Source organism: Rutilus rutilus (assembly GCF_951802725.1).
Source record: "Rutilus rutilus genome assembly, chromosome: 6".
NCBI classification, from domain to species: Eukaryota; Metazoa; Chordata; class Actinopteri; order Cypriniformes; family Leuciscidae; genus Rutilus; species Rutilus rutilus.
In genome coordinates, this window is record NC_140214.1 from 21003847 (window position 1) to 21148025 (window position 144179).

Below are 144179 nucleotides of genomic sequence, written 5' to 3' on the forward strand. Positions count from 1 at the left end.
AGAGTAAAGAAATAGCTGTACATATTCAAACAACCAGTTCTTTATTTAACATTGCATTGCAAACAAGCAGAGGTTCAAATGTATGCTGCACTTCTTTCAAGCATGAGTTAGGTTTAGTCACAAGCTCTTTAATACATTTCAGTGGATAAATATTTGCAAAACCAAGCAGGATAGTAAAGGGTGACCAATAGTAATGAATTGTGAAAAAAAAAAAATTGTATACATAAAAATGATCGTTTGCGTGTGATCGTGATTCTTACGCATTTGCACGGCATCGCACGTCAAATTCATAGTGAACGTTTAAATTCTAATTTTGGCCACATCTGAAATGGGTCAAAACATAGATATTACCTGAGAAGTTCATGTAAATATGCAAGAAATCCGTGCTCATTCAACAATAATAACATACAATAATAATAAAAATAACAAACATTACTATTTAAATTAAAAATGAGTGAAAACGTCACTGTAATTTTTATGATAATTCACACTTTTAGTTCCCAAAACCATAATTTAACAGTATGTTGCAATAAATGTATGCATTGTTCTGTTAAATCTAATAATCATAATGTGATTTTTTATTATTATTATTATAAAAATTCAACTCATTCTAAAAAAGAACACTTTAATACACCTCTTAATTTAAAAATAGTAATTTTTATATTTTTGTGTTCTTAAAATCTTAAAGAAAGAGAGCTTTTTGTGGCGTAATCCTGAGGCAACTTCTTGACTTTATCCTGTGTGCGCTCATCATGTCACTATCATACACACTAAGGTTTTTACTGCAGAATTTTTTCATTCATTGTCCGTTAAAAATCCATACAGACTGATTTGCCATGAAATAGTTGCTGTAACGTGCTCAGTCAGTAAGCAGACACAAAAAGCAAAAACAGTCACACGAGAGAGAAAATGGATCACTGTGTCCTCACTAAACCTAACCCTCTGTCTACAAGCCTACACTATTGTCTCCTAAGAGCAACATATAAAAGAAAGTGCATTTTACCCCATCTGTTTTTGACAGGCTCATATGTTTGGGCGGATGTGTGAAGAAGGGGCATCGCTAGAGGAAGAGGTTGATTGAGAGGGATTTAGTGCTGCTGATGTTCCATCACTTGCCCATAAACTTCCTGAACCAAACAACCCCCTCGAAAGACACTAAGTTAATCCATTCTAAACAAGCATGAGTGTGCTTGCCAGTAAACTAAGAGAGTTCTCTGAGGATATTTCATGTCTTGCTCCATCCAGTGTTTCTTTTGGCACAGTAAGATAAGCAGAAAAGGCTTTTGAAGAAAAGGATGCCTGCTACGGCTCTGCAACAGAGATGAAACACAAAGCAGCCAAGAACTTTTGTTGCTAAGTGTCTCAGTGATTTCTGCAGCACAGTCGGTATCTTACGAGACTTTTTAATGAAGACCAGCTTGGCGCTGTTCCGCATGAAAAGAATATGCCTCATATTCCTTTATGAAATCAAAAGTGACTCCATTTACTGTAATACGCATTCTTATTTATATGATTTATCTGTGCATGTTATTCCAAATACAAAAAAAGGTTATTTTTGGTCATATTTAATCAAAATGCACTACCTTGCTCTTCTTCTAAAATTACTTTCCTTTTCCACTGATGCCATTTACAAAAGCTATTAAATAATTTAAACAAATAGCCAAAAAGCTGTTAAACTTTTATTTATTTATTTTTTTAAATTATTATTTAGACAAACTCAATTTAGTTTGGCTCCATTCTGCTATTTACATAATTGCTCAAAAGGTCAAGCACGATTTTATATAATTTTTATTTTTTTTACATTGTTACAAACAGTGTTGGGGAAAGTTAAAATGTCTGATTCACAATGATAAAGTGATGTTTCACTCGTAGTTACCGCAGGCAGAAAACAAAAGAATAAGCAGTAATATCAGCAAAACTTGAAATGGCTCAGCGTTTTACTGCAGAGCAAGTACTGAAAGCAATCAAATATTAGTGTCACACTGTCACTTGATGGTGGATCTGGTGAAGAAGCTGTCAGCGATCAAAATATTGCTTTTAAAGATGTTGAAAATGATAGTTTTGAGAATATGGTTGAGTTTGCGAATATAAGCCAGATGCAAAATGTACTGGGAAATGAGCTCTGACGAGGACAGTGATGATGGTCTCACCATCTGCTTCAGCTCAAACTGAACGCTTCCAAGCTCCAGAAGGTAACAAAATATGCTTTATTTTATTATTCGGTAATTGTTACTCTAATATCAGGAGAGCTTTATATTATCGTGACAGGTCGAGATCCATCTCAGGAGAGTTTTATATTATCGTGACAGGTCAAGATCCATCTGTGTTAGATATAGATCCTTTAGATCACTAAAGACCCGAAAATGTAATAATGATTGACAAAACATTCATTCATTCATTAAAGCTACAATATGTCATTTTTTTCGTCGCTGGGGTTTGCTAACCTCTTACAATAACAAAGGCGTAGGTTGATGACGCAGTGAATAAGCGGAATCATGGAACTTGTCGTCATGCCGATGGATCTAATAATGTTCAAGGATGAGTGAATACATTGATATTGTTTAACATGACTGTAGTACGAAGCAGGGCGCGATTGCTAATGAGAGAAAGATATCAGCGCCACACGCGAGTCCCGCGGATATAAAGGAATAAGGACATTTCATTTTACCGAACTACCCGCAACTTTTGAAAGTAACGTTACAATATTGCATTACTCCCTTAAAAAGTAACTATGCATTACTTTTTTTAAATGAAATGCAAATTCACACATGTACAGTAGAGGGCGCAGCTCAAACAAACTGTTCAGCTATGCTGCCATTCTGGATGAAGTATAGGACGCAGGATAAGAAAGTTAAATTAAAACATGAAGAAAATGAAACGCATTGCTTATTGGTATGGAAATTGGAAAATTGATAATTGGTATTGGTCAGCGGCAAAGACATTGATTAAAAAAGTGAGATACATTAAGTATATTTGTGTTATTTAAAGGTGCAATAGGTTGGGAAATGCTAACTTTAGCCTGCTAGCATTGAAAGCATATGATCCCACCCACCCATCAAATCGCCGTCCAAAGCCACGCCTCCTCCAAAACACATGAAAGTGCACAGACCAGAAGCAGTCGACCAGAGACAACGTTATTGGATTACATTCAAAACTTTACAGTACAATGAGTAACAGTACTACAATAACGAACGCAAACAACTTTTTAAAAAGTAATTAGATGCAGCAAATTTTCGGTTGTGTAGCTACCAAAACATGTCAGTGTTTAAAGCTACACTGTGTAAGATTTTCTCCCATCTAGCGGTGAAATTGTGTATGACTACCAACTGAATATTACTTTCTAGCCCCTCCCATTCCGAGGGCGTTTTAACTCCTACGGTGGCTGTATTATTCCAAGATTAACATGGCTTCCAGTTCGACTTCGTCCATGAGTGTTTCTTAAAGTGATGAGTTTACTTTAGAAAACAATGAAAAATAACTAAAATTCACAGTGCCCTTTGATATAGCCTACAAATGGCGCCAGTAAAACTATTCATCGCCTATGATCCGTCGCAGCACATAGATTTATGTTACAAGGTAAACAATCCTTTTTCATAATTGACGCGAGGAAAATTATTCTAGATGTCGTTCTAGCATTATGCACAACCATGCTATAGTTAGCCAAGCAACTATAAAACTTTGAATTTACACAAATAGGCTGAGTTACCTATCGAGAAGAAAGCAGGCAACTTCGGCGACCCTTTTAAAAATCCTTGCTCCACATGAGCTCTTTCCATCTTGGAAAAGCCACTCCAATATTGACTTTGGTCTTGTTGATTTGCCTGTCGCGTTGTTGTTTTAATTTGTTTTAATTCTGTTACGTCCTCGAGAATAGGCGTGATCCTCCAGGCTTTCAAATCTGCCGGCAGTCGCGAGTAATATCCCCCTCGCATTCCCCCTCGGTGACACTGGACGAAGCTTGAATTTCCAGGTATGTCCCTCTTTGGCTAAAGTATTTTCAAGATGGAGGCACAACATGGCTGCCACCATTCGAGCGACTCGCTCGTATGTATTCTGAATGGCGGATTCTACGCTTACGAGAATACTTGATTAGTTGGTGGAAGTAATTACACATGAATGAGCACATATAATTTTGAAAGAACAAATTGTTTTTGCTAAGAATCAACTTTAAAAATTACACAGTGTAGCTTTAATAATATTACATGCATGACAGGGTTTCCACGACTCTGCTTGAATCCGATGAAGATAGATAGATCGTAGATCCTTTGATAGTGCCACTTGTTGTCGGTTCAGAAGGAAAGTTAGGTTGTTGCTGTTTGCCACCCATTCTCGCTCTGTCTGAACAGCCTACGTGAAACGTGCTGATGACGAATGATATCTGCGTTAACAACAGCCTGCGCAGTGGTGTGCAAATACATGTTGACTGACAGGAAACACATGCTGAATGAAATAAATGAACGCACATTCACATTTAGTCTGGAACTACAATAACCATAATTTTTACACTGCACACACAACACCTTTGCACTTTACTCACAATTTCTCTCAACATGGGGACAGGAGAGCTGTCAGTCAATCAATGGGAAAACAAAGTAATTTGAAAAAAGTAACTCCGATATTTTGTTAAAAATATAAAAAAGTAATGCATTACTTTACTTAGTTACTTGAAAAAAAGTTATCTGATTGCGTAACTTATGTTAATTATGGGCATTACCCCCAACGCTGGTTAAAAACAAACTCTATTTCAAATAAATGTTCTTTTGAATTTTCTATTTATCAAAGTATTCTGATATGGGTTAGGGTGGGGTTAGGGTTAGGGTTAGGATCACAGGAATAAATTACATTGTAACATGTATTAAAATAGGATACTTTTCAAGAACATCAAAAAATCTTACCAACCTCAAACTTTGAACAGTATAGTGTAACTTTCATTTTTTACCATCCAACTAATTCAAAAAAAGGATTCAAAAATGGATAATCCATCAAAATGGAAAAGTCCCCAATCCTGTTTCAAAGAAACAAGGCAAATTACGAAAGTAAAATGGTGTGGCCAACGACAATTCCCATTGACTTTAATATCCCAAACATATCTGCTCAAGAATCTCTCAAATATTTTGTAGACATTCTGTCAGTCCATTAGTTGTGATCCTCCTTCAAATTTACAGTACCCTGGAATCCATACATCTAAAATTCATTTTATGAAATATTCCCTCTTTTCTCACATGCCCTTTTCAGTCACAGCAGCTACATAGAAGAAAAATGATTCACAGCCCTTGTAGCATAATGATATACAGCAGTCCAAAAAGTGCACACTGGACCATAATTGATTTAACTGCATTAATGCTCATGCTTAGCTGTATTGTTCTCATGTAAACCCCAGCCAACTGTGGTTAGATCATAATTTTATAGGGAAACAATGTGAGCTGGACTGAAGCCATGCACTAAATAGGAAGATGGGACAACGTTTTTTCACAAGACAACTCTCTCAAACACTGGCATGATCTGATGCGGAGCTCAGATTAGTGAATATTTGCTGCGGAGCTTCAGCCTCTGTTTACAACAAACGAGTCAAACGAGCCACCAAGCATTCAGAGTCTAAAGCATGCCAGCATGCTTTGCGAAACAATAGAATATATTCGCTCACAAAGGCAACTAAAAGCCTGAACTCCATCACATATTTTACTTCAAAGGATGAAAGGTAACAGTAGAAATTTTCAAGTGTAACTTACAGCAGCAAACTAATTTCAGCAATACAGGGTCTTTTGAATGAGATTGCTGGAGAGAAAGGCATAATAGAGCCCATTCAACCTCTCAACTTTCTTTTTTAAAAGAACCAAAAGGATAAGTCTAATTAATTAAATCATTTACATATCAAAACATTCATTTCTCCATGATAATGGAAGAAAACTTGAGTCATCTGAAGGGGGGAGGGGTACCTGGCTACACATAAAGGCTGGTCTGATGACACTTTTGTGCGGGGAAAAAAAAATAGTAGAAAGATCAGACTAACCTTTCTCTTTATCTGATGAAGCGGGTCTTAAGCATGGCTTTATAATGAGCATCATTACTAGGGCATAATGCTATAGAGTCTATAGGGATCGGGCATGTCAATGACAGACAAAAGGGAACAATGAGATAAACACACACTATCTGGACATATTTGGCCTCTGCTTACCTCACACAACTATTGCTGCATTTAAATGGGAAGCAAAGAAGATGAAGTGTGACCTGTGCACATGATATAGGACCGTATGGCACTTTTCACTAATTTAGTTATATCGCAGATAACCTTGGCAGCGGTTAATGTCTGTTTAGTTTCTAAAACAGATGTTCAATCATTTACCTTGCCCCTTCTCGGTCACGAAGCAGAATAATGTTATGCTAATGAGCACCTGAATGACTGAAGTTGGTTAATCTGGAAATCGATGCTACACTCAAAAAAAATATTTAAGCCTAAATTTATGATTTATGTATTTAAATTGCATATAAAATTTCCATCAATTTTGCATGTTTATTATACACAAAATAACAGGTAATAAACTGAATGTGTTTTACATACACAACAAGGTTGATAGCATACATTTATCATCAATATCCAAATTGTTCAACAGCTAGCCATATTTTAACCATCTTCATACTTTTTTATTTTAACATAATAATTGTAATGGTTTTCACAATGAACAGATCTATGCTAGTACTGAGCAATTTTGAATAAATGCATTTTTATATGCAATTCAAATGCATAAATCTTCAATTTATATAGGCCAAAATAATTTTGAGTGAATATATGTTAAGCGTATGTATATGTCTCTATCACATTTAAAATAATAACCTAGCCAAATAACCATGATATTCAAGTATGGTTAACATTACTTAATTCACTTGTTTTTCTTTCCTTTTAGCAAATGATTGAACATCTTAATGTTTGTCTACTCTTCTGCAAAATAGTTCTGCTCAGCAAAATAATAAAGCATAAATTGAAGTTGACCCAGTAATTCATATCATGAAACCGTGTGATATAACAGTGCAGTAGGCTATGAATGTGTCAAAAGACTTCATGCGGGCACTGCTATAGGTGGGAAATATACAGTAGCCTATGCTCTGTTGTGCAAATCAAAGCGATGGCTGATGGTGAAAGATGGAAAGGCCTCTGATGCATAAACCTGCTGATATCAAAGAGCGGGAATAATTCAGATTCATACCCCTGTAGAAGCTCCTATCGGAATGTTTTCCTGGAGCCCAGCTTGCACGATGAAAGACAGAGCTGGATGTCCAAATGTTGCTTTAATCTAATACAGTTCAAGAAACATGTCAATATCTCCCCTCAGATGCTATTTCATCACTAAAAACAAGAATATAGGGCAAATCGTACGCGTACTTTTGAACCGGGAGAAGGAAGCATTTTCTTTTTAAGATTTATTTGAAGATGACAGTAAAGTAAGTGTAACCCAGGTCCAAAAACATTCGTAGTCTGAGTCAGTTTTATGAATACAGTTAGACTAAACAACCAATAAATGTGAAGCAAATAATAAATAAGATAAAAGGCTGAAATACAAATTATTTCACATTAGATAAGATTTATTTATAGTATTAGGCAATATAAATAGTTGCAATAAAATATTATTTTATTTTGAGCTCTTTGTCTGTGCTGCGCAGGTGAGCAGCCAATCAACTGCGATTAGGTCAAGCTGACTCCGCCCCCTCTGGGAAGCTGCGTAGAAAGAAAGTTCGAGAGAACACAAGAAGAGAAACGTGAGCTAGATGTGTTGATTTATAACTGCGCGAAATGTTGATCTATTAAAAGTCATTTGTAGATGTTTTGTTGTGGAACGAATTGAAGTAGTTTTGAAAGAACTTACCTTTATCCTGTTGATCCGTGTGACTGTTGTTGCGCTGGAATCCAATGAGTAGCGTTAGGCCATCGTTGCGTCATCCGGTGGAAACCTAAAAGAAAATAGGAAATATCATTAATACACAAAGGAATCGGCCAGTTTTGTTATCTTAGAATTTAGATTCTGGATTCTTCTGTTCGAGGACTGCTTGATATGAACACTTCAAATGTGCACTATGTGAAGATGGCGGGCCACCCTTGAGACGACCAAAGACACTTACCTTTGCCTTCGTGGACATCTGCATTGTTTCCAACGAAATATTTCATTGGGTTCTTGAAGGTTTGGAGTATTTATTACCTTTTTTCATTTTTTTGAGCACAGGATCATTCTTTATAAGGAACTGAGGAATCATTTGTTATCATCTGGACTGACATTATCGAACTGTGCATTCTAAAAGGTTACTGAACAGATTTTTGTTCGTGCAATTTTACATATGAATGTTTATGTTGTAAACTTGTATATGTGATTTCACATACACTGGTATTTGGGTTATTTTATTTTCCAAATGTGTTGTTAGAATTTATTTGAGTTACAATTCAAGTGTTAAAATTGAGCTAATATTGACATAAGGTCATAAGTAAAGGAAGAAATCTAGAATTTGAACATTTGAGTCGAGAACAAAATTTCATTTATTTTGAGGGAAGGAATCTCTTGTGTGAAGTTCCATTTAAAATTCATTCAGTTACCTTGTTTGGATAAAAGTCTGATTTTAAGTTTATTAACGCTCTTTTGATTTACATTTCTTTTGCTTGTTTTGTTAATTTCTATGCAGTGTTATTGACATACACAATTTGTGTATTCTGTCGGAAAAATCTGAAAAAAACCCAAATCTCACTTTTATATAAATAAGTACATTTAAATCATATACTTGTGTGTGTGTGTGCTCTTGCCTCTTACGAGTTCTTGAGTCTTCTGATGAGTATTAACCTGGTCTAATGCGATCCTGCAAGTAAATCTAAGTAAATTCTAGTGAGCCATTGTAGTTTATTACTATAAGTTAACCCCTAATCGGCTGACGGGGGTTACACTTATTTGTGGCGAGCCAGCCAGGAGAGGCAAAGGAGACCACACACACATTTACTGGTATTCACTTAAAGTTCCCATCTTGAGAAAACTAGTTATTTCCTTTTTTTTTTTCTCCATCAATCATAGAAATAGTGACGTAAAAAAAGGAAAAAACACAAGTAGAACAAAATGGAGGTAGTAGAGAAGGAATGCGTGAAAGTCCCAAATGCTATTTTAATTACTGGCATAACTGAAACAGAAGTAGATGAGGAAATATTGGACTTTGTGAAACAGTACGGGTCAATTAACAGAATCATCCCAGTAAGTGATACTAGCCCAGAGTCAAAGAAGTCTTTAATAGTTGAATTCAACTCAGGGCTAGCAGTGCGAACCCTCCGGACAATGCTCCCATATGTCCAACAAGCACAAGACGATCCCGAAATCTCTTTCCATGTAACAGCCCTGTCAGATATTTATGTTCAGAAACTGGGAAAAACCACAACCCAAACTTACCTCAATGAGCTGGAAGCATTGGCAAGCCGTAGTGGAGAAAGTTTTGAGGATGTTTTGAAGGGCATGTTAGTTCATATTCATGAGAGGGTTGTGCCAAAGCCGTATTCTGAACCCGCCCTTGCTGAAGCTGACGACACTTTACCTGCTCATTCGACTGCTCCGTCCCAAACTGATTTCACTTCTAAACAGTCTCAGGTGCCAACAAATGCTGCACGACATTGCACAGTTCCGCCAGCATCTGCAGCCGCAGGCCCAGAATCCCCATCACTTACCGTCAGTGACTTAAACCCACCTGCAGTGCAAAAAGTTGTGGTAGAGCATCTTGTACGCACTACTGACTTTGCGATATCTGGGAACTCACCATTAAGACTCCGTGCCTTCTCTGGGCGAACTCCCCATCCACCCAATGAAGTTGATTACGAAACTTGGCGTACCAGCGCTGAACTTCTCTTCCAAGACCCGACGGTCTCTGATTTCCACAGAGTGCGCAGAATCTGTGAGAGTCTCTTGTCCCCGGCCGCGGACATTGTAAAATCCCTTAGTCCTACAGCATCGCCTTCAGCTTACATTCAGCTCCTTGATTCTGCTTTTGCACCCATTGAAGATGGCGACGAATTATTCGCTAAATTTCTGAACACATTTCAGAACCCAGGTGAAAAGCCATCTGCTTATTTACAGCGACTGCACGTGGCATTGCAGACCACCATGCGACGTGGTGGAGTCCTTAGCTCAGAGATTAACAAGCATCTGCTTAAACAGTTCTGTAGAGGATGCTGGGAGAGTTCCTTGCTTTTAGAGTTGCAATTAGAACAGAGAAAAGGTTCACCGCCGTCCTTTGCCGAGCTAATGACAACGTTACGTACTGAGGAGAGCAAACACGCTTCAAAAAGTTTACGGATGAAACAACACTTGGGAAATTCTAAGCAGCGTGTCGTTGTACAGTCTCAAACAGCTGTTGGAGAAGATGTGACTCAGTTACATTCTGTTACTGCTCAGTTAGCAAGTCAAATAACAGAGCTCCAAAGGCAACTTGCGGCACTAACCTCAAACCAGTCCAAAGACAAATCAAATGCAAAGATGAGTGCTGTCAAACCTGGGAATAAGCAGAGCACAAGTAGTCCCAAGGGGAAAAACAAAGCTGCAGACAAATCACAGCCAATCAGACCTAAACCGGGCTACTGCTTTAGATGTGGAGAGGAGGGGCATATTGCCAGCTCATGTTCAAATGATCCAAATCCCACATTAGTAGCAGAAAAGAGAGAACAACTCACAAAGCGGCAGAACGAATGGGATCTGCAGTATGGCAACCTCAAGCCCCGTTTAAACTAGGCGCAGTTCCTGCTGCGGGACAAACAGGAACTGAGACCGAATCAGAGTGTCCCAAACAGCATAAAGCGTTTATGGCACAAGCACAGGTGAACTCACGACAATCAGTTTTACCCAGAGGATTAATTGGGGCCAGATGCACTGCCCAAGTAGACATAGCAGGAATGACGTGTGATTGTTTGCTCGACACTGGTTCCCAAGTCACCACCATCACGCAGTCTTTTTACAACAGAAATCTTGGTGACCAACAAATTTACCCTTTAGATGATTTGCTTGAGGTTGAGAGCGCCAATGGCCAAAATGTCCCCTACCTTGGATACGTTGAAGTTACTATCACCTTTCCCAGAGATTTTGTTGGAATCAGAATGGAGGTACCTACCTTAGCTCTTGTTATCCCTGATCTTCCTTCTGCCTTTCAACCGTCTGTACTGATTGGTACAAATACCCTGGACGAGCTCTACAAGGATTTTTCACAACAAAAACCTCGTTACTTTTCACCCTCATATGGGTATAAGCAAATCCTTAAGATCTTGGAGTTACGCCAAAAACAGGGTGTGAAAGGAAATGTCGGGGTAGTGCGTTTTCCTGAAAAGCAATCTCGAGTGATTCCAGCTGGTCAAAGCACAGTTCTTTGTGGGACAGCATCTGTTCGAGGAGTGTACTCCGACAAATGGGTAGTCATCGAACACCCATCCTCCTCTTCTTTACCTGGTGGCTTGATCGTTAAGACATGCGTAGTTACCCTTGGGGAGAGTAAGACTTGTCAATTACCTGTAGTGATCTCCAACCCTACCACTCACGACATCGCAATTCCTTGCAGATGCATTGTAGCTGAACTAAAGGCTGTCCAGTCTGTGATCTTAAATAAACAGTCTAACAGTGTGGATGAAACAGAACCTACTCCAAAGTCTTCTCTTGAATTCAACTTTGGTGATTCGCCCATTCCACCAGAGTGGAAAGACAAGCTTATTAGACAGTTAAGAGAGATGCCAGAAGTCTTTTCCTTGCATACTCAAGATTTTGGGTGCACTGATAAGGTTAAGCATAAAATTAACCTTATGGATGAGACACCTTTCAAACATCGGCCAAGGCCTATACATCCAGAGGACATGGACGCTGTAAAGAAGCATTTGCAGGAATTGCTTGACGCGGGAGTCATACGAGAATCTGTGTCCCCCTACTCTTCACCAATTGTCGTTGTGAGAAAAAAAGAGTGGTGACATCAGGTTATGTATAGACTATCGAAAGTTAAACCAACGAACCATAAAAGATGCTTATGCACTCCCAAAATTGGAGGACACCTTTATGGCTTTGACAGGATCTAAGTGGTTCTCAGTACTCGACCTGAAGTCTGGTTTTTACCAAATTGAAGTCGAAGAGAAGGACAAAGCAAAAACTGCATTCGTGTGTCCCTTGGGGTTCTACGAATTTAACCGCATGCCTCAAGGTGTCACTAATGCTCCGAGTACCTTCCAGAGAATCATGGAGAAGTGCATGGCAGACATCAATCTTCGTGAGGTTCTTGTCTTTATAGACGACATAATTGTGTTTTCCAAGGACTTGGAGGAGCATGAAGAAAGGCTATTTAGGGTCTTAAACAGGCTCAAGGAGTACGGCTTGAAACTTGCCCCAGAAAAATGCATCTTTGCACAGACCTCAGTCAAGTATCTTGGACACATAGTGTCTGACAAGGGAGTTCAAACAGACCCTGACAAAGTAACGGCTGTCAAAACCTGGCCGGTTCCTAGGAACTTGAAAGAACTCCGGTCCTTCCTAGGATTCGTTGGTTATTACCGTCGCTTTGTCAAAGATTTTTCGAAAAAAGTTAAGCCCTTGAATGACTTAACTTCAGGATACCCCCCTACTCGCCAGGGCATCAAGTCGACAAGCAATGGCCGTTATCGAAACCCAAAGGATTTCTTCGAAAGTAGGTGGACTACTGCTTGTCAAAAGGCATTTGAACAGATCATTGAGGAGCTCACTACTTCCCCTGTATTAGCATTTGCTGATCCCAAGTTACCATATATCCTGCATACAGATGCTAGCACGTCAGGACTAGGAGCTGCTCTATACCAAGAGCAGGATGGGCAAGTGAGGGTTATTGCTTATGCAAGTCGGGGACTTTCATCCAGCGAATCCAAGTACCCTGCCCATAAACTAGAATTCCTAGCGTTGAAGTGGGCGGTCACAGAGAAGTTCCACGATTTTCTTTATGGCAGCACCTTCACGGTAGTGACAGACAGCAATCCTTTAACCTATGTTCTTTCCACTGCTAAGCTGGATGCGGCAGGGTATAGGTGGTTAGCAGCACTCTCTACTTACGATTTCAAACTGCAGTACAGGTGCGGGAAGCAAAATGTTGATGCCGATGGGTTGTCTCGGCGACCTCATTCAGAGCTCCCTGAAAACGATACCTCTCATGATGAGCAGAACCGAATACTTACCTTTGCTGAGCGTCTCACTGCAGAGGCTGGAGAGCAAGAGATCGCTAGTGAGGTAGTAAGAGCCATATGCGACAGTCGTCTTACCCAATGGAGTGAGTATTCACATGACTTACCTGTGGCCTTCATAAGTTCTCTGACGATGCAGTCAGCTGCCGTGCCTGATGTGTATTCGCAAGAGGACCAATGTGGAGGACTACCAACTCTTCCCCATCTATCTCCTTCAGAAATCCAAAGGGCACAACTGGCCAATCCCTGTATCAGAGAAGTCATTACCCAGATTCAGACTGGAGAATCCCCTTCAGGAGCTGTCCGTAGTGCTTTGCCTAGGTTACCTTACCTTCTCAGGGAGAGGGAACGACTAGAGTTCCATGACGGAGTCCTTTATCGAAGGAGGAGTGTGGCTGATAAGGTCATGTATCAGTTGGTTTTACCTGAAGAATTCCACTCTGACGTCCTTAATCATCTGCACGACGACCTCGGTCATATGGGAATCGACCGCACTTTGGATTTGGTACGGAACCGATTCTATTGGCCCAAAATGGCTTCGGATATAGAGCATAAGATCAGAACATGTGGTCGATGTATACGGAGAAAAGTCCTACCTGAAAAGGCAGCACCGCTCGTAAACATTTCAACCAATCGTCCCTTACAATTGGTATGCATGGACTTTCTCACCCTCGAGCCTGACCACAGTAATACAAAGGACGTGTTGGTAATAACGGATCACTTTACTAAATACGCCCTTGCTATACCTACCGCGAACCAGAAAGCCAAGACTGTTGCGAAGTGTCTTTGGGAGCAGTTCATATGTCATTATGGATATCCCGAACGCCTTCACAGCGATCAAGGCCCTGATTTTGAATCACACCTAATTAAAGAATTGTGTGATATTGCTGGGGTGCGGAAAGTCAGAACAACCCCATACCATCCGAGGGGAAACCCTGTTGAAAGATTCAACAGAACTCTGCTAAATATGCTTGGAACCCTGGAAGCCAAGAAGAAAAGCTACTGGAAGGAGTTTGTAAAGCCACTTGCACACGCTTATAATTGTACCAGAAATGAAACCACCGGGTTTAGCCCTTATGAGCTGATGTTCGGGCGACAACCTAGGCTTCCAGTAGATTTAGCATTTGGATTACCCCTCAGAGATAAGGCAGATGTGACACATTCTCAGTATGTAAAGAGCCTGAAGTCAAGCCTTGAGGAGAGTTTTCGGATTGCAGCTGAAAATTCCAAAAAGATGGCTGAGAAAAATAAAACTCGTTATGACAAACACGTGACCGCATCAGAGTTGAACAAAGGTGACAGAGTTCTTGTGAGAAGCGTCAGATTGAGAGGAAAGAATAAACTTGCTGACAAATGGGAGGAAACAGTCTATGTGGTGGTAGATCAATGTGGGGATTTACCTGTGTACAAAGTGTGTCCTGAGTCTCAAACAGGGCCCATTCGAACGTTGCATCGTGACTTGTTGCTTCCGTGCGGAACCCTTTCCTCTGATGTGAGTGAACTCGAGTCACAAAGTTCAGTTCCCAAGCGTAAAACTCGCAGTAAAACGGTCTGTGAAAACCCTGAAGAAGATACTCCTGATTCAGAAGAGGAAGGTTACTATTCAAGACCCCAATTTGAGGTTGTAAGTGAGTCTTATACAGTCCATACTTCTGGAGCAACAGAACTTGGAAAGAAACACATTACCCAATCCTTGGAAACAGGCTCAGTGAGTGAAACGCCTGAATGTCAGGTTACTGAAGACTTACCTGTAAACCTTGAGGAAAACTTACTTGAGAGTTCTGGAGTCCAACCTGAAAGAGAAGAACCTGTTGACTTAACTCATTCAATCACTTCAGCAAATCCAAGCTTAAATGGAGAACCTTCTATGCCAGAGTCCAGTCCCACTGGAAAAGAGTTAAATGATGCAGGAAATATTGAAACCGATACAGAAACCTTCGAACATGAAGCACACACACAGAATGAGTTGAGGAGGTCTGTTCGAGTAAAGGAGAAACCTAAAATCTTGACCTACCCTAAATTGGGAAATCCCTTGATAACCATAGTTCAGTCCCTTCTTCAAGGTCTGAATGATGCCTTCTCAGAGTCCCTACAAGATTATTCCCAATTGAGTTGTTCCACATCACAGAAGAGTGCGGACACTAACAATATGCAAAGGGACTTGCATGATTCTAAGGGGGGAGGGTGTAACCCAGGTCCAAAAACATTCGTAGTCTGAGTCAGTTTTATGAATACAGTTAGACTAAACAACCAATAAATGTGAAGCAAATAATAAATAAGATAAAAGGCTGAAATACAAATTATTTCACATTAGATAAGATTTATTTATAGTATTAGGCAATATAAATAGTTGCAATAAAATATTATTTTATTTTGAGCTCTTTGTCTGTGCTGCGCAGGTGAGCAGCCAATCAACTGCGATTAGGTCAAGCTGACTCCGCCCCCTCTGGGAAGCTGCGTAGAAAGAAAGTTCGAGAGAACACAAGAAGAGCAACGTGAGCTAGATGTGTTGATTTATAACTGCGCGAAATGTTGATCTATTAAAAGTCATTTGTAGATGTTTTGTTGTGGAACGAATTGAAGTAGTTTTGAAAGAACTTACCTTTATCCTGTTGATCCGTGTGACTGTTGTTGCGCTGGAATCCAATGAGTAGCGTTAGGCCATCGTTGCGTCATCCGGTGGAAACCTAAAAGAAAATAGGAAATATCATTAATACACAAAGGAATCGGCCAGTTTTGTTATCTTAGAATTTAGATTCTGGATTCTTCTGTTCGAGGACTGCTTGATATGAACACTTCAAATGTGCACTATGTGAAGATGGCGGGCCACCCTTGAGACGACCAAAGACACTTACCTTTGCCTTCGTGGACATCTGCATTGTTTCCAACGAAATATTTCATTGGGTTCTTGAAGGTTTGGAGTATTTATTACCTTTTTTCATTTTTTTGAGCACAGGATCATTCTTTATAAGGAACTGAGGAATCATTTGTTATCATCTGGACTGACATTATCGAACTGTGCATTCTAAAAGGTTACTGAACAGATTTTTGTTCGTGCAATTTTACATATGAATGTTTATGTTGTAAACTTGTATATGTGATTTCACATACACTGGTATTTGGGTTATTTTATTTTCCAAATGTGTTGTTAGAATTTATTTGAGTTACAATTCAAGTGTTAAAATTGAGCTAATATTGACATAAGGTCATAAGTAAAGGAAGAAATCTAGAATTTGAACATTTGAGTCGAGAACAAAATTTCATTTATTTTGAGGGAAGGAATCTCTTGTGTGAAGTTCCATTTAAAATTCATTCAGTTACCTTGTTTGGATAAAAGTCTGATTTTAAGTTTATTAACGCTCTTTTGATTTACATTTCTTTTGCTTGTTTTGTTAATTTCTATGCAGTGTTATTGACATACACAATTTGTGTATTCTGTCGGAAAAATCTGAAAAAAACCCAAATCTCACTTTTATATAAATAAGTACATTTAAATCATATACTTGTGTGTGTGTGTGCTCTTGCCTCTTACGAGTTCTTGAGTCTTCTGATGAGTATTAACCTGGTCTAATGCGATCCTGCAAGTAAATCTAAGTAAATTCTAGTGAGCCATTGTAGTTTATTACTATAAGTTAACCCCTAATCGGCTGACGGGGGTTACATAAGGATAGACTGATTCCTGCAATGTTCAAATTAAACTTACACTTCTCCAATTTGATGGATGAGTGGCATTCCAAAAGCGCTGATTTTCAGCCCAACACCACTGAGACTTTTCACGGTTTGTATACCTCCGCTTGTCTGTGTTTGCGCGTTGTTCGCTTATAACTTCGCTTTGGACCTTGTTCATCAAGAAGTCTAGCAGTCACAGTCTACGACTTTCCACAGAGTTAGAAATATTGGCGTCTTTGGGCTTGTTGGTGGTTGGCACCCATAGGACAAAAAAGTCATGCCTGCATGTGTTTAAAGACTATGTGATTGAACATGTATTATGAGTTTTGAGAACAGTAAAATCCCGGTTTTAATTCAGTGCATTTATGAGGTGGTCATATGGCCCTTGAATAACGTGCAGGGGAAAGTTCACAATGTTGTTTGCAGATGAAATATAACACAGATAACATTAAATAAATATTTTTGATCAGGTTAGATTTAGATTATTATTGACTTTTACTACTCACAAACATACTGGTTAGTTTACTGGTTGGTTAGTTCCTGCAAATGCAATGGGTTGTGGGCAATATAGAGAGTGTACGGAGCCACACTTCGGAAACCTACCAGAAATAGTAGACCATCTTATCATCTTTCAGTATATTATGCTTTAGGACACACTTATGCCTGTTCTCACATACTATTTAGGATGGATAGTATAGCAAGTGACTGTCTTTATGAGGAAGTCAACTAATCATTCACTTAAAGGTGCTGTATGTAACTTTTTTTATCAAATGAATCCTTTTTTTATTGCCCGTCTGTGAAGGGGTTGTAATCACACATTACAATGATCCACTTTTCGCGTTTTGCTATTACCTCTGAAGGCCAGTATTCCTATTTTTATGTGAAGTCTCCGGGTCGGATTTTCTGCGAAATCCACCGGATGTGACGTGCATGCGCGCTCCCGAGCCTCTCCGTTTTATATATACAGTCTATTGCGACGGCACTGCAGCTAACGACATGGAGTCTGATAACACCAAAAAACGACCTGCCTCCAGCACAACACAGACTCCAAAAAAAAAAAAAAAAAAAAAAAAATTATCTGCTGAAGCTCGTCAGGCCAAACGTCAATCGGATCGACTCAGGACGAAAACACGGATCAACAACAATAAGCTAACAATACTTCAAAGCATGTAAAATATATTGTGATTTTGTGCTTTAGTTGGCTCAAGTTAGACATCATTAGTTCGCCAGCTAACGCCGACCATTTGCTAACGTTATCTGATGTGAAAGACTACAGTTGTAACTTTATTGCTTTTCACGAGCACGAGCGCTGTTGTTGCAATCTGAAACATCACCGCTAGAGGCCGCTGGATCCTACATACAGCACCTTTAACCTATTCATTTAAAAACAGATTCATTCAGGAACAAAATATTTGAGTTTGTTCAAATATACTTACTGATTCATGCTGTTCACTAGCATAACAAAAATACATGGCATTTTGTGTCTAAAATTAAAGTTTGAACTTTTTCTTTATTGAACTGTTAAATAATAATACTAGGCCTAATAATAATATTAAGAAAATATGAAAGCAATAGGCCTGTCACACCTGCAGTCATGCGGTTGGTGTGAATATAGCTCAGCTCATGTGATATAATCTAATAACAGCAGTGAGGGAAATGCTTTTCTTGCTGCATAGTGGTAACAAATCAAAGTTTGCCTTTTATGAAAGAGACGGAATGAAAGGTTAGATAAGACCAGTGGCGAAGCTATGGGTGGACCCAAGTGGGCATGATGGGCATTGAGTCCCACTCTATCAAAAGTTTGCCCTTTTCCAAACAGATGTATGATGATGAATGATTATGATAAATGTCTATATACACACTATAATTTATAGTATTTATTTAAATAATGATTAAATTAAACTTTCCATGTTCAATTGCAGGTGATTTCCTAGATTTTCCTCTCCCCATAGGTGCATATCATGCGCTTGTCAAAATTGTAAAACTTGTAATAGTGATTTGAGCATTTGTGGAGTTAAATTTGAAAATGGCGAAGCAAATGTCAATCAAGCCAAACTGGATATCCCAAATGTTCTGCTGCAAGCTACAGTAGCAATGAGTCTGGCCGATTCATTTAGCGTAAACTGAGACACTTGATTATGATGAGTTCATCCCCATTTGAGTTCATCCCCATGAAATAATTGGACATGTTTTTAAAGTTTAGTTTTTGTAGTTTTTTTTTTTTTTTTTTTAGCTTTGAACTTGAAACTGTGCTGCGTTATATTTTTTCCTGGTAATTTGGTTGGCAGTTTCAATACTATATACACTTTGCCCACCCCCTTGAACATATCTGGCCTCGCCCCTGGATAACACAAATAATTATTTGCTACCATTTGACAAAATAATGTGACTTTAACACAGAGACTTCTTACGAAGACTTCAAATACCCCAACACCTGTGAAGAGATGACTCCTGCGAGGACTTCAGATGACGCAAACTGAATCAACATGCACCAATGCTACATTTTCTATCTGAGCTCATTGTTTCTGCCTAAAATTAATACATGATGTTAGCTAACTGCGTGATTTGGATATGTACCTTTCTGAAATCCATTACTTGGACATAGTCATCTCTGATAACAGATCACTCTAAATTGTAATGTAGACACATGCGTTTTAGCTGCTTTGAAACGACATGTATTGTGAAAAGCGATATACAGATACATGTGAATTGAATTGAATTATTATTGGCCTAATAATCTGTGAGCTCGTGTGTAATTCAAACCGATGGGCATAATGTATCATTTATGTATTTTTTTTTTCTTCAGAGTTTCTCTTTATTGCTCTGTGAGTATTTCAACCTCTTGTCCTTGAACAAGAAACTCATCTGCCTCACAGGAACAGAACGGTTATTGTGAATTCCCCCTTCATAGTAGCTGTTTGAGGGCCACGCATCTTCACTGTTTCTTTTCTAACCTTGAAGGTCCTTTCTTTGTGATCAAGCTCCAGCATCAACATGTCACTCATCTTTTAGCAACCATTCACTGCTGTACCGCTTAAGGGGAACGTGTAAAAATAAAGTCTGGATAGATGCAAAGAGAAGTTAGCCTTTGAAGTGATAGCAAATATTTGGATTTTAAAGATGTTAAGATGCTGCCAACACTTTGTTTTTAATTTAAGATACTGCTACTGAGCTACTTATATTTGAAGTCAATGCAAAGGTTAATGATTTCCAAACAACAGCAGTAGTAATTGAAAAATGTCTTGTTTTAATTAATAATCCCAGAAAATGAAACGCTTTTGTCACTTCATTCAAGTTAGCCAGCTTTCTGCTTTAACCCAGCAATCTCTAAAAAATCATGGCGGATCTCCAAGACAGCATTCCAAAAATATCAAAGTTATGACGGGAATGTGTGATAGATAGACAACTCAACTAAAGCAAACACTGCTCTATATCAGTCAGTATAAACATATGCTGATGCTATGCAGCTAGTGGTTCCTGTCAATCATTTCCTATTCACAGAACTCAAAAATCCTTCAGATGTCATGGGCTGAGACTTCAGCACAGAACCATGCAAATACAATATGTATAATTTAATGGCAGTGACTTAAATCAGTATAAACAGGCTTTCTTGATGTTTGGGCTGGGTCAAAGAATCTCTCTGCTCCCAGTCAATCAGTGATGGTGTTCAAGAGAGACACCAAAGGCATTTGATTTTTTTTGATTTTTTTTGTAGAGACTTGTGTGTGTTGATGTTTGTGTGTAAACAACACTACGGACTTTGATTTCACCTCAAAGCTGCTGTAAACACACACTCCTTTTACCCGCACAAACAGATGAAGACCATCGTTTCTCCTCTTCAGCTCCCGTGATGCTCTCCGGGTGGCATATTGACAGTTCAATTTGACGCTTCTCTGCTATAGTTAGCGCTGACACTCCCCACACCCCTCGCCTGTCCTAAAACTGAAGACAGACCGCCTCTGCATGCAGTTCATCTTCAATAGCCTGCCTTACATAGAAACAGCCATTAAACTTAATAAACTGCATTCTTATTCCAACTTGTTTTTGTTTTCCATTAGTTGTGACTGATGACAGGAAATCTGGTCGATATATGGTAGGAGAGTGAACATGGGCGAGTTGTGATACAGTCGGTTTAATCAATTAGACGTATAATCTACACAATTCTGAGGTGACAGCAGAGCTGTCAGAGCTGCCAATCTAAAATATATTAAGGATTTGCAGGACAAAAAAAAAAATCACCTCTGACTTAGCTTGGTAGCGTTAATGAATGTTAAATGACAGAACTTGTTTTATCTGAATTAGCAGATTCTCTTGTTAAATTTGATTTATAACACAATATTCACACAAGATTTTCAGCTACACCTAAACTTGAATAAAACACTTCTTTCCAAAGTGCTTCTACTGTTCCCACAAAAATGCCTGTTTAATTACCAATAACAGCACTGTTATGGAGTGATTTTGGATGGCATAATCATTGTTTTGAACAAATAAATTTGATTATCAAAGTTATTCAAATTCAACTCATACTGTTAGTGGTGTTGGTTGTAACATTAGCACCTGTGTAGCTGACATTAATTTACACCGTTTTGTTTGTAACAGACGAATATGAGAATATCATACCAAAGTGCAAACAAACACTGAGTTACAGACTTTAAAACAAAATGTGTTATAAAATGTAACAACATTACATTTTATTTTATTTACATTTTATTCTAACCTTTTCCTCACCCCTTGGATTCCCTCTATTTAACCATGCTTACCTCAGCCCAGTAAGAGGAAACTGTGTGGTGCGCCCCAGGATGCAGAGATCCAGCCCTAGGCACCCCAACCCCCTCACCGCCCGCCACAGGGCTAGACGTACCTACATGAATGCTTCTCGGGGTAGAGCGGCTGGCATGGTCCACTGCAGCCCCAGCCTGTCAATCTCAATTGGGACAGGATACTCTGCACAGATCATCTGCATGTTTGCTGGCTCCCGACGGCAAGCCTGGAACACCACAGGATGTGACTCAACTGCCAGGAGGCAGAGAGGAGTAGGTAAACAAGTCAGACACCGAGAGAAGCAGCTAATGAGAGGTGATGTACTGTATGCACTTGCACTGTAGCTGCTATGCATGTGACAGAGAAATTGCACTGAATAATGTGAGGCTTTGGAGTTTGACAAACTGTTAAAAGCTGGTTTGAAAAAAAAGCAGTACAATGGTGGTGGGGGGTGGGGGGTCTTGCTACTGTTGTTAGCAAGGCCACAAAGTAAATACTTTTTTTTTTTCACCATTTTCCGATTCGTCTGTGTTCAAATATCTTAACAATTTAGACAATTTTAGACTCTTTAAATGAATTTGTTCAGTACAAATTAAGTTCAGTTAAAAGCATTTGTGGCGTAATGTTCATTACCACAATAATTAATTGTGGCCTCCTTTTCATTAAAAGATTTAATCTAGGTTACAGTGAGGCACTTACAATGGAATTGAATGGGGTTAATCACAAAAAAAAAAAAAAAAATCAATAAAATACCTGTTTAAACTGTCTAAATAGTAGCCACAAGATAGTTTTAGTTTTATCACGTTTTTGCAACTTCATTGCCATAAAAAGTAACGCTGCAATAATAGCATTTTTGTCTTGTAAGTTATTTTTTGTTTGTATATACTTCTGTTATTATTTACCTACTCATTTTATATTGTTTATTCTTTGGGAAGGGATTAGTAAAGAGGTGGGTGCCATTTCATTTACATCTTGTTTTCTCCTGTTTAAGCTAATTATGGAGTTATATTCTTATTGTACTTTTCTTTTCTTTATACTGTAGCTTAGTTAGTTTCTCCCTAATAGTTTATGTTTGTTGTTTTGGCCTTGCCCCCTCTTGAAGCCTTAATTCTCCCACATTTGTAAAATAAAATAACTTGTTTTTGACATTGAGTTGTTTCCGGTCTTTGTTAAAGCACTGGGGTTGGGAATTGAACCTTGCTTCCTCCACACATCACACCATTTTTATTCTGTTACATGTTCCTCCAGTCCAACCCTAGACTAAATAGGGACATAACAAGCATATATTGGCAATGGTTGCCAATTCAGATCAAAATATAATCTAAATCATTTCTTGTAAAATAAATCATTTTTATGAACATTATTTAAAAATATTGTTAACTGATCTTAAAGTGTCCCTATTATGCTTTTTTCGAATATTACCTTTATGCAGTGTAATATAGTTGTCTGTGAATGTTAACGGTCTGCAAAGCTGTAAAGTTGAAAGTGCACGATAAATAAAGTTATTGTCTCCCAAACGAAATAATTGACTCTGAACCAACTAAACGAGTCGTCAGGAATTCCAGTCTCACTTCCATGACCTGCATCCGTAAAGCGGTAATACATTTGCATAATGCCCACCTATGGTCTTCATTAGCTGCCCGCGAACAACGTCTACTTTGACCTGTCCTCAAACACTGTAGCACGTTCGTGTTATACACATGTCGAGAAGATGCTGTATTCTGCTCTGCAAAAGCAAATAATCTTCGTAAACACTTCCAAAGGATAAGGATGTGAAGAGTCATTAAAATTACCACAGTGATACAACAGCAGTATAACCTTTTGACGCTTGCTTCTCAAATCTCTGTGAGGTCTAAATGGGATTTACAAAACGCTTATCCATTAAAGATGGGACGGTACCCACTTTATTTGAACCAACTTGCTCGTCAGAATCACAGCCGTAAGTATGATTAATTATTGATGTATATATTTTCTACCGGGTGTTCAACCGAGTAAATGGCTAACTGAGTTATTACTGTCTTACTGAAATAGTTCTGCTAAGCAGCTGTGGGCCACTATTACCTAAAATTGTGTTCATTAATGCAGATTGTCTGTTGCTCTTACTACTTTGAGTAATGATAAAGAATGGAGCAGGATTTGTTTTATAAACTTACATACGTTAGTCGAGCACTAACGTGAATGACTGATGTGATATTACATCAGTCATTCACGTTAGTGCTCGACTAACGTATGCGCTGTTATTGGTACAGTTAATAATACAGTTCTCACATGTGCACATCAATAAATTAGTAATATACACATCGGTTTGTCGATGGACATATACTTGTTAATCCTGATGGTGAGGAATTACAGTTGCAACATCTCATAATGTATGTCAAACTGAGTAGAGTATCACTGAGAAACGTCCTGCTCAAGTCGTCCTTGCTATGGATGTTCGGGTGGAATAAATAGTTCTTCCAGTGTTTTTTTATTGGACTCGCGCTCAGATTGACATGGTAAAACTGACACCATCGTTTCTGCCTTCTGCCTTTACAGTGTGTTCAATCGCTGAGGACTGAGGAAGCCTCCGGAGCTGAAGTTCAGTTATGGTAATGGGTGTTTCATTTATGACAGGCGCTATAAGCAAAGACCAATCGTAACAGACTGGGCCGTCTGGCCAATCAGAGCAGAGTAGCTCGCGGAAAGGAGGGTTTAGAGAGACTGATTTATCAGACAGAAAATAATTGAAAATTGTGGTGATGTGCAATGTATATGAGGAACCTTTAAAATAGCATAATAGGGGCACTTTAACTTATACTGGAACCATAATATTCCTTTAACGTGAAGCAACTTTAAAAAGTAGCATACCTTGACCAGTCTTAAGTCTTTATAGCTCATGCAAAGTGAGGCTTTTTTGGAAGCAACATAATTCAAGACATCTCTAATGAGCTTTCTATCAAGGTAATATATTTAGACAGGTCTAAATGAGGCACACAATGCAAGTGTGCAAATAGAAGTAATGCTTCTTCACATTTTTCATTTAAATAACTGCTCTGTGTTGAATATAACCTCAAGCTTTGAGAAACGTGCCATGGCTGTGTGTGACGTGAGAGGATTGAAGAAGAGATACAATATCACACCATACAGTGACTGGCCGCTGTATAAATACAAATCCACCTGGTTTCCCCAAGTCCAGCAGGGCCCGAACACGATCCGAATGGTTCCATTCACACCTGAACAAGGTGAGGGTGAAGGGATCAGCTTGTGAGAGCCGGTTGAGTGTGAGATGTGTGAAGCCACAAGTACAGAGGAGGATGGTACTGAGATTGCAACAGACTTTTCTCCAGAGAGCTTTAGGGCTGTGCATCAGTCTGGCCACTAAAGAGATTAAAATGCCAAGAGTCATGTGTTGTGACGGTCAGAGCCGCTATATTTACTGACGTACAAAATGACCAATATCATGACTCAACTCACTGTGTCAGGTGTGACTACACAGGTTAAAAAACTATAATTCCCTGTCCACACCTTTAAAGCGTGAATCTTATGGCCCGCCGGTTTAGGGAAGTGTTCTGCCCCTAAAATTCCTTCTGTCAGCTTGCTTTGGATCCACTTGATAAAAGGAGAGAAGCAACCTCAATGTGATTTTGGACTCTGCCCAAGGAAAAAATCTACATAGTTCAGTGGAATTCACTTTTTATGTTTAGGTGCTCAGCCTTAGCTGATACTCTCTTCTCACAAGCCCAAAAGGAATAAGGATATATTGAAGTTTATTATGTAACAGCTCTGGATCTTCAGAGGCCTTTTAGCAGAAACTGTAAGTTGACCCAACTCAATCCCTCCAACCATATGAGCAATTGTATTCATTGATCTGATCGTCTTACTATGCGTTTCATCTCTCAGATACTGTCTAAAGTCACACAGAGCAAAAGTCTGTTCGATTCATGTCAAGATTCAGTTTATTTTGTTATCAGATCTCTAACTCCATCAGGTAATACATGAAGTTGTCTGATATTCAAAGTCACTGAATAATCTTACTTATCTCTACCAAATGTTAGTAAGACTTTGGGTAACTGTCAGGATTAGGATATGTTCTGTTTAGTTGTTCCTCTGTTCTCGTTTTCAATCTCTGTCTCTTTCAGTAACTTATTATTCCCTTTGTTTTTGTAGTTACTGATTCGTTTCACCTGGGTTTCATTTAGCTCCCTTTGATTGCCCAGTGTATTTAAGCCCTGTGTTTCTCTTATTCCTGGTCGTTTCATATTGATGCGCTGTGTGTTTTTGCTCCCGAGATTATTCTAGTGTTTTTCATGAGTTTTAAGTTTAATAAAGACTGCTATTTATATCTTCTTCATCTTGATCGTGACCTGCGATCACATATGCTACAGTAACACTTTATTTTGATGGTCCTTTACACAGTCTACCAACTATAATTAACTTTGCAACTACATACCACTAAATCTTATTAGAGTATTGGTAGAGTATTAGTAGACTGTTAATCTCTGCTACCCCCAAGTAACTTTGCAAGTAAATGTAAACTCTAATAATAATACTCTATCTCTAATACTCTAATGCGAGTTAGTTGACATGTACTGTAGTTGCAAAGTTACTTATACAGCACAGGCCAAAAGTTTGGAAACATTACTATTTTTAATTGTTTTTGAAAGAAGTTTCTTCTGCTCATCAAGCCTGCATTTATGCTTTGCATCACAGAAATATAATAAATTGAAAACCAATTATTTTAAATTGTAATAATATATCACAATATTACTTTTTTCTTTTTTTTTTTTGTATTTTTGATCAAATAAATGCAGGCTTGATGAGCAGAAGAAACTTCTTTCAAAAACATTAAAAATAGTAATGTTTCCAAACTTTTGGCCTGTACTGTAGTTGGCAAAATGTCTAAAGTGGACAAAAGTTCAACCTGACTTGGTCCAACCAGAAACTAATTCAATGTTTGCTATTTTAAACATGTTTTATCATGTAATTTATTCCTGTGAATTTTCAGCATCATTACTCCAGTCTTCAGTGTCACATGGTCCTTCAGAAATCGTTCTAATATGCTGATTTGCTGCTCAAGAAACATTTCTTATTATTATCAGTGTTGAAAACAATTGTACTGCTTAATATTTTTGTGGATACATCTTTTGAAAGTTCAAAAGAACAGCGTTTATTTTATAATAGAACTCTTTTTGTAACATTATAAATGTATTTACAGTCACTTTTGATCGATTTAATGCACACACACACACATTTTTAAGAAACTCAGAACCTTTAGATCCTTCAGGATTTACACTACACACACACACACACAAAGTACAGGATCAATCTCAAAGCAGACTTTTCAATCTCTACACCTTTTGTTCATACCACTGAAACTGATGTGGAATTCATTCACCATGTCAGCAAGAGTTTTTTTTCCCTCCTACACTGAATGCCAACAATGTTCCATATGAATGTTGATTGTGGGGACAATGGCTCATCGAGTACGCTGATGTGAGGCAACGCTCCATACAGAGGACAACTAATGTGGCAGAACTTATGTGGCTTGTGTCTGAACATGTTACCACAGCTGTATTTCACCCAGCGCGAGCACAGCCGCACGCCTTAAGACCATCTCCCCATGCGCAGATTAACCTGATTATAGCTATTCTATGTCCGTGATAATCCTGTATGGTGAGTTAGGAGGATATAACCGCTCAGGGATGATAAACAGAGCTGCAGTCCATCGACAGCAGGAGGCCATTCACAGACATTGCTGCTACTCAGCATTAGCAGTGAGAAAGCCCTTGAGTATGACAGGCACAAAGAAGAACTGAAAAAAACTGACAGTGTGTATTAAAGTCAATATTCATTCTCACTGAGGGCTAATGAAGGGCCATTTGCTTTTTTTTCAATAGCGATCCAATCAAAGTGACTTTGCAGAGGGTTTCTTTCTTTTACAATGTCATTTGCACTGCAGATACAATGCAAGGTTTAGAAGGAGACATTAATGGCATCACAGTTGAGAGGCTTCTCTTTTTCATTTATGTATTTTATCCAACAAATCTAAGAAATATTAGCATCACGTTGCCATGCATGCAGTTCACTGTTGCTTGTCCATTCTTAAATATTGTCATTCTCCAGCTCTGAGGGTGATTAAACTGTAAGAGTTTTTGAATTCCTGTAGGAGGCTTCAGTCTGGCCATCTAATCCATCAGACCAGCCTAGATGAGTCGTGTGGATCTGTGCCCTAATCAGAATGAATGATGCCGCAGTGATCAAGGATGCAGGTCAATCTCTTTCCAAACTTCATTTACATGAAATGTTCCAGCCTCCGGTACAGCATTCAAACGCCTGGCTACAAGCACGGTTTACCAAATATCTTGTGCCCTTGAGATGTTGTCCCTGTGGACGAAGATGCAAAAGTCAGCAGAACGCCCCCTGGATCATTACAATTTTGGCATCTGATAATGATACTCATTGGCATCTATAGTGTAGAATCCACCCAGGCAAATTTAACCATATCACACACACACACACACACACACACACACACACATATACAGTGCTATGCATAAGTGAATACACCCATGCTAAAGTTGACTAAAAAGAGGAATAAAAAATCATATTTTGGAAATTGAACTTAATGCCTTAATTTAAAAAATTAGGAAAAATCCAACCATTAAGGACACCAATTTTCTTTCTGAATGAATAATGTATCGTAAATAAATAAATGTTCTTCCTTAAAATACATGGTGCATAAGTGAGTACACCCCTATGTTAAATTCCCATAGAGGCAGGCAGATTTTTATTTTTAAGTATTTTTTTTTTAAAAAAATTTAGGATACTATGCATCCTGATAAAGTTCCCTTGGCCTTTGGAATTAAAATAGCCCCACATCATCACATAGCCTTCACCATACCTAGAGATTGGCATGGTTTTATTTCAGTTAGCCTAAAAGCTAGTTTGATTTGCATTGAGAGATGATCTTATGGAAAGTACCCCATGCCAATCTCTAGGTATGGTGAAGGCTATGTGATGATGTGGGGCTATTTTAATTCCAAAGGCCAAGGGAACTTTATCAGGATGCATAGTATCCTAAAAAAAATTTTTTTTAAATACTTAAAAATAAAAATAAAAATCTGCCTGCCTCTATGGGAATTTAACATAGGGGTGTACTTTCCAAAATATGATTTTTTATTCCTCTTTTTAGTCAACTTTAGCATGGGTGTATTCACTTATGCATTGCACTATATATATATATATATATATATCATATAATATTATATAGGCTATGTATTAATTTGCAAAACACTTGCTGTAGCCCAATAGATTTGCACATCTAAACGACAGAAATCTAGAAAGATATCTAAAAAAAAAACTAAAGAAATCTACAAATATTTTGGTGACCACAGAATATACACAATAAACATGCATTATTAAAATTAATTTAACTTATTATTTTATTGTAGGATTGAAAATAATCCAAGATATTTGAAATGAACAAAGACATTTGCTTTACTGTTTCCACCCCCTCTTTCTACCACAAGGACCATTTGGAGATCCTAAAGGCACAGAGGTTTCTGATAGCGATCTAGGCCTGTAGGCAATTATATGTGTACTTTGGGGGTCGATGAATTGTCACACCTTTAGTACAATGGGGGAAGTTGTAATTATCTGATTGGTCAGTTTGAATGTCTCACATTTGGGTTTTAGTCACATGGTCAGGAAAGGATAAAATAAGATTGAAACTGTTGCTCTGTCTCTTTGGTGCTCTGGCTCTCTGACTCTCTGGGTCCCTTTCTTGGGGCTCTCTTCCTTTACCTCCTCTTTTCTTTCTCTCTCTCTCTCTCTCTCTCTCTCAGGTAACATTTTACATGCTGGGTAAGATTAATGGTATAAGTTATCTTCATCTCATACATCTTTTTTGTAACTATTTTAAGTGTAACCATAACCATATTTTGTCATTAAACCTTTTCAATTACAACTAATGTGCTAAATAGTTTTGATTTGGTATTGACTTTGAAGTGCTACCTATTGCAATACAATATTGTCACTCTCTATAGCAACGCTCTATTCATAATTAAGCTATTGTATTAAGCTATTGTAACTGTGCTTATTTCCGTCGTTGGTATAAGTGGCAGTGGGTGGAATAGGCAAGAAATGTACAGTTTTCTACCATCTTGCTGACAACTTTTCTTTAGTCATTCGGCAGTCTTGCAGTCTGAACCGCTGCAGGAAATCCACCCTTACATTATTATATAATTAATTATATTAATACACTGTTCAAAAGTTTGATGTCAGTAAGATTTTTTTTTAAGAAATCAATACTTTTATTCAACAAGGATTCATTAAATTGGTCAAAAGCACATTGTTACAAAATACTTCTTTTTCAAAAAAATGCTGTTTTTTTGAACATCCTATTAACCAAAGAAGCCTGAAAAAATCATGGTTAAAGATATAAAGCAGCACAACTGTTTTCAGCTTTGATAATAAGAAATGTTTCTTGAAATGTTTATTCTCTTCTTGTATTAGAATGACTCCTGAAGGAATTCATATATTTATTCAGCAAGTGCCAGTAAATACATTTATAATGTTACAAAAGATTTACTGTTCTTTTGAACTTTCTATTCATCAAAGAATTGAATGGGGAAAAGTATTATGGTTTCCTTAAAAAATATTAAGCAGTTTTCAACATTGATAATAATAGGAAATGTTTTTTGAGCATCAAATCAGCATATTAGAATGATTTCTGAACGTGACACTGAAGACTGTAATGATGCTGAAAATTCAGCTTTGCATCACAGGAATAAATGTAACGTTTATTAAAATAGAAAAAAAGTTATTTTACATGCTTTGACAATATTACTGATTTTACTGTATTTTTGGTCAATTTAATGCATCCTTGATAAGCTCAAGATACTTTCAAAATCTTACCAACCTTGAACTTTTGAATGGTGTTTGATTAAAAATGATATATGAATAAAATATTATTGCAGTAAATAACATCATTGTCTCCGCCAGCAATACTTTTACACCTTATTGATGTCATGCGCCAAGTTGGAGCGTTCATGCATGACATCAATGTTTGTGGGCGGGGCGGGGCCCCAGCTCAGTTCACACTTCACAGGGGCCATCAAGATTTGCGGTACACAGCAGGTAGAAGTCAATTCACCAACTGTAGGTCGATTTTAAGCAAAGTAGACGTCGTGCTGACAGGCTGTATTTAAGTTCCAGGAAAAAAGAACCAATTGCACCTCAGCTTCTGCATACAACGTGAAGTGGTATATGACAATATTCACATTTTCCAGTGGCTTGGAAACAATATTCTTCACAAAAGAACAGTCCATTCTGTGGTATGGCACTTCACATTTTTAACATCTCTCTTTGAAGATTCAAGAAGATGTATCGTATAATGGCATGCTTTTGATATGAAGTGGCAGCATTTAACCGAAGGAAAGCGAAGAGATCTGGCTGAAAAATGATGACAGAGTATCAAAGCAGAAAGAGCACTTAAGACTCAACTCTAACTGAGAGCCTCTTACTGCTCTCATCAGATGAACCATGATCTAGATATGACATTTCTGCCTGCTGCCCCTCATAAAAAAGTTTTTCTGCCAGCCAACACAAAACTCTGCAACTGTGACACACAGCTTGGCGGCCTATCTCCAAAGATAATTGAAAGAGTTTACGAGGTTCGAAAACTAGCCTTGCTCGGGCGGTTTAGAGAACTCATTTCTGAGTGGCAATTTACAGTTGATTTGCGGACACTTAAGAAAGGTATAGAGGGGTCTGTCTTATCCTAAAGTTGTGGAGCCTGAGGCCTGTCTGTTCTAATCTGCAGATTGAGGTTCTGATAGCTCTATGTGTGTCTGATTGCTCTCTGTTTCCCTGAGGGCAACTGCCCTCGCCCAAGCTGTATCCTCCTGCTCTTGATTGGCTAGTCCCCCCCCCCCCCCCCCCCCACCCCTCATCATTGTTCAAGCACCCTATTTTGATCATACCAATTGACTGAGAGAGAAACAAAGAAGGTATCCGCAAGGTAAAAACTAGTAGCTGGTTTTTTTTGTTTTTTTTTAAGTAAACCTATGAAATTGAAGTGTGTGTTAATGATTTTTGATTTTTAAAGCAAATGCAAGAACTTGAACTTCTCCCAGCATTCTGCTGTACGTAGTTCTTGCGAGATGTGAAATGTGCAAATGTAGCTGAAGCCTTAATAACAGGCACTGAGAGCAGCTCTGGGACGGTTTTTAGTTTTGATTCACATTGTTAAATATATTTAATGTAAAAAATAAATAAAACAGTCCATAACTTTAAAACATTTCCAGAGACGCATGATATCTTATTTATTCATCTAAAGGATGCAGTAAGACTGCCAGCTGCACACTGAAAAATAGATAACTCTGCCAATAACGGCATATTATCTCAGCTTTAACGTGATGAAAAAAATGTGAGAAATATATATATATATAGTACAGAAAACATTGCAAGAGACTGTACTGTATAAACACTATATTTGTTATGTTATAAAACATTGTGAAAAGCCGCAGAGAGGCAACTGGCTGTGAATGAACAACAGATTTCAGTAGCTCTGAATGGAGTCAAGGTACACTATTCAATGCACTATTCAATGAACGCTGGATTGTATAGGAACGAGGCACAAAAGGAACCATTAAAGGGTTAGTTCACCCAAAAATGAAAAATCTGTCAGTGATTACTCACCCTCATGTTGTTCCAACCTCGTAAGACTTTTGTTCATATATTAAGATATTTTTGATGAAATCTAAGAGCTGGCTCACTCCTTCATTGGCTGCTAGGTAATCGATATCTGCCATCACAGAAAAGTTAGTAAAGACATTGTTAAAATAAATTTTCATTTTTGGGTGAACTAACCCTTCTATAAATTGTCAAAAGGCATAATATGAAAAAAAGTGTAAAAAGATTTCATGGTTAGATCACACCAAAATAAAAATTTTCAGCCAAAATTGTAAGCGATGCGTGTGGTGCTAATCTAACACTGCCCACACCTTCAAAAGCACTATACCTTCAGAGAAGTGTGCTGGTGGTGGTGCATCATGCTGCGAGACTGAGGGCTTGGAATCTTGTTGAAATAAAGAGAACAATGGGATTGTGCAAAATGCAGAAAAATACAATGAGACGACATATTTCACCCTGCTAAAATAAATTTGTGAGAGCGTATTTCAGCAGGACAAACAAAAGGCAAAATGAACACTGGAGAGGCTTAAGAACAAACAAAAATTCAATGTTGAAATGGACCAGTCAAAGCCCTGATCTCACTCCAGTTGAGATTCTGTCACGCTACTTGAAAATTGCAGAGCACCAGCACAATTCAAATAATTTGAACAAGCAAATCTGTCCGTAAGAAAGATTGAAATAGCTCTTGAACTGCGTGCACGCAGCTGTCATTGGCTGCAAAAGTATCTTTTAAATGTGCGTTTTTATAAAATATTAAACAGCAAAGTTCCTTCAAAGTTGTTTTTAGCATTCAACAATGTTGTAATTTATACTGTAAACTGAAGACTTCTGCAAAGCACTGTATATAAACAGAAAGCGGGCGAGCGAGAGGGAGCAATAGAAAGGAGAGGTTTGTGTGTGTGTGTGTGTGTGTATATGAGTATTTTGACAGAATCAACACTTCAAAGCGGAGCATAGTCATCCCAAGGTCAGTTCAAAGCAAATAAAAGGCACACTCAGCAATGTGAAGATATGTGCATGCACTTCAGCATTCACTCCTGCATGGGCAAAAATAAATAAATAAATAAAAATAATAATTAAGGGCCAAGCCAACAATGCCGAAATATTTAGAGGTCTTTTAATGGTCTTAATCATTTTAATTACAAATCACTGGTTAGGAAATGAGCAAGAATTGCACAAATACTGTAGATAAAATAACTTGGCACAGAATAGACTTCCCCAACTTGCAGACAGTTTTTTACAGGAGGAAGAGTCAGTGTTGTTCCACTCAATGTTGATGGCTTCAAACAGTTCATGAGTAGTTGAAAAATATAAAATATTCAGAGACTAAATATTCACTATATAGGTTCAAATCTGGACTCTGACCAGGCCAAAACATGAGCATTGTTCCCAAGCCACTTCTTGGCTGTCTTTGCAATTTGGGCAGGAGCATTGTCTTTTTGGAAAATAACACAATTCCTCTTTAGATAACACCCTTTCAAATGTGGGAAACAAGCCAAGTTGTGAATTTGCTTAAATTTTGCTAATTTTCTGACCAATAATTTCTGACAATTAAAAGCTAAGTGTTTAGCCATTTTGGGCTTGTCCCCCAATGTAGCCTTGTGTAGGCTACATTAAACATACACAAGTCACAGAATCAACACTCAACCCAGGGCTCAGCTTAGAGGACAAACCCCCACGAATGCTAACATGCAACTTGGAAACAGAAGTCTTCACCAGACAGCTCTGCATTTGGCCGGCATTAGACGTGCCTGATTGTGAATACAGATCCAAGACCTGCTCTTTAAAATTATTGATCAGAACACCATTAGTAGAGACCTTAAAGGCTTGGCTCTGCATATCGCTCTTATTATTTTGTTATTATAACATCTTCTGATAATATTAGCCTACGCGAGTTGAAAACTCATCCCGGATCCCAGATGTTTTCGTAACATTTCCAAATCCGCCTTTCCCTTGGTTTAAAGTGCCATTGCTTGCTTGCTTGCTTGCTTGCTTGCATAATTATCCTGGCTCTTTTAATGAGTTTTCTACTGGCTTGAAGAGGTAATTGGATTTTTCTTGAAGCAATCTTGTTAAATGCATAAAATCGTATATTTAATTTAGAGAGGAAATCGATGGCGTAGTGAGTGTCGTTGGCAGCGCTCTTGCCGTAGTGGACATGCAACGAGCGCCGCTGAGGAGAAGCCGGCAATATATTAACACACACACTAACATCTCGTTACTGTAATGAAAGCTGTAAATCCAAAGCGTGAGCTTTATAAGTGTTTCATGGGAACCGTATAAGCAAGATTCGGGTATTCTGTTGTGTTAAGGAGACTTTATTAATGCTGTTAATTTTCTAAATGGACCGCAATTTTTCACGGAACGCCCGAAGCCGTCATATTGCAGTCAAGCAAGAACAGACAACTCTAATCAATATTGCTGAGCTCTGTCTCTGACATTTGTGTCTGTCAAACTGATTTAAAATCTGAGAGGGCATCGAGTTGGAAAGCTGAGGTGGCTTGACTCACAGGCTGCAAACACCTCGCAAGTGGTGATTCGCATGAAGATGACGTGCTGCTGATAGCTGTGCTCTTTCAGTTCCAAGTTCAACTGAGTCCGGGCACCTTAAAAGAACCCAAGAAATCAAAACGAATCATTTTTACACCATTTGAGTTTGCTTTGGGGTGGTCTAGTGTACACCTAAATAATGACAAAATTCTGGTTATTAAATAATGAGGTTCTCAGAGACATATCTCATGCATCTGTGACCTTTGTATCTTCAGTATGTTTTAAGGATTATGGCGTGGTTGGCGATTCATTCTCTGATACCTGTACGTGACATTCTTCCAAAAAACAAACAAAACAAAAAAAAGTGTAGGTTACTACACTGTATTCTGACATAACTTAAGTCCATAGTGTTCCGGAAGTAAAACCCCATTCATTTTTTCCATATAGGGGGACTGATTTGAACAGTAACTTATAAACCGTAAAAACTGTGATCTACAAGGTTGTTAATTGATGGTATATGCTTTTGTTGAAGCCAATCACCCAAATTATTTCACCTTATTTTTTTAAATAATCGTGTTCAGCGATTACCCATGATTCTGAAGTAGGGACAGATGTGTTCTTGCATTATTATTATTTAATTTTTTTAGACGAGTGTAACAGCTTATCGAAAAAGAAAAACTATAGGATGGGACTTTTGTATGTTCTATGCATCGGTTGTTGATTGGATTTTGAAATATGGGCATTACACTCAAAAATAGATGCAGATGAATGCAAGCTTGCACAAGTGTGTTTAAGCAGATTGGATAAGTTCGGACGTTTTAACCAGAAGCTGCATTTACGCATGTCATTTTGATTATTATTATTTTTTTATTTTTTTTGCCTTAAACATACAAATTGTCAGATTTTCAAATAGCCTAATTTTTCGCTTCAAATCAAAATTTGTAATGTTTTAATTCACCCCATAGCTGGCTGGTTTGATTCATGGCTTATAACTCTTAAACAAATACTTTCCTTATGGAAAAAATACATCCAGAACTAGGGCCAATGAAGAAATGGCAGAGCACTGTTGCACTCTGTCGGCTACAGGAAGAGAGCATCTCCGTCGATATGCCCCTCACAAACATCCTGTTTTGTAAGAAAAACATCACAGAAAGAAATTTGGTCGAAAAATTGTCAAAAATGAAAAACATTTAATGGTATAAGTGCCATTTCAGAACTGTTTTTTAAATTACCTTAATCAACGGAAGGGAATGTAATAACTACTTTTATGGTATTAAAATCATTTTACAATCATATTAATTCTAGGTAATCAGTTATTGGACTGAAGCTGTCATTATCACACTTTTCAATCACTTAGAAACTGAGCAGCTGAAATGACCTCGCACAGTACTCACATTGAAACAATATACAGTGGGTATGGAAAGTATTCAGACCCCCTTACATTTTTCACTCTTTGTTATATTGCAGCCATTTGCTAAAATCATTTAAGTTCTTTTTTTTTTTTTTTCATTATTGTACACACAGCACCCCACATTGACAGAAAAACACAGAATTGTTGACATTTTTGCACATTTATTAAAAAAGAAAAACTGAAATATCACATGGTCCTAAGTATTCAGACCCTTTGCTCAGTATTTAGTAGAAGCACCCTTTTGATCTACAGCCATGAGTCTTTTTGGGAAAGATGCAACAAGTTTTTCACACCTGGATTTGGGTATCCTCTGCCATTCCTCCTTGCAGATCCTCTCCAGTTCTGTCAGGTTGGATGGTAAACGTTGGTGGACAGCCATTTTCAGGTCTCTCCAGAGATGATCAATTGGGTTTAAGTCAGGGCTCTGGCTGGGCCATTCAGGAACAGTCACGGAGTTGTTGTGAAGCCACTCCTTCGTTATTTTAGCTGTGTGCTTAGGGTCATTGTCTTGTTGGAAGGTGAACCTTCGGTCCAGTCTGAGGTCCAGAGCACTCTGGAGAAGGTTTTCGTCCAGGATATCCCTGTACTTGGCCGCATTCATCTTTCCCTCGATTGCAACCAGTCGTCCTGTCCCTGCAGCTGAAAAACACCCCCACAGCATGATGCTGCCACCACCATGCTTCACTGTTGAGACTGTATTGGACAGGTGATGAGCAGTGCCTGGTTTTCTCCACACATACCGCTTAGAATTAAGGCCAAAAAGTTCTATCTTGGTCTCATCAGACCAGAGAATCTTATTTATCACCATCTTGGAGTCCTTCAGGTGTACTTTCATGTGTCTTGCACTGAGGAGAGGCTTCCGTCGGGCCACTCTGCCATAAAGCCCCGACTGGTGGATGGCCGCAGTGATGGTTGACTTACTACAACTTTCTCCCATCTCCCGACTGCATCTCTGGAGCTCAGCCACAGTGATCTTTGGGTTCTTCTTTACCTCTCTCACCAAGGCTCTTCTCCCCCGATAGCTCAGTTTGGCCAGACGGCCAGCTCTAGGAAGTGTTCTGGTCGTCCCAAACGTCTTCCATTTAAGGATTATGGAGGCCACTGTGCTCTAAGGAACCTTAAGTGCAACAGACATTTTTTTGTAACCTTGGCCAGATCTGTGCCTTTCCACTGTCTCTGAGCTCTTCAGGCAGTTTCTTTGACCTCATGATTCTCATTTGCTCTGACATGCACTGTGAGCTGTAAGGTCTTATATAGACAGGTGTGTGGCTTTCCTAATCAAGTCCAATCAGTATAATCAAACACAGCTGGACTCAAATGAAGGTGTAGAACCATCTCAAGGATGATCAGAAGAAATGGACAGCACCTGAGTTAAATATATGATTGTCACAGCAAAGGGTCTGAATACTTAGGACCATGTGATACTTCAGTTTTTCTTTTTTAATAAATGTGCAAAAATGTCAACAATTCTGTGTTTTTCTGTCAATGTGGGGTGCTGTGTGTACAATAATGAGAAAAAAAAAAAGAACTTAAATGATTTTAGCAAATGGCTGCAATATAACAAAGAGTGAAAAATTTAAGGGGGTCTGAATACTTTCCATACCCACTGTATATTATTTAATTAGAAATGATGCATATAAATTGTAGTGGTTTCCTTTAAAAAACATGCCTCTGTACATCAGGTCTTTGAGAAGAAGCTGTTGAATTGATTGTCAGCCATACTGATGCTAAAGGCCTCATTATACTTCTGCGTCGGACCTACGCCGGAGCCTATACGCCGTAGGCAACGTGTTGGTTTTAATTTATACTTCTGTGTCGTTGTCCGCGTTGACGCGCACCTAGGGAGCATGTGAAACCCCGAGGGAGGGGTTCTGGCAGACCAATCACAGCGCTTGTGTCCGCGTAGAATTGACGCGTTGTTACATTTTTGGAGAGGTGCACGTCAGGGTACGCCGTAGGGTACGCGCGCTACACACAGCCTACGACGTAGCTACGGCGGCAGTTCGACGCAGAAGTATAAATAGGCCTTAAGCCTTCTGCTGGGTTCAGAAAGGAAAGGCCACTTAGACAAGCAGGCTTTCACTCTCAGTCAGTTAATGGAAATGAATGTGAAGTCATTAAATAAAGACAGGACTCAATGTGAAGTAAATAAAAAAGAAACAGAGGACAGGACAAGCTTTCTATTCCGAGCTGTTCTTATAATTTTTCTGAATAAATGATGAAGGTCTGCTAGAGATCTTGAAGAAGTGAATGAATGATTCTTCTTTTTTTTTTAAAGGACCAGTTTGTTTTATAAGCCACTTGTAACAAGCCCAGCATTCCTCTCAAGTGTCTTATGAGATCATTTCCTAATAACGTCCATAATCCCAAAGCAAACAGTGACCAGCTTGTAAAAGTAAAGTAAATAGAATCAAACTCATGAAAAGAAAAAGCGACATTGATTTTCAGTCCCTTTGATATATGTGTTATAGAGTCTGATATCTGTAAAGAGAACAATGATGGGGTGACCCTATTCTCCTTTGTTTGCATTATCTGCTCGCTGCAGTGACTTGCTTAATTAAAACTGTATTTATTATTACTTAGTGCCAAGTCAAACGAGATTTCAATTGCCCTTTTAGTTTTCATTTAGTGAGCCAGTTAACAAATAATTACATTTGCTTTCTGATAGCAGCTTCCCTCTAATGATCACAGACAGTATTCTCAGTCTTTATTACCCTTAGTCAGATAAACAAACAAAATGACAAGTTATCACTTGCGTTGAAAGCCAAATCCATTATCGACGGCGTAACATGATCACTTTATAATCATACAGACTGGGCAAGACACAAAATATCCCATATAATTCAAATCAAACTTGTATCTCAGACTTGAGATAATGAGCACGCAAACAAACTGACAAATTAAAAGCGTGTATAGTTTGGACACTTAGATTCAATCTCCAAATGCCATCTGAAAAACAATTTACAGCATCTTTTTGAGTGCCAGAAGTTGTTGGGGAAGAAACTAAAATGGAACATGTTTCATGACTCAGAACAGATCACAGCTATCTCACACTGTGATAGCGCAAGCCAGGCTGCAACAGGCGTTCGTGGAAAGGCTGCCATCCTAACACGTCAAGCTGTGTACGAGTCCGACAGCGAGACTAGGCTCATTGGAGAGATCTAACTAGCCCGGGCGAGACAATTTATAGGCTAAGCTTCACGTCCGACCATGTCGTCACACACCCAGTCTGCCCGTGCTTAGACGCTTGATCGTATTTCTGGATGTATGCTTGTGTTCACTAACTGAATCATCAATCTCCTCTTTCGGAGGCTAATTTAGCTGAGGCCTTTTAAATGCTCTGACAAGCTTAGTGTCATTTATCAAACTCGAAGCCCTGTTGGTTCTCTCCGCTAGCCTTGATTACATATCATGTCTGTGTGCAAACCAGCCTGTTCCACAAACAAAAGCAGCCAATTCAGCAGCAAGATCTCCACATCAAAACATGCACTGTCAGGATGTCCGAATGAATGAAAGCAGTCATCAGGAAATGGCCACACTGTGTGCTGGAATTTGTGTGCTTTATTACAAAAATCTGTACAAAATGTCTTCCCAGTTTTAGAATGTGTTACTGTCATTTCATATCATTACAATTTAAAACCATGATAATAACCTGTCGGACAATAGCTAAACATTGAATATACTGTAGTAGTAAGGTCTGTGTTGTCCGTATGTTATACACCGTTTCACACGTCGCCAGATATTATTTAGGATAATGTCTTTACATTCTTTTTTTTCCCTTACACTTTGCAACTCAGACTCATATAAACACCAGGCCTGCTTTAAAACAAACAGCTCTCACAAGATATTCAGCAAGAACCACAGCAAAAAAAGAAAAGAAAAAAAAAACCTGTACACGGGACAGCATAGAGCACTACAAAAACATTTTGCCGCTTAGAGTTTCTCCACTGAGACTGAGGTTTTCAAGAAAGGAATAGGCTTAATACAAAAGACTCCCCTTCAAACGTTCACTGTCGTAAGGGTTCTCTCTACAAACTTACAAAATAACATCTCAAAATAACTCAGGTTGACAGCATCAACTGAAAGGCAAGTACTATACATTTTCAATGATTAAATCCACTCTGGCCTGTCCTGCTTGATACATCAAAGTCTATTCACTACGAGTTTGACTTGTATTTTGGTCGGCGTTACTGCAGGATACTTCAGAAGTTGTGATAGCGATACGCCTCGGCCCAAATTTTCTCATGGAACTAAGGCCTGATAACAGACGTGAAGTTATGCATAACGGATATTTTACAAAGCAACAGCTGCAGATCCTCGCTAGGCAATGCGTTCGGAAAAGATACCGTGTTCTCGATTGCTGAATTCATATTGATTTTTTTTTTTTTTTGAAGAACCTATGAGTCATAGAAACATCTGATAGAACAGAAACATTGATCTTTTGAGCATCTCTGCTATATGGCAAGCAGGATGGCACTGTCCTCATTTATAACCATGGGGAGAGCACTTCAAATGTCTCTTAGAAACAATTGGTATTCCTGGACCAGCTCGCATGGCGCAGCGGTCCACCGTCCATTATTCTCATGGGCCTGAAGATCGCTCTTTGGGCGCTTGCAACCACATCCCAAGTCCAGACTTGGCATCTAACTGTAATTTAAATAGAAGTGCTTCCGAATCGAATCTCCACAGTCTATTCGTTATCAAAACTGCTGCTCTCTGCAGATAAATCTCCCCCCTTTTGCATTGAATGTTCCTTTTTTTTGCTCTCCTCCTCTGTCAAGCATCAATGAGTCAGTGGTATTCTCTTGAGCATTGTTCATTTCCATTATTCCCTTGATTGAGCAGACCTTGGCAGTAATTTTAATCCCGGCTAGGAGGAGAATATATTGCTGCTGTCGCCGTGACCATACAGGTCGGCTAGCTTCCTGAAGCGAGGTCCCCAGTCGCTCAGATAGTCATAGTTCTGCTCCGAGTCTGTGCTAAGGGAGTCCAGGGAGCTGAGGGAATCAGCCACAGAGCCGCTACCCTCGAAAGCATACGTCTGCAGGGAGTCATAGGGAGGTGCTGAAGGATCGACGTCAGCGTCCTTCAGGCGGTCCCATATAAACTCCCGGAAGATCCCGTTGTCGGGAGTGATTTTGTAAGGGGGAGGGCGGGAGCAGTAAAGGGTGGGCACTTCCGGGGTGACGTCTCGGCGGGCTTTGCTGTCCCTCACTACGTTGAGGTTTCGCAGTGCCACCATGTCAAATGCCTCTGTGTCTTCCTCACCTCCACCTTCATCGTCGTAGCGCACAATGTTCTCCCGCACATCCCGGTCTTCGTCCAGGATCAGAGGTTCCTTCTTCCGCCTCCTCATTGTCACAATCAGCAGCACCAGAACTGGAAACCCAAGACAGAAAAATCATATGGTGTTAGTACAAGCAAACCAGAAACAGAACAGAAACCAGATTTGTAAAAAATAATAAATAATAATTCATAAATTTGTATTCATTCAGCAAGGAAACATTAAATTTGTCAAGTGACAGTAAAGACATTCATAATGTTACAAAAGATTTGCTGTTCTTTTGAACTTTCTATTAATCATGGTTTCCCCCAAAATATTAAGCGGAACAACATTCAACATTGATAATAATAAGAAAATGCTTCTTGAGCAGCAAATTAGCATATAATGCTGAAGAATCATGTGACACAGAAGACTGGAGTAATGATGCTGAAAATTCAGCTTTGCCATCAAGGAATAAATTCCATTTCAAAATAGAACACAGGTCATTTAAATTGGAATAATATTTCACAATATTACTGTTTTTTTTTGTTTTTTTACTGTATTTTTGACCAAATAAATGCAGCCTTTGTGAGCATAAGAGGAAAAGAATGATTACAGACAGCAAACTTTTGAATAGTAATGTACACTATTTGCATACTGTCAAGAAATATACAACATTATTAAAAGCATATAGTGATAATAATAATATAATGTATACTATTTTGTGTGTATATGTATGTACAGCATGTATATGTATGTGTTTGTGTAAATATACATATGATATTAAATGTTGTATAACATACTATTAGATAATATAATAACTTGCATGTTGTTTACTGACTAGTATACTTGCATATAGTTTAATAACTTATGCATATAGCCTACATTAATAGTTTGTTATTATTATTAATTATTGTATTCATTTATATAGTTTAAAACCTTAAATACTATATCACAAGGGTAACTTATTTGCATTTAATTCATTTCATTACATTTATTTATTTTCCTTTTTAATAGAGACATTAAGAGTGGAGTCTTAAAAGAAGATGGATTCGAACAAGTCACAAGTTGTTCAAATCCATCGATTTGAAAATAAAAATAAGATGTCAGAGAAGTGGCCTTGATTTTTAAGTATATTTATTCATAGTTCTGTTTCCACCAGACTACTGGGGCGCAAATAGCTGCACAGTGCTGTTTACACTTTGTGCAAATAGTCATTACGATTAAACTATTTGCTAACAATGTGAACAAGAAACCCCTTTTATATGAGAGTAGTGTTTAATAAATTGCTTCATTACAGATTCATGTCCACAGTAAACAACAATTCCATGAAAAATCAAGCACCAAGTAAGATTTAGATGCACCCAAGCTTTTTTTTAAAATGAAGGAAGAAGAAGAAGAAGAAGAAGAAGAAGAAAACACACATGTTGTGTTTTCATGATTTATGGGGACTTTCCATAGACACAATGATTTTTATACTGTACAAACTGTATACAGTATTCTATCCCCTTACACTAACCCTACCCATCACAGAAAACTTTATATGCATTTTTAGATTTTCAAATAACATCACTTAGTATGCTTTATAAGCCGTTTTCAGCATAGGGACCAAAAATGTCCCCACAAGGACCATTATTTTGGATACTGCCATCTTCGTGGGGACATTTTGTCCCCATAATACAGAGTTTTCAAAGACACACACACACCTTAAAATCTCAAGCAGTCCATTTACCTTCGGTGCAAGATAAGCAAAGACATAAGAGGTGTAGAATCAGATCAGAATCTCGACCGTAACTGTATCTCAAAAATATGACACCGGACCAAAATATTACTCTCTCATTGTTGTACACCCTATAGAACAATTCTGCCTCAAGGCCTGACACTTTGAGGTACAACATGAAAGATAAGCTGAATTATCTCCGCAGTTCAATTAGGGCAGATCTGGTACATTAGTTTTATCAATAAGTTCATCAGACTGGGCAGTAGTGATTTTAATAATGCTGCTGACAAATCCTGAGCAGGAGGCGTTTCATCATTGGAGGTGCTCCTGGGAGCAGGAGGAACCAAAGGAGTTACAGTCGGATTCAATCTCATCCTGCATGTTTGTTTACAGTGGTTATTAACTGTACGGGCACTTATCGGCGCACAAAAACACATGCCAGCACTTTTGTGTTCTCACTCTTAGCTCTGTCATGTGTGAATATCAGCAAACAGACAGAGATAAACACATAGATGCACGAAGAGCAAGATTTAGGGCAGGATGTGTTGCTGTAAATATGAGGCTTTAACGGCCACTTGCTTCCTTCCCGCTCCAACACAAGCTGCTTATTCGGGAAAGGCCAGCATTAAATCCTTTTAATGAGTGCAGCATATGCCTACTGTATGTGTAAAATAAGACTGGATTATATGTCAGTCAGAAAATATCACCCTGCCCTGAAAGCACAGACCCTGTATACAGCACATCAAAACTATCAACGAATGGCAAGGTTGCACCGTCGCACAAAAGACGTGTCTCTGTGATTCAAACCGGGGATCAAATAATGCACGGAAAAATATGGCGTGAAAGAGATGGAGAAATTCTGTCATTTTAAAAAGAGAAAAGGGGAAGCGAATTGCAGGAAATAACTAACATAACGAGACACATGCACAAAAAAGTAAAATAAATCCATTTTTGTGGTGTGTGGAATGCAAAAACCAATCCTCCGTGTTGCCGCTCTCAGACCCATGAATGCGAGGGATCTTACAGTATAGCCACAACACAGTCCTCCCACGGGAGTCTATCTCTCTCTCTCTCTCTCCATGTAGATAGCGCATTTGTGTATTTGGCTGCCGTTACTAAGCTCGAGGGGGAGGGAAGGGAGCAGATAAAGTAGGGAGAGAAAAAGAGGAGGTGTAAGTGGGAGCAGGCTGAAGTGAGAGAGAGAAAGATAGAGTGGAGGGAAAAGGGAGGCAAACGTCTAATGATCCATCCTTCAGGCCTGCCACAGCAAGTGTGAAATATGGTGCCAAAGTCTCATACTTCATCCTCAGGCCTAGTGTCGTTTTGCAGGGGCAGACAAGCTGGGCGAGTGGGCTGGCGAGGCAGCGGCTGCACGAGTGCAGTCATAATCACAGTACACACACACTCCAATACAAAAGCAAAGCATATATCGGTCTTAAATTCAAGAGCAACGGTCTTACAACCATTTATGGTGCCAACAAAGGAAATGCTATATTAAACTGGAGATAAAGGAAAAAAAAAAAAAAAAATTGGTCATCATTTATTCAACCAATTTTCTTTTTGAAAATCGGTATTTTTTTCTTCTTCTGTGGAACACAAAAGGAGATTTTATGAAAAATATCCAAGCTGCCTTATAATAAAAGTGAATGGTGACCATGGCTCCAAGGCAAGATTTTCAAAAAAATAAAAATAAATTTCAGTCTTTTCTTCACACAAAACTATCAGAAAAAGGCCTTGTATAATAGAGAGTCATTTGAAATATACTTTTATGGTGATTTTTTTTTTTTTTTCAATTCAATAGAGTATAACAGTAGCAAAGGAGACAAGCTGGAGACCTGGAGTGTACATATACAGAAAATGATGTATGAAATTTTTACACATCTGGAAATCTTTTCTTACTTTCTTATTTAATGTGATCATTGGTTTCAGTAAAAAGCAAAAAGGTTGCTTTGGATATGATTTCTAGGGTGTACTATAGAATATGTAATGCAATTACATATGTATGTGCAATAATGTATTTTTTATAACTGGGCAATCTACTATAATCTACTGAAATTGTATTTAACTGAAATAAAATATTCAACATTAAAGGTATGGAAAAGAGCAGCTTGGACATCTTCTTTTGCATTCCACAAAATAAACAGCATGACTTGGATTTGGAACAACATGACGGTTAGTAAATTATGATAATTGTCACTTTTTGGGTGAACTACAGTATCTATAAATAATGTATATATGCATATCCTATATCAGTGCAGTTGTTTTTTGAATATTTTCTAGGACAAAAGCAAATCATTTTATTTCTACATAAAAACAGTTTATTTCTCTATTAAACTCAAAGCATTTAGATATAAAACTGAAACTTCTATTTTGCTAAAATCTAATTTTGTGTGAAGCATTGTTTTATTAGAGACAATGTGAACCTATTGTTTAACAAACCAATATTAAAAGAGTTATTTAAAACTGTAGAATAATTGTACCTTACCGCCTAAGGCGTACAACAGCTTGTTACTGGGTTAGTAGCCTACCCTTAAAGAGATAACTGTAGTAATATGTACCCTCCTGGCACTATATATGAAGCTTTTAGGTGAAAATAAGGTACTAAGATCTCTTTGAAAGTCTCTTTAAGGGTTCTGCGCTGAAACACGCTGTTGTATCCTTAAATCCAGTAAAAAAAAAAAAAAAAAAAAAACCGGAAGAGGGTTGAGAGAGAATGCAGGGTTTGTATTTTTTAAGCCATTGTTATGAAGAGTTATATAGATCTAATGCAGTCTTAAAACTTAACTGTTACAGACTGTGCCCACTTTAAGGCTTGATTTACCCTCTCTGCAGTTTTGACACAAGATGGATGTTCAACGGGAGCAGCAGATCAATTTAACATTATCCTCAATTTGCAGTAATTGGATTGAGAAAACAATCCGTCATCCAGAATCAATTAAACAACAAGTGGGATATTTTGTGGGGGCCTCGTTCTCATCGACCTCTTAAAAATGAGGCAGCGACTACTAGATTATGCACTGCCCTTCATTCTCTCTTTCACTCCCTCCCTCTCTTTCTCTCTCTCGGTCTCATGCGTTCCCTTCACATATCTCAACCACTGCCAATAGCCCAGGGCAGTGAAGACTAATCAAGATATACTGGCGATATGCGGATCTATCTGGCTGTTGACATTTATGCCGCTGCCCAACACAAGGTGTTTGTGCTTTATGACACCTGTCTGTCCCTGCGTTTTCACAGCAGTGACATTATCTGCAAAATAAAATGTGATTTATTCTGGGTGATGCAAGAGCACAGCGCATCGCCTTAAGGGCCCTCATAAGTATTACTGACTACCGTCCACTTGCACCATCAGAGGCCATAGTGAAGCGCGCCTGGAAGACAAGATGCCCTGCAATCAGTCGAGCAGAAATTGAAAAGGTGATGTCAGTGTTGCGAGTGTGACCTGTGGACATGAATGTATCAGAGCGCCTCAGGCTTACCTGACCTCTCTGTATTCCTCCACCTAAGACTGGAATAATGAGCACATTAAGGTTTCCCTCAGAACAACTAGAACGACACAGCGGCTGTCATCATGTGATATGCGCTACAGAAATCCTTTAGATTACTTTATGCAAACACTGATAAATAGCAATGTGCTTACAGATCCCTTCTTTTGAAATTTTTCGAACCATTATCAATGCTTGGGCTTGAAAGTGTGAGGAGGAGTAATAGAGAGTTCACCTGAAAATATGTCATCATTAACTCGCCCCATGTCGTTCTAAACCTGCATGAGTTTCTTTCTTCCGTGGAATACTAAAGGGATTATTATTTATAGCACAACATCCAAGATGCTCTTTACCATTCAGTGGAAGTGAATGGTGATCAACTGTCAAGGTATGACATTCAATCAATTTTTCCTCACACAAAGCTATCATATGGCTTCATCATCTACTTTCATTAAAATATGGCTCCAAAAGTGCGTTTTCGCAGTGATGTGACCCATTTTGGGTTCCCCAAAGAACCGTTGAGCAAACAATTCTTAAAATACCCATTTTTTTCTTAGTGAGAAGCACATTTTAATAACAAAGAACCTTAATTCCACTATAAATAAATGCCAATAAAGAATCTTTATTTTTAAGAATGTATGTCAAAAAGAACAGCGTGAACATTCTTTAAAACATCTAATTTTGTGTTCAACAAAAGCACAAAAGAGTCATGCAGGGGTGAAATAACAATATTTTCATTTCTAGGTGAAAAAATCCTTTAATGGAGAAGCTCTTTTGTACTGTATGTTGTTAGATAAAAAAAAAGACAAAAGACTCAAAGTTGACATGTCCTTGTGTATCATTCATTGCCTGGCATGGTTTAGTTGTGCGCTGCTTTGAAAACTAAAGCAGCAGCAGCCAAAAAGCTTGTTGATTCATTACTCTGAATAAGATAAAAGCAGAAAAGAAGATTCTTTTCCCTCTGCAGCTCTCCTACTCTGAAGGCATCCTCCTCCGTCTCCTCCTCCCCTCAACCATGAGTGAGCAGTCTTGAGCCCCTTAGGGGCCGGACTCTCTTTGCCAAAAATAACTGCATTGCTCAGATCAGGCAGAGCAGTGGTCTAATCCAACTTGTGTAGTTTGGGAGGAGATGGGGTAGAGGGGTGGCGGCACTGGAGATCCCTACATTCACACGAGACGGCAAACCACAAGAATGACAATATAACATCATTTACAGCTGTTTGCTGAGCTCACATTCGGATGATAAATACTTAAAAACAGCGATCAATCAAAACAGTGATGGAGTCTGCTACTGTGTGCCACAAGCTGTGCTGTTTGGTGAAGATGGGATTACTCACAGGTTCCTATTGAACCTGAGGATGGACAACAATGAGAAGCAAAACATGTCTCATGATTTCCACCGTTTTCAACTTTGATATGAAATGAAATGTTTGAAATGTTTCTTGAGCAGCAGTTCAGCATGTTAGAATGATTTCTGAAGGATCATGTGACACTGAAGACAGGAGTAATGATGCTGAAAATTCAGCTTTGCCATCACAGGAATAAATTGCATTTTCATATATAATTATTCATATAAAAATTTTGAAAAATCTATCTGAAATCAAGTCTTAATGTCTCATGGAATTTTGCTTCATCATGATCTTATGTATGGTGCTCCAAGTCATGTGCTCGAACAGCAGAGAGTTCTTAGGGAATGTGAAATTGAAACATATTGCACTCAGCTTCACTGCAACATATTATTTCAGATCTACTGTTTAGTTGTAACGTATCTATTCAGATAGAAATGAACTAGTTCATACTTAGATGTAATGGCACAGAAGAGGCGGAAAGAGTTTCCATTGTTACGTATTCATAATCTGTGCACTCAGGGGGAAAAAAGAGTAATCAAAAAATGGAAATTACTGAGGTTTGGTTCAAAATGTACACAGACAAATTCCTGTCTTGTCACAATAACAGGACTCAGACAGAGACAACATTTGTCAGCAAATAGAGTTGTGGCTGTGTTCATAGACAGATCTCCACATCGCCATCACAGCCAGAGAGACAACCTATCAATGGTATAATCAAGAAATCAATCAAACCATCAGGACTGCATTCACTCCCTCTGTGCAGCCTTCAGGTCGACAAATCAACACAAAGGCACACCAGTCAACCAATCAGATCAAGTGAATGGTACATATGGGGTATAGGTCACTCATCAAACAATCAACATAAGGCTCCAAATAATAAGTAATCATCCAGACCCTGTAAGAAGGTAAACAAGTCAATTGTGGCCAAGCAGACCTCTCAGCGCATGCCGAGTCCCAACTGTTAGAGCAGTCGTGCCAGCACTTCTAAAGTAACGGCAGCCCAAATGTGTGCTAAATGTCAGTACGGGGGAGGTGGAAATGCAAGGAACGCTCTTAAAAAATGATTTGAAAAACAATAACAAAAATTGGGAAAATAACCTTTGATTGGAAGCTGCATTCACAAAGCTCTCTGGCATTTTTACCTTAACATTAGTTTTCTCTTAAAGACGACATGCAATCAAAATATTTTGAAATCAAATGTTATTCATAAATAATAAATAAATAAATAATAAAATGGCCCTGGTCCTTGGACATGATTTATCAAAAAATAAATACAAAATACACTACTGTTCAAATGTTTGGGGTAGGTACAATTTTATAAATGTTAATTGAAAGAGCTCTCTTATGCTCACAAGTAAAAATTGTACTATTGTGCAAAATTATTTAATACATTTATTTCTGTGATGGCAAAACTTACACCAAACATTTGAGCAGTAGTGTATTTTCAAAATGTAACTTTCTCAGACTCTGAAACCTTTTCTTCAAATTTCCAGCAGAATATTTTGTTTCACTCTGAAAAAATGTATATTACAAAAGCTAAATGTTGTTTCATAATAAGCCATTTGTGTGCTGATTTGATCATCCCAAACAGCCGGACACAACAACACTGGTTAAATCATTGGCGGGAGTTTGAGGCGGGTCTATATGTTTTTAGACCTATTCAAGAAAGGGAAATGATCGGCAAGAAACAAAGAAAAGCAGCACTTTGTCAAAGTCAGTTTGTTTCATTAAACAGGCTTATTAACCATTACTTTATGTGCTCAGGAGGTATAAATGTATTTCCTACCAAGCAGGGTGATGATGCAGGCCAGGATGGCGATGAGAGCTCCGGTGCTGAGTCCAGCTGACAGCATGAAGGCCTCTGTGCCACATGACTGGGGCGTCCCATCAGGGTCACAGTCACACACTCTAATAGACAGCGTGTTAGTGCTGCTGAGGGCAGGGGACCCGCTGTCCACTATCAACACTGGCAGCCGATACATAGCCTGCTCCCTCCTCTGAAAACCACTCCGCTTGGTTAGAACAGAAGCGGTATTGTCTGCAGAGAGAAAGAGAGAGAAAGAGACATATATGATATCATGTGAAAAGTGAAAAAATGACTCCTATGAATAGATAAAACTAAGCCTTAAGAGCTGAGATTCAAGGATTCGCTATAAACTGTCTTAATGAAATGACGCACCTTTATTGTCTCGAAGGGTGAAGTTCATGTTCCCAGCTGTCTCTGCAGTGAGGGAGAAGAAGAAGCGATGCCCGCTGGGTGGTTCATCTTTATCCACTGCACTTACTGTTTCAATGACCTAAGACAGTGTTGAAGAAGGAGTAAAGAACAGGAAGATGAATACCGCTGTTATTGCCTCACTACAGACAAAATCATCCACAGCTCTCTCGCTCAAAACACTGCATTGTCACAATAACAATGAATGTTTCAGATTACAGATAAACCTGAATATTTCATGAATGGACTTATTTAATTGATGAGTTGATTAATTAGTTAAAAAAAATTACATTACATTTTTGTGGCAAGTTGAAGCACTGAATAAGTCAATTAATTATGTAATGAATTAAGTCAATGTATATTTTGTTTCCATATAACTGAACAAACACTGTACAAAGTGGATACAATGTGGCTTCTTCAAGCAGTCATATCTACTGTAACTGGCCTGACCATTATTGTATTTGTTGATGTAACCTAACGTAATCAAACTGAATCCGTCAAATTATCTAATATTTTTGAGCTTAATAAAAAGTTTATTTAGATGCCACTCTATGAATATTTTAGGTTCAATCGCGATACTATTTTTAACAGTATAAACCTATCCCTCAGCATCTCTCGCCATGAGAGCCACAAATTAAGACAATTAACAGTTAATCTTTTAAATATTAACCTCAAGACCCATGTTTAACACATTTCTTTACAGAATTAATGGTAACACTTTACAATAAGGTTTCATTAGTTAACATTAGTTAACAAAAATGAGCAAATACAGTAACATGTATTGCTCATGTTAGTTAATAAATGAACTAATGTTAACAAATGAAACCTTATTGTAAAGTGTTACCAAATTAATTAACTAATATAGCATGTGAAATCAGCAGCTCTTTTTCATGTAACACCACACAACAAATTTCAGCCATCAGCTGAATTCAAGGTGGTGAACTTGGAAGAAACAAATACACAATTCACAAGTTTAAATCACACTGAAAACAACATCAGGAGGATAATCGAAGCCAGTAAGCTATCTGTGAGAGATGGCGCTCATATGGTATCCAGGGATTTAGCAAAGTAGAGGGCCATCCCAGTCTAAATCTGGACCGAAACCCCTCTAAAGCTGGGCAAAGTGCTGCGTTTTAGAGATGAATATCAGGGTGACCCATCAGGTGGTACGCTAAGAAGATTCTCCTGACACACTGTTGTGGCCTAATCTGTGGGCTTTGGCTGGGTTAAATACTGTGCACAGCTCTTCCCTTGTGTCAGGCTGGAGTCAGCACAAACTCAATCTGCTTGAAAAATCTCCTAAAACCTCACACACAGGCCGAATGCAGCGGAGCTGCTGCTAACAGACTCTTCTGTATCTTTTCCTTGTTCGTCCGAGGAATACAGTATGACCTTGTGCTAACCTAGAGTTTTCAGCACTTTAATTCTCCACTCATTTATTTATATTTAAGACCCCTTCCCCACATTTACGCTAAGTGAGTATTTGGCAATGGGAACTCTGACGGATTTATCATTTATCTGTAAATATTTTTAAAACGTTGCACTATTAAAATCCTGCATAAATGACACAAGCAGCACAGGATGTTCCCTCAGCACCAAGCGCTGATTACAGTAAACTGTGACAAATTTAATTTCAGATAGTCCATTAAGGCGAATGCAAAGTGTATTGATAAAATCATTGATGCAACGGGTTCATTCAAAATGAATAAGAACATCTTGCCAAGGCAGAACAGCTTAAACAGAACCTGATTTTGCATTTGACCAAGGAGAAAAGTCAATACATTTTTCCTTTAGAATAATACTGCAAAAACACAAAATAGCTCTTGTATAGCCAAGAAGTGCATATACAGTATGAAAATAAAATGGGTGATTTAAGCTCCTTTCACAGTACATGTAAAAATGGCTAGAGGGCAAGGAATCTCCCCTGTGCCACCTGGTTTTAAAGAGGGGTAAAAGTGGTAAGACCGCCCGTGAAGAGTTAGCAAGCGCTTTAAAACACCAGTCTGTCACCCCGCCACTGCAGACCGACCGTGTCTCTGAGGCATAAAGAAACAAGACAGAATATAGACGACCTTAAGAGATAAAAAAAAAAAAAAAAAAACACTCACTCCTCATAATCTAATCTGCTAAATCACCTGTAACAAATCATCTGCCTCATTTAGAGACCGAAGCTTCAATTCATATTAAGCTCCTATTAAATTCAAAAAGGCATATTAGGACCAAAAGAGAAACCAAGGGCACAGAGAAAAGAGCTTTGCGCTAGGAAGCGAAGGTGAAGACATACGTTTGGTGCATGTGACCCCATTACAAGCACTTGTTGGATGGGGATCTGGGGACCCTTTTCAACAAGCCATCTGTTTTAGCCTCGAATGCAATGATGGGGAAAATTCCCCCTCGTATCACATGCATTGGAGATGGGTGATTATGATCACCTTTATCTAGATTTTTCATGCATTTTTTAAATTTTAGAATTTTTTAAAGGCCAAGCTTTCATTGTTAATAGAACTGATTGTCAACAATAGCAAAGATGAAACAAAAATGTGCTAATTAAACAATATTGCTGATGAAAATAAGATATTAACAATGTACTAACAATGTTGTCAAAAAACATTTAAATAATCCAGTCACCAATAATTCAAACAAACTTCTGGTTTTAAAGAAGGAAAGACTAGAGCCTGGCTTGCATAATTTTTTAATGTCTTGCAGTGAGCGTTTTATTTTTTTTATGACAATGTATCAAGATAAAAACAGTGCAAATGAATCTGCATTCTGGTTTGTTACATTGCACTACTGTAGCTTATTTTTAACACAAGAACACATCTTGCGTCTAAGCGGAATCAAACAATCACAAAACAAGCCTAATCATACAGGACTTCGACTGGTCATTCAGACATCCCTCATTTTGAAATAACGTACTTTTTCCACAATCTAGCTCTCTGAGTACATAAGAAAAAAGTGAAAGAATTAAATGTGCACTCAAACCTGGTTTCATTTGCTCATGAAACCTGGCAACAGCATTACCATACAACTATATGCAACACTTTATTCTTCCTCCAGGCAATTCTGAATTTAAATTCAAGAGCTCCATACAGTCTCTTTCAGAGGGGCTGGCTTCTTGATGGAGCAGGTGTGAAGCTCTAAATTTACAAATGTGCAGATGAGGTGTACGAAAACAATAAAGTGGAGATACACTCAAAGATAATTTAACACCAAGCACAAAAGCTGGCTGAAAAAGAGCCTATTTCGCCACAGACGCAAATAGAAAAACAGCATTTTGAACAGACTATTTTGCAAGGCACTGAAGTGACAAAGAATGTAAAAGTGCCATCACTGTTTGTTGATGATACTGTCCCTCACGGCAAACATTCTGTCTGATCAAAATTCTTCATCTAACAGCTCCAGAATGCCTCATTCAAAGGCTTTGACTTTCAGATTTGGTCTCCAAAAGCACTCCAGGATGTCTGAGAGCCTCTGTTCTGCAGGTACAGCGTTTTAAGGGCCGTGATAAGGACAGAGTCCTCGTGCCAAGAATCACAGGAGAGATCCGTGCAATCAAGACAGCATTTGACTATCACTGCTGCATCGCTCAAGTGCTCCCATGGCTGAAGATATGGAAGTGAACATGAATCACAGGGGAAACTAAATCATTATGAAAACACACAGACGCTTTCATCTCTACTCAGAGAAAGAGAGACCCTTCTACTGTTCCTCGGAGAGGCAGGAAAGTAATTTAGCCTCTAATATGAGAGAGAGCTCTGAAAGTTAGAAGTGATAGAAGTCTGAGGTGTCCAAAACACATGGAGAGTGTTCTTGGGGGACTTAGGTAATGCGTTTCAGGGCTACGATAGCATTTGTGAAAAGAGCCCACCAGCACCTTTTCATTTAGGCAAAACAAACACAGTTCCCTGTGACTCTGGGACAGAAGCAGGCCAGGACTAATTGTTATGGCCCAGACAATCATGCCACTACAGGGGATTGTATCTCATGCTCAGTAAACCCTGTAGCCTTGTTCTGTTCTCTCTTTGTTTTGAGAGCTCTTGTGGGAGGGATTATTTTTTCTTAAGAAAAAGAAAAACATCCTTCAGTATTCTTTCACTACTCCCAAAAGAACTGATCAGATCAAGTCAATTTCTGATACACTAATAAAAACAACATTGTAATTAAATGAGTAAGAATTTCAAACACCTCTTCAAATGCTTGACCATTAACTCTCCTCTAAATATACACCATCTTTCTGAGCTTTAAATTAAACAATTACAATTACTAAGTGGGGTTTCTATGGAAGCTTGCTTTTTTCAACCATTTATATGAAAGGTGCCTCTAGTTGATTGTAGAATCAGTCTTGTTTTCACCACTGGTGTTGGTCCTCTGACATTACCCAGCGCTTTTCTAGATCAATGGTGAATCAAGTCACAAAATTTGTCAGCGGCTTTTATCATTCCCATTTGAACAGAACAAAGGTCCAGAATGTTTTCTCCATGCATTTAGTATGTGGCATTCGTAATGCCCTTTATACCACATTTATCTTAGTAATGATGTTCTGACAAACATAGGAATATGAATGTGACAGAGAATGTGTTTGAATCAGGGCATGTTGCTGACTCGAAAAAAGAGGAATCCGTTGGTTTGCTTGTGTTTGTGTTCAGCAATTGCCTGCAGCAGGACCTCACATTTGGCTACTTGACAATGCCACGCTCCCCAACAAACCAATTTCATGCCACAGTCACCTCTGTCTCATTTGCATCAGTGTAAAGCTTTTTCTGCATGAGCGCACAATGTTTTGATCCCCTGATTAGAGTGATCTGCAGCAGAAAGTCACTAGAATCCTGTTGTTATCATTTTGTCCATCTGTGGCTCTCGCTGTTCTTTACTGGCTACTGATCAGCACTAAGGTCCAGATTCTTTCTGGTTAAGTTATATAAAAAATATAAACTAATGAAAAGCAATATTTTTGAGTTTCTTTTGAACACAAAAGAAGATTTTTTTTAAAGAATTTTGGTAACCAGACAGTTGACGGAACCCATTGACTTCCATAGTAGGAAAAAAAAATACTACGGATGTCAGTGGGTGCCATCAACTGTTTGATTACCAACATTCTTCAAAATATATTTGTTTGTGTTCAACAGAAAAAAAAGACACTCAATCAGGTTTGGAACAACATGAGGGTGAGTAAACGATTACAGAATTTTCATTTTTGGGTGAACTATTCCTTTAAGCTGCACTGCAATGCAGCACATAATCTCTTTTCTCATTTATTAGTTGCTTCCAACAGTAATAGTGCACATTAATTTGTGTAGTATCAGAGAAGATTTCTTTGTTTAATTGCACTATACGAGTATGGAAATCACATTTGATATGAAAGCCTTTCTGTTGAAGAATCAAGAGCCACAATACCTGTCCTGGACCAACGTTTTCACACAGGAAAGTCTCATACTCTATGGCAAAGACTGGTGCATTGTCATTAATGTCCATCACTGTGATCAGTGCCACTCCTTTCCCCACCTGCGACGGATCCACTGAAATCACAGAGAAAAATATGCATGCATGAACAGGCTAACAGATGAAAAAACATGAGGACACCAACACATTTATTTCAATATGTTTCGTTTATTTAAATGGGTTACATTTCTTAATGGGTCGCATTTATTTAAATATGTGCCTTGCCATCTTTCTGGCCATAGTCACCATTAGTTTATTCACTGGGGGCTTTAAATCATCATTATGAAAATACTTCACAACAAAAGTGTTGTAAAAATAAAAAAAGGCTAAAATGAGTAGTATATATATTAAAAAAAAACATTAAGTATAATTATGATGTAAATTCATTATGTATCAGTGTATAATAAAGGTAGAGAAGAGATTGTGAGGGGATCCTGAAGCAGTTGTCACACGAGTGTGCCAAGTAGCCATTTAGCTACACTTATGTTGAGATTGACAGGATGAGATGAACATTCTCCTCCTGAACTTTCTTTTAAAGGCTCCACTTAAATATTCCCATTGATGTTCTTACAAGCGATTGCAAATGTAGTTCTCCTACTGCGGCTGCCTAAACTTTGTTCACTTGGCCCATTTTATCCAGAGAAACAAACATTTATATTTGAAGCTGAGTTACATTAACAATTTGACCCTTTGTATACAGAGGTACAAAAGAGACAAAGCCGCACTGAGGAGTAAATCTTATCTGAAGACATGATAGTCACTGCGATTTATGCAATACAGCAAACTGAAATAGGGATTAGCTTCTGGGGTTTTTTGTTGCTCACTTCTCCCATGAGTGCTATAAAAAAAGACTCTAGGAAATTTACTGCTGCAATACACGCAATAGAATTTTATGTGAGTTTGAATCAAATATGAGCTGTCAAAATATACAGGCTAGTTGCAACATCATCCCATTTATCAGCAATCGGATCCAAAACAGCAGACGTAAAGGGCCTTTTCTGATACGACTCGGGTACATATATGAATGGTTAAGCCCTTTGCACATCTGAGTCAAGTTTTCCTTCTACTTTTAGCAAATAAGGTGATACTTTCAACCATCAGGCGTGCTGCACTTGGCAATCAACAAATTAACAGACTGCACAAGGGCGTTGGGTTATTTTTGTTGTGTAACTATGAATGTAGATATCCCAAATGGTATTGGCACTTAAGCACAAGCCAATAGAAAACACCTGTTGAGGGCAAACTGCCGCTAGTCAACCAGAACAGACACAGCTGCTAGTATTCTTTGAGCGGGCTGACTGCTGTTTGCTAGTACATACTCACATTCGTTGCATGCTCACAATGCACAACAAAACCAATTAAGTGCATTTCAGTTGTGTGCTAATCGACAAAATCTCCATGCGTTTTTGCAAGCTGTCGTGTATTATGAGATTTCCATAATTTTGGCACCGGTGATGATATTGGGGGGCATCGATGAGGACAAAACGCGGTCATGGTCTTCAGCCAAATGAGTTTGATGGAGAGCAAAAATAAATCTATTCTGCAGGTGTGAACACAGCAGCAGTGGGCTGGAAATATGCTGGCTCATTCGGAGTTGATTTCCATTGAAAACACAGTGATTTATTGTACGCAACACACTAGCTTGACTCTTTACGTGGCTAGCAGAATTCAGCCTGTCTAATACAAACGCTGCTCTGGTTTAGGGAAAACGCATATCCCAACAAAACCACGCTAGTAAATATATGACTCATGCCTCCCACTATCTTCAGCCCAAGATATATAGAGCCCATCTGCCTCCGTCCCATACACACCTGCAGGAAACATGCTGAGTTGCACGCGGGAAGAGAGAAACGGTGTGCAGTTTGAGCTAATTCATTTATTAATTTGACTTTTTAGAGGATGAGGGATCTACCATGAATTAAATCCAGGCAGACTGCCATCGCTGCATACGTATCGTAGCTGGCTTTACAATGCTCTAAACAATAAAACGGGTGATAAGTTACCTGAGCGCCGATGGCACGGACAGTGGCTGTTAAGCACATTGTCGTGGCGGTGACTATAATGTCACAACTGACGCCCCTGGACAGGCTCATAATTCGCCATGTTAAGTGCAGTCACATGTAATAGAGCCACACTTTTTTGACCAATGAATTTCCATGAGTTTTTATAATTTTATAGAAATAAATTTTGAATAATTCCTGAGCTTATGTCAGGTAACAATGTTGTAAACTAATAGCAAGTATGTATTGATATTAAAAGTGTGGTCAATCCCGATAAGCCAATGATTATTTTCATGTTATGGCAAATAACTGAAAAATGTCTGATAAGTCAGTCAACTAAACTAGCTAAAATCATTACGTCGTTATTCATTACAGTCGTTACAGTGTTATTAAATTACTGTTTTTAAAGATTAACATTGCCATCGTCTAAAGTGAAAAATTGAAATCCTACGCTGTAAAAAGTCATTTTTCAACTTAAATTATTTTATATGCTGATGCCCCGCCCCCCCCTTTTTTAAAATAAATAAAACATCCAAATCATTATAAAATTATTAATTATTTTCTTCTATATCGCAATAAACATTGCAGAAAAACTAAATATCACAATGTCCCTGGTAATAATTATCAGAATAAACAGTTTCTCCTAAATGAAGGCTGTTTGCGGTAACTGACGTAGAATATTGCACATTAACATAGATTGTGTGGTCACATTTATAGTAATTTTACAAGAACTTCAAAGAGATTCTTGCATACGAAGCAACTTTATCCTGAATGTCCCTTTCAAATATGATTGCCATTAGAATCTAAAGTATCCATTTTCCAAAATCCAAAATGTTCAAGGCCATTAACACCTTACCAAACTATGACAAAGGACTTTGAGGCTACCTCTTGGTAGCTAGCCAGCCTCTGTCTCATTCTTACAGACAAATAGAAGAGGACATTTCAATCTTCTCTGCCAAAACCCATTTCAGAGACAGTGGGTGCCTCTGACAATGACTGATTGTCTATGAGGGTAAACCAGCAAACTTTGGTTAAGTGTGTCCACATTTATGGATATGGGTTAAAAATGTAACCACATGATGGATATTATTCCCCTCCATCACTCAAGTCAATATGGTTATGGCTGTCTGTGCGAAGACTGCAGGGGATCCTGCGAAAACAGATGCACTTGGGTGAAGGTCATGGTGGGAATCAGCATCAAAAGTTAGGTGGGAGAGGAAGCTGCAGTTCAGCCCATCGGCTACAATCAGGACAAGACTCGATCAAGCTACACGGATTCTGGAGGTGCCAATGGACAGCGGTCAACTCAGTGGCGCAGCATCTGTTCCCATCCTGGCCAGAGCGCACTCGCATAGATTAAACGCTTATGCTATATCTGCTGTGCGGCAAGACAGAGAGGCGCGACATGCACATAGGATATGGTTGGACATATCACTCCAGAGCAGTGCTAACTGTTAGCCGAGGCAGCCTTGGGATAAGGGGATATTCATTTTGAAATTCAAGGCTTTAATTTTATGAAGGATTTCTTCCTAATAGAATTTAGGATTGCAATAAAAAAAAAAAAAAAACGAAAGGAAAGCGAGTTGGGTATCTTTCAATAAAACGTTTAGAAGAGCTCAGTTATGAAGGACAAATCTAGCAGTAGCAGTTTCTGTAATTGACAGACATTGTTCGATAATAAAAAGGAGCACCGTAGCACATTTATATAAATCAGGCCTTTTTCACAGATCATAATTTTGTGTTTCATTCTTTATTTCAGCCAAGAAAGATAACTACTTTCAATGTAACCAGAAATTTACAGAAGACCTTCAAACCATAACATTAACCATATAAATTAGCTCCATAATTGCACAAACTAATTTGAGGTTACTTACAGCTTTCAGTAGCCAGGATGGTGATGTTATGTACAGCATTGGCTTCTCTGTCTAATGGCTTAGCCGTGCTGATGACTCCTGTTGATGACTCAATGTTGAAAAATCGCTCCAAGTCTGTGTTTCTGTCTATTGAATACCTGGGGAAAAAAGTTTTAATGAATTTCAAGCTTTGACTTTTAAATTAATTCTATAGATATGGATATGCCCTTTAGCCATAGCTACAAGCCCAAGCAGCAATCATTATTTTCACTGGCTCTTAGGCACAGAACTACTTAATTATGAGCGTTTGTATTTTAGCACAAAACAACTGAGTCCCACAACTCATTTACAGTCAACATTTGCATCCACACCCACATAAACAAAATATTTTAATTCAACAATGATGACACTAATGACTTGCATATGTGTTGTCTTTGGGTCAGCAAGATTTCATTTTTTATAAATAAATTCATCCCTTTATCCAGCAAGGACGTGCTAAATGGATCAAAAGTGTCAGCAAAGATATTTGGCAAAATATTTATATTTCAACTAAATGCTGTTCTATAAACTTTGTAGTTTCTAAGAATCCTGATAAAAGTCAACTTGGTTTTTTTACAAAAGATTAAGCAGCACAAGTGTTTTCTAAATTAATAATAATAATAAATGTTCCTTGAGCAGCAAATCAGCATATTAGAAAGATTTCTGAAGTTTCTGTGACACTGAAGACTGGAGTAATGATGCTGAAAATTCAGCTTTACCATCAAAAAAAAAAGAAAAAAAAAAAGGAAAATTTAAAAACTATTTTTAAATGTAACAGTTTTTCACAATATTACTGTTTGTTATGTTTTATCAAATAAATGCAGCCTTTGTAAGCATAGGCTCATGTTTTTTTTTTCAAAAACGAAATAAAAATGTTACCGACCCCTAACTTTTGAACGGTAGTGAATGTATTTTTTCATAAGCCATTTTGCACAGGTTTGTGTGATCTGATCTCTATCCAGAGACATATTACACTGCAAGGGTTGAATGCAATCCAGCTAAAGACAATCTAGATATTATCTAAATACGAAAATCAGGTCTTATATTTTTATTAAAGCTTTAAGCTTTAATAAAACGCTGTAGTCGTTCTCAAGATTTAATCTTGCCTTCATAAAACCAGTATCACTATGGTGTGAAGTAATTCCATGAGGCCAAGCCTTACCTGATGGGACTATTGGTGGAGTCCGGGTCCAGTGCAGAGACGGTCCCTATGATGGTTCCCACTTTAGCAGCTTCAGAGACAACCATTTTACTGAGCGGAGAGGAGAAGATAGGAGGCTCATCTACATTCTCCACAGTCAGCCTTACCATCGCCGTATCACTGAACGGTCCTTGAGACAAGAACCGTGGGTCTATGTTCCTGTTCGATGCCTCAATTTTCAGAGTGTAGCTTGACTTTGTTTCAAAGTCAAGATTCTGAGGTAAAGAGCACAAAAGGAGGGAGGGAGAGAGGGGGAAAGTGTTGAAGAGATAGTTTTGTAATTATAAACAAGGACAGAGAATATGTGGTAAGGATCCAGGCAAGTCAAAAACAGAGTTCAGATTTGAAATCTAGCCATGTGATGTGTGTACATATATAATGCATCCAAGAACCTTTGATCCTCTCCTTTTAGCTCTCATATTTCATTTAAGTATTGCTATCGATTGACAGGACAGAAAAGAACAGTGTCAAAGCAGTACATTGATTTTAAGACAGAGATACATGATGCCGAAAATGTCTTGTGGAATACTTTCTCATATAGTCATTTATCACTCCTGTCTGCTGTAATATGCAACGCATTGAAAACTACCTTCCGTGCCTCCTTCATATCACTGACAATACATAACTTCCCTGAGGGTGCAACAAAGCCAAATCCAGGACTTGTGAACGTTTAAATGTAGCTTTAAAATGAGAAGTCAGAGTCAGTTTATTGTCAATTCTATCCTACACAGTTTCCCTGGAAACCACAGTGCAAATATATAAAACACTGTATATACAACATACAGAGTTCGAAACACAAGTTTTCAGACAGATTTTCTTTGTATTCATGTTGGCTGTATACTTTTTGATCAAGTTTTTATTAACTTAAACATATTTATAATAGAGAAATTTGTGAACAATCTAAAATAGAGTGTTATATCCAAAACAAATTTGTGTCACGTCATTGACCCGTATAAAAATATATACAATATATGCTAGAAGCAAAACACATTACACTGTGCGGGGTACAGTATAAGTATAAACCTTATACTTTAATGTAAAGGGGTTTTAGTAAAAGGTGCAAGCAAAATAAATTAAAATCCCCCCAAAATTTAAGATATGGCTGCAAAAAACAATTCCCCTGTTTGAGTTTTTATTTCTATAACATATGGTACACAAGCAAGAGGGGGATGGTGGGCATAAGGTGGGTCAAAGAAGTTGAGGAGCATGATCGCCTTTGGGAAGAAACTGTTCTCGGGTACAGTGGTTCAGGAGTGTATGCTCCCGAGGCTTTTCCCAGAATGAAGAAGGGCAAAAAAGCTGAAGGCCAAAGTATTGTCCTTCATGCTGTTACTGACTTTCTTTAGACACTGCTTGGGGGAAGTAACATGCTGAGCAGCCTGCACTGTAGGGACTTCCAGCGAGAGGAAGAGCAGTTTCCAAACACTGTTGATTTCCTGAAGTCAACAATTATCTCTTTTGTCTTGTTGACATTAAGAGATGGTTGTTGACTCCTCAACATTTTTCTAGGTCTTTCATCTCCTCTCTGCATGATATCTCATCATTGTTATTGATGAGCCCAAGCACTGCGATGTCATCTCTAAAGTTGATGATATGGTTGCCGGGGTGCCTGGCAACCAAGCTTAGAGTCAACAGCGAGAACAATAGAGGGCTGAGGACATGGCCCTGGGGGACACCAGTAGCCAGGGTGACAATTTGTGAGGTCTGGTCATGGATCCTTACTGCCTGCGGTCTGTTTTTCAGGAAATCTAAATTGCGATGCTTAGTTTTAAAGCAAAATGCCTGCTATGCAGTATCTTTTAACGAAATTTTTTGAAAAAGAAATAAAACAAAAGTAAAAAAACAACAACAACAATGAATTCTATCATAAGTGTTATTCATAATGGATAGTTTTGCCCATAAGCAAAATGTCAGAAGTCAAGTGTAGGTGGGTTGGAGGTCTTGATAAGGGTCATGACCAGCAGTAGTTGTTAGTGTCTGCACATTTTCTCATCGCACTCCCTTCACAGGTATAAAAATGTATTGCCTTCCCTTTTTTGCCATCATAGCAATGGGGCTGAAAGTACATATAAGGTTTGGGCTGTCTATGGCCTACCTTCTGCAGAGTTATGACTCCTTCTTGGGTATCATTGTCTGGTGCGACCCTGAACACCCCAAGGCCGTCGCCCTCTATAATTCTGTAGTCCATCTCAGCGCTTGGTCCGATGTCAGAATCCAAGGCTTTTATCTTGGCCACCACTGACGCCACAGGCAGGGATTCAGGCACAGCAAACTGATAGGATTCTGCAAAAGAGACCCGGCAAACACACACACCCACACACAGAGGTTATTGATGATGCTATTTCTCTTTTTTCCTTCCTTATCACCCAGCTGTTAGGGCCGGTCTGAGCTAATAATGTATCCCTCTGCTCCGTAGCAGGTAAGCCACTCTATAGATATAGCAAGCACGAGGACAGTCTGAGCTCTACACTTTCCCGGACACATAATGATGGTGGTGACGGCATCGTGCAGCTAAAAATAGGGCCAGAAATAACTATGACAATAATCTAAAGAAATCCTCTATTATAAAAGAAGATTGTTCAGTTCTATTAAGAAGATCATCTCCCTGATAATTACACAGCAACTACAGCGAGCGCTTGATCTCTATAATACAAGATCAGCCTGAGTTATTAAACATCTCAGATTGCACTCATGCAATTTAAATGGAAAGACAGCATGTGATAATGATGGATCAGGTCCACGTTTGCTTTAAGTTGGTAGTAGAATCATACTCCGTGAAAAGCGGGGCGGGTTGTCGTTAACATCCGTCAGCGTGACCGTCACCGAAGTGGTGCCTGAGAGTCCACCCATTTGGCCAACCATGTCTTTGGCTTGGATTACCAGAAGATACTGGTCCCGTGCTTCTCGATCCATGTTGGGCAGAGCTGTCCTCACAATGCCTGCACAGAAAAGTTTGAACTGTTTTACTGAACGTCCTGTTGTCTAGTGTTGATTAAAATGTAAGAAATATGGGGGGGTGCTGATGCATGAGATGTACTGTGTAATGATAACATCCTCCTGGCCTGAAAGAGCTGTGAAAAAGCATCTAGATTACAATATGGATCACTTCCCTTCTGTATTATAGGGATATGGAGTGTGCATCAATTAAAATAGGATTACCATTTAGTAATCTAAACAGCAAGGACCTTTTTCAGATTTGCTAGGCCATATCATAATGGATCTCTCATCGATGAGTCAAATTCACTGAAGCCAGTGTAGGACTGTAAATCAATTTCCTCTCCAAGTCATTGTTAGTTTTGGAATTATTTATTGGCACACCAAGAGTGATTAAATAGTACCTACTTCCTTTTTGCATAAAGAAAGCTATGATAAATCCTAATCAATAACCACTGCTATTTGCCATCTCTGGCTTCATTTCCCCCCGCATGTTGTGGTGGCGTCTCTAAAATTAGCTGTACACTTTAAAAGAAAAGGGAGAAAAAGTTTAATCAAGGTTTGTAATTTACCCAGTTGATTGAGTCCATATGTGGAAATGACCTCAGTTACAGCTAGAGTGCTGATTACATTAAGGATTTCATTCCCTGTAATCAGTTGCTAATGTGCGGCAGTAACTTCATCACAAGTCCCATCAACTTTATTCTGTCTTTAAGTCAGTCAATCAAAATAGTGGTCTCTTGACGTTTCCATATTTCCATTACAGGAATTGGTGGTTACCGCGTCAATGCCTTGAGAAGACTTCTTACTCAAGTTACAATGGAAAGGAAGTTTTTTTTGTATGTGTGTTTTTTAATTAATCTGATTTAAAATGCACTCTATTTAGCTAAAGAGATTGACGGGTGAGTGGATAAGCTTCAAATCTCAACATTTTAGTGTCTGAATATTTTACTGACAACATTGCAAAGAAATAAACATTTGTAAATTCTGCATACCTGTTTTTGGTTCCACTGAGAAATAGGGTTGTCCCTCAAGGATGCTGTACACAACTCTGGCACTGTTTCCATATGTGGGATCATCTGCGTCAGTTGCCTTAACCTCAACCACAGATGTGCCTGGAAAAAATTATCCACCTAATTTGGTCAAAATGTTACCAGACATAAACTGGATTCATAGGCATTGGGCCTCACTTGATTACAGAACTGAAATCTGATGCAGCCTATCACGAAAACATGAACGAGCTCAAATAAACCTATAGAGAAACATTAGGATGCACGGATGTAAATCAGTGTCCATTGTTCTGATCCAGCAAGTCTTTTATGCTCACCAAGGTTGCATTTATTTGTAAAAAACAAACATTTTAATATATTTTAAAATTTGATTTATTCCTGTGATGGAAAAGCTGAATTAAAACGTCTTGCTCTTGCATTCCTCAACCATCTGACACGCTGTCAGTTCCAGAAACGAGGCATCTGCTGCAAAACGCATACATGAAGTTCATTAGAGCATTTTGTAATCACATTTGATAAGAGTCACAATGGCTTCCCCAGTGACAACTTTCATTTCCATTGTATGCCAATTTCCCCAGAAATTACAATTATGATTTCTTGAACACATGGGATAGAAATACTGCGTTATCCGTAAATTATTTTCGTGATTGTTTTTCATATTTTTTTGCATAAATTAACAATGAAACTCGGATAGAAACATATCTTGCGTGGCTTCTGCAGTGTTTTTTTTTATTCTTGTGCCTGTCTTGATTACAGAGTACTGAGCTGGTGTTGCCTCAGTTCTCATTACGACATGCATTCTTGCAAAACAAGAACTTTAAACACAAATCTGTATGTGGCCTGCACTTGCCTCCCCTTATCTTATCATGACTTTTTTTTCTTTCTTTTTTTTACACAATGACATACAGGTTTTGGGTTTGTAAGATTTTATGTTTATTTATTATTAGTATTATCATTTAAAAGAAGGTTCTTATGCTCACCAAGACTGCAATTATTTGATCAGAAATACTGCAAAAAACATTACGATTGTGAAATATTAGTACAATTTAAAATAACAGTTTTCTATTTTAATATATTTTAAAATATAATTTATTGCTGTGATGGCAAAGCTGAATTTTCAGCATCATTAATCCAGTCTTCAGTGTCACATGATCCTTCAGAAATCATTATAATATGCTGATTTGGTGCTCAAGAAACATTTCTTATCAATATTGAATACAGTTGGGCTGCTTAATCGTTTTGTGGAAATTGTGATACAGGATTAGAAAGATTATTTAACAGCATATTATTTGAAAAATTATTTTTGGTAACAAATGTACAAATCTTTACTGTTATTTTTGATCAATCCAATACAGCAGTGCTGCAGAATAAAAGTGTTAATTTCTTTCAAAATTATTAAAGGTGAAATAGATTCTATACTTCACATACTATTATTTATCCTGTAGAACTGGAGCACAAAGGGAAGTTTAGTGCTGTTTTACTGTTATTTCCTAGATTTTTTATTTAAACTGTAAAATGGCTAATGGAAAGTGCCAGGCCCTCATTTGAGCACAATTTACAGGCCCACTCCAAACTGCGGTGTTCCTCAGAATACGCAGATTATTCTTAAATGCGTTTGCTTGTAAAAAACTAGAGCAGACATTTGGGGACAGGCCCAGATGTTGTCATATTGGTAACCTAAGCATCTGGAGACACAGCCGAGTGTACAAAAATGCAGCACCATGGCAACACTTCACCGCAGGGACCAAGGCCAAATGAGTGTTACTCTTTATAAGATGGTGCGATGTGATTTAGTCTGTTATAGGTAACCTTGTACCTCTGCAGAATCACTTTAGATTCAACAGGCTGATACATTTATAGCCAGTTAAGGACATGGCATATGGTCAGCCCTTAAACACACATCATTCCGAAACCGTTATGTGTGAAAGTGATTGGATGGGAGTATAAGGCATATGTTGTGAATTTCCATTTGGCCTCATGCTGACGTCTGGCGTGAGGGAGAGGTGTCTGGGTTAGGTTGTGGTCCTCAGACTTGTGTAAAAAAACAGAAGTCTCCTGTTTCTTAATTACCAAATTAAATTAATCATTTTCTCGTTAATCAAATCCATTCATCACCGGTTGACTGCTAATGAATTTAAATGGATCTATAAAGCAGTCATTGAGGACAAGGGTCGCTTGCATTCACAGAGGCTAATGGCTTTGTTCACGCCGTTGGACAGACAGTGGCAGTCAGCATGTTAATTTCTCTTCTAAAAAAGCATGTCAATGTTTGCGTGATTGTCAGCTACTATGCTCTGCGTGGTCGAACTAACAAACAAGTGCCCTGTACCGGGGCATTCATTATCCTCAGCTAACCCTCCATACCTAAACAAATACGTGACACAATTACCAATAATCATCATTAAATTGGATGCACCAATAAACCCTGGCTGATATGATAAGCTGATACTTATCTTCAAAATTTAATACAGATACATTTTTGTATTTTGTCAAAATAATAATAAATAAAAAACTTTAATCAATCGTAAATTTAGGCTTGGCAACATTATAATGTACAGTAGGAAAAATGGATATTCATTTTGAAATTTGCTAAAGATAAATTTAACAGTTATCGTTATTTTATTATTAGTGTTTTCAAAATGTATTTTTACATTTACATTACCTTAGAGGAAATGAGCATGCAAAATCAAACCAATCAGTAGGAATACATCATTTAGTTGTATATCCATCTCATATATTATATCCAAGGCACTTACCAACAGGAGACATTTCAGGAACTTGAGCATTGTAAGGGCCATCCAGGAACTTGGGCTCATTGTCGTTAATATCCTGCACTTTGATAACAAACTCTGACTCTGGTTCGACTGGCAGGCTGGTGGCGCGGTCTTGGGCCTGAGCTCGCAGCGTGTAGTAAGCCTGTTCCTCTCTGTCCAGGCGCTTCGTGGCATGTATGTCACCTGTGTTCTCATCGATGGTGAAAATAGAGGTTGCACCTTCACCTCTGAGCACGTATTTCACTTTGCCCTCACCTTTGTCCACATCAGAATGAAGCTACAGGGTAGAATGAAAGGAGAAAACAGTTGTTCATATCTATCATCATTGTAACGGTTGTCTAGTTAGCATAGTAATGAATAATTACATTAATTCTGTTTACTCATGTGAAAGTACTTCTGCAGTGGTTTAAATAATAAATGGGGATAAACCTTCTCCAGCAGAGAAGAGAACGGACTCAATAAATGTCATAACTCAAGTTATTCTTCCTCATAAATCTCAAAACACATGGATGGATTAAAGAAAAAAAAATATATATATATCTTTCTTGTTATACAGAATATGGCTTGAGGTGCTGTTGCTATGAGTTACCTTTCCAACGAAGAAAGAAACATGAACAACAGTGAGGGAATCTCACAGTTATTTGAGGTCAGTCGTTCTGTCCTAAATGTTTGGTCAGATTTATGAGTGCACAGTTGTTTTGCGAGAAGCATGACAATTATACATGGTTTGTTGTTTTATATTTACCATTGTGCTTAATAGTGCCAACAATGCTCATCCGTAATAAACCATAAACCAATTTAATTCACAGTCCAGAAATCCTCATTATGAGCCTTTTTCTCATGCCGTTACCATTTTATGGAAACTGACTTGGTATTTCTGTCACCAGCAGTGAATTTTATTTACTTGTTTATTTCTTGAAAGACTTTATTTTGCTCCCTTGGGGATTATAAGCCAAGTCCTTAGCTTTCCCTCCCTCCCTTTGCTTTTCTTTCCTTTATATAAATCTACAATTTTTGGACTTCAAATCCACATTTCACAATACACTACCTTTCACTGCTGAACAATACTTTCATGTACAGGATCTTGCTGGTATGAAAAGACAACTTGTTTGCTTCAATTAAGCAGTCCTGTCATATCATAAGTCTTTATGATGCTGTTTCTCACAGACATACTCAGAATGATTGGCTGGTGTGTCATAGTTGCATTACTTTCATGGGACAAAGTGAATGAACGACTGTATTTGGGTAGAAGGCATGCAGTGTCCTGTGGTGTGACATGCTATAATTCATCTAAAACCATTATTTTAATGATTTTATATTACGCATGCAGTTTATGACCACATTTGAACTGAGTCTCTATATGGAATTGTACTTTTAATTCATTTTTCACACCACAGGACTGCAAAAAAGCTCCCATCTAGTCACATCTGGTTTAGGTTGCAGTTTACTTGCCAATAATATAGCGCTGCTCCACATATGATGTGAGTTAATCAAAAATTACAATGGTTTCAGTGCAGAAACCGAGTGTGCTAATGACATTTGAGGCTAATTAATCAAAGTAAATGTGTGTTTGGATGTCAGTGCTGGCAATTCTCCAAGGCCAACTCCAGTCTGATGACTGTTGTGTGGCTCGGCTCTGCATTTCTTTTTTCAAATGTTTATTCTGACCATAATTCACCGTGATGATGACTGCAGATCATTAGATTGTGTGTGCTCAGCTGTATCGCTCCAGCTCACAAACTCATCTAAAACAATTACAATGAATGTATATATCTTTTCATCTGAATAAAGCTGTCAAACGTATTACCATTCTCAGAAGTTCAAAAAGTTTTTAGTAAAGTGGTTGCTAAAAATTGTTTACTGCCTTTTAACTTTATCCAAAAACAATGCAATACACATTTTTGGTTCTTTTTCAACAGTTTAGCTGATAAAGAATGTATTTTGGCTACCGTGTATGTATTGATGGTATAAAATCTTCTTTTATTGCTTGCCCCAAGGGGGTTCCACAAGGTTCTATTTTAGGACCAATTCTATTTTCACTTTATATCAATGATTTACCTGGAGTATGTAAAGATGTAAATGTTCAGATGTATGCAGATGATGTAGTAATTTTTACCCATGCTAAGAATTTTGAAAAAGCCTCGATTACTTTGACTTCTGCTATGACCAATATACAGGATTGGCTTACTAGGACAGGTTTAGTATTGAACACACAAAAAAAAAAAATTGTGTATGATGTTTTCAAAACAGTTAGTAGAGTTGACACATTCAAATGTATTTCTGATAGGGGAGGAGCTTGAAGTTGTTAAAGAGTTTACGTATCTTGGGGTTACTTTGGATTCTACTCTTACTTTTAAAAGCCTTTTTAAAAATTAAAAGTAAGTAAAAATTTAAAGAATTTTAAGTACATTAGGCCATTATTGACAGTTGGTGCTGCAAGGTTGTATTTATATTCAATGATTTTTTCACATATCCAGTATTGTTTCAAAAGTTGGTCATTCACAGGTGACACAACTCTAAAGTTAATAGGAACACTGTATAAGAAGGCGATAAAAGTGTTGGATAAAAAAGAAAAAACTCTCATTTCATCACTGTAAAAAAAAAAAAAAAAACATAAATCATTGAGTTTTGAAAATGTAAAAAATGTAAATTATGCATGTTTTATTTATAAGGTCTGGCATGGGCTTGCCCCACCTCCGTTGAAAGAAATGATAAAACAGAGGACAGATTGTGGTATTGGTACCAGGTCTGTCATTAGAGGAGATTGTGAAGTACTACTGTATATAGGCGAACCTCTTTTGGTCTGAAAGTATTATCTGTGATAGGGAGCAAATATTATAATAGTTTACCGCAGTCAATAAGACAATGTTCTACTTATCACACTTTTAAAGAACATCTAAAGAAGTGGCTTATGACAAATCAGGTGTGTAAACATTTTCTTAGTAATTTTAGTAATGTGTTTTGGGTATTGTTTTTTTGTAGTGTTGTGTGTTGAGTATTTGTTTTTGTGTGTACCTGCCTAGGGACTGCGGATGTAAATTAGCAATGTTGCTATAATCCGGCTTGTTTAAATTGTGTATTTTGTGCAAATGTTCATTAACATGCTTTGTCCCTATCAAATAAAAACAAACTGAACTGAAACTTTTTATTCAAGAATCCTGAAAAAAAAATATCATGGTTTCCACAAAAGTTGACACAACTGCACAACTGTGTTGATGATAGTGATGATTAATGATAATAAGAAATGTTTCTTGAGCAAAAAATCAGCATATCAGAATGAATTCTGAAGGATCATGTGACAGTGAATTTCAGCTTTGTCATAACAGGAATACCATTTTAAAATATATTAAAATAGAAAACAGTTATTGTTGTGATATTTCATAATATTACTGTTTTTTGATCAAACAAATTCAGCCTTGGTGAGCATGACAGACTCAGTAGGGTAGAGTGGGGGAAAACGCCCCCCTGGGGTAAAACGCCCCCCACCTGTTTTTCCCAAAATAACCACTAAAAGTAGTCAAGATACATTTTTACTGTTGCTATGCACTACGTTGATAACGGGGATATACAAATCTCTATGGATAAGCTGACACCAGCGACACATTTGAAGAGAAGAGGATTACATGGTAAATGCTATAATTTTCAGATATTAGTAAATAAGTGTTTAAGAGAATATTGTTCTGCAGGATATCGCAGTGATGTATGATAGATGAATAGTGAAGTCTGTAGTTTGAGATCATATATTATTTATAAGGAATATAATTATATTTTAAAAATTAAACATTTTTTTAAAAAACTCATAGCTTGTGGGGTAAAACGCCCCCTACGCTGAGGAGGTTTGCCTATTTTGAACATTGCTGAAATAAATATTAATATATATACATGTTGATACATTACTTGCCTTTTACCTTTAGAGATTAAAAACTATTGTCTGTTAATTTTGCTGTTGATCTATGAAGCAAACTGGTTGGTAAGAAAGGGGGCATTTTACCCCACCGCTGGGGCAAAACGCCCCCTTTGTACAAAAATATTTTCAGTGAAAATACTAATTAATTATGAAGGCTGAGCAATTTTAATATTTGGTGAATAACTCCTGCCATAGTCACTCAAAACCGGGATGGCAATTCTAGTCACATTTATGTTTTGTTTCACTGTAATGTCACATTTTCCTTAAGGGGGGCGTTTTCCCCCACTCTACCCTATATATATATTACAGACCCTAAACCTTGGAATGGTAGTGTATGCCTGTGTACTCCTAAAAGTTTCTTTTTAGGCACATACTCATTTAAAATTCTGGGGAAAAAGAGCAAAAATAAGAATAAATGAAATATTTGATGACTCATTTCTGCACTACACAGATTTTTGTCCAATCAAATGTAATTGAACCTCACCTTAATATCAAAAGCAACCAACTACCATGAAGCAAATCATGGTTCATGGCTATGACGGAACTAAAATCAATTAGGCTTTTAGAAAAAAAGAAGAAGAAAACAAATCCTTCAAAACCTTCAATATGAGATGAACATTCTTCCTGTTTCAATAGGAAATATGGCAACACAGGAAATATAAACAACATAAAGACAATATTGGAATATCTGTGCCAAGTATTTCAATCAATATCATCAGCTCTCTGAGCATAGCTCATTGTATATGTTTGTGAGTGCGTGTGTGTGTGTGTGTGTGTGTGTGTGTGTGTGTGTGTGTGTGTGTGTGTGTGTGTGTGTGTGTGTGTGTGTGTGTGTGTGTGTGTGTGTGTGTGTGTGTGTGTGTGTGTGTGTGTGTGTGTGCGTGTGTGTGTGTGAATAAGAGGAAAACATGTTAATCACACTCCTATGCAGAAATGCAATGCAGGGGTCGCTTCTTGAAATAGTCCTCTATCTCTCGACCATTGGCCCTTTTTTTAGAGAAAGAGAAAGAGATAAAGAACCAAGGAGCGACAAAAGATGCACATTAATGGGCTGCTGAGAACAAGAACAAGAAGCTAAAACATGAACGAGAGGTAGGAAGAACTGAGCCTGAGGAAGAAAACTATACTGGAGGAAGCCAGTTAGGACAGTGAAGTCTTGGGATGAGTGCTCACCTTTTCTCTCTCAGCCTTTAGTAAGACCTGCCGGCAATCTCACCACCCCTAAAAAACTATCCGGCTGAGTCATGCCATGTCTGACTCTGTAAATAAGCAATGTGGGTTGTTGTTGACGTGGATGATAGCACAACGTAACGTTTCCTTCATCTGGACCGGGACCAGTCTCACGCTGCCAACGCATTCACCACAATAAAGAAGATAAATGAAGAGTGTCATTACATCCCTGTCATCTGTCTCTGGCAAACCAGCGAGCCCAATTACGTTGTGAGATTACAAACGCTGCCTGTTTTACACACAGCTAATTTATGTTCATCTGTCTCCTTCTTGGATCCTGCAGGGGTGCCCTTAATATGATGCTCCCTCTCTTAGCCACTCTCACTCACTCCAAATACGGAAAGATTATGGATGTGGCAAATGTGGAAGTGTCTTGCCTGCCAGCGCACATCAGTTACTTTCCTCACAATCTCACATAATTAGTGACTTTCAATCTGAAACGAACTTCATAATCAATAACACAATTGACATGGGTGTTGTTGCTGGAGTGATCGGCACTGGCGAGGCGTTTAGTGTAATTTCTTCATATAGCGATTCAGAAGCTGTGACTAAAATTGCACAGCAAGATATATTACAGATGGTGCCTCCCTTAATTAACTACATCTACTCAATCAAAGCAATGAACATGCCTCTTGTCTGCGAATTAAGCACTGCAAAATAAGTGGCATCATACAGATGTGTAGAAATTGCTTAGTTTAACATTCACACAGGACAATTAAGGTGATACAGTACGTTTATATTATTAACAAAAAAAAAAAAGTATATTTCAAATAAAAGTGGCTTTCAAGGTTTCCACAAAAAATATTAAGCAGAACAACTGTTTTCAACTTGAGCAGAAAATTGGCATGTTAGAATGATTTCTAAAGGATCATGTGACACTGAAGACTGGAGTAATGATGCTGAAAATTCAGCGTTGACATCACAGGAATGAAGTAGAAAACAGGTTGTTGTTTTTTTTTTCTGTGATAAATGCAGCATTGGTGAGCATAAGAAACTTCTCTCAAAAAAAACTTACTGACCCCAAACTTTATGAGCAGTATAAATATAGTAGACTCAAACTAAATAATCTATTAAGTAAATTAAAGAATATACATTTTTCACCACAGAGCAGTTATAGTTTTTAAACTACTAGTATTTAGGCTACCCACAGTCACAAAACAGCAATGCTTATTATTTATCATAAGAAATATCATAGTATCACAGACCATAATTAGACAACTTTTTCAGGGTAGAAAATGGCCTTTTATTTCTAAATTATGACAATTTCTGATGTAAAAATCATTATAAGTGCACCCTTAAGGAAACATTACAAAATAATAATTTAAAAAATGCAGTTCTTGACCCCTTTTAATGCTGCTGAGAATGTCAGCGTTGTTTCATTTGGACTTAAAAAACTTAAATCCCCAAGACATTTGTGACCCTGGACCACAAAACCAGTCATAAGTCGCAATAGCCAACAATACATTGTATGGGTCAAAATTATCGATTTTTCTTTTATGCCAAAAATTATTAGGATACTAAGTAAAGATCATGTTCTATGAAGATTTCTTGTAAGTTTCCTATCTTAAATATATAAAAAACATATTTTTGTGAGTGTATGCAGCAAAGTCGCCAACAGAAATGGACAACTTTAAAGGCAATTTTCTCAATATTTCGTTTTTTTTGCACCCTCAGATTCCAGGTTTTCAAATAGTTGTATCTCGGCCAAATATTGTCCTATCCTAACAAACCACACATCAATGGAAAGCTTATTTATTCAGCTTTCAGATTCTGTATACTTCTCAATAAAAACAATATTTAAAAAAATACCCATAAGACTGGTTTTGTGGTCCAGGGTCACATTTGAGGTTTGTGAACGAAATGTTGTGCCAAATTGAAACGCTTCTCACTGGATGTCGCAGCACAGTTTAATACCTGTCGTGTGATCGATCTGCAAGTAAATTAATCTGCTCTGAGCTTGCGCTGCGCTGTCTGTTAGGCCGAGCTTATAAATGGTCTGTGCCGCACAATTCAAACAAGTTGGGCTTTTTCTTTCCGCTTTTGGAGCATTTGCAGTTTGATGTTTCTGATTTGCCACACGAATGTCAGCCCATAATCTAAGAGAGTTGGGCAACTTAATTTGCAGCGGAACCAGTGGGACCTCAAACAAAACTTAATTGCAGGGAAAATGTTCACAAAATGCAAACATTTATTCACAGTCAGGAGCCCTATTTATATATGCTTTGCGTGTGCCTGTTCACCTTTATTTTAGAGTAAAGCATTTCTCATATCTTCTTGTCTTAAAATAACAGCTCACATCCTTTGCATGTCTTGGCAGACAAATGTAAGTGGCATGCTGTTTTTTGTGCTTAATGTTTTGATGGTAAATCCAAGGTGACAAAGATATGAATAAAACAGGGAAGTGGCATTTTCTCATCCTGAGCCATAACCTACTGTAGCAACAGCTTCACCTAAACTCACAGTGGTATTCATGTTGATGACGCTTTTTAAAGAGACAAAATTAGCTCAATATGATTTTTTTCATTATAATAAAGCAGGAATGGGATCCGATATTAAAGAAAGACACTAAAAATGAAGTATCCACCAACAAAACATTATGAAACAAAATAGATTATGACATTTGAATGCGTCTAATCAGTTAGACTTAAATCCCTTAGCTTTAGAATAGTGGGGTTAATGAAGCATGAAAGCTAATTGCAATAATGCTAACCAGCAGCCATGTGGAAAACTTATTATGTTAGATGATTCTTAAACAAACTAGATGCTGAGTCACTGTGCTAACCTCGATGTGTGGGAGTTTCCTGTTCTGTTCATCAGCCTGAAACAAGAGCGCAGTCATCCTCAAAGACCAATGCTAATCATGCTATCACTGCTAAAATAGGTTACCCTCTCCTTTAGGAAATGACAGAAAGAATGAAGGCTGTTTGATCCAGTACTTGAAGCTAATATGACCAGAAACGTGAACATGAAGAAGGTCTACTGTTGCCATTCAGAGTTATTTTATGATCATTTACCACAGGTCTTGCATAATACCATTGTCTTACTGTGGTGTTTATCAACTTGAAGAATAAAAAAAATATATATATATTTTTCAATTGCATATGTAATTAAAACAATTATAAATTAAATAAAAACAATTGTCTGTTAAAAGTTAATTATATAAGCTAATATAGCAGATCAAACCAAAAGCAAGTGGAAGATAATGAAGAAAAAAAAAACATATTACATGCAATAACCAAAGAGTGCTTTCTGTATTTATAGTGTCTGAATGTGATCTTCTGATCTTTACTGTTTTTTGATTATTACTGATGACATCATAGACAGCAGGAGATCTAATAAGCTGCATCCACACTAATACACATATATCTTTAACCATTTAAACGGAGTCGCACACAGCCGCCTGTATGAGCACTCTTCACAAAGCGCAAGAGTATTTGAAATTGAAAGCAGCCTTCTGTCAGCGAGTTTCATATTTTTAAATATAAGCCCACTGCATTCCAAATGACATAACTGATGTCTTCGTAGAGCATTTATAATAAAAATACCGGCGGGCGAGACTGCACACGTATACAAGTTTTATATGCAAGCGTCACAAAGTAAAGCGTGTGTTTCTCACAGCGCATATCTTATGCAATGAAGCCAGCGAATGTTGTTGTAATTCATTTCAACCTTTCAGAACTTTATGAAAGATTATTTTATGGATGGTTCGAGTGGTGTTCTGAGGAATTGGAAGCAAGCAGAATACGGGTGTTTCTAAAGCACACGCAGCGTCACCGCGCATCTGGTTAAAAACTAAGCTCAGAATCATTGGAGAGAGGATGGCAATGCATCGATTTTTTTCATCCAGCGCTAACAAGGAATGTTATATTTTAGTCCAATGATCCTGTATCTCCTTAGCATCTCACTATTGCGCCTGTGGGAGGGGCCAAAAATGCAATGATGTAGAAAGGTTAGGTGTTGTAGAGGCAATCTTTCACCAGATGTAGAAGACTGAAGAAGGCAGATTTAAAATTTATAAAAGATTTAATCCAAAAGCAGGTGCAAAGACATAACCGTGTGTCCAACAAAAACACATACAACAACCGACAACCAAAGACTGAAAACAGAGGAACTAAATACACAGAGATAATAAAATTATAACGAACAGGTGTGATGATTAGATGAGATAGTGATTAGATAGTGTCCATGACAACTGATGACTGGCGGGAAACTAAGACAAAGAAACACATGTGACTGATGAAAACAAACTGAAAGTCCATGAAAACAGAAACTAAGAACAAACAAAACTGAGTGTGTGTGACAGTCACACTATTATGTCATAATGTGACGAAATCTGAAATGAGTCGTTTTCGGAGCTTGGTTTCAAATAAAAGCTTGAGTTCTAAAACTTGCAGGATGTTTTCATAGTACAATAACCTCTTGCATGTCAAAAGATCAAGGAAAAATGTATTTCTCAATTCATGACCATTTTAAAGTGGAAAATAAGAGAAACATTGAATTGATCAAAGTTAGAAAGCTGATGAATTCACAAATTACCTACATCTACCATGGATTTACTGTACTAACATGAACTGTAACCATGGTATTTTGACAAAAATATGGGATAGTCATATTGAATGTTACTATATTAGTCATGTATACTGTATTAAATGGAGGTAAGGGAATATATTTACAGTATTTTAGTTAGAAACCAAATAGTTACTTTTTTCCATGGTAGTGAGGAGCCATACATGATTTTACCCATGTTACCATGAACTCCAAATGTATGATACTATGGAAAAACAAGTACAAAGTAGAATCAAGGGCTGTAGAACACAAACTTAGTCACACCATCAGAATATTTAAAAGGGTGGTATAATGCCCTTTCCACAAGATGTAAAATATGTCTTTGATGTCCCCAGAGTGTCTATGTGAAGTTTTAGCTCAAAATTCCCCACAGATATTTTTAATATAGCATGTTAAAGTTGTCACTTTTTGAGGGTGAGCAAAAAGTCACAGTTTTGTGTCTGTTCCTTTAAATGCAAATGAGCTGCTGCTCGCGACAGAGGGCGGAGCTTCAAGGGCTTGTGTCCTTTTACCTCACACAGACACGCACTGAAAATTTCTAAAACTTTTAGCCTTTTATGTACAAACTGGAGTCAGATGATGTCAACGGAGTCAATGATGGAGAGACTCAAGAAGAAGTGACAACATGTAGAATGCAACAGGACATTTCTTAATGGTTAGTTGATGAATTTATGTAGCTGATGTGTAGTTATCTTCTAGTCATTGATTAGCATATTCTGTCTTGATAATCTATAAATCGTGTTCAGGGAGCGGGGTTTATGTAAATTCTAGGGTTGGTGATGTCACTAACCCGGGAGGAATGTTGTGTTGTCCCTTCCAGCCGTTTGTTGTAGTCCTTAAAAAGCTATTTCTTTAAAAGCAAATATCTCCCTTTGCTTCGAACTTTGAGCATTGTAACTTTGCAGATGTTGTTTATGCTCAAACAGCAACATTACACACTAACTAAAGTTAGAAAAGTGAAATCATAATCAACCACCCCTTCAATTATTTTCCTATAATAATTAGGTTTTTAGTTTACACTTCTCACAAATGTTACTGTTGCTAATATATATTAAAAATAAAATGTGTTTTTGATAAATTATGTAATATTATTAGTAACTGTAATTATTTGTGAAATTGATAGGATGATTCATTTTTGTCCCTTCCCTTGGCAGCAGTATCAAATCTGGTGCCACTGCTCTCAAATGTTAGTCTGGAGCCCTGGTCACTGGTACACATTTATATATATAAAAAAAAAAAACCTGCATTCACACCAACTAAACAAATCCAAACTCATATTTTTAGCATAAAGGACAGACCTGAGGCATGTTAGTTTGTCAGCTATCAATAATCGCTGCGTAAGCACATAAGCATAGACACGCACAGTCTCATTAAAGCGACAATTGCCTCAGAAATACCCTTGGCTCACCATTTAAAGGTGAAAGAAACCTAGCTTGGCATTCTGGAACTGTTTGTACATCAGTGCTTGCTGTTTGCGACTCTTATGGATAACGACAGAACCGGGACATGCATTTTCTTCCCTGTTCCAAGCTCAGATGATGTAGTGCTTTCCAATGTCATTTTCCTTTGCTTTTAAAACCATCTTACCACCCCGGGTAATCAAGAGCCAGGCTAAAATCCCGTCTATAATAAAAGGCAAACGACTGATTCTGTGAGGAAAGGCAGTCATTTGTACTTGATAGCTTTTTACATACTGGATCTATTTGCCTGTGCCTTTCAATACGCTTCCGTGGTGTGGGATTCTTCCCCCTGTTGTAATATTTCACCTGAATCAACACCTGCAGAGTGCTATATAAATGCAAATGGTATTTTATTGTGTTGTGGAGCTGCTCTTCGCCAAGGAGGTGCGAGCCACATCTTTCCCTTATTGTGGAGGATTCCTTATTCCCTGTCATTAGATTCAGTGGTGTCAGCTCATATCACTCTCCATATGAGAAAGACTCTGCCAGATTCTATTAAAAAGCACCTCTGCGACTAGACACCCTCAATGCCCTCAGCCTTAATTATCTGAAAAGACACAATTCACTTTCTTTACCATCTCCATTTGTGGGCGTTCGGGTGCGAACCCATACTTGCTGATTGTTTATGTGCGCGCACACATGCTCGCAGGGTTGGCACCAGAGCCCAGGCCGTGACTGCCAACCCAATGACTTTCATCTGCACTGATGACAAATGGCCGTGGCATGGACCAGTACGGACTGGAAGCAGATGAAAAGCGGCCCATCTTCTCCCGCACTGCATTTAATTACCCAACATATGTTAGAAATCACTCCAGAGAGGATTTGGGGAACGCTTGTTGATCTGCAACATGAAAAGAACTCTTTCTCTTCTGTTTCATTTTGTTTAATTCAGTTTGCACAAATCATTGATGTGGTGGGAGGGCGGGCGCGACGGAGGGCGCGTTTAATCTGCTCGGCCTGGCTGACGAAAGGCTTCCCGGTGGCCAGAAGGGGAGAAAAGTCTAGATCTCTCATCCTCACCGCAGGGTTACAGCGGCACTCCTGGTCTGCTTCTTATTAAGCGCGCATTTAGAAGGTGAGCTACGAGTTGTTTTTGGCAGGCTAGGAAAAAGGAAATGCAAATGTATCATGACGGAAATCGGCCTGGGAACGTTCCCCACCTTGCTATTGCACAAACTGCACCATCAAAGGATCCACCCCAATTAGAGCTGAATTCAAAGCCTTTTTCTCTGGTGTACTCAACAAATATAGGCAAAATATGAACGGACATTCAACACCCAGCTGAGGGATTTAAACCGACGGCCCCTGCACATCTTATGATGTTCAAAGATGACAATGAGAGGGAAACAAGCAGCTGCAAGTCGTCAAATCAGTGTGATTCCGAACCAGAGGGAAGATTTTAAAATACGCGGTTAGGATAAAAGTCCAGGAAACTTGGAATTGTGATGGAACTATTAATGACATCGGACACTTGTTTATGCTTATTCCGAAGTGAACTCGCCTGGAAGTACTGTAATGAATGTGTACTTTCAGTGGAGACACTGGGGTCATTTCTAATAATTGTTGATATTACTGAACTCACCCCAGAGACACGGATATGCATTATTCATTGCGCTCTCTTTGACATCCCTCTCGTTTGAGCATTTTATTCAAGCTGGACCTATCATATCCATATTCATCAGGCTGCAAAGAGGTCACCATGGGCAATAATCCCAGTCGCTGATGGTACGATATCAAGATGGCAAAGACATATTCATTAAATTCATTCTGGTATAATTTCACAGATAATAACGGGTGAGCAGATTGGACTGCTGTATGTCAGACTGCTTGTTTGATTATGAATAAGCCGCTCTGTACGCTTCTCTGCTCATTGTTCTCAGTAACAGAAAAATCTTGTTTTCCAGCATGAATCAAGAGTGAGAGACAATCAATAAAGCATAAAACCAAAAGAAAATGTTATTTCAAGAGTTAATTAGAGACGGAAATTAAAGTTTTCTTATGTTTCTTATAAAGACTGGTTGAAACCAAAAAAACAAAGATATAAATGAAAAGATGAAGATAGTTGATGTGAAAACTGCTTCAAAAGGTTCTACTCTTTTACTCTCTGGAAGCATCAAAGTCCTTCTTCAATCAGCCTGGAGTCTCGACATCAAATCTCTGCCTGGGAAGTATGTTTGTCTCTTTATAGGAGCACAACGCATCTTTCAACTTTCTGCATGAACGTAAAAATCAGGTTGTTAGAAGTTAAGAGCATCATCAAGCCAAATTGCTGCTGAAAGGGTTTAGTCTCTGCTCTCTGTTAGATCAGGGTCAAAAGGTCAGAAGCCAGAACTTATGCCTGACCTTGCAACAGTGTGCATTGTCTACCTTTTATGTAAAGTTTTTATATGTTATGATTGATATATGTTTGCAATTTCCATGAAACTGTGTATTGAAGATCAATAAAAGCTTTTGGGTCCCAGACTTCATCTCCTGCTCTTCTATTTGCCTCAAACCTCAAGAATACAACAGCTATCCAGTTGTGTCCAATGGTAATTGCAGAGTAGCGGTACAATTACTCTCTGTCATACACTCTCAGAAAAAAGGGAAAAAAGCTGTCACTGGGGCGGTACCCTTTCGAAAGGTACATATTGGTACCAAAAGTGTTATTAGTTATTATTAAGTTATTAGTACCTAAATGGTACATTAGAAAATTTTTAAAGGGTACCTTAGTAGTGACAGCTTTTTTGTACCATATTTTCTGAGAGTGTACCTAAGCTCACCAACAGATGCTCACTCTGGTGAATTGGTACTCAAGAACATTTGTTTTTTATAATTAACAATGTTGTTGTGTTGCTTAATATTTTTGTGGAAACTGTAATAAACTTTTTCAGGATTCTCTGACGAATAGAGAAACCTTTTGTAATATTATACACGACTTTACTGTCATTTTTGATCAATTTACGTGTCCTTGCTGAAAAAAATATTCATTTCTTTCAATTCTTTTTTTGTTCATTTAAAGTTACATTTAAATATATGTACAGTTAAATTATGTAAAATAGGGGCTCATTCAGCAATTTTGTGTGCATCTGATAATTTAATTACAATTAATAATATGTATTAACATAAAATATGTAAATATAAATCAGCATCAGCCTCCCTGCCCCCCAGAAATCAACCATAAAAATAAAAAATAAACATATCAGTCAACCACTACTTTTTATTTTATTTTGCTGTTTATACTATCAAAAGGGGCATAGGCATGAAAAGAAAGAAAATATGAAAATGGTCTATAGATCTTATGGTTAGTTGTTTATGAGGACCCTGTCTTTTATGTCTGTATTATGCCACTCTTATCTTGATGAACAAGACCATCTTTCATGCTCACTAGAGATCAAAGGATGAATGTCTAGAAAAAAGCCAAGAAATGAGAACAAGCAGCCAGCCATTGACCATCATACAGAATACATTCAGCACTTGAGACGTGAAAGATGGCGAAATTTGAAAGAGAAACCAGGAGGAAAATGTTATTGCTCAAAGGTCGCCCTTTCATAGCTTAATGGAGTTCTCAGTTCTGCCTCATCAACTTTGTCTCAGTTGTTTATCCTAGAATTGGTTCAAATCAATAAAAAATAGATGCAAATGTGTCATATGTTGACATATAGCAATAGAGGTATAAAATGAGCACCTCTTTCTAATGAGAACCAAAGCATAATCTCTTTATGGTCCAGGAGAAACATCTGAGAGCTTCAAGAGATTTTGCAACTTCTCTTTCCTATGGGAAGATAGAGAGATAAGCCACCCTATACTGTACATTACTACGCTGATCATTATTCAGAACGGGGGAAACATTTGCGTTCAGTCACTTCTCTTTTGCCCGGATCCCTCCGGCTAGAGTGAATTGGAGATGAGCCAAAATCTAATAAGGTTCAACCTGGCTGTCAGGGTTTTGAGTGTGTGAAGGTAGAGAGGTGTGTGATATAGTGGCTGAGAGATAATGTATTGTAAAAGCCAAGGAAAGTAGAGCAGGTGGCGTGTTGGAGTATCTGGCTCATTATCCTTAAAACAGGAAAGCTTTTGGCTGTCTTTGCGTTTAGCATCAAGCTAACTACTTACAAGCCTGTGCGTATAAAGCAATCACATTGCTAGCGGACTGGAGCCAATACATAAAAGAAAATACGCTTCCTTTTGTGATGATGCTTTTTTTCCTCTTTGTGTGGCTCATTTACTGTAGATCACAGTACGACTATAAAATCCACATCGCATCAAAGAGGTTTGATCAAACACTACATGTGATATTCATTAAAAACATGATCATCCACATGCCAAAGAGTTTTGATCAAACAATGCATCAGATATTCACAAGCTACACATTCATCTACAGACTGTCATTAATATGAGGGAAAATGACTAAAACACTTTAAAGGCCAAAGCCTGGGCTTTGATGGGACAGCATACATCAACCCCTGCCTTCTCTGTAAATTAATATTAGCAAAGCTTTTAAAAGAGCCTCAGTGTAATGTTATATTACTGATTCAAATATTCACATGTAGGAAATATGCAGGCAGAGCATCTGTTCTTCACATGCACTTCATTAAGGAGCTTGATTGACACATCTTCTTCACAAAGTACTATTAAACCTCATCATGACAGAAACATGAGACATGTGTATGCGAGGGTATCTGTTTCACTGTGCCATAATGAGAAATGCTTTCTAATTGGCAGATATAATGCTACTATATCAAAACAAATGTGATAATCAAAAGTGTTTAAACTTTCAAGCACATCATATTTCTGTTTAAAATTGCATTTTTTCTCACTCTCTCTGATGTTTCAATGCATTCAACAAACTTTTTTGAGTTCTGTATCTTTGCGTACCACATATCTTCGTCATGATTCCTCATGATACAGCTCCTTTAAAATGAAAACTTTCTCACAAAAGCAAGAGCCTGTCTCAAGAGGTCTGCGTATGCCAGGTCTATGCACAATAGCTTGCTAGTCATGTTTAATTAGCATCACATGTTTAGCATTATGGGGGGTACTGTGTGTGGTTGTTGGATGTTAAATGAAGTTTTGTATGGGATAATTATGAGCATGTTTTGTGTAGGTTACCTGTGTGTTGGGTGTGTGTTATATGTAATGTGTCGCCATTGTTCTCTCGAATGCCCAAGACGAATTTCTCCAATTGGAGACAATAAAGGCTTATCTTATCTTATCTTATCTAGCAGAAATAGCGATCATGTGCGGCTAGGGCACAAGACATTGCCAGACACTCCAGAGAAATAAGTCTGCGACTGGACAGCTCTACTGGCTTCTGGGCACCCCAAGTACATTATCTAAATAAACATGTCAGCTCAGTTAACAGGCAGCCACTGGACGTGATCTAAGATCCCTTTTACACCTGGTATAAACATCCATTTCGGGTGATTTCTTTGAAAAAGAACCGAAAAGTGACCACACTGTATCTGGCCAAAAGTAGTCAAATGAGATGCACACTACCATTCAAAAGTTTGGGGTCAGTAAGATTTTTTTCTTTTTATAATTAATACTTTTATTAAGCAATGATGCAATAAATTGATCAAAAGTGACAGTAAAGACATTTATAATGCTACAAAAGATTCCTATTTTTATTTATATTCAAGAAAAGAATGCATCACGGTTTCTACAAAAATATTAAACTGTTTTCAACATCGATAATAATAAGAAATGTTTCTTGTGCACCAAATTAGCATTTCAGAACAACACTGAAGACTGGACTGAAAATTCAGCAGTAATGATCATTACTATTTTAATATATATTTAAATAGAAAACCGTTATTTTACATTGTAATAATATTCCATCTGTTTTTACTGTTTTGATCTAATAATACAGCATTGGTGAGCATAAGAGACTTCTTTCAAAAAACAATCTTATAACCCCAAACATTTGAACAATACCAGGTATTAATTTTAGCCTTCTCAGTATTTTTCTAAATTTGTCTGCCTTTCTGATGAGATTTGTTAAATTTATGCATTTCACATAATGAATTCAACATAGAATGAAAATAATAATTTAACAATAGTGCTCAGCCCTAGTTGTCATCAGGAATGACCTCAGTGCACTAGACTCAGTACATATAAAATATCAGAGCCAGAGGATATAGCCTATTTTGCTTTACCTTGCCAACATAGAGAGGTTCATCTCCTGTGTATTCCTCCAGGACGAAGAATTGGTTCCACACCCAGTTGCGCTTGTGTCTTTGAAGGGATGCACCCACACTAGCTCTGATGGGCCTCAGGGAAGCCGGACGGAGCGGGACAGAGTTCAGTGTCATCCCCCTGCAGCCCACGTCCCACTGGGCCAACAGCAGCATAGTCATCACAGTCAGTCCAGTCCACACTGCAGAGCCTATCTGCATCTTTTGGATGAAAGGATGAAAGTAAAAAAAGGAAACAAAAAAAAATACACTCCTCCGTATTGAACGGGCACCAGAGATCTTGAGGCTAAGACGTTGCTCCTGGGAAACTGTGCACCACCCTCAGCACTGGCGCGGGTATCGGGATAGAGCAGACCGTCTGACCAGAAATTGATGGGAGAGACCACAGGAATGAACGATGATTGTAGCTGAAGCTCTCAAACCTGCGGCGAGAACAGACATCAGAGAGAGAGGTTGAAGAAAATCAGAGTGAGAGAAAAGAGTCAAATAAATATACAAAAAGAGAGTCATTTTTACAATAGCACTTCACATTTGAACCACCGATTTAGACAACATGACTTTTGGCATTTCAGAGGTTGCAGTCTGAGATGCAGGTGCAGGCAGACCACTACAGGTGAGCAAAATGGACATTCAGCTCTTTCCTCTGGATGGGCATTTGACAGCACTGCTGAAAGTGGAGCACATTAATCTTTAGGGCTGAAGGGAACCGGGGAGGGAGGGGGAAACAGACGGAAGGAGAGGGATAGAGTTCCAATGCAAAGGTTTGGAGAAATAAAGCAAATATGTACCATCCCAAGTCCCAACAAAGGAGTGAGCATATACTTATGCAAGGCAGCATATGGGTCAAATATGTCAAATAAGTTTAAAACACATGTTCTCTGTATTCATGATGGTTTCATATGGTTTTGAAACCATTTTATATGGCTTTTTTACCATTCTCGAAAAAAAGGTTTTCAGTTAATACAAAATTAATAAAATAAAAGATTTCATTTTAATGCTCAATTAATAATGTCACGTGATCTATCAAGCAAACCGTAATAACATTTACCTTACATGTTGAATGTGTGTACACATCTTAATCATAAATATATATATATATATATATATATATATAGGCTATATATATAGGCTATATATATATATATATAGGCTATATATATGTATATATATAAAGGTAAACATCACATGACATTTTACAACCTTAGCTAACCTTGCTTTGTCATAAAAAGCAGAGAAGCATCTTTGTTCATTTTTTATTACTAATAAAAGATTATGCCAAGTACTTAATGTTTTCTTTTCAAGAATAAGGCTTTTTTTCTTCATTAAGATGTAAGAGTTGTACCATTTTTAAACTTAAAAATATCTAAATTAATTTCAATTTGGATATTCATAGAAGTGGTATAACAGGTATGAATTGCATTTTAATGTATTTTTAAATAAACGAATAGTTCCTGACAAAAAAAAAAAAACGAGCATAATGTCTTTGACTCACAGTTTATCATCATCATATTTCACAGGTATATTGCATTATATTATTCTTCATTTACCAGTCACTTTCTAATCTGTGACTTTTGTTAAGTGCTTTGCTCAAGAGCACAATGGCATTGGCTCATGAATGGACCCATCTGGGGTTTGAACCTACAACCTCCAGCTCAAGAGCTGCTACTAAGAACTACAAAGCTGCACTGCACCTTATGTGTTATGTAAGTGACACTGGATTTTTATATTGTATAAAACCCCTCATGCTCCAAATTGAAAAGGAGAACTACAATTTAAAAGTGTGCACTCTAAGTTGAAGTGACAAAATTCCAGGCACAAAATTCTCCTAAGGGGTCCCTGGAGCTTCTCGGTCCGAGAGAGCCTTTTAGGTGTTTCTAACATCCTTTTAAAGTGAAACACTTACAAGTCTGGAAAAAAAACAGTTCAAAAGGGATTTGGGTAGAGCACATATACGTTCTCTAGAGAAATCTGTCCTTCCAGCAGTTCAAACCAACAGCAGCAGGATTCACGCCTCAACAGCTTATTTTGATGTTGAACGGGATGTCAAATCTCCACAGAATTCCTTCGTTGTCCGAGAAAGGATGAGATCCGACCTACGCTTTACAGAGATAACAACTTCCATGTTGGGTTTAGAGTGCGTGGCATTTCAAAACTACGCAATTATCGCAGCAAGTACATAAGATTAATTATATTTCTTGCAGGTTTAGGTGGGCTTCAAACGATGTGTGTTAAAGTGTTAGCATTGTTAAAAAGTGTTGATGGTAATATAGGGTTTAAATAAAAGGTGTTAAACACATCTGCGACATTAAAGCTTTGACAGATACTGTAACTCTGCAAAATAATAGCATAATTGAAGCTCGAGCTCTGAAGGTGAACAGTAGAGTAAATCAAAAAGCATCCCTCTGGGATTGCATTCCCTCCTTGTATTCTCTCCAAGCTCAAAAGCACCAGCGCTGCTGGAGAAGAACAGAACATCTTGTGCTTTGCTTCAGAAGACCACAGTGCCAGGACCCTTCAGTGGGGAAAAGTCTCATCTAAAGCCTGTAATCTCTATCATAAGCTTCACTTTATAGGGGAATTACAGGTGCTTAGCAGCTGATTAGATCTCTATGCATTTGACTGAGTAGATTCTACAAAGTTTTCAAAAATGGTTGACGATGGGTATCAAGAAAGCACAGTTATGGCAAAATAATCCTCTAAACATCTCAATTATCTCTGACCTCCAATAGTTTCATTGAAGTGCTACATGACACCGCTGCGAAATAAAAAGAGCTTTGAGTCTGGAATGCTTATAGCGTAGCGCAGGCTAATAGAGAGCTGGAAGGTGATATGAATCATTTATCATTCGCTTGCATTAAAACACAGCAAACAAGGACATAGGAAACAAACCCAGGGATTTTTTAATGCTGTGCGCCTGAAGCAATATCTTAGGACAAGTTTGCACGACTAAATTGCTTAGGACCCAAATTACGACTGAAATTATAATGAAGGAAAATTGCAACATAATACGCAAAGGAGTCACAATCTTGATTATACCTTTGCAACATCGACACCATTATTGAACTGAACTGAATCAACATTGATCTGACTTTAGCTGTATAATGCCTTCTGCAGAGCAGCTTATAGCTGAACTGAACTCGTTTCATAATTGATGAACTTTGCAACATTGACAGTTATTGAACTGATTAAACTGAAAGTTGAAATAATAGAAACAGATGGCTTCAACAAAAGTATATACCATCAATTAACAACCTATGAGCTCACAACAGGTCCGTCTTTAAAGTTTTACAAGTTATCGTTGTTGTTCCCCTATGGAGAAAATTAATGGAGCTTTTACTTCTGGCACCCAACTCTTGCACTCGATTATCTTCTGTAGAGCTGCTTTACAGCTTAAATTGAAATGGTTTCATAATTGATGAATTTACACTGTTATTTTTCAGTTTGAAGCTTCTTTGAAACAATCTGTATCAGGATCCATCACAAATCCTTTTCGGTTTTATTTGATTATTCTCTGATTATTTTGGATGGATCAAATCATGATTCGTGACTAAAAACCTATTAAGAATTACTGTACATTACAAGGCGACTATATGCCATGCCATGAGTGTACTATATTTGTTTCTCTTCTCCGTCCAGCCCCCCACTAACATTTTTCCCCGCCCGAATCTGCTCGCTGTCAGGCTTGGCTGAGGCCCCGGACTTTGTGTTCAGCACAGATCGCCCAAATGGTCTGGGACAGGATGATGAAGTCTCATTAGCCCCCCATGCCATCTGACGAGAGGAGCTTAGGCTTCAGCGCAGACCGCCCTGTGAGAGAGCGCCCACAGCCACAGCCAGAGACTCAGCTCCAAAAACCCATCTCAACACACTATCTAGTCATAGACCCCCTGCGGTGCAAGAGCGATTGTGGCACGCACCAGGGACAGTATGCTCGAACACAGAGCAAAGCAAGGCTCCTGGCATCTGGACATCAAACACAGCACATTGCGGACTGGTAGCATATGGCCTTCTTATTATGGCTGCCCTTCGCTGTGCAGACTCTTGAGGGTGACTATGACAAGATTACGAAAGGATCTGGGCTAGATATGGCTGCTTATGAGAATGCATGATGAAAATTTCTAATAAAGAATACATTTATAATTTATTAAAGGACAATTTTTCTGGCACTGTTTCATTACATGCTTCACAAAAAAAGTATTTTCATATTATATTTTCATAAAAGTGCAATCAGTGCATCATGTTAATGCAAAACACAGTCAATTTAAAATTCCTCGTACAAAATGTTTATAGGTGACCCCAAAAAAAAAAAAAAAAAAAAAATTGAATAATGATTTTAAGTTGTAAATAAAACCAATATTATTGGAGTGCATTTGACAATAAACACTATTTCAGAATTTCTAATTCTGCAAGTGTCCCTTGCAGTTTCTTTGTAATTAATTGTAAATGTTACTAGCTACTTTTTTTTTCAGTGTACATCATGGCCTGGCAAAACTACACCAGTCCCATTTCACAAACATGTCAAAACCCCCTAAAACTACCATTTTACAACAGTGGTTCCCTTTTTCATAATCTTTTCTTGGGGCCAAAAAAACAACATGAAAGCCATGGGCTATAGCATATACAATCTTAGTGGGACCCGCAGATTTCAGGGCGACATTTATTGGTCATCCCTCTGAAGACAGCCCTTTATGCTTGGGCACGATAGTGCAAATGTGCTACAACCAGATGTTAAGTCAGGAAGTAGCCTAAGCAATTGTAACAGCACAAGGAAACTGAACATATTCTGCAAATAATACTGAAAATTACTTTATAGGCCTACTGACCAACACACACCCAAATCCACAATTAATTTTTGGACACCCTATAATATAAACTAAATCAAGTTGGCCTCACAAACAGTTCACTCAACGCGCCACCTAGCGGCCGCCAGCTTCACATTACAAGCGAAGTTTCCACTACGAGCCTCCGTGCTGTTGTTGGCATTGCAGTGGCATCCTGACAGAGAGGTATTTGATATCGATACGGAGGTGTGAGGAAAATCTGCACCTCTGTATCTGTTATATCTGCTTTTGTTTTGGTATAATACTACACATAAAATTAAAAACAACAACCTCTGTAACTAACATGGGGCAATTTTCCCATCAAAAATAAATCTTTCACAGTCACACTACAGACGACAGTATTTGCATCACAAATGCGACTCTCTGGCAAGGTCCCAACTATTGCTCTTAGGACTGAGAAATTGTACTTCGCAGCGGCTCGATTAAAATGCTGACTGCCAGACCTTAACTTTTGGACATCACAGATGCTCCTGAGGGAAAAGCGCTGAATATTAAAACATCACAGGCAGTGAGAGAAACTTTGAGAAGCGGCTCTTAAAATCTTGATGCAGACCACACTGTTCTACAATATTTTAAACTGCATAGTGCGTGAATATATTGTATTGAATTAAAAAGACTTCGTTCATTTTTCCTTTTTTATTATTTTTTCCCCATAGCAAATGCAATACTTTCATTGCAGTCCGTTAAATAAAACAGACATTTTCTGAAAAAATAAATACATAAAATACTGCCCTTTCTCAACTTTTAGATGTCATTCTATAATGATTTTGTAGTCGTATGTTAACAGGCACCGCAAATACACTCAGTCTGCACGGTATTGCACCTCAGTAAACGCTGCAAAAAAATCACGCTCACCTTTTCCTCTTGGTCCTTCGCGCGCGGATAAATTGTCAATGCTCTTGTGAAAATGCAGAAGGATTCCGTCACGTCGTAAGCGCTCTAGACGCGCTCTTCCCGAATGAGTGAAGGAAACATATTCAGGAGCATCCCTGCACTACAGGCGTCTTTCCCTCCGTTCCGCTCAATCACTGCGCTGCTCGCTCACACTCCGCGCGTCTACAATAAGCCCTATTGAGAAGCCACAGCTGCAGCGAACCTCAGCCAGGGGAGAGCACTGTGGAGAAACTCACAAAGGGACCACAACACTGTCGGCCATCCGTGAAGCATGCCTCGGGAGTCACAGTCCCCACAAACTCTGGGAAAAAAGTGGTAACGCGCAACTTATTGTCCCTAGTGAAAAGTGGCTGACAAAATGGACAAGTCTCTGTTACTGTGCTAGAGGAGCATCGCTCATCAGGGAAACGTTGCACTGAGGGGAGGTGCCGATGTCAGTCAGCGTATCCAAGGAGCCGTGGCGACTGTAGGATTCTAGGGGGGCACAGAGGGGCCCAAGTGTGCAGAGAGGGACTAAATTAAAATCTCGTCAGTGTGATTCTGTGTTCCTGAAATGTGGGTTCAAGCACTTACAATTATTATTTTTTTCAATCTAATTAAGAATCATATATCTCAACTAATGGTGTGATCCTGATGGGGTTCAAAGGAACCCCATCTGTGGATATATGTTAAAACTGATTTCCAAACATTTAAATTGAGCATAAGGCAGTTTAATAATAATAACTTTTGACATAATTCTGTTTCCATTCCAATTTATTAAAAAATACATGAAATATTGAAGAACAGGTTAAAGGCACACTATGTAATATTTTTGAATTAAAATATCCAAAAATCACTTGAACAATGTTATATGTTGTTGATTTTACTTACATTATCAAAAATGTTTCTAAAAATGTTTAAATCCAGAGAAATAAGCAGTTTTAACCAGAACACGGACTGTGTCCGTGCATCGCCTATCAATGACATCATACTCACGTTACCCTCGATTTCCGGTTTTATTTTGTAGAAACCATGGAAACACCAAAGACACTTTAATATATTATGTGTTTTATTAGACAGGTGAGCAACTGTTCATCGACAGAACAGTTGGATACATTCATCGACAGAAAACTAATCATTGTTATACAGCTCAATCGTTAGTCTTTTTGTTTAAATCTTGATTTACCGCGAGTACCATTTTTTCCATGCCTAAAATTTATCTAGCTCACTGCAGTGTGCAACAAGTGTTTCATATAGTAGCCACCGACCGAACGCACAGAGTAGCATTGTAACAACTTTCAACACACTCAAATGTATAGATACATGATGTATCATGTATACATGATATGATAAAACAGCGCTGCGTTACCCCACATACGCATGAGCGGAAGAAATGGAAGCACCAGTCATTCATGAATATGATTTCTGCCCCAGTCCCATTGTATTCTCCACCGGCTGTAGAGGTGAAGACAAAAACTCCCATGATTCCACGAAATCAAGGCGTCATCAAGCTATGCCTTTGTTTTGAATAAACGACCTCTAGTGGCGAAAAGTTACACAGTGTGCCTTTAAGTGCCTTTTTTTTAATCTAAATAAATGAGTTATGGTCATTGAATCACTTTTCTGAGGTAAATATATGGTAATATATATGTCACGTGACATTGTTCCCATTTTCCATTTTCCTTAAGCGGTGTCTTCATAAACAAAACACTGCCTGAGAAGTGAGTGACTGGACAGCCAAGAACTGCCTTCAGTTTCGGATGCAGCTGGGATCTTTTGCTGTTTGTATCAGTCAGCTTGTCTGTCTTCTAGGCGTTCAATACTTGCGGACATTAGTTTTGCTGTAGTATCACAGTTGTAATAGAGAATTGTGATATTTCACTAGTATAAACATTTAAACCAGTGACCCAATCCTTAGCACTGAGCCCTGATGAAGCAGCTCTAAATATGTGCTGTGCTATTAAATTAATGATAAAACATGATAGAGCAATAGAATGAAAAGTGAAAGTAACAGAAGATCATACAATACATTTTAGCAGGCTTAATTAAGCATGAAAATAACTGAAGGAAATATAATATATGACAATGAATTTTGAGGTAGGCTAGGACACGAAGGATCCATTTCTGCATTTGAAATCGAATACTTTCCTATTACAGTATACAATATAACATGCGAAAACAGTAGTATGTCCATTATACTCTCTGTTGTCGTCGATGTTTCTATGTCTGGACACAAACACTGTTGCTGCCTGGCATCGGAGCATTTTTTTGAGAATGAGTACAAGAAACGAGCATGCTATTGGGCCGATACCGATACATTCCTAGTACAAACGTTACTTTCACTCATCACCGGCAGCAGTTACAGTTGCTAGGCAACAAGAACTATTCTTCGTAGGCTAGACCGTCTCATTTAACAACACTTGGTCCAACCTTCACGACCTTCGAAGGATGCAGCCTCCGAATTGGGACATAGCTAATTTGTGCAATGCTGAGAGGAAGTGGATTTGCCTGGAGTGAGGAGTTTGTTTTTTGAAAGACAGTGTGTTGCCGATTTCTCTCTTGTAACAGAAGCATAGCTGTGTAATTTTTCCCTGTAGCCAGGAGGATTGGTTGTCGAAAGGCTTTGTGCGTTTTTCCATGGCCTCATGATCACTTGGTTTCTCTTAAAAGTAAACAGGGAGCGTAAAATGGAAAACATGGAGTGGAGCTGCGGCAGAGGATGCTTTGAGCAGAGAGGGGATTTATTTTGCTTTGGTCTATTTTGGAAATACCGGTACTTTCATTGGTCTTCTAGATTATAAGAAATATACAAACTAGCCAGTTTTTGTCAGAAAGTTACTTAATATTAATTTCTTCTATTTTAGAACTGTCACACCCAGTAAGATAGAGGATTCAATTGTGAGTGAAAAAGGTGTTTATTGATAAAGTGAAAATTGTAGTAGTCGGTCAAATTGTCATGGAACGGTAAATAGTGAAGCGAGGATTCATGTGCAGGAAACTCAGGATCTTTATTAAACAAAACAAAACTACAAACCAAAACAAGACAGGCATATGGCATCAAACAAGACCACGAGGGAACATAGACAACAAACCAGCACAGGACTGCAAACACAGGGAGACTAAATAGGAAGCAAACAAAAGAGGGTAACGAGAAAGGCAGGTGGGGCAAATTAATCAATAATCAGGTAACAAGATGGGAGGAGCTAGACAATTGACAGAAGAGCACATGGCACAAGGAAAAACATGACAAGCCATGTGTTCACAACAAACCAGACTATACCCAACGCATGACAGACCGGGAATGCCAGAGCTCTGTCACCAACCCAAGATGTAACCCAAACAGAAGTGACAGAACTCTGACATTACCCCCCCCTAAAGGGACGCCACCTGGCGTCCCCAAAGAGAGACACCAAAAACAAGACCGGAACAAGACTGAAGGACAACCACAGACAAGACAGGTAGATAAAAAAAAAAACAGCCATGGTGGAGACGACCAGGGTGGAGCAGGCTGTGCAGGCGACCGGGACGGGGCAGGCCCTTCGGGCGGCCATGGCGGAGACGAACCTTCGGACGGCCATGGTGGAGACGATCCTTTGGGCGGCCATGGCACAGGAACAGACACCGGCTCAGAAACAGGAACAGAACCCTGCTTAGAAACAGGAACAGACACCGGTTGAGGAACAGACACCGGCTCAGGAACAGACACCGGCTCGGCGGCGGCCACCTTGTCCGGAGACACAGGCTCGGCGGTGGCCATCTTGTCCGGAGACAGGCTCGGCGGCGGCCATCTTGTCCGGAGACACTGGCTCGGCAGACGTGACGTGAACCGTCTCTGGATCGGCAGACGTGACGTGAACCGTCTCTGGACCGGCAGACATGACGTGAGCCGTCTCTGGATCGGCAGACGTGACGTGAACCGTCTCTGGATCGGCAGACGTGACGCGAAGAAGCACTGGCTTGGTAGGGCGAGACGCAGGGGCGGTGCAGGCAGGGCGAGGCGCTTGGGGATGGCCTCCAGGCCCTGTGGGATGGAAGACGCCTTCCTCCTCCGTTTACGACAGTGCGGCGATACAGCAGCCTCTTCGGCCACCACTGGGGCCATGACAGGGAGAGTGGACAGCTCCGGGACAACTGGGTCAGGGACCACCGAAGTAGGGTCCTCCCAGACCACCGGGCTTGGGACCACCGAAGTCGGGTCATCCCGGACCACCGGGCTTGGGACCACCGAAGTCGGGTCCTCCTGGACCACAGGGCTTGGGACCACCGAAGTCAGGTCCTCCGGGACCACCAGGCTTGGGACCACCAAAGTCGGGTCCTCCTTGACCACCGGGCTTGGGACCACCGAGCTAAGGGAAGCAACAGGAGCCCTGCTCCTCCTGCACTGGCAAGTGTGAGGCGGTGTGGGAATAACTGCCTCTGGGGTCTCTACAGCTCCTTCCTCCACCCCAGGATAGGAGGCAGATGGGTCGGACCTTTTCTTCCTCCTCCCTCTCCCCGAAGGGGTCATCAGAGGACTGGGGACATGGCAGTTTGTGAGGTAAATGGGAGGTGGGCCAAGAGGCGGAAGACCACCCTCCCATCCACGATGGTAAACATACCCCACAAACTGCCAGAATGATAGTATCCCCAGCATTCCCATCTCCCAGGCATGCACAGCCTCATTAAGCTGGTGTTGAATGTGTCCTTTAGCACTGCGTCGCTGATGTTGAGCCCCTCCGTTACAAACAAAAACTGGCGCGCAAACTCCTTTACACCGGCTCTCCCTTGATGGAGAGAAAGAAGTTTGCTATGTTGCTCCATCTGTTGAGCGGAGGGGCAGGGAGATGGGAAAAGGAAGATGCCCATTCTTCTGCTGAATCCTCTATAGGTTGGTTTCACATGACGTCGCACTGCTGCATAGCGAGAGCGCGAAATTCAGATGGAGGGCAGGAAGTGAAATAGCTGAGGATCTACCGTCTGAAAAAATGCCAAAGTTTTGTGTAGTTTACGGCTGCTATAATCGTTCTAATCGAGAAAAGGGAAAGGGTTTTTATAGAGGACCGAAGATTGTCACTTATAAAGGTGAGAAATGTAAAAAGCTCACAGAACAACGCCGTAAAAAGTGGATTTTTAACGTAAGTTACGTATGCGGGCGGGAGGAGCAGTGTCAATGCCCATGTCTGCAGCGACCACTTTGTCGGAGGTATGTTAGCTAGCCAACGTGTTTGTGTCTGTGTTTATATAGCATTAGGTTGTTGTTAAATGCTCATTTACTTAGGCCTCGTTTACACTGTCATTGAAATGTGATCCAATTCCGATATTTTTTTTGCTCATATGTGACACAGATCCGATGTGTTCTAAACAGAAAAAAAAAAAAAAAAACACATGCATTCGGATATTTCGAGATCGGTTTCAGGCCTCATTCATATGTGGAAATAAATCGGATATGTGCCAATGCGACTGTCATGTAAACAGGCAGATCGGATTGTCTGAGGCATTAGGCAACGTCTCCACGGTTAAAGCCAATATTTAAACACAATATGCTCCCACTAGTCCTGAGATCTCTCTCGCACACAATAACTGAAGCATACGTGCAATGGCACTTTTCGTCCTCCTCCACCTCATAAACATGGTGATGTTTGGCGGATTTCACATACGTCGCAGAGCTAGGATCAAGCATATTTCGTGTCCGCCCATCTGTGCAAGAGAATTTAACCCTTTAAGCATGCGCAATGTTTCAGATAGTATGGCAAATGTAAACACATGAATCAGATATGGGTCAGAGAGTTGAAAGAACATGTAAACGGACAGTCCAAATAAATAAATAAATAAATAAATAAATACACACACACATTCGGATAAAGGTACAGTACGGACACTCCGCAACGGTTTCCTCCATAGACGTGTTTACGTTTCCGTGTTTACTTCCTGCCCTCCATCTGAAATCACCCCGCCTTCGCACGTCATCATAATCACGTGACTGAAACCCAGCTATTGGCTGGTTCGTTCTGCCACGGAATGGTAAATAGTGAAGCAAGGATTCATGTGCAGGAAACTCAGGATCTTTATTAAACAAAACAAAACAAAAACTACAAACCAAAACTCCCCGTGGGGGAAACAAAACAGGCATATGGCATCAAACAAGAACACGAGGGAACATAGACAACAAACCAGCACAGGACTGCAAACACAGGGAGACTAAATAGGAAGCAAACAAAAGAGGGTAACGAGAAAGGCAGGTGGGGCAAATTAATCAATAATCAGGTAACAAGATGGGAGGAGCTAGACAATTGACATGAGAGCACATGGCACAAGGAAAAACATGACAAGCCATGTGCTCACAACAAACCAGACTATACCCAACGCATGACAGACTGGGAATGCCAGAGCTCTGTCACCAACCCAAGATGTAACCCAAACAGAAGTGACAGAACTCTGACACAAATGAAGAAAGATTTCAGGAAACTTAGATGGGCAACCCGATCCTCCGTGGAAGGTGAAGGAGGGACCAGGAATCCAACCCAAATCCAGAACCGAAACGCCTCCGTGGAAGCAGGCAGAGTGATCAGAAGGATCCAATAATCCAGCACGTAAACTCAGGGAACTCAGAAACAGCCAGGAGACAAGACACAAACACTGGGAACATCCACAACGATCTGACAAACACAAGACGAAAGACAATGAGTATAAATAGGCACGACTTATCAGATGCAGCTGGCGCCGATGATCAAATAAGTGGTGATCAGCGGCCACACGCACACACAAAAACACAGAGCGAGAAAGAGTCAGTGAATTCATGAACCTTCATGAATATTGTTTAATTATATAAACCCTGTAGTTAAATACTGCAAGATACAACAGTCAATGCATGATCTTTATTTATTTATTTATTTTAAGTAATACAGGTAAAATATAGATACTGCACAATAATTATAGTATATTTTCATAAGGGCAAGTACAGTATGGCCTGGATCCATATGAATACAGATCAAGCTTTTTAAATTGGGTGTTAATTAACTTAAAAATGTATCTACTCTGTAAAAGAACATTTGGACATGAGCTGTATTGCATATCATTAGAATAAAGCTTATTGGCATGGTTGAATGAAGCGTTACATAAATGCTGAAGTCTGCTGTATCTCGTCCTTTCCACCCTCTCTTCAAAAAGAGAGAAAGATTTACAGAACATTTTTGTAATAATTGAAATTTCAATCTTCCTTCGTTTGTAATAGCATGCCTGTTTTTTCTGACATTGAGAAAGAAAAGAGTCAAGTTTTTTAATGGAATTACGACGTGTCCAAAAAAGCTCCCAATGATAAAGTGTGCTTGTGTCTATCATCCACGACTCCAGTGTGATTTAAGTCACATAGCTGCAAGGCTCCTTTGGCTCAATCCCTCTGTGACCTAAAACAAACAAGAGAAACTTTATATTGAAGAGAGTCCTCTAATCCAGCTGCGAGCATTACTTTATGAAAAAGTTAATTAACTGTTGCTGGCTTATGTCACCGTCAATAGACCTATGCTTTCAACAGCAGTGCTGAGCCAGTCAAAACTACATAAATGCAACAACTCCTCAATTACAGTAGGACACTCTGCAGTGTCACATTGCCCTGGATTAACGAACATTGGCGACAGCTAGAGCCCTGAGCTTCACTGAGCTACTCGGAGTCCAATGTTCTTGCATTTAATCCCACAGTTGAGAAGCGCTGAGGCAGGAGAAGAGTATTTGTTTGAAGAACTGCATGGTAAACCAGATCTCCAGTTCATAAGTGAGGGTGCAACAGAGCTAGTTTAAACCAAGGAAGGCAGAATATTTAGAAAAGGTTTAATTTGTGTTGTTGTACAGTTGTGCCAGTGCGTGGTATTCACAGATAGAACCTTGCCCTTGATACTAAAGGACATTGTCAAAGTGTGGGTGAGTTTGCGATCCAAGAAAGTGTCGGCCTTGTGATATTGCATTTGCTTTAAGTGCATAATTTAACAAGTACAGCCAGCAAGTGCACAGAGCACTGTGAGGTTGCATAGAAGCTAAGAATTTTTTTTTAAGGATTGCCTCAAAGTTAAAGTGGTGTTCTGGAGAACATGATTCATACTCTAAAGCAGGGTTCACCAATCTCGGTCCTGGAGGGCCGCTGTCCCTGCAGTGTTTAGCTCCAACCAGCTCCAACACACCTGTTTGAAAGTTTCTAGTATGCCTAGTGAGACCTTGATTAGCTGGTTCAGGTGTGTTTAATTGGGGTTGGAGCTAAACTCTGCAGGACAGCGGCCCTCCAGGACCGAGATTGGTGAACCCTGCTCTAAAGGCACACGCTCGCCTTTTTGTCTCTTGAGCAACCTATAAAAGATTCAAAAAAAGCATCCATATAAACTGACATACATTTTTAGAATAAGAGAATTGTTTGTACTAGGGATGCTAACGATTAAATCGGCGATCGATTAATTGTCGATAAGAATTTAATCAATAAAACTTATCAATGGTAGATTAGCCAGGTCATCATTAAAGTGAGTAGTTTTGAGGTGTGTGCGGCTAATGCCAGAACATGTGCAACAGACACGTGGAAAAATGAACTTCTGTTTTTGCGCTGGCTCTGTATATTTCTATGGCATTGCTGTCGAAGAGTAATTAGCTAGTGAAGTGAATTTGCTTATTGTAGAGTTAACAAAAGTTATCATGACCCCGGATTTCCATCAACTGTGGAACGGCTGTGGATCGGCTCCGCTGCGTGTCGGCTCCGTGCTCCGCCGTCCTTCAATACCCACCAGGTCCGGATTTGTTGCGGAACGGCTGCGGCCATGACTGACAGCTGTCTCAAATTCAAATATGATCGCGCGATATAAGTGCTGAATTGCTGCGGAGCTCTCCGGTATCCGGCAAAAATAGAAGCTCTGCGTATCTGCTCCGGAGGGCTGCGGATCGCCGGAGTCGGAAAGCAGCCGTTCCGCAGTCAGTGAAAATACACACATTGACTTTAATGGAAATCTATTGACTGCGCCGCCGTTCCGGAGCGGATCCGCAGCTGTTCCGCAGTTGGTGTAAATTAGGGGTGAGCATTTTAATGTTTGAAGTGAATGTCATAAAGTAGAAAATGTAAAATGCGCGGTTCATTCATAAATCCATAAGATCTTGCCTTCATGGCATGCAGTGGAAATACAAATTGGAAGACAGATCACAACGAGCGCAGCGCTGAAAAGGGGTGGGGCTACATAAGGTCTATAGCTTTATCAAAGCAGCATGTCTTGTCACTCTGCGATCTATGCATTGTCTTAGGTTGTGTTTGGGCTCATTTAAGACCACCTGCTCTAAATAAAGATACTGTACTGTGTGATCTACTATGGTTTACTAATGTTTCGCAAAGTTACAAGTGTATGAGCAAAAGCATCATGAGTATACTGTTTGCATGTGCGTCAGCTGAGCTTTTTCATACAAATACTTGGTATAGTTTGGTCTTTAACTATAACTCTGCTAGTTGAAACCTTTCAATGATATATGACATAAGTCTGTCTGTTACAATGATTTTACAGATCATATTATTTTCATGTAAAGCAGCTATTTTTTCAACCTATGAAAATAGAGCACTTCTAATATGTCAACAAATTTAAAAGCAATTGTTAAGTGATGGTCTTATTCCCTATATTCACTGTAAAGCCAAGCTTCTGAGCTTTAAAACGCTTCAGATTTAAGAGGTTGGTTAAAAGATTAAATCGATTAATTGATCATTAATTTAGACAATGATCGACGATTATGGTAATTTATGTAAATTGACATCCCTAGTTTGTAGTGATAAAGTTTAATTCATCAAGGACAGTTTTTACAGAAAAAAAAGAAAAAGTGAAATGGACTGACATCGAAGGTTTCTATTCACTTCTTTGTGAAGAAAAAAGCCATGGTCATTCACATGCTTTAATCAAATATACAACACACAAACAGAATTTTGCTTGTTGACCAACAATATCAACAGCTGGAATATCTGGAATACTATTTCCGGAGAATTCTGACACATTATTACCCCAAAGTGCCATCCCAGCCACGCCAACAGTCGACAAGTCCACAACATCACTGCACAGCTGGGTTTTACAAAACTAAAGCCAACCAGGACAGCCAGGTATATGGGGGTATTGTTTAGTGACCAAATTAAATTTACTGCCCACATCTCAATGGTCATCTGGTCTTGCTTTATAGCATCAGCACTGGTGCTTCAAGACTGGTACTGAAACAGCCTCTTACCTGAACAAATGTTCTCTCCCATCCTCTATAGTCTGTGTGAGTGAGGGGAAGTTGCTTCCCAGAACCTTTACTCTGTGGTAGAGCGAGTTTCCAACCTCTACCCGGTTGAATCAGACCATCCTAACATTCAAGAGACAGCTGAAGGCACACAACCTCTGTGATCACTTAGACCACAACCATAATCAAAGGTACTTCCTATAAATAAACTATTAAATTCTCTTTTTATTCTTTTTCTACTCTCCTTAATTTTAATAAAGCTCCAGCTTCTGTGCTTTAGCTTGCACTTAAAACTTTCCATTTGTGGTACTGAGAGAATTATTGGCTGTTTTATCATAACTTGCTTGTGATGTGTCTTAATGTTCTTGATTTGGATAAAAGTATCTGCTATACTGTATATTATCAATGTTGAAAAATGTTGTGCTGCTGAAACTGTGATACAGAAACCTGTTCTGTCAGATTTCATCCCTAGTGTAAATAAGTCATTTGGAACTGATTTAGTCTCGTTCACACCGAAAATTCACTCAATATGTGAATAAACCTTTAGCTTTGATCCTTTGCTCGTAGAGAGAAATATTGCTTAACCCAGGTCAGACTGTTTGATAAAGCTGAATGATGATTACTGGATGGATGGATTTTTAACATCATTTTGGCATCTGTCAGATGATTTATTAGTAGATAATCTCTGCCCTTATAGCAATCCATGTCCTTATACAATTAAAATACTGACTGTTCATCCATTCATGAAAATTCTGTCATCATTTACTCACCCTTACGTCATTACAAAACTGTATGACTGTTTCTTCTGTGGAACACAAAAGAAGATCTTTTGAAAGTCACTAAGGTCCAAATGAAAATTAAATGAAAAAAAAAAAAGTTTGGAACGACATGAGACAGAAAATGGTGACAGAATGTTCATGTTGGGGTAAACTGTACCTTTAAAGCATTTAAAGCCTGATATATTGATGGTTCAGGTGATGCCATTACAAATTAATGATTTATCAACAACTAAAGCTTTTTCCTTGTGGTGTAATATATGTTGACAAATTTAGGAAGGAAAGCATCACTATTGTAATTTATCGAGGTTTGAAACTATTAAAAATGGCATAATTTAATTCAAACCAGTTTAACAAAGCATTTCATACCACAAACTCAAGTGTTTTTGTTTCAGCTTCACTCCATCTGTGTTTAAGTCTACTTATGTTTGGCTTGTGCCCCCCACCAGAGCACCACACCAGAAGCATACGGCACCATGGAAACTCTGTGTCTCCGAGGTTAAGCAACAGAGTGAAAATAATGCTTCTTTTGTATCAGTGTGGTTACCGCAGTCCCCTTGCTGGGCTACTTTGGGCTTCCTGATGTGAGGCTCGTATTAGTCCATGGAGGGAGCTTGGAACGGGACAATGAGACTCCACTGAGAGGCTGCCCAGTATTTCAGAACAGGTAATGGTTGTAACAATATCTGCCATGTCAATCAATTATCTCTTTTCTTCAAGTCCTGCTCACAGGCAGCATAAATTACCCCACAGTCTTGACTGATAATTGGGAGACAGCACTTATGTATTCCTGGAAGAACACATTTCGACCACATGTATAGGTTCTATTGAGCTCGGCTTTGACGCTCGCTACACTATCTGGATCATGATAATTCTTTCTGAAAATTATATGGTTCACATTGGCAAAAACTGTTAACCTTGGTGCAGATGTTTCATTCAATCACACTATGTTGTATGTTCTCACATACGGCCTGTCACCCCATTATTACGGTCTGTAGTCGCACAACAACACATTGAAAAAAAAAAACAGAATAAGCACCATGTTGTGTTGGAAGTTAATCAAAACAACATTTTCATAGGATAAAAAAAAATGTTCACTAGCTTTCCACAACAATAGCACCAATCACCAAAGGTGACAAAGTAGTAAGTGTGAATTTTTTTTAAAGATGTGTTTATTTGTGTCAAACAGAAATATGAGCTGCCCAAAGGAAAGCAAAAAAAGCAACAGAAAAAAAAAACTATTCCCTTCAGATAAAGTTTATTAAAGTTCATAATGAAATTATGATTCGCTTCTCCATTTCCTTGAGTGGATGGGGGAGGGGGGCATTCACACGACTCTCGTCAGAGTCTGAGAAGTGAATGGAGTGACAGACAGAACACAATAAACCCCAACCCAACTCTACTGGCTCTCAAAAGCCAAAAAAAATTGCATCAATCTCCTACCATGGTTTAAAAGGAGGAGAACAAAACTGTCAATGCTCTTTATGGTTATCTCAATACTTTTTCTTTCGCTTCAAACAAATACTCCCTTTTTTGGGAGACTGACCGTGTCTTCAATCAATCAGGCTCTTACTGAAGGGCAGCAGATGTCATCAACACTGTGGCAGCAACTCGGTGACCCGCCCCCCGAACCGCACACATCTCTCTCCTCTATTGATCAGGAGATGCACAGAGGGAGAGGGCGGATTTTAAGATGGGCGGCTTTGTGCTTCTATGGTTTTATCTCCTGCGGGGCGTGTGCTTGTGCACATGCTTCAGCGCTCGTACTGAAAGACTTGGGGTCCCGTCTTGCTCTTATTCACAAGGTTGGGCCCGTCATCATGCTTGCACAGATTCGAACAAATCCTCTTCTTTAACCACTCTCTCTGTATCTGCACCCTTTAAACAGATGCACTGTGACCAATCAGACCAGCGCAGGCCACAACTGAGGGTGTGAACATATTTAGCTGCAGCCATTCAAGTCACTTTTACACACACTTTGGATCACTTCAACAAAGCACCATGGGATTGGATTTGATACAGTCAATATGGAGCCATGTTGTACACATGGTTTGAACCAGGGCTGTCAGGGATACAATGAAGTGAGCATCTCTAAATGACACGAAGATGACGATGGAGGAGGCTACAGAGATTACGCTGATACACCTAATTAGAGCATGAAAATCCATTTCAAGGGGAGAGTCAGAGGAAGACCGAGATGAAAAGGAACAAGGATAGATTAGTGTAAGGCCAGAAACATGGCTAATATGTGCGAAAGCCCCAAAGAATCCCTTTTGACTGATCTCTCTAATTTTTATCAGTTGTAATCCAACCCCGAATCCCCACCCAAAAGGAAAGCACCAAGATAAATGGGTGTTTATCTATATCAGGCAACCCTGCATGTCTGCTTTGTTGCTAAAGTGTCTCTCCAGAAGCCTGTCTGAATACATCAGTAACAAGATTGTTTTGAGTAAACACTCAACACATCTGAAAACACATCTGAAAAGCACTCCCAGATGTTGCCGCTGCTGTCATTGCCTTCGGGCACTAAGGCATAAGGCGAGCCATTGTATCTCAGGTGTGCCACTTTTTCAAGCGTGTGAGTTAAACACTGGGGAATAATATCTTATGAAATCTATGAGTGCATTTCCATGAAGGGTGAAGAGGACTTTTCCCGACTCGTTTGTAACAAATAAGGAAAAATTGTGTCCAAAAAGACAGTGGGGTTCAAAAGATTTTGAATGAAATCTGCGATTTAAATGCGAATTCGAACCTGTAAAACACATAGTACACTATAAAACCTATTTTTCAACATTCTGAATGAAATAGTAGAAAGACAAAAGAAGTATTTTCACATTTAATTAAATGTTACTTGGCGATTAATTAATTGTAATTAGTTGTGAAATGTATAATTTATGAGTGATGGCCTTGTACTCAACAAGCAAGTACACACACACACATACACACACACACACACACACACACACACACACACACACACACACACACACACACACATATATACATATACATATATATACACACACATACATACACAGTGTTTCCCCACAGGATTTTTGTTAAACTGTGGTGGGTGGTCCTTGGTCCCTAAAGGGGGGTCCAGGGGTTTGTCCCCCCATTAGACAATTTTGTACATTTTAAAGTTAAATTCATAAATCTGGTGCACTTTGAGAGTTCAAAATTAAGAGCTCCAACCCATATTCAGTGTGCAACTTGACTTCTACCTGAACTTTAACAGGGACTCAAACCTCTTTTAAGTTGTTATATAGTGTCTCAGTCTACATTACACAACATACTAATACTACTACTACTACTACTACTAATAATAATAATAATAATATAATATTATAATTCAAATGACAGCAATAGCCATATATTGTAAAACAAATGCACTGAAAAATCTAATTTCGGGCCGCAACAGTTTAGTTAATGAATGGGAAACACTGAAATATATTTGTGGCGGTCAATGTTGATATTGTGGTGGCTCCGGTCGCCACAAGATTAATCAATTTATGGGAAACACTAATACACATAGAACAACTTTGTACCTCAGTTCATTTACATTTTTAACATGTACCCTTAAGATTTCGCTTTACGGGTACTACCCCAGTGACAAGATATATATACAGTATATATAGCTAGAGTAATGGCTGAATTTTCAGCATCATTACTCCAGTCTTCAGTCAGCGTCACATGATTCTCATTAAATTTTTTTTTTTAAATTTTTTTAAGAAAGAAAAAAACTAATGACCACAACATTTTCCATGGTAATACTGTTACAAAATATTATTTTTATTTTAGATAAATGCTGCTTTTTTTTATCTTTTTATTTATCAAAGAATCCTGAAAAAAGTATATTTATACAAACAAAAGGGGGTCCAACGTGTTAATAGCAAGGTGTGCCTAATAAAGTGTGTGTGTGTGTGTGTGTGTGCGTGCGTGCGTGCGTGCGTGCGTGCGTGCGTGCGTGCGCATAAAAGGGGGCCGGTGAGTTTATGTATGTACATTTGTCTATTTTGCAGGTTGACTGTTTTTTCCAAACACATGACCACACTAGGAAATAATGAGGCATGCAGCAAAGCAGGCATTGTTCATGTCACAGAAACACTTTTCAAGGGCCTGGCTGTCCACCTCTTTATGTTATGCATGAAGCCTCATTTGTCTCTCTGCCTTACTACTTTACAGCGCCTGCCACCCATTCCTGCTTAGAACAAACCAATAGAGAGAAAAAATAATTAGCATTTATCAAGTGAAAATGCATTCTCTAGTGGGGAGAGAAATGCAGATTGCTCCACTTACCATGCATCAGCCCTATTTTCTAACGAGTGTATATTATAAGTGAGCAGCAGTGTGTGGAGGAGCAAAATTTGGAATTTATGAATTGACTCCCTTTCAATTCATGAGTTGGCAAAAAAATTGGCATTTTAAATGCAGTGACATTCAATTGTAAAAAGAAATTCGACACAGTCATTCAAAAGTGTACTTCATTAGTTCAAAACATTTTGTAACACAATTTATTTGTAATTTTTGTACATTAATTGCTACTTATTTCCTAATACTGTAGACTTCCTTATACTGACCTTTTGACTTCCAGACCCCCAACACCATATTTGAAGACCCCCATATTGGCTAAGATAGTTCTATTGTAATTATGATAATTTAAATGATTATTTTATTAACAGAAAGTAGAAAGTGTTGATATACAGTATTAAAATAATGAACCATGATCCATTTTGTGATTCCAGAAGATGTGTAGAAACACACTAAATATTTACAAAGGAACATTATATATATTGTTTAATATTGATGTTTGAATCCATTTGAAGACTTTAATCCATAAAAAAATAAACAAAATAAACTAGATTACTGATTATTTATATAATTATAGATTGATGTTGATAACATATTTTGGGTAATTCATCCTCAAAAAAATAAATGTGAATAATGAAAGCTGGTAGAAGGTCGGGTAACCAGGGGGTGATGTGATAATGCACAAAGCCTTCTCTTCTGCTACTGATCTTATTGAACAAGCCTAGATCAACAAGGGAGCATGCTGTGGGGAGTGTATTAATGCCACTGCACTCTGTAAAGGAATCACTGAATGAAGTGACTTTTCACTTAATAGAGTTTGGTCTTCATGAGACTAATCATAAGTTGAAGAGGCACCTCAATATGCAAAGCCTTTCTGGTTGATTTTTCTCGGTTTTTGAGAGGGATTGGAGGGATTGAGTCAAGTTGCATCTGTCAAAAGCAGCAGAAGCACACATAAACAGCTCTAAACAGTTTTGCTCATCAGTCAACAGCTGAGACGTTTCGCCTTGATTCATTTTCTCAGCTGTGAAGATTTGTCCCCTCATAATTCAATTATTTCTCATTCAATCACGCTCCATTAGATCACGATCACTCCCAGCTCGCCTCGTTACCGCAGGAAACACAATCAGGACGATTCGGTGGTGACAGTCTCAAGACTGCACTTTGAAATGACTGCTTGTGTGTTTGGATACATTTCATTATATGACATGGCACATCATAACACTCTCTCTGCAGGCTGCACTGACTGATTGAATACTTTATTCACAGGGTAAAAATGAGCTTTGAAGGCCCTAATGAGAATGAGAATCTGATGCCTGGTATATGCAACATTGTAGATTACATATTATATAAAAGACTGCAATAATTCACGTTTATTTGTGAAACCATCTCAAATTAGTTCAAATAAGCATGAATGAGATGATTATAGACAATACTCGATCTTGAATTGGCTATCAAGTTGTGCATTTTCATTCTCAGGAATCACCCAGAGGTACTTAGATTTTACAGCTTTTAAAAAAGCTTTTTTGAAAAATATCTTTTTCTCCAAAAGAAACATTACAAGTTGACCAGAAACTATGCGGAGAAGCTGTGATTGGCTGAGGTTAATCATTCCCCTGCCCCTCCTGAACCTGATGCCTGATAAAACTGGTACAAATAATTGCACACTGGACCTTACTTTGAGTTTGGAACACGTTTTTCATAATTGCCTCATCCCTTATTATCCCTGTGTTGTGTTTAATCCCTTCGTTGTTTTTTTTTTTACAGACATTTTAATAATTATCATTTAGGAGCAGATAATTACAGTAACCTTCAGAGCTTAAGAAAAAACAAACAATTCCAAAGACGACCATACAAGTTTTTACTAAGACTGCATTGATTTTCTAAAGAGGAACAGAAATTGCCAACATAGTTATCCCATTGTAGAAAAGTTTCATGTAAGTTAAAAAAATAAAATAAAAAAATCGCTCTGCACTATATAATGATCAAGAGCTGCAGGTCACTCTTTGAATGTTAGCTTCGACAAATTCAGTGAGGGAGAAAATAACTCTGAAGAAACCCCAAGCCTTTGTGAGAGCAGGTCAGGGGTCTGTGAAGTAGGTGTTTAACTATAGGTACAATCTAAGAAGTCCAGTCATTTGCAATCACGCAGGCATGTCGTGAACATTAACATTCCACTTTTGGTCAGTGCGAGCCAGGGCTAACAATGTGCAGGGCGGGGCCAATAGCCTCGGAACTTGGGCCCTGAGGCCAGAATCAATCTGCGTTTCCACTGTTGGGCCAGTAGCCCTGTCGTACTACCCTAATACCCACCCTTAACATGCCTCTGTAGAACAAAGTCACAATCTCACCATTTCACCAGAATGTGGAAGCTAGCTGACTGAAAACTAGATCACAAAATGAACATGACAGAAGTGGACGTTTGGTCTTTACTTTAAGAATTAGGGCTCCAGCATTGATATTTGACCAAAAAAATGTTACAGTGAAAGTAATCACACATCAATCATGCTGAATCAAACCAAATTGATCATCATTTCACATAAAACACAAACTTATTCAGTCAAACCTGCTTCCATTTTTTTTTTTTTTTTTTTGTGATTACAGACATCCACAAAACAACGAACAATGTTAAGGTTTTTCTGTCAAAAGGCTTACACATTTAGAAAAATATGGATAAAATATCATGTTTAGGTCGCATTTCTAGTAATTTTTCACAAATTGTTTTGATCTGAGGAGGTTTGTGTGATCTCTTTCATCTCACTACTGTTATCCTTTCAGCCAGAGCAACAGATTGAGCTCACGGACAGAAAAGGGATAGTTGGCTTCCAAAGTATATATTTTTTTTCAATATGGAAGTCAATGGGGCCCCATCAACTGTTTGGTTACCCATATTCTTCAAAATATCTTCTTTTATGTTCAGCAGAAGAATTAAATTCATACAGGGTTGGAACAACTTGAGGGTGAGTAAATTATGACAGAATTTTCATTTTTGGGTGAACTATCTCTTTAACCAGAGTATATGTAATTGTATAAGTAATGTAATGACATTACAATAATGGAATTATTTTCCATAATCGTATGTGCATTTATTATGGCAATTGTTAGCATGATAGCCTTTAGCATCGTGTATAAATATATTTCTGTCTCATACAGTGATCTGCATCGGATCTCAATTGGAAGTTATTTCATACTGTACACTCGCTGGTGTCTGTAAGTGAGTTTTGGGCTGTAATTTGTTTTAAATGTCTTTGATTTTGAGGTTAGCTGATAGCCTGATATGAAAACCTGGGAAATGAGCAGTGGTGTTGACCCTCTCAAACTCCGCTGTTGTTCATAACCACTCCTCAAGCCTCAATTGGCCCGCTTTGGACCAAAGTGTTCGGCAAGCCAATAAAAACCCTGCCAGTGACAGTGGAAACACGGCTGGCCCTGAAACACACTAGCATGCTCGCCTTTGGCCTAAGAGTGGAAACGCTGCTATTTATTGCCCCTGGCCTTTACTTCTATGCTCAGAGTTTCAATTTAAGGCTACAGGCCAGGGGTGTTTCTTTACTTCATGCTAACCTACCAGTGCTATTCCTCAATATTGTTATGCAATTACTTGAGCTCTCTTGTAAAAAGTAATGTTTATGTTAGTCCAGAACTAGGGAGTAGAGAGAATAAGGTTTAAAGAAGCATAGGCTACTGTATGTGTCATTAAGGGCCAAGCACCGAAGGTGCATAGGGACCTATTGTAATCGTTAGTGTTCCTATTATTGTTATTCTTCTTCACTCTGGAAATCTATGGCGGACAGTCTGAAACACAAAAGTCTCTAACTTAATCGCTCTAGCGCCACCAACTGTTCAAAGTTGCACTCATGTAACTTTTTTAAAAAACGACTTTTTCTAACTCCTGCTAGACCATTTGTCCGGTTTTCACAAAAATGGAATCAGATCATCTTGACAAAAAAATATGGAATTCAGTTTGTTTCGTCAAACTGTTCTTGAATATCTCGCGGACAAAGAGCACGCCAAAATTAACATGAGGCTGTATCTCCACAGCTCTTTAGCATATTCTGACTTGGTTTGTGCCATGACAACCATGACCTGTGGGGACCTGCACAGTTTCAGCACAGTGCCACCTAGTGGTCAGGAGATATGAAAAATGTCTCTTTTAGATTATAACTTCCGAACAGTTTGGCCAAAAATCACAACAGGTCTCTTTAGATTTGGTGCAGCTTGTCGTGTCTAACAACATCTAATTTTCGCATATCTGCCATTTTAGGAGTCGGCCATTTTGAATATTGTCATTAAATGCTCTATTTTACGAATGGTACACAAAAATGGAGGTACACAAAAAGTTTCAAGACAGCACCATCTTGTGGTCAAGGGTTATAATGAAATTTCCAAAAATGCTAATAACTTTTGATTAATTTTGCCTATTGCAATGAAAATGGGTTACTTGGGTCATTCCAAGAACATAGATACCAATTTTGCCATGGTCAGCCGAACTTCCTGTCCGACATTTGAATTTTCCTTTAAAACCTAATTTTTCAAACTCCTCCAAGACCATTTTCTCAAATTTTTTCACCAAATTAGAGTCAGATCATCTTCAGACTATGCCGGCAAAAAGTTTTGTGGATGTCATGTTGATAGACAAAACCGTTTTCAGATACGCATCAACAAATTTGATGGCATGATGCCAAAACAATTGCTCCAGTGCTTTGCATATTGACTCCAAACCTAACTCTTACCACACCATATCAATTTTGTAACAGTGCCACCTACTGGTCAAAAGTGATAAACCATTAAATCACATTACTAGTGATTGTATTCATGCTTTTCCAGCCATTTTGCTTAAAATCATCTTTATGTCTTTAATTGCTCATTGTTGCAGTTGGTCTTATGCTCCCAGCCACACTGGCGTGACTTCTTTGTGCTGTGAATTTGGAGAAAAAAAAAAATACTTCGGTTTGAGAAACTACCAACATAGATAAACTTATATTAAGAAATTGTAATGTTTAATTTTAATGTAATTTTGTTTTTCCATTTCATTTTATTTTTCTGATCAATGTGTTTTAAACAAAACATGTTTCGTATCAATTTATAGGTTTTTCTTTTGTCTCTAATTTCATTTTCCATTTGGTTTTAACTAACAAATGCCATATTCTTGACATCATCGTGGCATCTCGTAAACGCCACGCTGATACTGATTCTCGTTTTAGTTCTCCTTTTGTCCCACAGTCTGCTTGCCATGGTCCATAATGTTTGAACGAAACAACAACAGCGTGAGCGTGCCGCTAGACGTAACGCAGTTGTCTACGTCTGTCGCCCGTTTCACACATACTCTGTTCGCAGTGCATATGCGGTGCGTATTTTCTTCCGTACCCATGTTAACAGGTTAGAGTTTTCACACTGCACGCGGTTGCAGTCCGTCGATCCGTTCCAGTTGTGGTGCATATACAGCAGTGCAGCGATCGTTTCCGCACCGAGTCTATTTTTCCTGTGCTGCAAACGCTGAATTAAAGTGACAGCGCATGTTTCGTGGTCAGAATGAACACAGATTGACCTGAAAATGTAGTAATTTCACCATAAATGCATTTAATTAAATAAAATGTAGTAATCTCACCATAAATGTATTTAATTTAATTCTATTATTTTTCACAGTCATCTTTTTTACTTTAAGACCGGGGTAAAGCAAGGAAAACTACAAATTACCTCAACAAGGCGACATAATGAACAACACTTGTCTCATTCGTGGTGGTGGAAAAACAAGTTCTATATGACATGCAAGATTTATTGTATTAAAATTTAAATGCAAAGGAAAAGGCATGAGTCGCCTGTTTTTGTCAATTTTAAGTTTTAATTTAAAATGTTTGCGATTTTAATATAAGTAGGCTACATGGTTAAATATTTGACCACTTGCTAGAGCAACTTAATATAAGTAGAAGTAATGCATGGAATAATAGGCCTATACGTTGTTTAAATTGTGTTTAAACGTGCATACGTCCATTAAAGAGTGTATATGTGTACAAAGAGAATCGCAAGGCTGACAAAACTTTTTTTTTTATAAAAGTTGCTGCATAACTTCTGGATTTGAAATAAAAATAGTAAGTATGTGTTTGTGGTACAGCCCTGGATCAGTTACGCACTGCAAACGCAGCATATGTGAAAGCACTATAGCGCGTGCTGCTCCTGCACCGCATACGCACCGCAACACGCACCGCATACGCACTGCAAACGGAGTATGTGTGAAACGGGTGTATCACCATGGTTACTATGGCAGTACGAGCGGAAACCAGGGATAACGCGGATATTACGTCATTGACGTGCGACAATGACCAGGGACGAGCCATTATTTAAAATTGGAATTTCTCTGAAATTAAAAATCTTTGGGATATTGTAAGTGCACAACTGCAGGAAATATATCACACTGTGCAAGTGATTTTTGGATATTTTATTACAAAAACTTACATATTGTACCTTTAATTTTCTTGACATTGTGTAAATAACCCAGTGATCTTTTTTGTTTTTTGCCTTTATCAGATGTGACAGTGGAAAACCAAATGGAAAGTAAAAGGAGAGAGAGGAATAGGTCGTGACCCAGACTGAATCCAGCTCCCCACAATCACAATGTCTCCTTTCATGTTGGAAGCACTACCCTCATGTTTCTGAAATTCTTGCATACCCAGTATATAAATATTTGTATATAAATGACAACACAACCATATTCATTCCAGTTCCAGAGCTCAGAAGGCATTGCATAATAGGAATGATCCACACATTCCCCATGTCATCTCCACACACAGCTGACGATGTTCCATTATTTTCACTCGATCATTAAGTACAGTCATCAAAACTTGCTTGTTGTCCACTTTGAATATAGGCCTAATGCTCCAAAGCATTTATTTTGGTAAATATAGTAATTTGTCACATCACATAAATAGCCACAGCATGTAATTTTACTGCATGGCCTTTTATGCAGTCCAAATCTAATCTCTATCCATACGGAGGCACCATTTACAAAGTGACAATTACCGGTCCACATATACCTCTCTATATCTGAACATCAAGAAAATCTGCAGTTCATTCCACATATCATATCTCACCCAGGGGGTTCCTTTGACTTATCATTGAGATGATGAACATGGTTCAAAGGGACAGCAACAAAGCCTCTATCTTGAGGACATCTCAATGAATGGCCAGGTAACAAGACACTCCAGGAGAGGAAGCTATTGATAATGTGCACCCCAGATAGAAAGTACTGTAGCACTATCATGCAAATGGAACACAGTGGCAGAGGTTAGCGAGGTGGGAGATGGGCAGCTGGGAGGCAAATAAAACTCTATTTAATGAGGACTTTTACAGTGACCTTCCACATCAAAGATCCCCAAGTTAGTCTCCATCAACCAGCGTGCACACCGAGGCTATTGCACCAGCAGCTAGAGAATTACTACCCCCTCCGTCCAAGTCAATGGACCTCTGACTCCACACAGAGTTTATCACCTAAATCTGCTCACCCACAGTCACTCTCCCAGCTGCTTGTTTTAGCTATCGACATCTGGACGAGTAAAATCCTCTTAACCTTTTATGCAGTGGAGGTCAGCGTTAATTTACAGTCTATAGTTAATGCTACACAACAATGCACTCAGGGATATCAATTTATTACGTGCACAAATGTATGGATTACAAACCAAGTCATTCAGGAATCCAAACCCCTTTTTCTTGGTCATTAAAAAATAATCAGTTCAAAATAGTCAATTTTGTTCATTGATGCATGCATGAAACGCTATATGAATCATATCTGAAACCTCCAATGGACACAAACAAAATTTTCCCAAATTACTAAATTTTGGATGCAAATTTGTGTTTTTGTTGCGATTGCAATCATTATAGTCATAGTCTAAAGAACTGCACAATGCAAGACTAATTATTAACATATGTACTGTAGGAATTTATTGTTAAAATAATTGCTTTTGGCTTGTTGTGGATTAAATAAAGTAATGATAAAGAATGGTGAATGTGAGCCGGTGTCCCTTAAGAGTGATGTTTAACGGGGACGCTGAAATGAATTGGATATACAGCCTAGAGCTCAAGGTCACATAAAACAAGACCCAAGACGTCTATACCCTCACACAAGGTCATAAAGGTTCATTACAGTCACAGTGCTTTTGACATCATAGCACTGCTTGAAATATCAAGCTCCTTGCCTCAATAGAAATCTTTATTAAATCACATTAGGTCCCTATAGCCGTAGACAGGGCACTGCTGCGCTGTACTTGAGTGACCGGCCTTTTGCCACCAGCTCCCTGATCTAATTTATAACTGTGTCTGCAAAGTCGGAGAATGCAGATGACACATTGAGTAATGCTAAAATGAAGAAGGGACTAAACCTAGAGATTTTCATTGCCTTGATCTCCATGGGATACAGTGTAAGACAGTCACGGCTATTATTAAAGGATTACGTTTTTGAGGCACCTTCTTATAAAAAAAGAATCAGTGTTCTTCCAAGTAATAGGTAATTAAATGACTAAAAAAGGTCACATAACACTCTTCGTCCATAATGCAAGTGACACGGGTCAAAACCCTTATATGTAACAACAGCCCAGCATATAAAGACAACCCCCAATTGTGACAAACATCTTCCATACTGAGCACATCCTTTCTCTACGCTGAGGCCTTTGCTTGGTCTTGCCGCAGGAAATGTCTTGGCACACATAAAGGTCACTGATATCATGGTTAATAAGACCTACACATCAGCAACTCTCAAAACATTGTCAAGTATTACCCAAATATCCTCCTTTTAAAAAATGGGCCCTTGATGAAAGCTAATAGAAGAGCTGTTGTTTTAAAGCAACATGAAATCAAAACTGACCTTATGTACTTTATTAATGGAATTTTCTACACATATTCTGAATAATTAATCAATGCAAGTTTTTCCTGTGGAAAATTTATTTTATTTCTGTGGTTTTAGTCATCTTGAATCAAAATGTACATTAATAACTTTATCTGACAGGAATAACTTCCTTCTTTTCCCACCAACATTGTTTAATAATAATACATTTTATTTCTAGGCACCTTTCTTGACACTTAACTTACAAGCATACTAAAAATATAGGGAATGAACCACAACATTCAGTATGGATACAATAGTATACAATCACATAAAAGCCTCTCTAAAAAGAGTTAAGACGGAATTTAAAAACAAGAAAACGATCACTATTTCAAAAAGCTCCAGAACCCATCATTTGTACAAGCCTAGACTGGCTTCGTTCCCTCCTTGCATGGTTTTGTACTTGTACTAAACATGTGCTAAACAAATAAATAAATAAATAAACCCATGGTTATTATAGTTACCAGTTAGTTCATGTCCTTTAATTTCCTCAGCTATATGGCGTTCCATGAGTGCTGATATTCAACAATGGGACTTTTCACTCTTTCTATCACTTTGTGTGTTCTAGACTGGCTGTTTTCTTAGCAGTGGGCACTTTTCGAAGATTTTTTCGGCAGATAATGCCAGTAAGTGACGACAAGGGACTGTCTTTATAAGTGAATCATAGAATCATGCACCCAAATAATTAGTTCAAACCTTTCTCATTCATTCAAATCCCACCTGGACACGCACAATTTCTGCTGTGGGTTTGTTTGTTTGGAACTATATATGTATACATTTTTTTTTTTTTTAATATAACAGCACTCTTGCTTATGTGACATTGCTTAAATATTAACCACATTCCACAATTCACATTCAATCTGGTTCGATTATTGTATGCTGTATGTAATGCAAACAATGGTCTTTAGGACACAGAAGTGTTCTTTTTCTTACAGTCTGACATGAATACGTATTTTATCTGTGATCTTCAATGAAAAAGTTTGTTATTCTAGTTTGTTATATAGAAAAGGCTATATATATATATATATGTGGGGGATGTTTTCTTGGCACACTTTAGGCCCCTTAGTGCCAATTGGGCATTGTTTAAATGCCACGGCCTACCTGAGCATTGTTTCTGACCATGTCCATCCCTTTATGACCACCATGTACCCATCCTCTGATGGCTACTTCCAGCAGGATAATGAACCATGTCACAAAGCTCGAATCATTTCAAATTGGTTTCTTGAACATGACAATGAGTTCACTGTACTAAAATGGCCCCTACAGTCACCAGATCTCAACCCAATACAGCATCTTTGGGATGTGGTGGAACGGGAGCTTCGTGCCCTGGATGTGCATCCCACAAATATCCATCAACTGCAAGATGCTATCCTATCAATATGGGCCAACATTTCTAAAGAATGCTTTCAGCACCTTGTTGAATCAATGCCACGTAGAATTAAGGCAGTTCTGAAGGCGAAAGGGGGTCAAACACAGTATTAGTATGGTGTTCCTAATAATCCTTTAGGTGAGTGTGTATATATATATATATAGGCAAATGCTTAGAGTCAATGATTGGATCATTATTGCACTGATTATTATGCTTCTAACATGTTATGTGTTTGGCAACAGTTATTCTAACCCTAATTGATGGAGTGTGTAGCTTTTCATTTCTTAAGCAACCATGTAAGAAGGCACATCATGGCCATATTCCAGGATGACAAAGGCAAGATTTATCAGGCTCAAATTGTGAAAGAATTGTTGGGAGGGAGCATGAACAATAATTTTCACACATGAATTGGCATCTCTGAGTCCAGATCTTAAATTAATTGAAAGTATGTGGGATGTGCCGGAGTTGACTTTCCAGAATGCTTGACTCTTGCATTGTCAATACAAGATCTTGACCAAAAATGGATGCGCCTCCTGATGAAAATAAATGTTGTGATATTATTTCCATCAAGAAGTGCATTAATTTCTGATCTTTTTTGGCTGGGCAGTGTATTTTTCTAATCAAAATGTTCTCTAACAAGACATGTTTCTTAGTCATTGGTAATAAATGTATAGTTTATTTTGTTCTTGTGTCCCCAATATCACTTTTCATAAAAATAATTTTAATATAACAGCACTCTTGCTTGTGTGACATTGCTTAAATGTTAACGACATTTCACAACTCACATTCAATCTGGTTCTATTCTTGTATGCTGTATGGAATGCAAACAATCGTCTTTAGGACACAGAAGTGTTTTTTTTTTCTTACAGTCTGAGATGAATATGTATTTTATCTGTGCTCTTCGATGAAAAAGTTTGTTTATGTAATATTATCACCCAAGTTGCCCTGCAGGCAAAATCTGGCATACAGTAGATAAGTAGATATGTCCTATATTTAATAGGTAGGTCTCAACTTCTTTCCAGCTGAGCTCTGAAAGGCCATTAAACTAGGGAAAGATAAACGAAACCGACTATAGTGACCTTAATGTTCCACAAAACTTTTCTTACGCATTATTTTCTATTTCTTGCTACAGTAAACGACCCAAATGATTTAAATATACAGGAGGAAGAAAGGGGGACAGCTTGAGACAAAAATCAATTCCCTGCAGATTCATGGTCATTCTGATGGGAACACCATCCTCTTCGTTTAGAGCCGTTGGACATCGGAAGCCTCATTGTGGGAATGTCACTTAAAAAGAGTCCCATGGGGTGATGAGAGTATAGGAGAGACTGGCCAGGGACAGCATCACTGAGACACACTCTGTCATTGTGTTCTGACTGAGCCAGAGCCAAAACTCAAAGCAGTCTTGCTGCCGAGCCCTCATTGTGATTTGCTGTTAAGAGCAATCGATCAACCGGAGCTCACCGAAATGTGTCAATCACCCAGAGGAGTGGCCAAGAAGGACGAGCTTTCACCTCAGCCAGTGAGAACAGATGTGACACTAATGAGTTGGAGCACTTCATCTCACCCTAGATAGGGTGGGAGCACGCCAGACAGAAAGACAGAGAAATTACACTGAGGAGAAGCATGCTTCAAAATGTTGGGCCTGTGTTGGAGGCATTCAATCATCTGGTGTGTGAGAAAAAACATTGAGCTTTTTTTAGACACTTCCCGTTTTGTTTTTTCACATCGTTGTGGAGATCGATCTTGTCTTTTATGCTTTTCTCAAGTTATGGTGCAATAGGGTTATGCAACCACACTCTTTAAAATTCTTTATTTGCTTTGAAGACGTGGCCGAAGTTTCCATACATCCTCCCCACCACCACCACTAGGTTGGCCCTTTCCTCCTGTCCAGGGTTGGATCCACCCCTGTCTTCATCTTCAGGCAGGACCTGCCAGTTTACGTCAAGACCTAGACTAAGGACGAGGCTTATGCCAAAGAACTATATGATAAGACTGTAACTCGACTGGACACAAATTCATATAGTTGTTTGAAAATTCTTTAAGAGAAAAAAATTATAGGATGTTTATCTGCCAACCAAGTCTTTCTGGTAGAACCTAAAATGTATATCCGATTGCATCGCTACAAAACCCCCTTTTGGAACCTTTATTTTTAAGAGTGCATTTACACTGATGTTTAAATAGACAGAACTTTTTACCCTTTTATTGATTACACTATGAGGTTTAGAAAATACTACTTGACCTAATCTGCACTCGGCCCATGGAGGAAATTTTGCTGATGGCTGTATTTGCGTCATTGCTCAGTTTTGTCTTTCTTCTCTCGTGTTGTGAGGAGTCCAACATATCAATATCAGACAAAGCATTACCTTGCTTACGCTGCACTATTTTGATTATTTTTCTAAGTGAATTGCTTTTGCTTTGCTTCATGTACATCATTCTACCTGCCACAGAGCTACCAGGCCTTGGCTGCTAATCCTCCAGGGCTGTGCATCATTTTAATTTCTTAATTCTTACTTTTCTTTCTATCCAGGCCTCCTGGGAGTGCGGAAACAGTCCTGGAGCATGGTTTGAGGGTAGTCCCAGAAGACACAGCCATAATGTGTGCCAGGACTGCATGAGGAACATGACATATGTAACAAATTAATTCTCCACACACACTCGCTGCTGCATGGAATACCAATGAGAGTAGTCAGCAGACTGCTATCAGGCTGTTCGAATGCAGCAAGGTTGTCCGGCTACAGTGGGCTGTTGTACTCCTGCTCTGCTTGACATGACCCTCGGGTGGATTAATTGAGAGTTCAGTGGAAGGTTAATAATCAGCAACAACAGGACTATGAAAGGATTCACCCATTCAGACAAGTCTTTTGTTATATTGAAAAAACAAAATGAACTGAGAAGCAGGTGAAGTTTGTTTAGAGCTTAGAGAGCTCGTTTCTGTGACAAAAGGGGTGGAATTAACTATTTGGTTTAATTCCCTCACCCAAATGCACAGTCACTGGTTGGCCACACCACAAAAAAGTTTAGAAGCCCCCAAGCCTCCCTTTAGATTCTTTGGATTTTTTTTTTTTAGTTTAGTTTACTGACTGATTTTGTGAACATTTTGCAGTCACATTACTTTACACTCCTAAAAATAAAGGTTCCAAAAAGGCAGTGATGCCATAAAAGAACCATTTTATGTTCCTAAAAAGAACCTTTCAGTGAACAGTTCTTAAAAGAACCATTTATTCTAGAACTACTTTTAATAATCTAGAACCCTTTACACTATAAAGATCCCTTAGTGCAATGAAAAGATTTCATGGATGTTAAAGGATATTCATGAAAACTTAGATGCTAATAAAGAACCTTTATTTTTAAGAGTGTGGATTTTTATTAGGGCTGGGTATTGACACAAATTTCACAATTCGATTCGATTTCAATTCATAAGCTTGCAATTCGATTCGATTCGGTTCAATTCAATATTGATTATTTTGGATATCAGGTACAATACATGCCAAATTTTCTCATAGAAAACAAATCTCTTAACTAATGCTGTAAACTATGGGAGTCAGTGGTAGCCTACTAGGCTTCATTAGCCTACTATAATATTGAAGGTAAAAATTAACTGATTTGTATTACATTGTATTACACAATTACACTTTTATTTATTTTTATAATAATAAAGTTATATGAAATATAAACATTTAAATGGTGGCTGTCATAAAAACCTGCCAGATTTATTCAAACATGCATTAAAAATTTAAGAATATTAAAAATTATAATGAATATGTAATATGGTGCATATATTTAGCAAAATGCTCCTCTCTACAGTTCATTTTTCTTGCTGACTAACGAGTTTATGGTCACTGGATATGGTTTTTCTGAGGTAAATGTGACGTTACAATACATGACATTGTTTACAAGCTGATTTACTGACGTCTTTCCACGGTTGAAACACTGATTGAGCGATTCCATGTCACATGATATGGATTTCGCTAAATTGTACTCTACCTTTTAACACTTTCAGATGCTCATTCATGTTTATTTTGCGTGGTAACTGGTGTTAAGGCGGAAGAGAAGATCACGTGTGCTCCGCGCTGCTGCTGCTCTTGAGCTGAGCTGCGCCAGAGCGATCTCACGCCACAGCGCCAAAACGGTATTTATGTTTTTGAATTTCGTAAGAAAATGGACGTAATTTGAAATCTGAGACTTTGTTTCATATCAATAGTAACAAAGCACAAAGATTATTGCGATTTATTGGATGGGATGCATGCTACAATGTTACATTAATTCATCGACTGAAAACAGGATGACTAATCGATTCTTGGGATTTAAGAATCGATATCGGTTCGTAAAAATGTGAATCGATTAAAATCGAGAATTTTTTACCCAGCCCTAATTTTTATTGTGCAACAAAATACAAAATCGTAGGCAAAATATGCCAGTTTTTCACAACAAAACAATTCCCACCAAATCAGATGAAAATTCTACGTTTTCAACATAACAGTTCTGCATTAAATTGTGATATTCTTTAAAAAAAACTTTCTTAAAGTTTGCTGTAGTGCTATACAGCCAGGTTTAACAGGCGTTCTCGCAATCTACTTATTTCTGGTGTTTAGCAATGATATACTGTATCTATCCTGCATATTTTATGTCACCATGACTGGGTGGGCCAAGTTTCCGGACATCAAATTGGCATTGGCAAATTAAATGTGGGTGGTCATATATGTTTATGCTTTCATTTGTCTGAGATCAGAAAGTTGCAGATATTTGAAACCTGGAATAAAAAAATAAATGTTTTTTTGTTGTTGTTGTTGTTTACTCTGGCGAAGTTGTTTTAAGGAAGTTCTACATTTTCATAGTGCAAAAAGAAAAAGTGAACTGTTTTATTTCAAAAGATAAAGGAATTTTGATTCCTCATGATACAATTTCTATACGGTAATGAATTTAGTGTAAAGAAACACTTGTATTATGTATTTCAATGGCATGATATTACAGTGCACAGAAGTATGCAAATTAGGATTTAGCTCTTTTTTAAATAAACTTCACATTTTCTAACAAAACTCCAGCTTTATGACATATCCCTTGCTATGATTATTTATATTTTTCACATTTTGTTAAGAGGATCACACACTTAGGATATATTTCACACAGAAAAACACTGAAATAGAATACAAAAAGTACATACAAAATATACATAATCTTAGAAACCTCATCTTGATGTATCAGTTGAGGGATTGTAGGATTTTTCTAGGTTGTAGACCTTTCCCATTACCTGGTTAATAATAAATGCAGTGGGTGAATACCTGGGGTTTTGCATAATCTTTGGGAATGGATCCTGTTTCCTTTCTGTAATGGACAAATATAATCAAGCATGAAATCTTCAGCTATGATCTGCCTTTGATTGAGAACATCATAACCTTATTCAGAATGATTCATCCCTTCTCAAGCTGCGAGTCCTGTTAAGAAAATAATTGAGGCAGGGAATCAGGGCAAATTTACTGCTTTATGAGGAAATGCTGATGCTCTGGCAAAGCCATTCTCCATATTGGTTTGTTATGTGAATTCTGACATGCACAACAATATAAGTGTAAAAATGCTAAATGAGATGCTAATAAGGTCTTTGAAGCATTTCATCTACATCAGTCTATTTTCAAAATGCAAAATGAGTGCACTTTCTTAGAGCAGTATATGAGATCCATTCTGATGAATCACTATGGTAATGTGTAGTGATGTGTTTTACTGATTTATCTTATCTTGATTGTGTGACTGTAAAACTAATTCCTGGGCATTTCAATAAGCTAAGAAGAAAATCACAGTATCAGAAGTACTGTATTGCTTTTATATGTTATATAATACAATATGCAATAACTTTATTTTACATTAACAAATATTAACAAATGCTCCAAATATATACTGTTCATTGTTAGTTCATGTTAGCTAACTATGGTTAACATCTTATTGTAAAAAGTCACACGTTTTATTAAGAGATGTTGATCATAAAAAAAGATTAATCATAATACTAATATAAAGGTGTATGATTTTAATTATTAAAGTATAATTATTATACTTGAGGCAGTAATTGTTGGGGAAGTTCAACATAAGGAAAAATTAGTAGGTGATACAAGCATTTTTCACAAGCTGCTTCATTTATAGCTTTGGCTTTTTCCCTGTTAACCTGTATTTTGCTAGCCTGACGTCGTCATACTCAGATTCTAGTCAGAATGTGAGTCTGATACTGCTCCATTGGGCTGTGATTATGGGGCGTGTTTCAACCGAACCAGGAAAGAAAATGCCTCTGCACTCAATTGGATAAACCTACAACTAATCAGAGCAATGGATTAAGTGACGTATGTTTTTCATTCATGTTTCCGATCGACAAATGCCTTGATCGCGGTCGATATCTTCTATAACAGACGCGATGGCGGAATCTTGATGTTTTAGAAACAAAGTTCGGGAGGAGCACGTTCAAATCATCAATCCAATCAACTTGTCATCAAACAATTACATGTCTACCCTATCAGCATGAGAGGAAGCGTATATTTATTCACTCTGTCAACTCACCTAACATTCCTTGACAGTTTTCAGCATCCCTCCACTCACTCTCGGCTTGTTCTTCCACAGCCTGGAACACGGGGGGAGTAGCCTACTTTGGGTTCTGAATACCGAGCCCGGAGCCTCTCCTCGGACAGCACGCCAAATATGCATTTATTCTATCTGACTTATTTGTAAGTGTGAAATCTCAATTCTCCAGCGGCAGTCATCTTTGTTGTAAACGAATTCCAACCCAAGCGCTCGTTGGTGACGTGGATGATTACGTTACTGTTGATCATCTGTCCATCATCGTATAAAGCCCGCCCTGACAATTTAATTTGGTCCGAACAACTTTTGTTCGGGCATAATAGTTCCTCAACGGATCAAGTCCAGACTGAACTTCCCGACCTAAAAATTTTGTGGGCGGGGCTAAGTTCGGCTGGCATCCAGGCTAGTATTTCGCCTATTATTTCATAACATTGTTAAGGGTTTCATTGGATGGTTTAGGGCTGAACGATTAATCGCACTTTCCATGTAATCGTACTTAAATCGAGATGGCTTATCGCGATTTTAAAATCGCAAAGGCTGTGATTCTTTTTTATGTGCAGTTTGTCATTGATGTACGGCTCTGTAAACGCTGCTCCTTATGAAAGCACTGTGAGTTTGAGTCACTTATAACGTGCATTTGAAAAAACAACAAGCATCAAACATATTTCCAAAACATGAAAAGCATTTATGAACCTCGTCCAACAACAGACAACATTTAATAACATGCATTTACTCCAAACTCACTTCATAACGACAGCTGAGCTCTTCCTTCTGTGAGATGATGTGCCTTCATACACAGAATAAGGCAGTTGTGTATTTATAAGTCATGTTTAATCAAAGCATTTCAATCTTCTGTTTATTCAGCTACAGCGATAGGGATTTCCTGGAATGATGCGCATTATTGTACTTCTGTGGTGGGGCATATTTATTGTGTTTGCATGAGAGCGCCCTCTGGCGTTCAAATGGGGCAGTATTTACTACCAGTCAGCCGCACTCCACTGACACTGCGCATAAAATAATCACAGATCGCGTGTGGTTTTGCCTGTGTTCCCCTGGTCTTGTGTGGACTTTTATGTTATTTCCTGTTCTGTGCCATGTTTTGTATACCTTTGTAGTTTTTCTTGCTGATTAGTCAAGGTGTGTCTTAGGGGTGGGAATCACAGGGTACATCATGATACGATACACAGCTCACGATACAGCTAACGTGATACAGCAATTCCGTGATAATAAATATATTGCTAGACAATCCTATAATGATACATCAAGATATCGTTCTAACTATGAAAACAAAATGCCCGTGAAAAGGTTAAGTGTAGACCTATAGGTTCTCAGTGAACATCTCAGTGTTTACCAGCTTCCTTAAAATAAACCTGGGAATAGCGTTTATCAAAAGGTACCGACTTGGGTATTTAAAATTTTTTTAAATGTGACGATACCAAAATTTCCCCCTAGCATTTTGAGCAGATTCTTAAACACCTCTGATAGGCCATTGTGTTCACGCGCTCAACATATATGTCTGTGATTGGCTACAATGATCAACGCTTCCAAAACATGTTGTAAATTAGCATCTTTGATGCTCTTTACCGAGCACTTACACAGGTATCCCTGATAGACGCCTGCTTTCAAACGCTCCCATGTGTATCTGTGAAAGCGCTCGGTGAAGAACGTCAAAGATGCCCATCAATGGGCCCATCAAAGCCGAAGTGAGTCCAGACTTTGGACTTGGTTGGGGCATCTGTTATTTTACTCACACTGCTGTCCGCCATTCCGTTAAAAAACTATTTTTCTTAGACTTAACTTATGTTCACGTTCCCCTCTTTCATGTTCCCCTCTTTCATCCCTCTTTTCTCCATCTCGAGGAGCCATGAAGTAGTGACGATTGAAGCAGGAAAATCTATTTAGGGCGCCTTATTTTATTAATTAAAATCTCGATATTTGGTGCAACCGATTCTTGTATCGCACGGAGAAGGACAATATATCTCCCTATCGATATTTTGGCCCACTTCTAGTGTGTCACTCCTAATGTGTCCCATTGTTTCTTGTGTTCCTTGTCAAGTCTTGTTCTTAATGGCAGTATGTTTGGTGTGCTCATTCAGTTCCTATTTCTCTGGTTTTCTTGTTTGATTTGTTTATTAATTTTTTGTTAATAAAATAACTGCATTTGAATCCAGCTCTCCCTAATTTTTTTTGAGTTCACCAATTATTACAAAGGCACACAAATATCTTTAAAATGCTTCTTTCTAAGCTTGAAAAAAAAAAAAAAAAAATCATCATATATACATTACAGGTCCTTAATTCTAATTTTAGTCTGCTAGTGTTGAATAACATCACACCATTTGATGGAGATGCTAAGATATAAATAACGGGATAAAATTCTAATAAGCCTAATTATCTTTTAATGAGTGGAGGTTATGGCACTGAATATGCTGTGTGTGCGTGCATGCGTGCGTGCGTGCGTGCGTGCGTGTGTGTGTGTGTGTGTGTGTGTGTGTGTGTGTGTGTGTGTGCGTGTGTGTGCGTGTGCGTGGTGTGTTGAGGCAGACAGCCTCAAAGAACTCTGGAAGTGACACCTTGCAATCACACCAAGCTTCTCCCTATTAACTACTGAGGGAAGTAATTAAGACCTGTTCCTCAAAGGACAAGCTGAGGTGATGGAGAAGGATGGAAAAGTACAAAGTAGTTCTTGTTCCAAGAGCTGCCTCACAGCCAACAAAAGCAGCTAAAGTGGCATCCAATGGACATTGAGCCTAATAAACAACTGGGGCATGTTCAAGTTCAAAACGGTGCGCAACGTTTTGCTACGGTTTCCGGGTTGAACGTCATGTTTCCTGGAAACGGCGTGCACCGGGGTTTGAGATACGTTTTCTCTTGTTTGGTGGGTGTGTCAGAACTGCAGTCCAATCAGCAGCAACATGTATATAAGCACTTGGTAATAAAGTGAACTCGCACAATGGGTTCAAGGAAAGTAATTTACAAATGTGTTCGATGCAGCTCGGTATACGCAACAACTGAGGATATTAGAAGACATGTTTGTCGAAAGTTTTATTGTAAAAAATATAGGATATCAACATAATGATTTAGTTGTTTATATTTTTAGCTTCATTGCAAGTGTATTGGTATAGAAATAAACAATGGTAATTAAGTGCTTTTCCTAAAAATGAGAAAGAAAATACAGGGTATTAAAACAGTGTGACCTACAAATAAAGTCAGTATGTGAGGCTAAATAGATGTGTTTTAGTCTGAATTAGGTGAGATGTGTGCTTCCATTTCAGTTTCAGCAATCCCTTCACTCGATTGGGATGTTCTCTTTTGTTCTGGGCGGCAAGTGCAGTAACTGTAACATCGGGCATACATTGTAGTATTAAACACATATTTATACCGACTTCATCAGGCTCAGAAAATTCTTCACAAAGAACACAAAGAATGGCCTTCTCAGCTGCCATAGTTGCAACTCTTGCGTCATCAGAACAGTGTGTTCAACGCATCACCGTTTCTGTTTAAAAAACGTTGTGCAACGTTTTGTCGGGGCTGAACGCAGCCCTGGTTTGAAATGCTCTACATGGGAAGAAACTTCATGCGCCACACAAATAGTGGGCCGCATGCGAAACACATGGGAGACGCAAATCACAACAGAATACGTGTAGTGCCTGCCCACTTTTTCAGCGGCCTTGGTTCCAGAAAAGTATTTTGAGAGCCTAGGGAGATTACTTCATTCACAGTGCTTTGAACGGGGGTGGTTTTGCAGTGATTTGCTTGTTCCGATTTTCTGATTGGTAGACCTTTCTTTGCAGAAGCAAATTCTTTTTTCACCAGGAATTCTGCTGCTAAACAAAAAAATTCAGGCTTCAACAAAAGCACATATCATCTATAGCTCATAATAGGTAAATCTTCAAAGGTTAAAGCTATCATTAAAAATGTATTTCATTATGGAGAAAATGAATGAGACTTGCTTCCAGAAGCCAACTGTTGCAGACGACATGGGCAGAATGGCGCAAGATAATCTAATAAGCATAAATGTGACCCTGGACCACAGAACCAGTTACATGGGTCAATTTTTTTTAAATTGAGATTTATACATCACCTAAAAGCTGAATAAATAAACTTTCCATTGATGTATGGTACGTTAGGACAATATTTGGCCCGAGATACAACTATACAACTATGAAAATCTGGAATCTGAGGGTGCAAAAAAAAAAAAAAAAATTGAGAAAATCACCTTTAAAGTTGTCTATTTATGTTCACGATTGTGCTGCATTCACTCACAAAAATAAATGTTTTATATATTTACGATAGGAAATTTACAAAATATCTTCATGGAACATGATCTTTTGCCACAAATATACCCATGTGACTTGTGACTGGTTTTGTGATCCAGGGTCACATATATACATGGCACACACATTTTGAGCGAAATTGTTTTTAAAGGTGAAACGACTGAGAAACGTAACCTGTTTGTTTGAGTGGCCAGTCTGGTCTGGACGTAATAACATTTTTACAACATTAATATGCAACATGGCAACAGTATACTTTTTTTTTATTATTATTATTATGTACATTGATATCACTTCAAATAACTATAGTAAAAATGACTAGTAAAAAATTGCAGCAGGTCAAATGTGAGACATATGTTGGTCAACTTAACCGTGTCAACTTAACCAGAGGTCCTCTGCTAAAAAAAAATATTTTGATCTTTTTTTTTCTGGTGAAAGAAATACATCATTGAAAAAGAAAGCCAAAATATGAAATGTCATGGATGTATATTTACGCAGTAATACATTATTTTGTCGAGGGGGGGTCAAGACAATTTTCACATGAGATTTGGAGCCAAATTATAGGGGGGTAAAAATGACTTTAGAAAGATGGCAGCATCATTATTTTATTTTTACACTAAGATTGGTAGATCTATTAGTAAGATAAGTTTACTTCAGCAATCTTTGTGGCATTATATGCCAACGGTGACAGTTCAAAGATGGGGAAAAGCACTTCTTGTGTTTTTTGCCTGAAATTTGCATGCCTGTAACTCAAGAAGTATTAAAGATTTCTTAATATCCTTTTATATTTTGGTTTTTAACAAACTTTTCTTTTGCTATCCATATTTTAAGGCCCATATGGTTCAATTCCATAGTTATTTGGATCTCAATATGGCTCTAAGAGTAAACTGTTTAATTGTACACCTTTTCATTGGCCAAAACCCACTGGGTCACTTTGCATGCAGCTGATACTTTTACAGAGTATCTGAACAACAAATAATGTTGAAACTAGATATGTATCTCGTTTTTTTCTATCAACACAATTGCATAGTAGAACATACCTGTCTGAGTGCCATAAATACTCTCTTTCCAAAGTTTGCGTGCCTGTCACTCAAAACTTATTAAAGATATCTTAATATCCTTCTATATTCTTATTCTTAATCAACTTTTCTTTTGGAATCATAATATTTAAGGTCCTATATGGTTCAATCACATAGATATGGAGATAACCATGTGACTCCATGTTCAAATAGTTTTCCCATTTTCAATGGTCAAAAACCAAAAGTTGGTAACTTTTCAAACAGCTGATACTTATTGTGTTTAAAGGGGAATGTCTGAAGAACATGCTCAAATGTATCCAGTTTCCCTTTTATCAGTATAACTGCATGCAACATCCCTCTCTGAGAGCCAACATTTCTGAATAATTTAATGTTTACTGATATCCCATATTTTGCAATATTTGCAAAAAAACAATATTTTGAACAAAGATTGCTAAAGTAAACAGATTTGACAAATAGACCTATCAATATCTGTGCAAAAATAAAATAAAGATGCTGCCATCTTTCTAAAGTCATTTTTCCCCTCTGTAATTTGGTCCCAAATTTGTCATTTTGACCCCCATCTACAAAATAGTGGATTACTCAGTAAATATACATCCATGACATTTAATAATTTAGCTTTCATCTATATTTATATGTTTGTCTTTCATCAGAAAAAAATAATAACAAAATCAAAAATTTGAGCCGGGGAAGTTTCCAAAATTTGGTTGATTTGACATGGAATGACCCTATTGTGACCTGGTGAACAGCATTCAGTTCAGCTGTGAGAAGACTTCCATGACTACATGAAGCATTGCAATCCACAAGCTTTCAATACAAGATAACTACTGATCTATGGAGCAACAGGACTAGAATTAACAGGGATTGTGAACATGGGGTGCATCAATCTTGCTTCAAAAGTTTCTCCCATAGGCCCACTGCTGTTGATTTTTCTCTATCTCCTTGGCTTCAATGAGAGGGAAGGTATATCAATACCAAGTCGATTCCCCTACTGCAAGGGTGTGGGGCACAGTGTTGGAAGTCCTAAATTGTTTCCAGCTTGAACAAGGACGTCCGCAAGAGCTCCTGTTTGTCTCTAAGCGTCAGCATTAACAAGTGAATCAATTATAGGGGCTATATGTTCCCCCAGGATGTCAGTAGGAGGACATAGAAGTGCACCTAACCAGAGAAAAGTAAAATTGCAAAATCACAGGCAGGCTTCAAAGAGTCCTTTTGTTGTTCCAGCTATTAAACAGCAAAAAGCTTTGTGAAATCAGTATAAATTTGTGATTGTTATATTCTCTTTGTTGTTTTATAAGTAAAATAATAAATCCCTTTGTTGATTTTTTTCACTACTAATAAAAAACTAATAAAAATACATTTCAAGACCACACCAGAAATGCCAAAACATTAATTTGTATTTTTTACCATTAGTTTATCTATTCATTTTTAACAAGACAAGAAATAAACTGAAGTCTCTTTCAGATTTCATGTTCAAATTAATTTTCCCCCATGGCTAAACACAGCCAGTGGAGCTGTGAAGTATTCATTCATTTTAATATCTGGCAACACATAACTCTTGCTGTCAAAGGCATTTGACACACAGGTACTTTGCTGTGAGTTTCAAATCCCGGAGACATGAAATCCATATTTATGCTGGATATTCTTATTGTGTTTATTCCAGGAAACAAGCATAATGGAGCAGTCTTTTCAATATTTACTAGCAAGCCTGCCATGTGACAGAACATATTCTCAATGATATTTCTGAGCTGTAAATATGACTTGAAGTAGCACGTAGGCCTGGAATAAAATAATATGCAATGTAATCCCACAGGTTCTCTGAGAGATCACATAATACCGTATTACATGTAATTGCGGATGGATTAAATAATTGCATGTTTTACCTTAAAATGTAAGTCAGCGTAAACACATTCCCTTTGCAAGTACACTTAGAGATGTTTCATGTTCCTTTCAAAACAAAATTGTACGTTCAAGATAAGCTTCTAAGATCTCCTACATCCAAGAATACATGTAAAAGGGGGTCTTCAACAACAAGGTTGATGTGCCCAATGCTTGACCTGAGGATGTCATTGACAGGTGTTTCATCTCTCAGCTCAAATGCTGAGTTAGCCTGTGTGTGTGTGTGTGTGTGTGTGTGTGTGTGTGTGTGTGTGTGTGTGTGTGTGTGTGTGTGTGTGTGTGTGTGTGTGTGTGTGTGTGTGTGTGTGTGTGTGTGTGTGTGTGTGTGTGTGTGTGTGTGTGTGTGTGTGTGTGTGTGTGTGTGTGTGTAGCGAGCAAGATGGGATGCTGTAACACTTTAATGGGGACATCAGTTAAAAAAAGAATTTATTTGCATTTTGTAGTTCCTTAAGGCAGTTTTACTTACTCAAGAGTCTTTTTATTATCAGCAAACAGTTGAGATGTCCATTAATAGTTAAATGCATTGATTTAATTCATTTACAGTGAAATAAAAGGCTTGTCTTACAATGAAAACAGGCCATTTGCTAATCTTTGTAAATGTTTATGTAGAGAAATCAGACTTGCTCAAGGGTATAATTGTGTAAAAAAACAACACCCTAAAAACCTATTCATATACAGTACAAACCGTTAACTTTTTCATCAAGTGTCTTCCTTTACAAAACATACTATGGTTACAACAGTATCTTACCAAACACTAACAATGTGATTATTACTTTTAAAAAGGAAAACTCCTTGTTATTAAATGTTTTGCAAAAGAAAATGATTAATCACTCAAAAATTAATAACTTTTTTTGTTGATTTTATCTGCTCAGCATGCTTTAAAAAAAAAAATCTAACATTAAAATAAAGCAGGAAAAAAAACCTAATGTAATGAGTAATTGTACTGCTGTCTCATGAAATAAAAATGGTGTTGATAGATAGATAGATAGATAGATAGATAGATAGATAGATAGATAGATAGATAGATAGATAGATAGATAGATAGATAGATAGATAGATAGATAGATAGATAGATAGATAGATAGATAGATAGATAGATAGATAGATAGATAGAGTAAGTACATTTTATTTATAAAGCACATTTCAACATAGCAGAGCTATCCAAAGTGCTGGCCATAGTAATGAAAAATAAAATAAATAAAAGCACAGTAAACGTAAAACCAAACCAAACAAAGTGATTTAAATCAATTTTGATTTAAAAATGTTAATGGAAGGTGCAAGGCGGATGTCCAGAGACAATTGATTCCATAGATGGGGGGCGGCAACTGAGAAAGCTCTATCTCCCTTAGTTTTCAAACGGGAGCGGGGAATATATAATAGAGCCTTGTCTGCAGATCTTAATCTGGAAGGTGGCAGAGGAGTAAGAAGATCTTTAAGGTAAAATGGAGCTTGATCATTAAGAGCTTTAAAAACAAACAACAAGATTTTAAAATCCTTGGAGAGTCTTTGGCCACTCAAACTCTCCTCCTCACCGTAACATTAAGACAATATAGACACACGTCCTCTTCCAGGCAGATTTGTAACATCTTTAATTGATTGGAAATTCTTAATTCTTTAGGTATTTTCTTACAGCCACTTTCTATTTAGTGATGCTCAACAATCTTTTGATGCACATCAGATCTATATTATTTGGTTTTACTCATTGTGATGGATGCTTAAGGAAATTTGGCCTTTGTGTTTCCTCATAAACTCTTGTGAAACAAAAAGTCATAGCTAGAGAATTTCATGTTCCTAGTCACCCTGGTGTGCTAAAAAAAAAAAGGTACATTTTTATGTGAATATACCTCAGAGATATTTTACTCAAAACATTCAAGGGGTGCCAATAATTGTGGCCAACGTGTTTTGGAGAAAAACATTTATTTCATAATGTGATTCTGTAAAATGTGGGAAAGTCTCTTACACCTTATGCTGTTTCTGGCCATGTTTCTGTTTCTGGCCAGCTTCCCATCCCATGTGAGAGAGAGCTCGCGCAGCACTGAGACAACGGTAGCCTACTTTTTAATCCATAAGTAACTAACGCGCAAGTACAAAATACAAAATAAATATGTAACATAAACAGATACTTTAGTTATCAACACAATGACGTAACACATGCAGGCCACGTTTCTCAACACTGAGAATGAATAAATCAACGCCTGTTTCTCCAGATTCGCGCTTATTAGTCATCCACAAATCACAACACTTTCATAATCACTAAGCCATAGCGATTTCAATTTTATTTAGATTTATTGTTCAGCATTACTTGAGTATTTTATCATTTGCATGGCTGAATGATGTCTTCCTCTTATCTGAGTAACCATGAATGAATGACGGAGTATTTTAAGATAATCCATGTGATCACTCCCTTGTGATAATCGAATCCAGATTAAGATAACTCAATACAATATTTCAACTTTCCACATCCACCCCAGGCTGTTTACCTTCAGGAGTCAGAAGTTTACGCAGTTTAGAGTGAAAAATCATACCAGCGTACTTTGAGGTCAAAATGCGTATCCTCTACGCAAAATGCGTACAGGTTGGCAGGTCTGGTACAGTAACACATTTTCCTGCCCCTAACCTCAGAAAGTAAACAGGAAAGAAAGTTCAGAATACCCTTGACCTTGCCATAAGTCAAAATAAATGTGTCCCTGCCAACATAGTCTGGTTTTCACAAAATTAACATTTGCTTATTGAAAACCTTGTTTGCGAAAGAAAAAGCACCCACTTTTCACTTTTAGTTTTATATACATTTTATATAATATATACAGTTTTACAAATACATGACTTACAGAAAGACCTTGTGCATGTCCTCTGCCTCATTAGCAAACTAAATCATTGAATTCTAATTCATGTTTATTTCACATCTTAGCTCACAAGACTCAACCCAGTAACTCGAGCCCTGAAAAAATTACAAATTGGTCTGCATTTCTGATTGAGGCAGAACTGTTGAAGCAGATATATCCTTCTGTTATTAAAGTCTACAGCAGGGCCTCTTTCAACCCTAAAATGTCACAAAGATAACTGGGATGACACATCTACAACACTATCCTTCCATCACAGGAGAGATCTGTGAGAATGCAAAAATTAAAAGGGGCAAAAGCCAGTGTTTTATTAAAATGGTTGAATGTCACTTCCAAAGAGTGCAGAAAATGGATCATAACTATATGTGTGCACAGGCAAATGTAAAATATTTGCATCAGATTTAATTAAAAAAACGGAGTATTTTAATATGGATTGCATACTTACATATCTGTATCCAAAGTATAAAATGCTGCGTGAAAAAAAGAACTGAAGTATGAAAGCATGAAACACTATTTTAACAGGTTATTAAGATGCTATTGTTTTGAAAGGTTACTCTGTGTATATGCACATGTAGCATAGCATGTGCTGTATGTAGACAAACTGAACATTGAAGTGTCGACAATTAGCAATCAGTTGCTTGACAGGTCAATCGGGCAAAATCATCTTACTAGAGAACCATAACCATACAAATTTTTCACATACAGTACTTGTCAATAATATATAAAAAATATTATATGAAAAGTAACAAAGAAAAAAACGAATGACATCATAAAACTTTATTAGCTGCTGAACCTCATAGCGTAATAGGTTAATAAGCCATGTCTCCAAAGCAATACAATAGTTTGGCATTGCTTCAAGACATAAATGGATTAGTTTACCACAATTTGTGGAAAGACAATTATTGCCCATATACAGTGGACTAAAAATTTCTTTTTCAGAACTCCACAAAAGGCTATCATTTTAAGACTGCTATTATTCACCTTTTCAGTGATTGCAAGTATTCTGCAAAATCTCCATGTCAATGTAATGGGTACATGAGTACAAGTCCACTTAAATATGAGTTTTAAACCAAATACTGGAAAAGAGAGGGAAAGGGACAGGGTTTTTTTGTTTTTGTTTTTTAAGGCGAGACACTAGGTGAATAGGGTAAAATTGTTAACTTACAGATTTCACCATCAAACTTTACCAGTTGATTACTCACATGAATAGGAGAAAAAAATGCATTGCAAGTTTTCTGTAATTTTATTTTTAAATATGCTAATGAGGCTATATCTAATTAAATATGCGTTAATTTGCATATATTTTGAAGTGACAAATCTGACCATTGAAAAAAACAAGGTTCAAAATTATTTTTGCATTTTGTTGATATATTCAATGAAAAGACATTATCAGAGGGGATAATGAATATCTCCTTTTGTTACCCTGTAAATCAGAAAATACTGCCAATAGCCTTAAAAAATAGATTTCCGCCCTATTTTTAGGCATAAAATGTCATATAAATCAGGCCAAGAATGATATAGCAACAAATCCCTCTGGACAAACCTTCACAATATAGTTAGGAATACGACTGTAAAGTTTGGTGTATGTAGGTGCTACAGAAGTGGAAAATCGTCACTAGGAGTGTGAGAAAAAACTCATTTTGAGAAAACGGCCTTTAAAGATTTTTATGGCAAAATTCCAATAATTCCTATTGAAAGCCATGAATTACAGACAAAATATGCTTTAGGTCCAAGTAAAATCCATGTATCACACTGTTTAACATAGGGGTGTAACGGTACACGTATTCGTATTGAACCGTTCGGTACGAGGCTTTTGGTTCGGTGTTCGGTACGCATTTTCAAACCGAAATGTTGGACCATTTTTCCTGACGACCAAAATTTCGTTATTTCAAATGTAGGCGGGTCGCGCGTGGCAAGTGCGCTCATAAAGTAAGAGACGCTGGCGCGACCACAACATTGTCCAACATCAAATGGCAAACGTAATGTAAGCAGAAAGATACTGAGCTACTCGTTATTGTGTGGTTAACTTGACGGACCGTTTATCAGTTTGGACCAAAGCAGCGCGAGCCGATCTTGATCAAGCGACACTGTTACTACACAGCGCTAAGAGATCCAGTAAAGAAATCATATGAATTCGCCACTTAAGTAATAACATTGCTGCGAGATCTAGTGAGAAACATTCACATTTCTCCGTTATTAACGGATTAACAGCGCATGGAAGCCAGGAAGAAACATTGTGCCATGAATGAACTATCCAGTGTCCACAGATCTGCAACATTTACCATGGATTTACTGTAGTAACACTAACTGCAACCATGGAAGTTTGGCAGGAATAGTAGGCTATAATGCTTTCAAGTAACGTTACGTCGGTTTTATTTCGACATTATGAATAAAATCGCTGCCCTCAAATGTTAATCTGAACTAAAAATAGACCTTTGTTTATAACTACTACAATATTAGGCTACATTTCATTTTTTCTAAGGAGCTGTTTTGTTTTATATGCTACTAAGAGTCTATTATAGCTCCAGAATTGCTCAAAGTAAAATAAAAATAAATCATACTTTATTATGTTAGTTTTAATAAATAAATAAATAAAAAAACTCTGCCATTTCTTTCTTTTTGCTGCATCGAAAACGTACCGAACCGTGACACAAGTGTATCGTATTGAACCGAACCGTGAATTTTGTGAACCGTTACACCCCTAGTTTAACATCCAAAACTCATTATTGCTTCATCCATCATTGATCATAACATCCAAAACAACACATCAACAGTCCATCACACAGGTGGAATGGAAAAACTAAATACCGGTATATCACAGTCCCTCAGGCAGATTCAACTTTGGGAAGTTTTATTCTTTTGGCTATTTGTCCAAGGTGTAAATCACTTAGTGAAGATATTTTTTCCCAGTGGAGGAGGAAGTGCATCTCTGTCTGACCCATGTTGGTGGTCACTGAGCCTCTATTTAGTCAGGATCCGTCTCTTCTTCTCTGACAGTGTGCAGATATTCTGTCAAATAACAATTTAGTCTACTTTGTTTGCTTTCTCCAATGTTCTAAATATTGATATTTTGAATGATTCATAATTAGTTTTGTTCTGTTGAGTTGTTTTGAACCAGTGCTGAAGGGAGCCTGGTTTGTTAGCTTCACCATCAGTTGACTGAGGGGACTGTTTTCAGGATTTGGCTCGTGGGTTTTAAGTGCTTTGAAATGTGATGTGTCTTTTTGACTTACATTTAGATGTGTTCAAAATGTTACAGCTTGTTCGTAACGCATCGACGCACTATGTCGGGGTTAACTCATTGCGCGGCTCGCGAGCCTCATGCGGCCCGCCAAGCTTTAATTTGTGCCTCGCATGGCTGTAAAAATATGGCGATATCATGCAGCCAGTCACTACAGATATTTCATACCATAACCCATTACAAACTCAAAGTGTCAGCTCTATTACAAATAATTTTGATCGGATTGAAAGAGGTGGTTTATCGAGAGAACATGTAAACACTTGGTCGATTGAAAACCGAAACTGAAAGGACGACGTATGGCTCTTCTCCTGACTTTGTCCTATCAGTGCGGCTCTCATGAAAAAAATAGTGAAGACCCATGCTGTCATAGATCGCGCCTCTGTGGCTCTCTCCATTCATCAAAGAACACGTTCACCAGAGTATTGAACTTCATTTCCCATAAACCCCGTACCTAGGACTAATCACCCACACAGGTGTTCCCAATTCTCCTCTCCATATAAACTGCATTCTGACTCTCACACATTGCGAAGTCTTGTTTTGCCCCGGCTGACATTTCCAAGCATTTACTCTCTGTTATTGATTCCCCGTGTACTGATTTGTGACTGTTCTTCGACTCCCGATTCCTTGCCTGCTGCCTGCCTTGATCTTCTGCCTGTTTACCGTCTACTCTGATTACTGCCGCCTGCCCCGACCTCTGCCTGGTATTGTTTATGCTCTTGGATTATCTTCGCTATTGTTTACGCTGTTCTCTGACCATTGCCTGTTGTGACTATCCTTAATAAATACTGCAAATGGATCCGAACGTCTCTGACTCTGCATCACAGAAGACTTCGCCAACACAGGATCCAGCAGCTATGTATCGTCTGACCACAGAGGTAACATCTCAAGCATCCATGCTGGCTGCCCATCAGCAACAACTTGTCAAGCTAACCGCACTTACAGAACAGCTGGTCAGATCCATGCAAACACTCACCACACAAGCCGCCGCATCAGCCCCGGCAGCGGTCGCTCCTGCTCAACCACCCCAGTCTGTGAGTACCCCATCCAGTAATCCTCGATTGTCCCTTCCTAATAAGTTTGATGGCTCTCCTGCGCTATGTAAGGGATTTCTGTTGCAATGCTCGTTATTCATCAATCAGCAACCACAGTTTTATCAGACTGATGACAGTCGAGTGTCGTTCATCTGTTCTTTGCTGACCGGAAGGGCTCTTGAGTGGGCGACGGCGCTTTGGCAGGGTGGTCAACTGTCATTCCCTTCGTATGACAGTTTCCTTCAACAGTTTAGAGAGGTATTCGAGCATCCCGCTGGAGGAAAAGATCCGGGTGAACTCCTACTGTCCCTGCGTCAGGGCGGATCATCGGCCGCCGATTACACCCTCTCGTTCCGCACCCTAGCCGCACAAACTGGATGGAAGGATGACCCGCTGAAGTTACTGTATCGCAAGGGTCTCAATTCGAACCTGCAGGGGGAACTGGCATGTCGGGATGAGGGGAAATCCCTTAGTCAGCTCATGGATCTGGCTATTCGTCTTGACAATCTGATGCGAGCTCGGCGAGTGCCACAAATGCCTCGATTTCCCGAACAGCTATCCACCAACCAGGATTCTGAACCCATGCAGGTGGGCTACACTCGTCTTACGCCAGCGGAGAGAGAGAGAAGAATGCGCAATCATCTCTGCTTGTACTGTGGACAATCCGGCCACATGAGGGTGACCTGTCCTAACCGCCCAATTCCCCGAGATTCTGCTGCGGTGAGTTCTCATCTCTGCTCTTCTAAGCCCTTTGAACTAGCGGTTACTCTGCGTTTTGACAAAGAAATAGTTAATACCACCGCTTTAATAGACTCTGGAGCCGCTGGAAATTTCATTGACCTGACTTTTGCTAAGACTCATTGCCTTTCTCTTCTTCCATGTGAATCTCGGATGGCAGTGGCAGCATTAGACGGACGCCCTTTGGGTACCGGCAAGATTCATTACATCTCTCAAGAAATCACCTTATCTACCACCACTCTTCATTCTGAACTCATTCAACTGTTCTCCATTGACTCTCCACGACATCCCATCATTCTCGGTTTACCTTGGTTGGAGAAGCACAATCCCACGATTTCATGGTCCGAGAGGCAGATAACCCAGTGGTCCACAGCCTGTCAAGAGAACTGTTTGCACACACTAACCAAGTTTACTCCCATCACCATCCCCTCTGAGAATTCCGATCTTCAGAAGATTCCGGTTCAATATCACGATCTCTCTCTGGCTTTCAGTGAGAACCGCGCCAATCAACTCCCTCCTCATCGGTCCGGGGACTGTGCCATTGATCTCATTCCAGGAACCATGCCCACACGAGGAAGAGTTTTTCCTCTCTCCCAACCGGAATCCGAAGCCATGAAAGCTTACATTGAGGAACAGCTCTCTAGGGGATTCATAAAGCCATCCACTTCCCCTGCTTCAGCTGGATTCTTCTTCGTGAAGAAGAAGGATGGAGGGCTGCGTCCTTGTATCGATTACCGCAGTCTCAACGAGATCACAGTTAAGTTTCGCTATCCACTACCTTTAGTTCCAGCAGCCCTCGAACAGCTCCGTACCGCGAGGTACTTCACTAAGTTGGATTTACGAAACGCCTACAATCTCATTCGAATCAGAGAGGGAGATGAGTGGAAAACAGCTTTCTCAACCACAACTGGGCACTATGAATATCACGTTATGCCGTTCGGGCTCGCCAACAGTCCTTCTGTATTCCAATCCTTTGTCAACGAGGTCTTCCGAGACATGCTCAATCAGAGCGTTATTGTCTACATTGATGATATCCTCATTTATTCAGAGACTTTCGAGAAGCACGTGAAAGATGTCAGAGCAGTTCTGCAACGTCTCATTGAGAACCAGTTGTATGCCAAAATACAGAAATGTGAGTTTCATCAAACGCAGGTCGCTTTCTTGGGTTACATCATCAGTGCTGAGGGGGTGACCATGGATAACGGCAAGGTACGGGCAGTTGTAGATTGGCCTCAGCCTACCACTGTGAAGGAGTTACAACGTTTCCTGGGTTTCGCCAACTTCTATCGTCGATTCATCAGAAACTTCAGCATCACGGCAGCACCTCTCACCTCTCTACTTCAGGGCGGAGGTCGGCAGTTAAAATGGTCATCTGAGTGTATCACAGCATTTCAACGACTCAAGGAGAGGTTCACCACAGCTCCCATTTTACACCATCCAGATCCCGAGCGGGAGTTTATTGTGGAGGTGGATGCATCCAATACAGGAGTCGGGGCTATACTGTCACAACGACAAGGTAATCCAGCAAAGTTATTCCCATGTGCCTACTATTCCCGCAAACTTACCCCAGCAGAGCGAAACTACGACGTGGGTGACAGAGAACTCTTGGCGATGAAGACAGCATTCGAGGAATGGCGGCATTGGTTGGAGGGAGCTCATCTGCCTTTTACGGTGCTTACTGACCACCGTAATTTGGAATACATCCAGGCTGCCAAGAGACTGAACCCCAGACAGGCAAGGTGGTCCCTCTTCTTCACCAGATTCGACTTCAAGGTAACTTATCGCCCAGGCTCTAAGAACGTCAAGGCCGATGCACTGTCACGTCAGTTTGATAGCTCCTCCAGTCCTCCCACATCTGATCCCATACTTCCCGCAACGCTGATTCTCGCCCCTGTCCAGTGGGACATAATGACTGAGATCTCTTCAGCACAAGGGGAGGAACAAGCACCGCCTGAATGCCCTCCAGATCTTACCTACGTGCCTACCTGTCTCCGCACACGAGTGTTACAGTGGATTCACAATAACCCCAGTGCTGGACATCCCGGGATCACAGCCACTACCCATTTAACTACGAATCGTTTCTGGTGGCCTACGCTTCAAGCCGATGTGATCACCTTTGTGCATCAGTGCAGAACTTGCAACATTGTCAAATCATCCCATCAGAGACCGGCCGGTTTACTCCAGCCACTACCTGTACCACAACGTCCTTGGTCTCACATTGCTATTGACTTTGTAACCGATCTACCTCCCTCCCAGACCAACACAACCATTCTGACTGTGGTGGATCGCTTCTCGAAGGCTTGCAGATTCATTCCCCTGACCAAACTACCCACAGCATTACAGACAGCAGAGGCTTTGGTGCAACAAGTTTTCAGACTGTACGGATTACCTGAGGATATAGTCTCCGATCGGGGTCCTCAATTCACCTCTCGTGTGTGGCAGGCATTATGTGGTCAGCTTAACATCAACGTCAGTTTGACGTCTGGCTATCATCCACAGTCCAACGGGCAGGTAGAGAGGCTGAATCAAGAACTCACACGCTTTCTACGCACTTATTGCCATCAGAACCAGCAGGACTGGAGCCGTTTTCTCATGTGGGCCGAGTACGCCCAGAATTCGCTGCGCAAACCATCTACTGGCCTCACTCCCTTCCAATGTGTGCTTGGGTATCAACCTCCTCTGTTTCCCTGGTCCGGGGAGCCCACCGATCTTCCAGCTGTTAACACTTGGCTTCAAAGAAGTGAGGAGACCTGGAATAATGCTCACGTGCACCTGCAAAGAGCGGTCCGCAGAGTCCGAGAACAGGCGGATCGTCACCGGAGAGGGGGACCTGAATACGTTCCAGGACAGTGGGTGTGGCTGTCATCCCGAGACCTCCGTCTTCGACTTCCCAGCAAGAAACTAAGTCCTAGGTACGTGGGTCCCTTTAAGATTATTAGACAAATAACACCAGTGTCATACCGTCTAGCCTTACCTCCCACTTATCGCATATCTCCCACTTTTCATGTTTCACTGCTCAAACCTGCCGGTGTTCCGAGTGGAGAGAGGGACCAGGACGAGGCTGCGGAGGAGAGCTCCCCTCCAATCATCATCGAGGGCGAGGAGGCTTACCGAGTAAAGGAGATTCTCGACTCCAGACGCCGAGGCAGGGAGTTACAATACCTGATTGACTGGGAGGGGTATGGTCCAGAGGAAAGATCCTGGGTGAGATCACAGGACATACTGGATCCTGCGCTAACCATTGAGTTTCATCAGAACCACCCTACGAGACCTGCCCCCAGACCCCGTGGAAGACCTCGGCGTCGCACTGGCCCTCGCTTCAGGAGCCGCTCGCAGGAGGGGGGCTCTGTCATAGATCGCGCCTCTGTGGCTCTCTCCATTCATCAAAGAACACCTTCACCAGAGTATTGAACTTCATTTCCCATAAACCCCGTACCTAGGACTAATCACCCACACAGGTGTTCCCAATTCTCCTCTCCATATAAACTGCATTCTGACTCTCACACATTGCGAAGTCTTGTTTTGCCCCGGCTGACATTTCCAAGCATTTACTCTCTGTTATTGATTCCCCGTGTACTGATTTGTGACTGTTCTTCGACTCCCGATTCCTTGCCTGCTGCCTGCCTTGATCTTCTGCCTGTTTACCGTCTACTCTGATTACTGCCGCCTGCCCCGACCTCTGCCTGGTATTGTTTATGCTCTTGGATTATCTTCGCTATTGTTTACGCTGTTCTCTGACCATTGCCTGTTGTGACTATCCTTAATAAATACTGCAAATGGATCCGAACGTCTCTGACTCTGCATCACACATGCACTATGTGATGGCATTTCATCATCTTTTGTCTTCGTTGGTAATCCCTTGTGTCTTCTAGCTAATGACAACTGTTTTCGGCTTCTCTGAGAGAATTTTACACGCATATCTTTCGACATTTTGAACTACCGCGGAAATGTCAGAGCGCGTCACGTGACGATTCTGAACGAATCACGTTGTCAGAAATTGGCATCAGCCAATGAGATTGCGCATTTCGAGTTAAATCACCTGTTTTACTTTCATGATTTGTTGCTGATAGACAGGAAATTACCATATTTGGATCCGACAGCATTGAAAAGAAGAGAGAGAGATTTCTAACGGTGTGTGATGACGGTGCACCAGACACAGCGATCGCGGAGCAGCGGGATGATTTAGAACGCCAACTTTTGATGAATTTAGGCGAAATCTGCACACTCAAACAGACAAAGTGTAGTAAAATAAAGACCTAAATGTGTATTTTGGACTTTTTTTCAGCACAAGTCTGAAAGAATACATGTTATTGAAGACAAATAACCCAAAATTTCTAAATTGACCTGTGAAAAAAAAACGAAGTTTTTGCCTGCCGTGTCTCGCCTTAAAGCAAAGAGATTCGAATGTCAAGCATTTGAGATGTCAAGCTCCTCACCTTGAAAGTAGACGAGAGTAGGCGGTTGCAGGCAGGGAAGGGATCAAAAAAAGAGCTGTTAAGACAAGACAATCCCCTCTTCTCGTAGTGGACCAGCAATCTATGCAAGAAATAAGGAAGGTATCACATTTGTGTTCTTCTTAGTAACTTACATTTTAGTTATAATATTGCAACTTTGTGTGTTTTTGCCCCACCAATTAAAGTAGTACCATAGGAAACCAAAGCGATTCGGGCGTCTCCGAAGGACAAACATTAGTGCTGTTATTGCTCATGAATGAATCAGTGTTTTGAATGAATCAGTTGTTTGAATGATTAATTTAAAGGTCACTATGTAAATTTTGCGCCCCTAGAGGTTAAAAAACAAAACTGAATGCAATTTGCAGAAGAACATTATTTTGTTTGTGCTTCAGCTCTGCATGACTGTGCAGATGAATATGGTTATCCTACTGCTCATTAAACATTGTCTGTGTCCGAAATATCCCCCTTAGGCCTGTGAGGGTGGCAGATTTTACCACCGCGGTGGTAATAGACCAACTACCGGCAGTGGTGCGGCGGTTGGGGGATTGTTTTGAAATAAAAAAATAATGTTTATTTGAGCAAAAAAGTGTTTATTTGAGCAATTCCGTCAAAGAAACAACACATAAAGCTTGTAAAGCATTGAAATAAATATCAGTAAATCCTGGTAACTTAAATAATATAAAAAAAAATAAAAAAAAACTTTAGTTTAATATTTCCACACAAAGGAAATGGTAGGCTATGTCACACGGTGACATAGCCTACCGCTCTGCGCTTTGAGAGGGATGTGGGACACGAGCAGGAAAGATACCATCGATCTCTTTTATGATGTCTTCATGTTTTCTACTTGTTGTAAAAGGTATGAAGAGAGAATTTTATCTTCCACAAGGACAAGGCATTTAGGCTATATTTGATGTTGCGCTGCCAGAGAAGATGTCTGATTGATAACAAGAACAAGCACACAGGTCTCTTTTGAGCTTGAACGAACAATAACACACACAATTATGCCAAAATGTCTTTTTGTCGAGTATCTTCATAACATAAGAGTAGTCTTATGATGAACGTGAAGAGTTGTGACTCGTGAGAGAATGAGGCGCGTGTGAGATCCGCGTCTCTGACAGGAGCGACTGGTCTTAAAGGGACAGTACACAGTAGCCACTAATTATATCTGTCGCTAAAGTTAATCAAAGAACAAAGGGAACAGAGAAAAACACTCACTGCTCTTGACTAAAGAACTTTTTTCTTTAGGCAGATTATCACTAATCTGTGTGTGCATTTATTTTCCTTGAGAACCAAGCAAGTTGACTCATGAAACCATTTGTTTATTATATCGCATATCGCAATCGCAATCTTGACCTCAATTATCGCAATATGACATTTTCCCCAAATCGTGCAGCCCTAGTTTAGAAGCAATGGTTAAGCCCTGAAGGCATTTTTAGAGTTGTTTTGTCTGAGTGACACACACAAAACTAAAGACTCATAACTCTAAAACTATAACAAGGAGAGTCAAAAGGTCAAAAGGTAGGTATCGTTTGATAAAACACTTTTCAAATTTTTTGAAAATATAAATTACATTACATTTGGACATTCTCCTGCCGAGAAACTGCTGATAAAAGACAAAAAATATATATAATTTTTATTATGATTTTGCATATCTCTCTGGTTTGACATGCAATAACTCGGTAAGGAAATACGGTAGGGGAAACATTTTTGGGGGAAGTACCCCTAAATGTGAGCTGCATCTGGATCAAATTTTGTGGTGATCGCATAAAGTACTCAAAAGTTACAGCATTTGGAATAAAGGTAGCCTTTTTGTTTAGTCCTCACACATAAATTTGAAATTACATTTGGACATTCTCCTGCTGAGAAACTGCTGATAAAAGACAAAAAATATATATAATTTTTATAATGATAATGCATATCTTTCTTATTTGACATGGAATAACTCAGGAAGGAAATAAGGTAGGAGGACAATTCAAAATAAAATTTAGTGGTGATTGGATAAAGGAATCAAAAGTTACAGCATTTGTGTCACAATCCGCTCCGAGACACAAAGGTT

The 144179-nt window shown here is 38.7% G+C and overlaps 1 protein-coding gene across 1 annotated transcript; it reads right to left on the reverse strand.

The window, feature by feature from the left end:
• Positions 1-39735: 39735 nt before the first annotated feature.
• On the reverse strand, positions 39736-90927 carry cdh7a (cadherin 7a). Its single transcript, XM_084411118.1, has 12 exons — positions 90509-90927; positions 84774-85234; positions 67456-67750; positions 64685-64804; positions 63527-63694; positions 62851-63038; positions 60717-60970; positions 59537-59673; positions 55618-55739; positions 50188-50305; positions 49795-50046; positions 39736-41570 (listed from the first exon to the last, which is right to left on the reverse strand). The coding sequence occupies exons 2-12, from the start codon at positions 85011-85013 to the stop codon at positions 41062-41064; spliced, it is 2403 nt and encodes an 800-aa protein (XP_084267244.1). The 5' UTR covers positions 85014-85234; positions 90509-90927; the 3' UTR covers positions 39736-41061.
• Positions 90928-144179: the final 53252 nt, after the last annotated feature.

What these genes read in the sequence shown, in the direction of transcription:
- cdh7a (XM_084411118.1), bottom strand. Translation starts at nt 85,013, where the DNA reads ATGCAGATAGGCTCTGCAGTGTGGACTGGACTGACTGTGATGACTATG. An exon ending in TCCTGAAATGTCTCCTGTTG is followed by an intron (nt 64,805 to 67,455) that starts GTAAGTGCCTTG and finishes AATTTTTTCCAG; the next exon opens with GCACATCTGTGGTTGAGGTT. An exon ending in AAAACGTTGGTCCAGGACAG is followed by an intron (nt 50,306 to 55,617) that starts GTATTGTGGCTC and finishes ACACTGTCTTAG; the next exon opens with GTCATTGAAACAGTAAGTGC.